At 37.0% G+C, this 144179-nt stretch overlaps 1 non-coding gene across 1 annotated transcript; it reads right to left on the reverse strand.

The window, feature by feature from the left end:
• Positions 1-117338: 117338 nt before the first annotated feature.
• Positions 117339-117441, reverse strand: LOC114505830. The gene has a single exon (XR_003685296.1). It is a non-coding gene; the product is annotated as a U6 spliceosomal RNA (small nuclear RNA).
• Between the last annotated feature and the right edge of the window lie 26738 nt (positions 117442-144179).

The raw sequence follows: 144179 nt of genomic DNA on the forward strand, positions 1-144179 counted from the left end.
CTTCTGGACAGATTTTGTATAATATAGTATTGTTAATTATAATTATTATGCTGTGCAATACTTCTCCAGAACTTATTCATTTTCTAGTTGCAAATTTGTACCCTTTAGCAATATCTTCGCAATTCTCCCACCCATAAACGCTGGTAACTACCATCCTACTCTGAGTTTGTATGAGTTTGGCTTTTGTAGGTTCCACTTATAAGAGACATCATACAATATTTGTCTTTCTCTGTCGGGCTTATCTCATTATGCACCCAAGATCCACTTATTTTGTCACAGATGGCAGGATTTCCTTCTTTTTTTATGGTAAAAAATATTTGTGTGCATGAGTGTGTGTGTGTGTGTATGTAACACATTTTCTTTATTCATCTATCAATGGACACTGAGGTTGTTTTCATGTCTTGGTTATTGTGGATAATGCTGAAATAAACATGACAGTATAGGCACATTTTTTGATATCCTGTTTTCATTTCATTTCATTTTTGGATATACACCCAGATATAAAATTGCTGGATTACATGGTAGTTGTATTTCTGATTTTTTGAGGAACCTCCATATTGTTTTTCACAGTGGTTGCACCTATATACATTCTCACCAACAGTGTACAAGGGTTCCCTTACTTCACACCCTCACTAACATGTGTTATTTCTTGTCTTCTTTTTAAAAAATATTTTATGGTATTTTTCCATTATCATACATCCCCCTTATACCCACTCCCCTTTCAATCATCACAATGTTGTCCATGTCCATGAGTTCCTTTCCTTTTTACTTGATCTATCCACACCCATTCCGTACCCCAACCCCAGAGCTGTAAGCCTGCTCTCTATGTATGAGTCTATCTCTATTTTGCTTGTTAGTTCAGTTTGTTCACTAGATTCCACACATATGAATGAAATCATATGGTATTAGTCTTTCTCTGACAGGCTTACCTCACTCAGTGTAATGTCTCCAGGTACAACTAGGCTGTTACAAAGGGTAAATTTTTCTTTTTTCTTTTTATGGCCGAGTAGTATTCTGTTGTGTTAAGTGTCCCATAGTTGTTTCATTCTCTCATCTATTGATGGACACTTGGGCTGCTTCCATATCTTGGTGTTGTAAATAATGTTGCAGCGAATATGGGGTGCTTATATTCTTTCCAATTACTGTTTCCAGTTTCTTCAGATAAATTCCCGCAAGTAGAATCGCTGGGTCATAAGGCAGTACCATTTTTAATTTCTTGAGATATCTTCATACTACTTTTCATAGTGGCTGCAACAATCTGCATTCTCACCAACAGTGCAAAAGTGTTCTCCTTTCTCCATACCCACGCCATCACTTGTTTGTTGATTTATTGATGATAGCCATTCTGACTGATATAAGGTGATATCTAATTGTGATTTTAGTTTGCATTTCTCTGATGATTAGTGATGTTGAGCATCTTTTATGTTTATTGGCCATCTGTATGTCCTGTTTGGATAAGTGTTTATTTAGATTCTTTGCCCATTTTTTAAATGGATTGTTTGATTAATGGTGTTGAGTTTTATAAGTTCTTTATAAATTTATGTTATTAACCCCTTATCAGGTATACCATTGGTGGATATATTCTTTCATTCAGTAGATAGTCTTTTGGTTTTGTTGATGGTTTCCTTTGCTGTGCAAAAATTTTAATTCGTTGCAGTTCCATTTGTTTATTTTTCCTTTGTCTCCCTTGCTTGAGGAGATATATCAGTAAAAATATTGTTACATGAGATGTCTGAGATGTTGCTGCCTATGTTTTCTTCAAGGATTTTTGTAGTTTTGGGTTTATCATTTAAGTCTTTAGTGTATTTTGAATTTATTTTTGTGTGTGGCATAAGAAGGTTGGTCTAGTTTCATTTTTCTGTACATATCTGTCCAATTTTCCCAGGACCATTTATTGAATAAACTACTATATGTGCTTGCCTCATCTGTCAAATATTAATTGACTATAAAGGTGTGGGTGGGTTTATTTCTGGGCTCTCTATTCTGTTACATTGACTTATATGTCTGTTTTTATGCCAGTATCATGCTCGGTTGATTACTATGGCCCTATAGTATAGTTTAATATTAGGTAGTGTGATTCTTTCAAAGTTGTTCTGCTTTCTCAATATTGCTGTTGCTATGTGGGGCCTTTTGTGGTTCTATATAAATTTTTGAAATATATGTTCTCTGAAATATACCATTGGTATCTTGATAGGAATTGCACTGAATCTATAGATTGCTTTGAGAAGCATGGATGTTTAAATGATGTTAATTCTTCTTATCCATGAACACGATATATGCTTCTGCTTATTTGTATCTTCTTCATTTTCTTTCTTCAGTATCTTGTGATTTTCTGAGTACAGGTTTTTACACCCTTGGTTAGGTTTATTCCTACACATTTAATTCTTTTTGAAGCAATTGTGAATGGGATTGCTATCTTAATTTCCCTTTCTGATAGTCCATTTTAGCATATAAAAATGCAACTGATTTCTGGATATTAATTTTGTATCCTGCTACTTTACTGAATTTATCAATTCTAGTAGTTTCTTTGTAGAATCTTTAGGGTTCTCTATGTATAGTATCATGTCACCTGCAAATAAAGACAGTTTTATTTCTTATTTTCCAATTTGGGTGCTTTTTTTCCTTCTTCTTGTTTGATTGCTATGGCTAGGACATCCAGTACTATGTTGAATAAAAGAGGTGAAAGTGGACATCCCTATCTTATTCCCAATTTTAAGGGGAATGCTTGTAGTTTTTGCCTGTTGAGTATGATGCTGGCAGTGGGTTTGTCATATCTGTCCTTTATCATGTTCAAATACGTTCTCTCTATTCCCACTTCACTGAGAATTTTTATCATAAATGGGTGCTGAATTTTATCAAATGATTTTTCTGCATTTATTGATATTATCATGTGTCTTTTATCCTTAATTTTATATGGTGAATCATATTTGTTGATTTGCAAATGTTGTACCAACTTTGCTTCCCAGAATAAATCTCACTTGATCATGGTGTATGATCTTTTTGATGTATTGCTGTATTAGGTTTGTTAATATTTTGTTGAGGACTTTAGCATCTGTGTTCATCAGAGATATCAGTCTATAATTTTTTGTAGTGGCTTTATCTGGTTTTGTAATTAGGATAATGCAATCCTCATAAAATGAGCTTGGGGGTCTTCCCTCTTCTTTAATTTTACTTTACATCCTCATTAACATTCGTTATTTCTTGACTTCTTGATGCTAGCCATTCTGACAGGTGTGAGGTGATATATCATTGTGGTTCTGTTTTGCATTTTCCTAAGGATTAGTGATGTAGAGTATCTTTTTATGTACCTATTAGCCATTTGGATGTTTTCTTTGGAAAAATGTCTATTCTGTTCCTCTCCCCATTTCTAAATCAAATTATTTTTTTGTTATTAAGTTGTATGAATTTTTAAGTATATTTTGGATATCAATAACTTATTCGATATATAGATTTCAAATATTTTCTCCCATTCTGTAGGTTGCATTTTCATTTTATGATTGTTTCTTTAGTTGTGTAGAAGTTTTTAGTTTGAGTCCCACTTACTGATTTTTGCTTTAGTTGCTTCTGCTTTATGTGTCATATTTAAAAATCATTAACAAGACCAATGTGAAGGGGCTTCTTTTCCATATTTTCTTGAAGGAATTTTATAGTATCAGGCCTTTTGTATAAGTCTTTCATCTATTTTGAGTTTATTTTTGTGAGTGGTATAAAATGGGAATTTAATTTCATTTTTCTGCATGTGGTGATCCAGTTTTTTCAGCATCATTTGTTGAAGAAAGTATCTTTTACCCAGTGAGTGTTCTTGGCTCACTTGTCAAATGTTAGATGACCATATATGTGTGATTTATTCTATTTTGTTATTTTGTGTCTGTTTTATGCCCGTATCATACTAGTTTTATTACTATAGCTTTGTGATATAGTTTGAAATTTAGGAAGTATTATGTTACTGGTTTGTAATTCTTTTTCAGGATTGTGTTGTCTTTTGGAAGTTTTTTTGTGTTTTCATTCATATTATAGAGTTGTTCTTTTTATTACTGTGAAAGTGCCATTGAGATTTTGGTAAAGACTGAATTGAATCTGTAATAGATGGTTTTGGATAGTATGGACATTTTAACAATATTAACTCTTTCAATCTATGAACAGAAGATATCATTCCATTTGTTTGTAACTTCTTCAATTTCTGCCATTAAAGTCTTCTGGTTTTCACTGTATACACCATTCACTTCCTTAGTTAAGTTTATTCATAAGTATTTTACAGATTTTGATGCTATTGTGAATGGAGTAGTTGTTTTTATTTCTTTTTCCAATATTTTGTTGTTATTATATGTAAACACAACTGATTTCTGTATGTCAACTTTACCTCCTGCAACTTTACTGCATTTATTGAATAGTTCCAATAGTTTTGGGGGTAATTTTCAGGATTTTGTATATATAAGATGATATCTGCAGATGACTGTGTTATTTCTCCCTTTCCAGGTCAGATGTCATTTGTTTCTTTGTCTTGCGTAATTGCTCCAGTTAGGACTTAAGTTCTATGTTGAATAAGAATGATAAGAGTGGACACCCTTGTTTTATTCTCAATATAGAGCAAAACTTTTCAAACTCCAACTGTTGGGTATATTGTTAGCTGTGGGTTTGTCATATATGGCCTTCACTATGTTGAGGTATATTCCTTCTATATCAAATTTGTTGAAGTTTTTCTTTAAATCATAAAATGATGCTGTATTTTGTCAAATGATTTTCTGCATCTATTGAAATGATCATGTGATTTTTATCTTTCACTCTATTAATATTGTATATTATATTTATTGATTTGAATATGTTGACCCATCATTGTATCCCAGGGATACATCCCATTTGGTCATGGTATTTGATACTTTTAATGAACTGTTGAATTTAGTTTGTTAATTTCATTTGCTATCTGTATATCATCTTTGGTGCAATATTTGCTTGTGTACTTTCCTTATTTTCTAAGTACATAATTTGTTTTCTTACTGTCAAATATTGAAAGTTCCTTATATATTCTTGATACTAATCCTTCGCTAGATATATAGTTTGCCAATGTTTTCTGCCAGTCTCTGTGTAGCTCATCTTGTTATCCTCTCTACACAGTGTTTTAGCAAAGCAAACTTTTCAATTTTTATGAAGTTAAATTATCAATTTTTCCTTTTATGAATTGTACATTTGGTGTCAAGTCAAAGAACTTGCTGCCTAGTGCTGTATTCTAAATATTTTGTTGTGTTTTTTTAATGTTATAGTTTTAAATTTTACATTAAAATCAGTGATCCATTTTGAGTTAATTTTCCTATAACATGGAGGGGACATATATCCTACTGGTTTTGCTTCTTTGGTTCAATTGCAAATGATATACTCCTTCATTCCAAAAAACCATTGATTTTATATTTTGAATGTGATCATTCCAAGACATAGATTCCTTAGCTGAGGGCTGTCTATTTTTGGTATTTGTCATCTCACCTGACTCATTTCTTTAATCTGTTATTTTTCATTAGGAACTATTTTAATTCACATTATTTTCTAAATATACTAAGGTTCTAAATGGAAGGTTCTTTCTTTTACAGGGAATTTTAATATTTTTCTACAAGTACTTCTCAGAAGGACTACTGACTTCAGCCCTCTTCCACTCTTCAAATCAGTCTGGTAGTCACTCAGCCTAACAACTGACTTATATCTAGGCCAAATTTTGAATTACAGATCAATACAATGGAATGCATTTTCTCTTAGGGCAATCAGCTCTGCTCACATACTGCTTTCAGCTACTCTTTCAGTGCTCATTAAAATAAAACTTTCCTCTAAAATTTTTAAATTTTACATGATTTTTAAATTTTCTGCAATAACAGTAATATAGCAAAATTATTTTTAAGAAAGATTTTTTGTTTTGTGATGGGTAGCTTCTAGTCCACTTTACAACCAAAAGTGGAATAACTAAATACTGTAGCATAAAGTAAGTTCTGTGTTGCGTAGATCAAATCCTGCTTACTTGTTCTGTTTTCCCCTAAGAATTATCTTAGTTCTTTTTCATGTTTATTCTGTCATGTGAGTTTTATAATCATTTTGTACTAAAATCCTATTGGGATTGAAAGAATACTGGATTGCTTAATTGGTCTACCTCACGTCTGAGATTGAATCTTCCTATCATGACCACTGTATTTCTTTTTTGTTTTTTTTTAATTTTATTTTGATCATTGTTCAAGTACAATTTTCTCCCCCCTACTCCCATTCCAGCTCACCCACCCAACCCTCCCCACTTCCCCCTCATTGCCCCCCACCCCTAGTTTTTGTCCATGTGTACTCCAAATTTGTTCCTGTAAACCCTACCCATTCCCCCTTGAAATTCCCTCTTCTCTCCCCTCTGGTCACTGTCAGACTATCCCCTATTTCAGTGTCTTTGGATATCTTTTGCTAGTTTTTTTGTTTTGTTGTTTAGATTCCTGTTAAAGGTGATATCATGTGGTATTTGTCTTTCACTGACTGGCTTGTTTGGCTTAGCATAATGCTTTCCAGCTCCATCCATGCTGTTGCAAAGGGTAGGAGCTCCTTCTTCCTTTCTGCTGCATAGAATTCCATTGTGTAAGTGTACCATAGTTTTTTGATCCATTCATTTACTGATGGGCATCTAGGTTGCTTCCAGCACCTAGCTATTGTAAATTGCGCTGCTATGAACATCAGGGTGCAAATGTTCTTTTGTACTGGTATTTCAGTGTTCTTAGGATATAGTCCCAGCAGTGGAATTGCCGGGTCAAAAGGCAGATCCATTTTTAGTTTTCTGAGGAAGTTCCATAACGTTTTCCATAGTGGTTGTACCAGTCTGCAGTCCCACCAGCAATGCACTAGGGTCCCCTTTTCTCCACAGCCTCCCCAACACTTGTTTGTTGCTTTGTTTATGATGGCCATTCTGACTGGTGTGAAGTGGTATCTCATTGTGGTTTTAATCTGCATCTCTCTGATGGCTAGCGATATTGAGCATCGTTTCATGTGTCTTTGGATTTTCTGTATGTCCTCCTTGGAGAAGTGTCTGTTCATTTTTTAATTGGGTTACTTGTCTTCTTAGAGTGGAGTCGTGTAAGTTCTTTATATATTTTGGAGATTAAACCCTTGTCTGAGGTATCATTGGCAAATATGTTTTCCCATACAGTTGGTTCTCTTTTTATTTTAATATTGTTTTCCTTAGCTGTGCAAAAGCTTTTAATTTTGATGAGGTCCCATTTGTTTATTCTTTCCTTTATGTCCCTTGCTCTAGGAGACAAGTCAGTAAAAAAGTTTCTGCATGAAATATCTGAGATTTTCCTACCTACATCCTCTTCTAGGAATTTAATGGTGTCACGCTTTATATTTAAGTCTTTTATTCACCTTGAATCTATTTTTGTATAAGGTGTAAGTTGGTGCTCGAGTTTCAGTTTTTTGCACGTGACTGTGCAGTTCTCCCAACACCATTTGTTGAAGAGGCTATTTTTATTCCATTTAATGTTGCTGCTTCCTTTGTCAAATATTAATTGACCATAGAGACTTGGGTTTATTTCTGGGCTCTCTGTTCTGTTCCATTGGTCCATGTGCCTGTTTTTATGCCAGTACCAGGCAGTTTTGATTACAGTGGCCTTGTGGTATAGTTTAGTGTCAGGTATTGTGATCCCTCCTACTTTACTCTTCTTTCTCAAAATTGCAGCAGCTATTCGGGGTCGTTTATGGTTCCATGTAAATTGTTGAAGTGTTTGTTCTATGTCTGTGAAATATGCCATTGGTACTTTAATAGGTATTGCATTGAATGTGTAAATTGCTTTTGGTAGTATGGACATTTTGATGATATTAATTCTTCCAGTCCATGAACACAGTATATGTTTCCATTTGTCTGTGTCTTCCTTGATTTCTCTCCTCAGTGTTATGTAGTTTTATGAATACAGGTCTTTTACCTCTTCAGTTAGGTTTATTCCTAGGTATTTTATTTTTCTTTTTGCTATTTCAAATGGGATTTTCTTCTTGATTCTGCTTCTGCTGTTTCATTGTTGGTGTACAGAAATGCCTTTGATTTCTGGATGTTGACTTTGTATCCCGCTGTTTTGCCAAATTCATTTATTAGGTCAAGCAGTTTTTTGGTGGAGTCTATAGGATTTTCTATGTACACTATCATGTCATCTGCAAACAGTGACAGTTTTGTTTCATCTTTTCCGATTTGGATTCCTTTTATTTCTTTTTCTTATCTGATTGTTGTGGCTAGAACTTCCAGTACTATATTGAATAGAAGTGGTGAAAGTGGACAGCCTTGTCTTGTTCCTGTTCTTAGTGGAAAAGATTATAATTTTTGCCCATTGAGTATAATGTTGGCTGTAGGTTTCTCATATATGGCCTTTATAATGTTGAGGGATGCACCCTCTATTCCCACTTTACTGAGTGTTTTTATTATAAATGGGTGCTGTACCTTATCAAATGCTTTTTCTGCATCTATTGATATGATCATGTGGTTTTTTGTCTTTGCTTTTGTTTATATGATGTATTACATTTACTGATTTGCAAATATTGTACCATCCTTGCATACCTGGAATGAATCCCACTTGGTCATGGTGTATGATCTTCTTAATGTACTGTTGGATGTGGTTTGCCAGTATCTTGTTGAGGATTTTAGCGTCAATGTTCATCAGCGATATTGGCCTGTAGTTTTCTTTCTTTGTTGTGTCTTTATCTGGTTTTGGAATTAAGATGATGTTGGCCTCATAAAAAGAGTTTGGGAGTCTTCCAACTTTTTGGATTTTTTGAAATAGTCTGTGAAGGATAGGGGTTAGTTCTTCTTTAGATGCTTTGTAGAATTCTCCTGTGAAACCATCTGGTCCAGGGCTTTTGTGTGTTGGGAGTTCTTTGATTACTGCTTCAATTTCTTTTGCTGTTATTGGTTTGTTCAGGCTTTCTGCTTCCCTTTTATTGAGTTTTGGAAGATTATATTTTTCTAGAAATTTGTCCATTTCATCTAGGCTTTCAAATTTCTTGGCATACAGTTCTTTGTAGTAATTTCTTACAATCCTTTGTATTTCTGTGGTATCTGTTGTAATCTCTCCTCTTTCATTTCTGATTGTGTTTATTTGGGTTTTCTCCCTTTTTACTTGATGAGTCTGCTTAAAGGCTTGTCGATTTTGTTTATCTTTTCAAAGAACCAACTCTTGGATTCATTGATCTTTAGAATTTTGCTTTTAGTCTCTATGTCATTTAATTCTGCTCTGATCTTGGTTATTTCCTTCCTTCTGCTTGCTTTGGGCTGCCTTTGTTGTTGTTCCTCGAGTTCTTGTAGACGTTGGGTTAGGTTGTTTGTTTGAAATGTTTCTAACTTTTTTAGGTGGGCCTGTATCACTATGAACTTCCCTCTCAGGACTGCCTTGGCTGTGTCCCATAAGTTTTGGGTTATTGTGAGTTTGTTTTCATTTGTTTCCAAAAACCGTTTGATTTCTTCCCTAATATCATTCTTGACCCATTCATTGTTTAATAGCATGCTGTTTAATCTCCATGAATTTGAGTGTTTTGGGTTTTTTTCCTTGGCGTTGGTTTCTAGTTTCAGTCCCTTGTGATCCGAGAAGTTGCTTGGTATGATTTCAATTTTTTTGAAATTGTTGAGCCTTGTTTTGTGTCCTATCATGTGGTCAATCTTTGAAAATGTTCCATGTACATTTGAAAAAAAATGTGTATTTAGCTTCTTTGGGATGGAGGGTTCTGTAAATATCAGTAAAGCCCATTTCATCTAGGGTATTGTTCAATGCCACAATATCTTTGTTGATATTTTGTTTGGAAGATCTGTCCAGTTTTGATAGTGGGGTGTTAAAATCTCCCACAATAATTGTGTTGCTGTCCATATCTTTATTGAAGTCCTCTAAGATTTTCTGTATGTATTTGGGTGCTCCTACGTTGGGTGCATATATATTTACAATATTTATGTCTTCTTCGTGGATTCTTCCCTTGAGTATTATGAAATGACCTTTTGGGTCTCTCTTTATGGACCTTCTTTGGAAGTCTATTTTGTCAGATATGAGTATTGCTACCCCGGCTTTTTTTTCCTCTCCATTTGCTTGGAAAATTTGTTTCCAGCCCTTCACTTTCAACCTGTGCAGATCTTTTATCCTGAGGCGGGTCTCTTGTAGACAGCATATGTGTGGGTCATGTTTTCTTATCCAATCAGCTATTCTATGTCTTTTGATTGGAGCATTTAATCCATTTACATTTAAGGTTATTATTGATGGGTACGTTTTCATTGCCTTTTATGTACGTGTGATCCTCTCTCACTCTCTCTTTTCCTTTCTTTCCTTAAAGCAGTCCCTTTAGCATCTCTTGCAGAGCTGGTTTAGTAGAGGTGTATTCTTTTAGACTTCTTTTGTCTGAGAAGCTTCTTATTTGGCCTTCTATCTTGATTGAGAGCCTTGCTGGGTAAAGTAGTCGTGGTTGCAGGCCTTTGGTTCTCATTACTTGGATTATTTCTTGCCATTCTCTTCTCAATTGGAGTGTTTCCATTGAGAAGTCAGCTGTTAGCGTTATTGGGGCCCCCTTGTATGTTACTTCCTGTTTCTCCCTTGCTGCCTTTAAGATTCTCTCTTTGTCTTGAAATTTTGCCATTTTAATTATGATGTGTCTTGAGGTGGGTCTCTTTGGGTTCCTCTTGATTTGGACTCTGTGTTTCCTGGATTTGTGTGACTTTTTCTCTCATCAAATTAGGGAAGTTTTCCATCATTTCTTTTTCAAATAGGTTTTCTATCCCTTGTTCTTCTTCTTCTCCTTCTGGTATCCCTATTATACGGATATTATTACATTTCATATTCTCTTGCATTTCTCTTAATCCCTCTTCATTTTTTCTGGGCCTCTTTTCCTTTTCTTGCTCTTTCTGGGTGTTTTCTTCTACTTTGTCCTCTAGCTCGCTGGTCTGATCTTCTGCTTCATGGATCCTGCTTTTCATTCCTTCTACTGTGTTCTTCAGTTCAGAAATTGTATTCTTCATTTCCTCTTGGCACTTGTTGAGAGTTTCTATTTCCTTTTTTATGCTGGTGTAGTTTTCATTGAGTTCATTGTAGCTTCCCTGTAGTTTCTCGTAGCTCATTGTGAGCTCATTGAGCTTCCTGACAATCACTGCTTTGAACTCAATATCTGATAGTTGAATTGCCTGTATTTCATTTAGCATTCTTTCTGAGGCTTCCTCCTTTCCTTTCATTTGGGGATTATTTCTTTGTCTTCCCATTGTTTGTGAGACTCTTCTTGTTCGCCTCAGCTTCTTATATTGATCTGCTCTGGCTCCCTGGGTTTATGTTGTGAACTTCTTTAGTAGAGTAGCAGTGAGTTTCAGTGGTGCTGTTTCCTTGATCCCCCAAGCTCACTGGTCTTGGGCTGTCGTTTAAGTTGGCTTTGTGTTTGCCTTTGGGTTTTGATTGTTGTTGAGTCTTTCTTTGGTGGTTCCTTCCCACCAGCTGGTTAAATGTGGGTCACTCTGTCCACCACCTTCTGTATTTTGTTATGCTGGTGAGGGCAGGTTGTGTTGAAGCTGGTTCTTCTGTGTGTACAAGGTTTAAAGAAATCTTGTTCAGTTGTTTGTATTGGGTACTGTCTCTACTGTTTAGTTGTTTTTCCAGATAAGTCCTGGATTGAGGTTTGTGTGGTTACTACTCCCTCCTTCACCTTCTTCTGCTGTTATCTGTTAGTGGTTCCTTTGTTGTTGGGTTTCCTCTTCCAGTGGGTATCCTGGTGTTCACCTCCTCCACCTATTCTTTTTTGTCATCAGTCTGAGGGGAAGGCAAAATGGTTTAAGACAGCAACAGAGAATTCTATGTTATTTACAGTAGTAGCAAGTAGGGAAGATATAGGAGATCCTTTCACTATGTATAGTGTTAACCGTGGTCTTCCACCCAGCTAGCTGATTTTTAGAAAGGATGGAAAGAAGATAAGACTCTTGTTGGGGGAGGAAGGATTGTGAGTTGGTTCTATAAAGCAGGGAGGTTGTGGGTGGTCAGATTCCGGGGTAAGGTGAGAGTAAAGGATAGTAAATAGGTGTAGTGTGTGAGAGAATAGAGTTAACCACTACAGTAGTAGAGTTCAGGAAACTTTGAAATGGGCTAAGATCTGGGGGGGGGGCGTTGTTGTGAAGTAATTACATTTGCATGGAACAGCAGTTATTTACAATAATATTATGGCAACATTCATATGGCAGAGTATATTAGATCTAGGTAACAAGAATAGGGAGTACAGAACATCGAGTAGTGTGCTGATGGGACACCGGTGAGTTAAAGGACAGTAGATTAGTAATACTGTATAGAAAGCGATATCAGGGGAAAGCTGTCAGGTCATAGAATATATCCAGCCTAGCAAAGCAGGCTATACAAAAAGAAGAGGGATATAAAAATACTGTTAAAAAAAAGATGTAGGAACACTGGAAAAATAATAATAATACAAATATGCAATAACTTGCAGGTTCTCTGTAATAGCAGAGTGACATTTATCTCACTGTCCCAGCTGTTGTGATGCCCCTTCTTTGGGTTCAACTTTGGTCTTTTCACTGATCCAGGATTTTGTCTCACTTGTAGTTATTTAGGAAAAAATTTAAAAAAGTAAAAAATAGAAAAGGCAGACGAAGGAAGGAAGAAGAGATAAAAATGGAGGACAGGAAGGAGGAAGGAATAAAACAAGAAATCAGGTAAGAGAGGAAAAAGAAATCAAAAGAGAATAAAAACAATAAAACTTAAAAAATTAAAAATTGTTAAAAAAATAGAATCAAATTAAAAAGTCTCTTGATTTCAAAGTGGCCAAACCGGTTTTTCTGGTGTTGCTGGCTGAGGCAGGCTGAAGGATGATTTGTTTGGCTTTTCTTCCTTGGCCTTTGGAGTTCGCACTGGCTCCTCAGTTTTGGGCCCTGGGTGTGGGAATCAGGACTTTCCCCAGGGTTACTGCTGTGGGCTGGTGTGCGGGGATGCTCTCCTTGCAGGCGCGCCCATGGCCGGTGCGCCCGTCTGCTGGTGTGCCAGTGGCCCGGTGTGCCTGTGCCGGCGCGCCCATAGCTGCAGGGAGGCTGGAGCCACTGATCACTTTAGGAGAATTCCCCAAACAGTGTCTGTGTCTACTCACTCCTTCCTCTTGAGAAATTCCTCCCGATCAAGCCCACTGCTCCCCACAGTGGCCTGGCTTCTCTCACCGCCAAACGCTCCAGCCAGACTGGTGACCATGGGAGTCCAGGTCCAGGTCCGCTGCGCGACTCAGCCCCTCCCGTGTCCACAGCCTCCAAAGGTGCTCACAGCCCCCATGTGTTTGCCAGCACCTGGATTCCTCCCAGAGCTGCTCAGACCTTGCTCGGCTGGGGAGGGAGCAGTTGACCTGGCTCTCTCCCAAGGACCCTATGGTAAACCCAGCAGCGGCCCTGGGCCTGGGGCTGCAGCCCCGGGACCACAGGCTTGTCCTGGGACCCTACCTTGTTGCAGCACTCCCCTTAGGATCTGTTCTTTGTTCTTTCGGTTCTGCCACAATCCTTGGTCCTCTGTTTTCAAAAATGCTGAAATATGTTGGTTGCTTGCCTTTCTACTCCATAGATCTGTCAGGATTTTCTCCCCTGAGCAGAGGAAAGCTGAATCTGCTCCTTCCTACTCCGACACCATCTTCAGAAATGCTGACCGCTGTATTTCTCTGTCAAGTGTTCTTTTATGTTTTTCAGTGCTGTTTCATAATTCTTTCCTTAAAGTGTCTCTATAGCTTTTGATCTTTTTAGTCCAAGGTAGTAAGGTGAATTATTAAAATATTTTCATGATATTCTAAATAGGGTTGTTTCTTCATTTACACTTTCTAATTTGTTATGGCTTGTATTTATTCTTACATATAGATATTGTACCCCAAAACCTGCTAAGTTTACTTAGTATTTCTAATAATTTATCTTCTTTTCCCACTTTCATGTCTTCTTTATTTATTTTTGTCTCATTACATTGTACCTTCTAGCACAGTGTTGAATTATTTCAGTGGTAACAAGAATAGTTGCCTTTTAAAATATTTTAATTAAAATGCTTTCTTAGTTTCATCCTAAATTTGATGTTTGACTAATCAGTGTCAGAAAGTTATCTTCCAATTTTGATAATGATATGTACATGATTTTAAAAATTATAAATGAGTGTTAAATTGGTTCAAATATTTTTTCTTTATATTTTCTGATAAAATGTATTTTTTTGTTGTTTAGTCTATATATGTAGTCACTATTCTCAGTAGAATTTCTGATATTGGACAGTTTTTACATTCCTGGGATAAATTCTACTTGACCATGATCTATTGTTATTACTGTTTTAAGGTATTGCTAGATTTAATTGACCAAACATTTATTAAGGAATTTTGAAGCTATATGACATATATTCATAAATAAGATTAATCTATAATTATATTTTCTTATTTTCTCCTTGAACAATCTTAATATCAAGCTTACTAAAACTATCAAATTCATGTTAGGAGGAATAAAACAATCCATGAATTAATGGAAGACAAAGCTGTGGAACTTTCACACAAAACCAAACTGGGTAAAAAATATATAAGGAAAGAAAATATAAGAAAATCAGAGGATTGCCCTAGGAAGTAAAATATTTGAATAATAGGAATCCTATAAGGAGAGAAAACTATGAAAGGAGGAGGAATTAATTCAAAGAAGTGATTCAAGATGATTTTCATTTCCAATAACTAAAGAACATGAGTTTCCAGATTGAATGAGCCTACTAGGAACAATATGTGGGAAGAGACCCACAAAAGGGTACATCATAGTGAAATTTCAAAACATTAGCAATAGAAAGATAGTTGTAAGAGCCTTCAGGTAGGAAAAAAGTAGATTACTTAGAAAGGATCAGGAATCAAAATGACATCTGACTTCTCAATAGCAACATGGACAACTACAAAATCATGTAGGAATTCCTTTGAAATTCTGAGAGAAAAATATTTTCCACTTAGAATTCTATACCCTGTCAAAAATAGCAGCCAAGCAAGAGACTAGAATAAACATGTTTAGATATGTCAAGTTGAAGAATTTAACTTCCATGTACCTTTTTTGGAGGGATATACTGAAAGATACGTTCCACCAAAACAATACCAGTAAAATAAAGCAAAATTTAATGTAAAAATAGGGGTGGGGTAAGGTGAAATCACCAAGATTTCTAGGGCAGGAAGCCCTAGACCCTTCTTCCTCCCACAAACACACTGACTTAGCAACAACTCACAGGCATATTCCATCTGTGAAGAATCAGAAACCAAATGAATCTCTTATATCCCAGCAGAATATAAACACAGACTCACTGCAGATGCTGAGGAGATTTAGGACACCCTTACACTGGAGACCCTGCCCTCAGCGCAGCACCATAAGATCAGAAAGACACTCCCTAGCTCCCAACCTCGCCTAGTGTCCAGCTATTCTGAGGGGGATCCCTGAGGACTAGCTTCTATTTTGGTGGTCTTGGAGCTCTGATGAGTCCAGTACAGACCAGCTGCCCAGGGGCAAATGAAAGTTGTACCTTAGGCTGGTAGGTGCCATTGATTCTCATTCCTGCTCAGCATAGGGTGAGGAAATGAAAAATCCCAGCTTATAGCTTCCCCTCTATGGAGGGCAAAAGTTGAACAAAATGTCCAGTATCCCAATTTCTCAGGGGCTACCCAAAGAACTAGCATTTTGTCTTGCTAGTCCAGAAGCACTGATGGGTCCAGTACATTGTAGCCACCAGAGTAGAACACAAGCAGTGGCTTGAGCTAGTAGCTATCATAGCAACCTCCACCCCCAATGTTTCCTTCCTAGAATCTATAGTCTCTTTGACCTAATTTTATTTTATTTTTATCTTGTCCTGGCTAATGCCTGTTGCTTTTTACAGACTGTATTTTGGGCTATAGAGATTTACATTGAGAAGATTATCCAGCAATGTTCATGAAGTTCATTGTAAATCCATATTCCCTAGTCTCATTATATTTAAGAATCCTTGTATTTTAATAGACTCCCTATCCCAATACCCAATTACCATTCCAGACTTTTTAGATGTGGCCTCCTACTTGATACATGCATGTGTGTTCCCTGAAAGTCTATGCTTTCCACTTCAAGAGCTCTCTCTTCCTCTCTTCTTTTTCTTTTTCCTCTTCCTCTTCCCCTCATCCTCCTCCTTCTCCAACCCCCCCCCCCCACTTCTCTTCTTTTTTGATTAGCTTCTCTCTTGGAAGACAGAAAAGTTTCCTTTCATTCCCAAGGCAAATATCTTTGTCTTTCCCTTACTCCTCTTTTGGGACCATACTTCATCAATTATAAACTTCTCTGAGAATTTTTAGGCCCTCTTTTCCTGGTTTCTTTTCTTCCATTTGCACTTGAAAGCCAATATAACACAGTGTATACAAATATACACTCTGGAGTCAGAATACCTAAACTTGAGCCTGAATTCTACTACTTAAGTGGTGTCTGAGAATAAGTCACCTAGCTTTTCTGAGCTTTCAATTTCTGTCTATAAACAAACAGGATTGTTTCAAACCATAAAGTGAAATAATCTACATAAAGTGCTTAGCAGAATGGCTGGATAACGTAAGATATTATTAGAGATTATGCTAAACATTATGATTTTGATCAAAATGATGAATTTCAGTTTTCCCCTGACCTAGAACAACTCTCCCTCTTCCCTGGTATCTCCCCATTACCCTTTTTTTAAGATTGTATTTATTTATTTATTTATTTATTTTTAGAGAGGGAAGGGATGGAGAAAGAGAGAGAGAGAGAAACATCAATGTGCGGTTGCTGGGGGCCGTGGCCTGCAACCCAGGCATGTTCCCTGACTGGGAATTGAACCTGCGATGCTTTGGTTTGCAGCCTGTGCTCAATCCACTGAGCTACACCAGCCAGGGCACCATTACCTTTAATTACAATAGGATTTTTAGGCCCTCTTTTCCTGGTTTCTTTTCTTCCACTTATACTTGAAAGCCAGTATAGTGTGTACAAGTACAGACTCTGGAGTCCGAATACCTAAACTTGAGCCCAAATTCTACTACTTAAGCACTGTTTCTATTCCCACGAACCCCTTTTTACTTAACCACAGACTTCCGTTCTCAGTGTTGGACTAGAACTGCTCTCTTGATGAGGCTGAATCTTTGTGGTTCTAGTCCAGTGCTCAATCACCTGTACCAAAATACCTCCTGTCAAATATGCTGGCTGATTCCACTGGAATGTTTTTTTCAATTCTACAAAATCTATCTGGATCTAAAAGACAGGTCTTAATAGTTGTCATTATGTAGGTTATCAGAAAAGACAAAGTAGCCCTTCAACAGAAAAAATGACATTTAATTTCTCAAGTATCGTTTCTTGAAGTACTATAATCCAGTGCTTCTGACCTGATTTCAAATCATTCTTATTCACTCCTCCACTGTTGTCAGTCTTATCACCCTTAGTCTACATTATGCTCTCCTAAAAAAATTAAAATAAAATATTTCATAACACTCTACAAAAATTGAGGATTCATGAATCCATCATTATTATAATATGACTTTTTGTGGGGGTAGGCATGCACCTGAAACCATTGAACTGAATCAAACTTGGGTCATATGGTCCTTTTCTTTGAAAATTGACCTTTAGGCCCTAGCTGGTGTGGCTCAGTTGGTTGAGTACCGGCCTGCAAACCAAAGGGTCTCTGGTTCGATTCCTGGCCATAGTGTATGCCTGGGTTGTGGACCAGGTCCCCAGTGGTGGATGCACAAGAGGCAACCACACACTGATGTTTCTCTCCCTCTCTTTCTCCCTCCATTCTCCTATCTCTAAAAATAAATAAATAAAATCTTAAAAAAAAGAAAATTGAACTTTAGTTTCATATATAGCTTCCTTGAGAAGGTGCTGAAATTTCACCATAGCAGAGAAGTAGAAGGCCCTCCTTCAGACAGCAGAGAAATCTAATATTAAAGTCTAATAAGGAAATCTGGGCAGATGAATCCCAAGGAGAAGATGATGTTGATCTGGTTGAGTGCACTGCAGAATTAAAACTTGATTGGAAGTCACCATGCTTCAGGGAGCAGGACCAGCAAAGGCTTAGAGCATTATGTGAGGATCAATATTAGAAGAATAAAATAATTGAATTAGCAAATCCTCAAGACAAATAGGCTAAAGACAGCAATGGGCAGCAAAGCTCTGAATGACTTACGAACATTAGCAAGAATTAGGAAAGGAAATGGTCCCACATCTTCTGGAGTTAGTTCTGCTAACACTATGGCTGGACTGAATGCACCTTGCTCTAGAACTGAAACTGCTACTTCTGTTGCCCTCAGGCTGATTATTTCAGATCTAAGAGTGGTGAGCAATCTAAATTCAACCTCTTTTAATGAAAAAAGCAAAGGATTTCTTTTCATTTCTGTCTTAGCCACTTACTAATTGTGTGGCCTGGGCAAAGTACTTAAGCCCCCATTCCTCATCAGTAAAATGGGGGAAAAAGGGAATTCCTATACTTTTGGAATATTGTACTGCTAAAATGAGATGATGTATGTAAATGCCTAGCACAGTGCCTGGCACATAGTTGGGGCTCAATATCTGTTAATTACCTTTATTTTTTCCTATTGCTTCCCAATATTTTTATTTAGTATCACCACCCTCAGATTGTATATTGTATAGAAAAGAAATAAAAGTGTTAGAAACTGATGGCTATTTTTTTTGTTTCTTTGTTACAAAAATCAAGAGACTCTGAAAAAGTTGGAAGGACTGCCTGAAACAAATTTGTGAATTATCAGTGATTCCATTATACATACTTATATCATTTTATTTAAATAATTAGGTGATTATACATTGCATTGTTTTAAACTAAGGTGGTTGAATGTTGACTGGCTATCTTATTTATTGAAATAGTTCTTATTAAGCGCCCATCAAAAAGAGTGATTAAAGATAAAATAAACTGCCCTGGCTGGTGTGGCTCAGTGGATTGAGTGTGGGCCTTCAAACCAAAGGGTCACTGGTTTGATTCTCAGTCAGGGCACATGCCTGGGTTGCAGGCCATGTCCCCAGTAGGTGGCACGTGAGGCAACCACACATGGATGTTTCTCTCCTTCTCTTTTTCCCTCCCTTCTCCTCTGTCTAAAAATAAAATAAATAAAATCTTTCAAAAAATAAAAAATAAAACAAACTATCTGTTATACTACCTCAATTAACTTGGAGACAAAAAAGTAAATGCAATTTATAATAGGAAAGACTTCAGGGGAGAGAGGCTGGAGATTGAGTTCAATCACTCATGCCTATATAATGAAGCCTCCATAAAAATCTAAAAGAGGGGTTCAGAGAACTTCTGAGTTGGTGAACACTGGAAGATTTGGGGAGAATGGGGCACCTGGAGAGGAATTAGAAGCACTGCACCTTCTCCTCATACCTTGACTTGTGCATCTCTTTCATCTGGATGTTCATATACATATATCCTTAACATACCCTTCAATAAACTGTTAAAGATTAAGAAAGTTTTTCCCTGAGTCCTGTGAGCTGCTCTAGCAAATTAATTGAACACAAGGTGGGAGTTGTTGGAACCTATAATATATAGCTGGTTGATAAGAAGCACCTGGATTTGGGACTTGTGTCCAAAGTATGTGTATGAGTGGGAGTAGGGGCAGTCTAGTAGGTTGAACTTTTAATCTATGGGATTTGATGTTATCTCCCCATAGATAGTGACAGAATTAAGTTGAATTGTAAGACACCCAGATGATGTCCTTGGTGTCTGGAGCATTACTTGGTGGTGGTATATATGGGGGAAGCTCACACATCCATGGATTGGAAATGGATGCAGAACCTAAAGGCATACCTTCATGTGCTTTAGTTTTCTTTTTCACACATATACTTTAAGCTGCCTGGGAATAGAAGTAATGTCATTCCCTTTCCTATAGCATTTTGCATAGCTCCAGGAATATATTAGTTGCTTAATGCATGCTGATCAGACATTAAATTGGTTCTAAGTTTTGTTCTGGTGCAGTGTGTGTTTTTTTGTTGGTTTGTTTATTTAACTGCAGTTCATTTCCCTACCTTCCTGTTTGAAATATCTAAAAAAATTGGTATGTTTTACATATAGGCCCATAGCTTCATAGTTCAAGGAGACTAGCAAGAAACTGGTCCATTTCATACCTTTGTGGGGAGATGAATTGTTTCAGTATAGATTTGGCCAGTAACTAATATCCACAAAGAGCTGTTGGTGTGTTCATACCTCTGGGACACAGAACCCACCAGCTATTTTAGCTTTATTTTTTTTTCATTTTTTTCTTTTTCATTTTTTATTATGCTACTACAGTTGTCCCAGTTTTGTTATTACCTTTATCCTCCTCCTCCCTGCACCCCCACCCTCCAGCACCCATCCACCACTTATTTTATGTCCATTGGTTGTGTATATAAGTTCTTTGGCTTCTTCATTTCCTATACTATTCTTAATCTCCCCCCATCTATTTTGTGCCTACCTATTATGCTTCTTATTCCCTATACCTTCTCCCCAAATCTCCCCCATCCCCACTGATAACCTTCCATGTGATCTCCATTTCTGCGGTTCTATTCCTGTTCTAGATGTTTGCTTAGTTTTTGTTTTTTAGGTTCAGTGGTTGATAGTTGTGAGTTTGTTGTCATTTTACTGTTTGTATTTTTGATCATCTTCTTTTTCTTAGATAAGTCCCTTTAATATTTCATATAATAAGGGCTTGGTGATGATGAACTCCTTTAACTTGACCTTATCTGGGAAGCACTTTATCTGTCCCTCCATTCTAAATGATTGCTTTTCTGGATAGAGTAATCTTTGATGTAAGTTCCTTGTCTTTCATGACTTTGAATAATTCTTTCCAGTCCCTTCTTACCTGTAAGGTTTCTTTTGAGAAATCAGCTGGTAGTCTAATGGGCACTCCTTTGTAGGTAACTGTCCCCTTATCTCTTGCTGCTTTTAAGATTCTCTCCTTATCTTTAATCTTGGGTAACTTAATTAAAATGTATCTTGGTGTGTTCTTGCTTGGGTCTAATTTCTTTGGGACTGTCTGGGCTTCTTGGACTTCTTGGAGGTCCATTTTATTCACCAGATTAGGGAAATTTTCCTTCATTATTTGTTCAAATAAGTTTTCAATTTCTTGCTCTTCCTCTTCTCTTTCTGGCACTTCTATGATTCAGATATTGGAGCATTTAAAGTTGTCCTAGAGCTTTCTCAGCCTGTCCTCATTTTTTAAAAATTTTTGTTTCTTCATTCTGTTCTGGTTGGATGTTTATTCCTTCGTTTTGTTTCAAATCCTTGGTTTGAGTCCCAGATTATTTCCCTTCACTTTTGGTTCCCTGTTTTGTATAACCTTCATTTCTTCCTTCATTTTGCGACTGAGCTCAATAATTTCCATGAGCATCCTGATTACCAGTGTTTTGAACTCTGCATCAGATAGGTTGGCTATCTCCTTATCACTTAGTTCTTTTTCTGGGGTTTTGATCTGTTCTTTCATTTAGGCCATATTTCTTTGTCTTGGCACACTTGTTATGTTGTAAGGGGTGGAGCCTTAGATATTCACCAGGGTGGGGCAACCCTCTTTACTGTGTTATGGCGCTGTCTGTGGGGGATGGGTCAGAGAGGGAACAATGCCACTTGCTGGCTCTGTTCTAGGCCTACTTTCTGTCACTTCCCTCACTTTCCAGAAGTGGACTGTGGTTTTTCAGAGAACCCACCAGCTATCAGCTTTATTCTGAGGACTGTAATTAAGTCAAGAACAGAAGACCGCATGTGGTTGGGCTCATATGTGTGGCCACAGTCTACAGGCAAAGTGACTCAGTGGTCTGTGTGGCTTGCAGTCCTCAGCTGGAGTTAGCGCCAAGTGGTTGCCTCAGGGTTGATGCCAAAGATGAATAAGGGTACTAGAGTTCCTGAGTCTAGTCTTTCCCTGATTTCTGCTTTCAGAAAGCTCTAGCCCAGGATTTCTTCCCCTTGTCATGCATCAGATTCATCTGGGTGAGTGGCTGAGTCTTTCAGTTTTCTGCTTATAATCTGTTGTGAGATGGAATACCAGATAACCAAGCTGTTTGAGTTTCTGCATCCAATTATTCAGTAAAGACATTTGTTCAACTCTAGATAAGTGAAGTGCTTAATTTTTTTATCCTCCATTTAAAAAATTGTTTATAAATTCACTACAAGGTTGTAGCAAGAGGTTTACAGTTTGGGACATTTCCTCTCCCCATATTTTGGTATTTTTTATGAAAAAAATTCTCAGATTTTAAAACAAATTTGTAAATTTTTCTCTTGTGTGAGCTATATGTTCCATCAAAGTACTTATTTTTTTCCCAGAGGACATGAAGGAACAACATAATTTGAAACCTTTTATAAGACATCCTGTATTTCTAAGAGAAAAGAATAGTTGAATTGTGTCTTAAAGTAATTGCAGGTGACAAAACATCTAATAAATTTCATTTTCCTGAGCAACATAGAAATATGGATTGATTGGGCTCACCAAGAAAAATGATTCTTTACTAAATGTTGATGACTAATCTGTACTTTACGTATGCTTGAAAGGGCATTTTGACTGACTTTGCCTACAAACAAGTCCGCATTGGAATATGTTAGATCCTGCCTCTCCTTGGCATGGTAAATAGAAACACACCCATATTAAGGTGTCAGGTCCCATTCAAAGACCCCATTCAATGTACCTCATTATTATCACAATGGATATTTTATGACCTGTCCTCTGCATATAAACCTGGATAGTGAGGACAAATTACTCCTCTTCCTTATTTTATAATTTTACACATGCGGATTTCAAGACTCAAAATGGTTAAGTATGCTCTTGCTCAAAATCATACATTTATTTTGCTTCAATTTTGTAATGTTTACTTACCATTTATATCTCAATATTTTCCTTTAAATGACTGCCTTTTTATTTGTGTTGTCCTGTTTCTGTTGAATATTGATATTTATATTCCTTTAAATCTCTTTTTTAGTATTTTTATGTCCAAAATGATCATTTCTATTATAAAATAATTTGAAGTTGTGAGAAATAATTACCTATGTTTTCTTCTGGCTTTATTTGCAGTATTTGTTGTATTACATGTTACTTTTTAGTCTACTTCTTATATAGTATAGTGGTGTTAAATGAGGTTTGGTTCTAAATATAATATTATTTTCTAAATAATTGTGTAGAAAAAATTATTGAAGAATCAATTATTTTACTCTTATTTGAAATAGCACTTTATTTTAAATCATTTTATATTAAATTCCTTTTCAGGGCTTCTATTTTGTTTTATTGATCAGATATTCTATTCCTACAATAATGTTATAATTTTAACTTCTTAGATTTATGATGTATGAGTATCTGGTAGTGCAAATTTTTCCTTACTATATTTTCCCCCAAATTTTCACACATATTCTCATTCTTTTATTTATAATTAATGGATGTTGGTATCCATTTGTCAATTCAAAATAATTAAAGTAGTGTTGATTGGGAATTGATTTACATATATACATTAGGTTGTGGAGAATGAGCAAATTCACTATATTGAGTACATAAATTGTATGTTTCAATGTATTTCTCTACAGTTATTTTATGCTTTACAATTATGTATTTTTGTTTGGGTACTCTCTCTTTTTTCCTTGATGAGTCCAGTTAAAGGTTTGTCAACTCATTTATCTTTTCAAAGAAACAGCTCTTGGATTCATTGATCTTTTTTATCATTTTTAAAAGCCTATCACATTCATTTCTGCTCTGATATTTATTATTTACTTTTTTCTACTCATTTTGGGCTTTGTTTTTCTTTTTCAAGTTACTTTAAGTGTGAAAGTAGATTGTTTATTTGAGCTTTTTCTTGTTTTTTTTTTTTTGAGATAGGCTTGTAATACTATGAATTTCTCTTTTAGGATTGTTTTCCCAGTGTCCCGCTGATTTTAGATTGTTGTGTCCTCATTTGCATTTGTTTGAGAGTATCTTTTGATTTCTTCCTTGATTTCAGTGTATACCCAGTTGTTGTTTGATAACATTTATTTAGCTTCCATGTCTTTCTGTATTTTTCAGTGTTCTTCATGTGATTGATTTCTAGTTTCATAGCATTGAGATCAGAGAAGATGCTGGATATGATTTCAATCTTCTTAAATTTATTGAGACTTGTTTTGTGTCCTAACATGTGATCTATCCTAGAAAACTTTCCCTGTGCACTTGAAAAGAATGTGTATTCTGCTTCTGTTGGATACAGTACTCTGAAGATATCCGTCAAATCCATGTGCTTTAGTGTGTCATTTAGGGCTGCTATCTCCTTGTTGATTTCCTGTTTGGAAGATCTAATCATTGAAGTCAATGAGGTGTTAAAATCCTGAACTATCACTGTATTGCTGTTGATCTCTCCTTTTATGTCCATCAAGATTTGCTTCACATATTTAGGTACTCCTGTGTTGGGTGCCTAAATGTTTACTAGGGTTATATCCTCTTGTTGGATTATTCCCTTTATCATTATGTAGTGTACTTCTTTATGTCTTACAAAGGGTTTGCTTTATGAAGAAGATAAAGGAAAAAAACAGAGAAATATAGTTAAAATGGTGATAAATGCATATCTGTCAATAATCATTTTAAATGTAAATGGCTTAAATGCTCCAATCAAAAAACACAGGGTAGCATAAATTCATAAGATATAAATTGATAAGAAAACAAGACCCATGTATATATGCTGTCTCCAAGACAGCAACCTCAGAATGAAAAACACACATAGTGTAAAAGTAAAGGGATGTAAAAAGATATTTAATGAAAATGGAAAGGAAAAAAGCTGGAGTAGCAATACTTGTATCTGACAAAATAGTCTTTAAAACCAAGATTACAATTATATACTTTAAAAAATATCTTGTGAATTTAATAGTATGTTCCATGTGAAATTTATTTTCATAGATTTTCAGGAATATAATATCATTCATAAATAGTGATAATTTTGTTTCCTATTTTCTGTATGTCATTTGTTTTTATTATCTCAATTTCTTCATCTGTGAAATGGACATAAAAATAGTATTTATGGTTAAGATTATTGTGAAAATTAAAAGATATTAATCACATAAAACAAGTAATACTATTATCTTATATATGGTAAGTCCTTATAAATATTGTTATTGCTTTTGTTATCATTGATGCTGTTACACATTTTTTGGCAACTTGGGAAAAATATTGAAAACATTGGGATAATCCATTTTAAGGGTATTTACAATGTAGATAAATTACATCATGTTAAGAAAGTATGCCTCTATTTCTAGTTTATTTGGAAATTTCAAAATCAGTAGGCCTTTAATTTTATCAAATACTTTATTTTTCTCTCTTTGGTGATATTTATCTGGTTTTCCTCATTTGGCTTTTTAATTTGATGCATTATATTAGTAGACTTCCTCATGTTGAAAAATCCTTGGGATCTCCATTTCCTGGGATTGTCATAGTATCTTTTGCTTTTAATATACCAATAAATTTGTTTTATCATTATTTTAATTAGGATTCATATCCACATTATCAATGAGATTTATCTCTAGCTTTTTTTCTCTGAGCCTCTTTGTCAGACTTTAGTATCAGGGTTATGTTCTCTTCAAAAAATTACATGAAAATCTGTTCATATTTTTCTGTGCTTTGAAACACTATGTAAATTGCAAAGTGTTGTTTATTGTCATTTAAAATAACTGGAATACATTTCAAGAGAGCAGTTATACTTTTAAAAAGTAAATTAGATTATATCCCTTCTCAGTTTAAAATTTACTGCTCTTGGAATCACCCTGCAAACTCTTGCTATGAACCTGCATGAGGTGGCTGCTCCTGATCATAGGAGCATCACATCTCACCATGCTTTCCCAAGTTCACTCTGAAAGAAGCCAGTGAGGCTCTAGCTTGTTTTTTCCAATGTGCCCTGCTCCTTCCCATCACAGGACTTTTGTGCTTGTCATGACCTTCACCCTTAGTGCATTCTGCCCCTCTCCCAATTCTTCACATTCTCATCTTTCAAGTGTTTCAGCTTCAATAAAACCTCCTACAAAAGTTAGCCTTTGAAAATAGGTCACCCAGTTTTTCTCTATCATGATATCCTATCTATAATGACTTCTTTTGTTTTTTTATATATTTATTTATTCATGTGCTCAATCATTTCCTTATTAAGTGCCCATCTTTCACCATTGGAGTTTAAGATCTACTTTTTTTTTCATCCTAGATTTCTTCTTATACAACTTTTTACCATTTGCATTCAAATTTTACAGTCATATTTATATCCTTTTGGTGACTTCATGTTTTATTCAGTTTCATGAGAAGTGGAAGTACTGTTAACTTTGAAATAGCCTTTGCTTGACTTAACCATTTGGCTTCATTGCTAGGTGGGTTAGAATAATATGTAGTCAAGTACTGTTTTTTTAAAGTATTTTTTATTGATTATACTATTACAATTTTCCCAATTTTCCCCCTTTATCCCCTCTCCATCTAGCCCCCCCTGAACCTGCCAGCATTCTCCCCACTACTTAGTTCATGTTCATGGGTTGTATATATAAGTTCTTTGAGTCCTCTGTTTCCTATACCATTTTTATCTTTCTGCATCTATTTTATGACTACTAACTGTGCTTCTTCTTCCCTGTACCTTTCCCCACCTATCCCTCCCTTCCCCCTTCCCATTGGCCTCCCTCTGTGTGATGTCCATTTATTTGATTCTGTTCCTGTTCTGTTTGTTTGCTTAGTTTTTCTTTTCATTGTTTTTTTCCTTTCTTTTAGGTTCATTTGTTGATAGTTGTGAGTTTGTTGTCATTTTATTGTTCGCATTTTTATCTTCTTTTTCTTAGGTAAGTCCCTTTAATGTTTCATATAATAATGGCTTTGTGATGATGAACTCCATTAACTTGACCTTATCTGGGAAGAACTTTGTCTGACCTTTCATTGTAAATGAAAGCTTTGCTGGACAGAGTAATCTGGGATGTAGGTCCTTGCCTTTCATGACTTCAAATACTCCTTTCCAGCACCTTCTTGCCTGCAAGGTTTGTTTTGAGAAATCAGCTGATAGCCTTATTGGAACTCCTTTGTAGGTAACTGTCTCCTTTGCTCTTGCTGCTTTTAGGATTTTCTCTTTGTCTTTAATCTTGGATAACTTAATGATGATGTGCCTTGGTGTGTTCCTCTTTGGGTCAGACTTCTTTGGGACTTTCTGGGCTTCCTGGACTTTCTGGAAGTCTATTCCCTTTGCCAGATTGGGGAAATTTTCCTTCATTATTTGTTCAAATAAGTTTTCAATTTCTTGCTGTTGTTCTTTTCCCTCTGTCACCCCTATAATTCAGATATTGGAATGTTTCAGGTTGTCCCAGAGAATTCTTAGTCTTTTCATTTTTTTGGATTCTTGTTTCTTTGTTCTGATCTAGTTGGATGTTTATTTCTTCCTTTTGTTCCAAATTGTTGCTTTGAATCCTGGTTTCCTTCCCATCACTGTTGGTTCCCTGAATATTTTGCTTTGTTTCATTTTAGGTATCTTTCATTTGTTGTTTCATTTTTCGACCAAGTTCAATCAGTTCTGTGAGCATTTTGATTACCAAGGCTTTAAATTCTCCATCAGATAGGTTGTCTATCTCCTCATCACTTAGTTTTGAGTGTTTGCTGTGTTCTTTCATTTGGACCATATTTCTTTGTCTCAGCTCATCTGCTGATTTGTAAGGGATGGGGCCTTAGGTATTCACCCAAGTGTGGCAACCCTCTTTGCTGCCTGTGGGGGAGGGGCCAGAGCATTAACAATGCAGCTTGCGTGCTCATCTCTAGTGCACTTTGCAACAGACTCTTGTGTGAGACTGGAAGTATCTCCTACCGTGGCAACCCCGGCCTAGCCCACAGTCAACTCTGAGTCTCAGTTTCCTCCTTAAGTCAACCCTTCTCGGGCAGCCCTGCCAAGCTCTGCAGTCAGTCCCACCCCACAGCCGCCTTGACACAGTTTTCCTGAGTTGGCCCATGCAGTCTGCCTTACCAGTCTGGTTGTTCTGGTTTATTTTTTCTTAATTCCTTGGCTGTCAGAGTTCCATGCAGTTTGATTTTCTGGCATTTTTGGTTGTTTATTGATTTTAGATTGGTTGTTATCCTTGTTTTGGGTGTGCGAGGAAGCAAAGGGTTTCTACCTATGCCTCCATCTTGGCCGGAACTTCTGTAGTCAAGTAATTTTTTTTAAGAATGGCTTTTGCTTTGTGCAATTTTCAGGCTTATTCATATTTAATATGAATAAATGACAACTTGTTTAGGTATATAGTCCTTAGGGCAAAATGTGTCTTCTTCAGAACTCTGTATATATTGCAAAATATTAACATGTACTTACTTTTGAATACATCAAGGGAAATGTGTGAAGCCTGAAGTGTCTGATTTTCATTTCTATGTAGAAAATCTTGCCCCTCCTTATGCATGTCTCAAAATCTATAGGATATTTTAATTATTGTTAAAAATTCAAATAAAATATTTGTGAGAATGTGCAGTAGTAGGTATTTTTATTTTAAAAAAGCATTTTTACTAGTATTCAGGAAACCTTAAGATTATTGTACTCTGGTAATTTCTTCAGCTCAGAAAAGCTTCCAATTATTATAGATTTTATTATATTTGCTCCATTTATTCTAGTCTTTTGCCTAGGAGGACCAATTATCTGTGGCTTAATCTCTTTTCTCATTGTTTTTGTCTGCCTTTTCCTTGCTGCTATTGTTTTTCATTTTGTCCTCCATTTCATTGATTTTCTTTAGTGTCAGTTCTGTGGTTTTCTGTGTGTAGGAGCATGTTTTATTCACAGTCTGTTATTTCAGTTTCTTTGGAATCATTTTCTTACACAGCTCCATTTTAGCTCATATAAATGTCTTTGAATAGTTTTCTCTCTCATTCATTCTTCTCCATTCTTAGTGACCTTGCCCTGATGGATTCTATTTAGAATGCTAAGAATTTTACTTTTTTCTTCCATGTCCTAGAACAAATGTCAGAATCTGGTTCTTCATTGTCTTCAAAATGAAGCATATAACTGTAAAATTATAAAGTTGCTCACTTGAAATTTATATACTATTAACCAATGTTATCCCAATAAATTTAATTTTTAAAAAAGCACATTTCCTTTGTTCTGCAGTGTTCTTTATTAGACTCCATGTTAATCATGCATTCTCCTTGCTTCTGGAACAAGGAGAGCTCTAGTCTGTTGTAATGTTGTAAAGCATGTGAGGGCTTATATAGAATCTTATTCTCAAGTTGGATTGATATTTCTGTTTCCTAGCTCAATTTCTCATGCTAGTTAGCATTTATGTAATCCAGGGTTTCTCAACTTGGGCACTATTGACACTTTGGGCCAGATAATTCTTTTACTGTGGGGAGGTATTCTGTATATTACAGAATGTTTAGCAGCATCCCTGGTCTTTACCCACTGGATGCCAATGTGACCACCAAAAGTGGTGTCCTTACCCAGTGTGACCACCAAAGATGTCTCCAGGCATTGATTAATGTCATCTGGGGACCAAATTGTTCCTCTGCTGAGAACCACTTATCTAAGCAAACTGTGTTAGATTGATGTGGAATCACCAATTAGTTTTGGTTTTCTATCCATGATCATTTTTCTGGCACCAAGCTAAAGAAGAAAATGAAAAACTCTAAGTTCCAGCATCTGCCAGTGGCAGTTACTTTTCCATCTCTTTCTCTGACTGTAGCATTTTACCGTCTGTGACTCTTCAGAGCTGCCAAATAAGGTTGTGCAGGTTATGCTTCACACAGGAAAACATGGATTAGGAGTGATGTAATCCAGCATATACTTCATTCTCCAAGGTGTGTGTGTGTGTTTGAGGCTGGATCCACTAAGAGGGAGCATCTTTTTCTAATTCAAACAAACAAAGCCACTAATCTTGGCTCTACTCCTTGCATAATTCAGTCTATCACTGCCAGTTCCAATAGCACTTCACACTTTCTGTTACATTGTTTTCTTGAGTTATAGGCCCTGAATGAATAAGAAAGGTAAGAACTGATAGTAGAGTAAAATACTACCTTGGTCACCTACCAAAATCCGTGCATTGTGTTGTTTGGGCTGCCTGTTTTTCTGAATGGTATATACTCCAGGGCCAGAAAATATGGGCAGGGGTGATGTGTCTCCCCAGGTCTATCAGGACAACAGGTGTTCTTTATTTTGAGTTACAAAGCATATGCCAATTTCCAATTGTAATTGCCAACACCATTGTGTAAGTCCTGTAATTAGACAAAAACTGTTCCAGGTTCTGACAATTACATGCTTCTCAGTCTTTAAAAAGATTGGCATTATAATTTTTTTGTCTTTTTTCCTACCTTCATAGGTATTATTATTGGAAACTGGGTGAATGTAAAACAGGAACTGCTAGCCAGCATCATTTTAAACCTGAAGTTGTGAATCAACTTTCAACTTAGAACATAGTCAAACTTTCAAACATAGGCTTTTGTAGTATTTATTCTATATGATACTTTCCTTTGAGGAATTTTTAATCTCATGGAGCAAGGTAAGTATACAGGAGAAAGGAAAAAGACAAAGTAAGATAAATGTCATAAAAGTATTACAGGTAGAATACTCAGGCAGTGTAAAGAAGGAGCAATTTCTTCTGTCTCGATCACAAAATGTTTCCTAGAAGAGATGACATCTGACCTGATTTTAAAAGATGAGTAGTGGCACCTGAACAGGAAAATATGCATTACAAGCAGGGCTAACAGTATGGAAAAAAAGCACAGTGTGTCAGCTCCTACCTCTCCTATTCCTGCTTAGCTATAGGCGCTGAATGTTTTCAGCCTGCAAGCTTTGACCCACATTTCATTATTTTTAAATGAAATGTGACAAGTCAATAAGATATTCATGATCATATTCATTATCCAGTTGTATAGTATTGGCTATGAACAACTATGACACTACATGGTGCCTAAGCTGCAGCTTTTCCACAATATTATTATATTCATCAAATCCATGTCAACTGATTTTATATTGATTCCCTAATTTGTACATCCAGATCCTTCTGGAATTCCTAGACTGATTTAGAGGGTCCTAAACTATCTCTTCATAGTTCCATTTAGTATGAGGTTTGGTCCTGATGACGCTCTTCTTACTTTACACTAGTTATGGTCCTTCTCCCATTGGATAAAAATGAAATTAAACCCTGACCAGTGTGACTCAGTTGGTTGGAGCATCATCCATACACTGAGAGGTCGTGGGTTAGATTCCTGGTAAGGTCACATGCCTAGGTTGTAGGTGTGGTCCCTGTTCAGGGTGCATATGAGAGGTAACTGATCCATCTTTCTCTCTCACATAGGTGTATCTCTCCCTCCCTCTCTCCCTCCCTTCCCCTCTCTCTAAAATCAATAAGCAGGTCCTCATGTGAGAATGAAAAAAAATGGAACTGGGATGATGCTACTCACAATATTCTGAGCACCCTTATAATTTGTGAAGTCCTGTTTCTATGTTAAACCCTTTGGTTAGTCACCCAGCCTATATCAAACCCAGTTTTAGCCATATTTTTATACTGGGTTTTATATAATAGACCACTTCATTTACTTCTTTATCCCCTTGGAGCTAGTCCATTAGCAGGGAAAATCCTCTTAGTTTCATCATGATGCTGAAGGTGCTTAAACTTACTGATAGAAGGTATCCTGATGGGATATAGTAAAGGCAGAACACCAAAAGATTTTTTTAACCTTTCCCTAAGTGTGTATTTAGGAGGAAAAATTAATGTTTTTTTTCTTGAACACTTTGTGTCATTCTCTCTTTTTAATGACATTGATGAAGGAGACACTATAATGGTTTCAATGGAAGGTTTGATCATAAAATATTAAATCAAATGTTATTTACTTATTTACAACATAAAATTCAGATTGAAATTTTGTAAATATTATTGAAATTGTATACATGCAGGTAGAGAGAATAGTACAGCAAACCCTGTGTACCCAGCATTCTGCTAAAACAACTGTCCATTCATGACTGATCTTATTGCATCTACATCCTAGCCACAGACTAAGGGTTATTTTAAAGCAAATTTGACATAATATAGGGGTGGGAAAAAGTAGATTTATAGTTGTAATACAAATAAATAATACAACAATTAATAAAGAATAATAAAAGAATAAACTGTGTTTTGCATGCTCACAACTGTAAACCTACTTTTGCCCACCCCTGTATCATTGTACTTGAAAATATTTTGAGATGTATCTCTAACAGTTAAGGGCCCTTTAAAATTATTTCTACAAGTGAGAATAATCTTTTAATGTTTTCAAATTTTTATTCCTCAATAGTTTCCTTATTGTTTGTTTGTGTAGGAACCCAAATAAAGACTATATAGCTCAATCGATGAGTATGTCTTTAGTCTCTTTCAGTTTCTGGTTTTTAGAAGACATTTTCTGTAGTCATTTTTTTCTTTTTCTTTTTTGTATATTTTATTGATTATACTATTACAGTTTTCCCAATTTTTCCCCCTTTATCTGCCCTCCACCCAGCATCCCCCAACCCTCCAGCATCCCCTTCTTAGTTCATGTCCATGGGTTGTGAATTTAAGTTCTTTGAGTTTTCTGTTTCCTGTACCATTCTTAACCTCTCCCCATCTATTGAATGTGTACCAATTATGCTTCTTCTTTCCTGTACCTTCCCCCCAATTCCTCCCCTCCTCCTCCTCACTGAAATCCCTCCATGTGATGCCCTTTTCTCGGATTCTGTTCCTGTTCTAGTTGTTTGCTTAGTTTTTGTTTTCATTATTTTTCTTCCTTTTATTTTTTTAGGTTCATTTGTTGAATAGTTGTGAGTTTGTTGTCATTTTATTGTTCATATTTTTGATCTTCGTTTTCTTAGATAAGTCCCTTTAACATTTCACATAATAATGACTTGGTGATGATGAACTCCTTTAACTTGACCTTATCTGGGAAGAACTTTGTCTGACCTTTCATTGTAAATGAAAGCTTTTCTGGATAGAGCAATCTTGGATGTAGGTCCTTGCCTTTCATGACTTCAAATACGTCTTTCCAGCACCTTCCTGCCTGCAAAGTTTGTTTTGAGAAATCAGCTGATAGTCTTATGAACACTCCTTTGTAGGTAACTCTTTCCTTCCCTCTTGCTGCTTTTAAGATTCTCTCTTTGTGTATAATCTTGGGTAACTTAATGATGATGTGTTTTGGTGTGTTCCTCCTTGGGTCAAACTTCTTTGGGACTCTCTGGGCTTCCTGGACTTCCTTGAAGTCTATTCCCTTTGCCAGATTGGGGAAGTTTTCCTTCATTATTTGTTCAAATAAGTTTTCAATTTCTTACTGTTGTTCTTTTCCTTCTTGGCCACCCATAATTCAGATATTGGAACATTTGATGTTGTCCTAGAGGTTTGTAAGACTTCACTTTTTTTGAATTCTTGTTTTTTCATTCTGTTCCAGGTGGATATTTATTTCTTCCTTTTGTTCCAAATTGTTGCTTCAACTCCTGGCTTCCTCTTGTCCCTGTTGGTTCCCTGAACATTTTGCTTTATTTCATTTTGGGTATCTTTTATTTGTTGTTTCATTTTTCCACCAAGTTCAATCAGTTCTGTGAGCATTTTGTGATGCAGACTCCAGCCAGCGGTGTCCGCGGTGTTGTGGATGTGGTGAACAAAATCACACATACTGCAAATGTCCTTTGGAGAAAAAGGACAGCATGGCCACTCTGTGAGTGAGAGAGCACCCTGACCCTTGCCTGGACAGTCTTTTATTGCTTTCTGGGAGCGTTATATCAAGGAAGGTTCTGATTCATCATTGTCAGGCAGTAATGATCAAATAATAGATAACATTCAAAGAACTATGAGGGCTTATTCTGAGGTCAGTTAGCTAAAGGGCCATAAAACTTTGGGAAACAAACTCATTTCATGCTTGGACCCTTATTAGAAAATTGAGGACATTCTTAGCAAAGCAGATTTCATCGGATTTTATGCATTCTTTCTTAGGCCTGATCAACTCAGGAACTGTCTGTTCCTGCCCAGAGCAGCACCACCCATCAGCATTGTTTCAGGCTTAAGTCAGGCAGGGGAAGCAAGGCAGCCAAGTGATTAGGAGACTTCTCACAGACAGAATGAGGACTCGGGCTATGTCAAAGCCAAGGGGTGACAGTCCAACATCCTCTTTTCTGAAGCCCCCCCAAGTCCTTCCCTGAGGGTCCCTTTGCCACCTTGCCTGTCTTAGGTCATTGCTCCCTTGAGGAATCTTACCTGTCATTGGTTAATGAGTCATTTGCTCAGGGCAAAGCAGGGTGAAGTAAAGGAGAGCAGAGGCTGGTACCCCTTCCAGGAATATAAGCTTTGTCTCCTTAGTGGCTTATATTCCCGAAGTCTTTTACTCAGCCTTAGCCATGGGGGTGTTACAGCTTCTGGCACTAGGCAGGGTGGTTCCCAACAATTTGATTACCAGTGCTTTAAATTCTCCATCAGATAGGTTGGCTATCTCCTTATCGCTTAGCTCTCTTTCTGTGGTTTTGCTCTGTTCTTTAATTTTGGCCCTATTTCTTTGTTTGGGGCCCCTGATAAGTTGTAAGGAGGTGGGGTCTTAGGTATTCACCCAAGCAGGGCAACCTTTCTTGCTGTGCTGTAGTGCTGCCGGTGGGGGAGGGGCCAGAGAAGGAACAATGCAGCTCGCCCGATCATCTCTAACATACTTTTCAATGAACTTTCATGTGAGACTGGGAGTTTCTTCCACTGCGACAACCGCTGTAGTCCACAGCCACCTCTGAGTCTCAGTTTCTCCTTAAGTCAGCTCCTCCCATGCAGCCTGCCACCTCACTGCAGCCAGCTCCTCCCGCACAGTGTGCCTCCTCACTGCAGTTTCTCTCCGTTCTCCACCTTACCAGTCTGGTTGTTCTGTTTGACTGTTTCTTTAATTCCATGGTTATTGGAGTTCTATGCGGTTTGATTTTCTGGCACTTCTTGTTGCTTATTGATTTCAGATTGGTTGTTTTTCTCCTTCTGGTTATGTGGGGAAGAAAAGGGTTTCTACCTACACCTACATCTTGGTCCTGTTGTCAGTTTTTTGAAGGTATAATTTTTTGTCTGTGGAAATGCTCAGAGTTTGGCTTTGCTAACTGTATCCCCATGACATTTTTACATATTTCCCTGTCCCTTGTGTTACCTATAAATGATCATTATATCTATAGCTTTGATTAGATACCTCTTCTTTTCTTCTTGCAAGACTACATCATAGATAGTACAGTGTTGTTTCCTCAGGTGTGCATGATATCTGGTTGTAATTTTTTGGGACATTGTCAGCATTGATGCTTATTGTCCAAAGCCATCAGTTCAATAAAGATTATAAAGTGGTCATATTCTAATTTGATCATGCTTTCTTCATTTATTAGCTAGAATACTTACACAGAGAGAAACTTTCCCTAATCTACCCTTTAGTTAGTATAAGGTACAGGTCATATAGGAAAAGCAAGACAAATTATTATTTCTCCTCATTTATCAGTTTTCAGAAATGGAATTTTTTTTTCCTGGCATCCCCAAAAAGTGAGCCGTGTTTCTTTTTTAGTATCATTATAAGTTCTGGATAGTAACATATTTAAAAGTATTTGAATTGACCGTAGCTCATATCCTTATTGGTGCTCATATGATCCCATCTTAAGCCACTTGGAGTTGTTCAGATTTTTTCTGAGTCCTTTTAACATAACACCAGAAATGTATGTTTTTCTTGTTCACAACATGTTTGAGGCTCGTTTTGTACATTCCCTGCACCAGTGCTAAAATCAGCCATTTGTCCAAAGAACTGTGATTCCTGTTAAGTAGGAAGTTGTGTTTCAAAACCATGATTTGGGTAGTAGATATGCTTATTGCTACTGGGACAGTCATTGTTTCTAGGCCCTTTTAGTGTTCACAGCTAGGGAATGTGTATTGTTTTTGCATATTTTTAGGTTGTAAGTTCAAACCCATACTTTCTATTCCTATTCTGCTTAGACTTACTGATTTTTACATATTCATCTCCTTTTAACCACAATGAAAATTGTGTTTCTCAATGACCTCAGTATAATTGCCTATTTGCTTTAACTTCAGAATAACAATGCCAATACCACTAATAATGACATGATTACTGAAAAAAAAACCTTGTAAGATATGTTTTGTAGTCATTTTATCTGTAGGGCATATCCCAGTAACTCACTACCACAAAATTACTAAAACTTAAAGTCTTTTTGAATTGTTCTTCTTTTGTAGTTAGGTGGTTAATTTGATACATGGTTAGGTTCATTTGTTTCACATTGCTTTCTATTTGGGGGGATTGTTTTTCTAAATGAAATTTTTTTAAAAGATTTTATTAATTTATTTTTAGAGAAAGAGGAAGGGAAGGAGAAAAAGAGGGATAGAAACATCAATATGAGAGAGAAATATTGATTGGTTGCCCCTCATCATGCCCAAGCAGGTACTGAACCTGCAACCCAAGCATGTGCCCTGATCAGGATTTGCCCCTTCACTTTGTGGGATGACACCCAACCAACGGAGCCACACATGTCAGGGCTGAATAGAATTTTGTCTTATAATTATATACAATATTTATACATACTTTCCAAGTCAAAGCTACAAAATAAGTTATATTAAAAAACAAGATATATTCTACTAAGCAAATCTGCAAAATGAGAAGCATAGTCTCTATCACTTTATTTCTCCCTATTCCCTCTCTTCTCCAGTTAGTAGCCATTATTTTGTTACTTAATGATTTATCCTTTCATTTTTTCTTTTAATAAAGAGAACACCTTTAAATAGATAAATAATATATTTATATACATCCTTTTCTTCACCTTGCTACTTTTTATTTAACAATACATCCTGACAATTACTTGATAATAGAATGTACAGATATTTTCCATCATTGTTTAAAACTGCATAGCACTCCATTTTGTAGATGTACTGTAGTCTCATAGTCTTTTGAGTATTCTATTGATGAATATTTGAGTACTTTTCCAGTCTTTTTCCAGTCTTTGTGTTACTAATAGTGCTGTAACAAATAGTATTTTGCACGCATCTTTCTACATTTTTGCCAATGTATCATTGGGATCAGTTACTACAAGTGGGATTGCTAGGTCAAAAGCTAAATACATACATAATTTTTCCTAGATATTATCAAATTCCCGTGCAGTGAGATCATAGTCATTTGCATTTTAATTGATTTATTTATTTGTAAAGATTTTACTTTTAAAGAGAGGGGACAGGAAGGAGAAAGTCAGGGAGAGAAACATTAACATGTAGTTGCCTCTCATGTGCCCCCTACTGGATACGTAGCCCCAAACCCAGGCACATGCCCTGACTGAGAATCAAACCAGCAAACCTCTGGCTCTCAGGCAGACATTCAATCCACCAAGCCACACCTGCCAAAGCCCAGAAGCAATGATTTAAATATTCTCTTTTCCCATGGCCTCACCAACAAACAGTATATTGTTAAAATTGAACAGTTTTTTTTAACTCAGTGGGTGAATATAGTATCTAAGTACAGTTCTAATTTAAATGTTGAGACTGAAATTGAAAATCCAACTTTATTTCACAACATTTGATATTTGTGCCTATTTGTGCCAGGTGCAGTTCTGTACATAAAGATTCAGAGATGAATAAGACCCAGTTCTTGCTTTCAAGAAATCTAGTCCAGTGGAAAAAATGTAAGAACAGCAACTATCTCATTTACAGTATGATGAATGCTACAATAAAAGTGTGCACAGACTTATGGGAATATAAAAGAAGAAAACAGGGAGAAAAAAGCAAAGTGGATGAGTGATGAGAAATTTTTAGGAAACTGTAAGGTTGAGAGATGCCAAAACTTATGTAAATCTATGAAAGTTAAAGTTAGGAGAGGCATAAACAGAAACATACTAGGAAACTTGAGTTTGAGTGCCCATATTTCTTATGAATATTAATTGTGATTTTTTAAAATTATACTTTATTGATTATGCTATGATAGTTGTCCCAATTTTCCCCCCTTTGCCCTCCTCCACCCAGCTCCCCCAGTCCCTCAGGCAATCCCCCCACCATTGTTCATGTCTATGGGTCATGCACATATGTTCTTTGGCTACTCCATTTCCTATCCTGTACTTTACATCCTCGTGACTATTCTATATAATTGTGACTTTTGACAAGTATTGTAGATTCATTCCTTTTTTATAAAGTTTAGTTTCCATGTATGTAAAATGAGGACATGGACCATATGATTTCTAAGGCCCATCTCATCCTTTCTGCTTTATGAATGTTTTTGCTTCCTTCTCTCTAGGTGTTAGCTTCACTCTCCACTCTCACCAAATGAGGGGCAAATGAAAATAAATCATTAACACAAGGTAGTTAATCTCTCTCTATATATGATTTCAGTTGTCAAGAAAGGATTATAGAGGTGAAAATTGGGTCAAGTGATTAATGTTTCAATTGTGGGGGCAATGTAACAAGTGGCCAAAATAATTGGGATATGACAGTGGCTCTATGGATGTGGTTAGATATACTCAGTAAAAATTTGAATCAAATTTGAAAATGTGTTTGGGAAACTGAAGTATTAGCACACATTTTAATGGGTCAGTTATTCAAGTTGTAAAATGTAAGGTTGTTAAAGGCAGATCAACTGTAATAAAGTTTCCATAAATGGTAAAATTCTTGAATAAAAAATTACACTTGAAAAGGGTTTCCCATATATAGCAGGCCACCACACATTTTTTAAAGGCAACATACCTCTAAGGACAATGAAGTTTACTGAATGCCCTTTATCTTCAGAGAAAGATATATGCACCTGTCAGTTACTGAAACAACCCTGGTACATCAAACAGAAGTTTATTCTAATCATGAAAGGATGTAATTAGTGAGATGATACTTTCATTTTCCAGCTGGGACAGTTTTCTATTGTCTGGGTTAATGTATATATTCTGTGAAATGTGTTTTTGTGAGGAAAATCCCCCAAAAGCCTTTTAGGGACCCTCATTTATACAGATACAAAATAATCTCTTGAAAAGAGATGAGCTACCTTTTTCCCAGGCAATGTTTATCAGCAAATACATAAAGCTTCACTAAAGTTGAGCAGGAAAAGTTTTGTTTGATTCTGCACAGGAGACCAGAGCAAACAATAGCTTAAAATTCACAAAGAAATGTGAACTCATAGATAGGTGCACACTGGGGATTCTGTGGTAGTAAAATCTGCATACATCATTTATGGGGATGTGGAGATATGCACAATTCTGCCTAGAAAATTCTCAATAATATTTGTTTTATAACAAGATCCATATTCTTTTTCTAATGGAAAAATAAATGAAGAATGATGGTTATTTCAAGTTTTAATTATTGTCATTATGTAACTTTGGAGGTAATAGATGCTGTTTATTTCAGTAAAAAATTGGTATGAAAATTATTATAGAGCATAATCAGCAGCCAAACCTCCTTTGTGTTGCACAAGTGTCTGATTTCTACATGAAAGTAAATAAACTTAAAATATTCACTTTTATTTTGCACATTGTATATGAGACAAACAGAAAAAAATATCATTAAACACAGTCTTTTGGGAAAGCACATTGGCAATTCTGCTTCATTGCCACTGCTTCTGTCTGACCTGCTTTTCAGAGATGCATGTTGACAGCCTTTACTTCCAAGTTCAGGCCTAACATTGTATCTGAGGAGTTGATCAAAACATGAAGAAATTTAAAAGCTTCTGCAGGTGGGTGGCTTGAGGAGAACTCAGTTTTGAGCAGAGCTGGAAATTCTCATGTCTTGTGATCTGACATCTAGTGGTTTATAATAATTGCTGTTCTGCTTCTATGTTTCTTTCACTTCCCTGAGTCTTGATCATTGCCAGGATGATCCAGATCTGAAAGCAACTGTCTATGAGACCTTGGGATAGTCACTTAATTAAAAAAAATATTACATGTAATAATGATTTTTTATATAACAGCTTTATTGAGATGTAATTTATGTACATAAATTCACCTATTTAAAATGTATAATTTACTTATTTAAAGTGTACAAATTAATGGCTTTTAGTATATTTGCCAAGTTGCAGTCACCAAATTTTAATCTCGGTGCTCTCTTCTGTCCAGGGGGTTAATACATTCTGTACTTTCTATGTCACAGGTTTCTTGGAAAAATAGAATGAAATGATACATGTGAAAGAATATTGGTAGGTTAAAATAACTCTGGAAATGTGAGTTGGTATTGTCATTGTTAATGAGATACTAGGTATGACTAAAGCCTTGAAGAGAACCATGAGTAAATTAAGGGGACTTGGCAATGATAATAGTCCCTTATATTTATATAGCAATTTATAGTTTCAATGTGCTTTTATATATGAGCTCTCATTTGAGATACCAGTGACAAATTTGGATGCCACATAGCCAATCTCTTTCCCTAGGACAGAAGGAGAGGGCCCATTTACTTTAAAGCTTGGAAAGATTCTTTTGTATATAGGAAAACTATCTGGCCAATAGTGCTTTTTGTAATCCCCACCTTTGTCTGACATAAAATACTTTTTAAAGATGGACTCACCTATTAGGAGTTTTTGTTACAGCTCCTATTGTAGGAGACCTTGTAGAGGGGTTTGTAATGTCATGCCAACATGACCATCTGAAGGGCTCTTATTCCCAGCCAGCTGGATGATGATGCATGGCACTTAGATTTTTTTCATGTTAATCACCGCACTCTATGAAATGGATGTTGTTAAAGATAAACAGGATGCTTATAAAATATTCTATTGAAAATTGCTCCCATTAAGGCATTTTCTACTTTGGACTATGAAAGCTTAATGATCATTTTTATCTAACAGTTAACAAATGGTCAATAAAGGAAAAATGAAATCTAGCAATGTGTTATCAGAAACTTCTTAATAGACAACTATCTTTATTCTTGTAGTACTTTCTTATTGTTGCTGTAAAAAAAAAATGCCCCAAATTTAGTGGCTTAAAACAATACAAATTTGTCTGTAGGTTAGAAATCCAACATGGGTCTCATGGGACTAAAAATCAAGGTGTTACCATGGCTATGTTTATTCCCAAGGTTCTAGAAGGCTTATATAGGTCATCTACAATTCTTGGCTAATGGCCTTCTTCCTTACATCTTCAAATCCAGCAATGTTGCATTTTTCTTTCTAAATACAACTGATAAAGATTCTCTGCTTTTAAGGACTCATGTAATTAGATTGGTTTCACTGGGATAGTCCAGGATAAATCTCCCAACCTGAAGCTCTCTATCCCTAATCACATCTGCAAAGTTCCTTTTGCTATGTAAGGTAAGAGTTTATATTCACAAGTTTTGGGGACTAGGGCATGAGCATCTTTGGGGGACTTTTATTCAGCCTACCAGAGCTCTGCAGAATATTTGCCTCACAATATGTTTCCTTCAAAAGTAAAATATCTGCAAAGTCTTTTGGTTGGTTATCTGTAGGTTACAAGTAAGGATACTGTCTAGTATACTGTCTAGTATACTTTTCGTACTTCATTATCATTAATACCAGCTAGTAACTCACTGGAGAGCAGGGTGGAAAATGTTTGTAGAGAATGGATGTATTCATTCATTCATTCATTCATTCATTCAACAAATATTTCATAGACATCTACTCTGTGCCAGGCGCTATGCTTTACATTATGCATATTTTAAGTATATTGTATTGATTATGCTATTACAGTTTTCCCAATTTTCCCCTTTATCCCCCCTCTGCCCTGCTTCCCAACCCTCCAGTGTCCCCCAATAGTTCATGTCCATGTGTTGTACATATAAGTTTTTTATGAGTTTGCTTTTTCCTGTGCCATTTTTAACCTCTCCCCATCTATTTAATGCCTATCAACTATGCTTCTTCTTCCCTGTACCTTTTCCTGCCTATTCCTCCTTCCCCTCTCCCCACTGAACTCCCTCCATGTGATGTCAACTTCTCTGATTCTGTTCTTGTTCTAGTTGTTTGCTTAGTTTTGTTTTCACTGTTTTTCTGTTCTTTTAGGTTCATTTGTTGATAGTTGTGAGTTGTCATTTTACTGTTCATACTTTTAATCCTCCTTTTCTTAGATAAGTCCCTTTAACATTTCATATAATAATGGCATGGTGATGATGAACTCCTTTAACTTTACCTTATCTGGGAAGAACTTTATCTGTTCTTCCATTCTAAATGATAGCTTTGCTGAATAGAGTAATCATGGATGTAGGACCTTACCTTTCATGACTTCAAATACTTCTTTCCAGTTCCTTCTTGCCTGCAAAGTTTGTTTTGAGAAAACAGCTGATAGTCTTATGAACACTCCTTTGTAGGTAACTGTCTCCTTTGCTCTTGCTGCTTTTAGGATTTTCTCTTTGTCTTTGACATTGGGTAACTTAATGATGATGTGTCTTGGTGTGTTCCTCTTTGGGTCCGACTTCTTTGGGACTCTCTGGGCTTCCTGGACTTCCTCAAAGTCTATTCCCTTTGCCAGATTGGGGAAGTTTTCCTTCATTATCTGTTCAAATAAGTTTTCAACTTATTGCCTTTGTTATTTTCCTTCTGGCACTCCTATAATTCAGATATTGGAGCATTTCAGATTGTCCCAGAGATTCCTAAGCCTCTCCTTACTTTTTTGAATTCTTGTATTTTCATTCTGTTCCAGGTGGATGTTTATTTCTTCCTTTTGTTCAAAATCATTGCTTTGAATCCTGGTTTCCTTCTTATCACTGTTGGTTCCCTGAATATTTTGCTTTATTTCATTTTAGGTATCTTCCATTTGTTGTTTCATTTTTTGACCAAGTTCAATCAGTTCTGTGAGCATTTTGATTACCAAGGCTTTAAATTCTCCATCAGATAAGTTGTCTATCTCCTCATCACTTAGTTCTGTTTCTGAAGTTTTGCTGCGTTCTTTCATTTGGGCCATATTTCTTTGTCTTGATGCACCTGCTAAATTGTAAGAGGGCAGGGCCTTACATATTTGCCAGGGCTGGGAAGTTCTCCTTACTGGCTGTGGGGGAGTGGCCAGAGAGGGAACAATGCAGCTCGCCTGCTTGTCTCCAGTCCACTTTCAAAGGAACTCTTGTTTGAGACTGGGAGTTTCTCCCATTGCAGCAACCACCATAGTCCACAGTCAGCTCAAAGGCTCAGTTTCTCCTTCAGCCAGCCCTGCCCACACCATGGGTTCTTACCAGTCTGGTTGTTCTGGTTGACTTTATCTTTAATTTCTTGGTTGTCAGAGTTCTATGCAGTTTGAGTTTCTGGCACTTCTAGTTATTTATTGATTTTAGATTAGTTGTTATCCTCCTTTTGGTCGTATGAGGAAGTGAAGGGTTTCTACCTATGCCTCCATCTTGGCCAGAACTCTACATTATGCATATTAAGATGAATACAATACAGGATCTACCCTTTGCACTCATAGTCTAGTATAGAAGATGGACTCTATGATAGAGTTTTATAGTGGGTGCAAGTACATATAACAATATAGTCACCTAACTCCTTTTAATATTAACTGTTGGTAGTATGAAAAAGGAGGCCATCAGAGTAGTAAAGGTTTCAGGGAGCAGTCTTTTTTTTTGGTGCAAAAGGGAACAAAGTTTTTCCAACAGGACTTAATCTGGAAGATGTTCTTTTCCCTCCCTACAGTCAGGGAAGTTATAAAATTCATCTCACTGCAGCTCCAAAAGCTATTTTACAAAAACCATTAGCAGAGACTATTGTTATTCTAAGGTCATGGCACTCCCTGCATTTCAGTACTGACCACATTAAATGGTCATAGATAGAAAAGGAAGTAGCTACAGCATTAGATACATGGTGATTTTCTTTATAACAAAAGATAAGATTTTGAATTTTAAAGTCAGAACCTTGAGTAAGACCAGATCCAAAGATTAGTATTAGCTACAAGGGGGGACCCCAAAAAAACCCCTGAATGTATTTATAAAAAATTGTATATTTATTGTTACATGTTTAAACTTCAGTAACCCTCGAAGTACTTTCCATTTGATGCAATACACTTATTGAGACATTTTTTCACTGCTCAGGACAGTTTTTGAACTTGTCAATTTTAATGCCTTTTAGTGCTTTGGCCATTTGTTTTTGTTTGTTTCACCTCTTGCACATCAGCAAAAAGTTTCCCTTTGAGAACATTTTTCATTCAGGGAAACAAACAAACAAACAAAACATTGCTCAGGGAGAAACTGAGTGAATAGGGAGGATGGGGGCATGGTGTCATGCTGTTTTTAGTCAAAAACTGCTGAAAACTCAGTGTGGCAGGGGCAGGTATGTTTGTAAATCACCCATCATGAAATGAGCAAACACATTGAAAGATTCTCCAAAATAAATTCACTGAAGCTGAACACAGCCTCTCACAACAATGCCAGCTGGTACACTGATACAGAGGGGTTCCTAGAACACTCACCAAGTAGGGGAAGTGTGTATTACAAGGGGCCTGCCCTCTGATTTGAGGTGTCCACCTACTATAATATTAAATTATATATGTATATAGGCTGATATGAGAAGTGGCATATATTGTGTCAACTCATAGGATCTAGATTAGCACAGAATATATACATAGAAATCCAAATAAGTAATGGAAGAAGAGACTCCTGATAACTAGGACACACTATCCTTGCCATTTCAGACCTAGTGTTTTCACTAATACCCTATAGTGAAGTGTTGGCAGCTCACAATGGATATTGTAAACTGATCAACATTAGCCCAACTGGTGATTTAGAGATTGGGAAATTTTAGATACAGAATCTGGATCCAAGATGGCAGAGGAGTAAGTGGAAGCTACACTAACATCCTCCTAGGACCAATCTAGAATTATAATTAAATTGTAGAGAAATTATCCAGAATATCCAACAGAACAATAGCTGGAGAGAAGTCTTATAACCATGGACAGACAGAAGAAACTGCTTCACCATAGCATGACCAGTATGGAGTATGGAAGAGACTCAGGAGGGCTGTTTGGGCTCCCAAGGATGGCAGTTAAAGTTCCAGAAGGAAATTCACTGGCCCAGGGGTGTTCCCCCTGTGAAGCGTGGGGTCTAAAACCCATCCTGGGCTCCTGAGCCTACAGCACCAGAGCCAGAGAGGAACCCAGATAACATCTAGCTGTGAAAAGTGGCAAGGTTTCTGTCTGCCAGAGGAGATGGCTGGAGTCACAGAGAGCCATTTAAAGGGCCAATGCACATAATTTCATTTGCAGCCACTTACCCTGGGCTCCAGCAAAGATGGGGCAGAATGGGCTACAGACACGTGAGGAGTCTGGGGATGGAGGCTTTGGGGAGAGAACCGAGGGAGCAGCAACCAGGATCCCTGTGCTTAGTCATTCCCCATGCTACAGGAGCCATCTTTCTCAGGCAGAGCACTCCTCTCCAAATGGCATCAGCCTGAGGAGAAACAATAGCCCCACCTGCCCACAGGAATGACTCTGCCCAACTCTGTGGTGCTTCAGTCTGACTGCTAACTAGAGTGACTAGATTAACAATGCAAGGAGCCAGCCAAAGACTATGGATGGATGGTAGTCTCAAACAGGCTGCCTAGGGCAAGAGGGGGACACCATCTAGTATCAACAGAGGCAGATCCAGAAAGGGAGACAGTAAGACAAATTCCACTGCACTCTTCTTCATGATTTGCACTATTTTGTCTTCTGCATAGCTATTTAACATTCATTTCTTGTCCTTCAAATTTGTGCATATTAAGTCATTAGTTTTTATATTACAGTTTATTCAAAACATATTTTGCCCCTCAATTCTCTTACTCCATTTTACCTTCTTCTTTATTCTTCTTATTTCCATTTTAAATTTTATTTTCTCTCTTGCTACGGCAGGTTTCAGTTCTGCACTCTTAGTATTTCTCCCCTCCAGCCTCTGAAAACCATTTTTCTTGTAATTGGTCATCTCACATTCTTTTTCCTGCTCTTAAAATACCCTTGTTCTCTTTCCATCTTTAGCAATCTTTGCTCATTGGTTGTGGATAGGGTGGTTGTTGTTGCACTTCTCCAATTTCATTTCTAGATCCTCACTATTTTTGCATTTCAAATCTCAAAATTTATCACTCTCCTCTCCTACTCCATTTTACCTTCATCCTGCCCTTTCTTTTTCTTTGTTTTTAAATTTTAATTTTTTTCTGTCTTAGCCTGGTTTTCATTCTTCACTCTTAATATTCCTTCTCCTTCTATCATCTCAAAATTGCTCCTCTTTCCTCTAGACATCTCCTAAGGTTTTCTTTCTTTTCTCCCCTCTCTTATTCACCTCTGACCAATATTAATCTTTGTTCATTGTTGTTGATAGTGCTGTGGTGAATATTTTTCTCTAATTTGGTTCCTATTTATTTTCCTTCTCTCTCATTTCCTTTTGAAAAACTTTTTAAAGTTTCTGTTTAAACCTAATACTGTATGCTTCCCTTCTCTTACTCCATTCTGCCTTCTTCCTTCCCTTTTTTATTTACAATGTAAATTTTTCTTTCTTTTTTTGCTTTGTCCCTATTCCCTACTCTTATTACTGCTCCTCCCTCTACCTTCTCAAAATCATTTCTCTTTCAGTTAGTCATCTCATACTCATTTTTCTTTTCTTATAACAATCTTAATCTCTTTACACCTTTATTTATACTGGCTTGTTTGCTGTTGATTGTGTGGATGCGAGGGGGTAATTTTTGGGGTGTCAGTTTGTTTCCTGGGCTGTTTGGTTTTCTTCTGGCAACACCTATACAACACATACAAGATGTGGTAGGTGGAGTGACTTTCAGTCAGCCAGCCAGAGTGAAGGACCCATCAAAGGATGACCCAACAACAACCAAAACACAATTACAAGTAGAGAGCCCATGTAAATGGCATAAAGGTCATCTTAAGAGCATCAGTTTCAGGCGATCAAGGAGACTGCTCCACTAATCCCACAACTCTCCTACCATAGAAGGTCACACTATGAAGATAGGGAGTCAAAGCAGATAAATCTAAGAAGCAAAAACAAACAAGAAGAGTAACCTTAAATGGAGAAACAAAGAAAAAAAAATCCCTAATTGAAAAGAAAGGAGGAATCCCCCAAAAGAGTGGTAAATGAAATTGAGGCAAGCAAACTATCAGATATTGAGTTCAAAATACTGGTTATAAGGATGTCCAAGGATGTCAGTGAGAACTACAAAGAACTCTAGGGAAGCTATAAGGGACTTACTGTGAACTATGCTAGCATGAAAAAAGACATAGAAACTATCAATAAGAGCCAGGAGGAAATGAAGAATATAATACCGGAAATGAAGAACACAGTAGAAGGCATTAAGAGCAGCCTAAATGAAGCAAAGTATTGAATCAGCAAGCTGGATGTAGAAAAAAATGACCAGACAGAGCAATAAACAAAAAGACTCAAAAGGAGTGAAGAGGGTTTAAGGGGCCTGCAGGACAACATGAAAGGTAATAATATCCACATCTGAGGGATACTAGAAGGAGAAAGAAGAGGAGCAAAGGAGAGAAAACATGTTCAAAAAGTTATGACAGAAAATTTCCCTAACTTGATGAGAGAAAAGGTCACACAAGTCCAGAAAACACAGATGGTCCCAATAAGATGAACTCAAAGAGACCCACTCCAAGGTATATCATAATTAAAATGGCTAAATTTAAAGCCAAAGGCTCTTAAAGGTGGTAAGGGAGAAATGGCTAGTAATGTACAAGGGAGCTCCAATAAGGCTATCAGCTCATATCTCAACAGAAACACTGTAAGCCAAAAGGGAATGGCAAGAAATATTCCAAGTAATGAAAAGTGAAGGCCTGCAACCAAGACTACTTTACCCAGCAAGGCTCTCATTTACAATGCAAGGCAAAATAAGAAGCTTCCAGACAAAAAAAGGTTAAAAGAATACATCATCACCAAACCAAGATTGGAAGAGATGCCAAAAGTACTACTTTAAGAAGATGAAGAAAAAGAGAGTGGGGGGAAACACAGTTACAAAGGAAAAAAGTGGCAATGAATAAGTACCTATCAATAATAACCTTAAATATAAATGGATTAAATGCTTCAATAAAAAGATATAGGGTAGCTGAGTGGATAAGAAAACACAACCCACATATATGCTGTCTGAAAGAGACCAACTTCAGAACAAAAGACGTACACAGACTGAAAGAAAAGGGAAGGAAAAAATATTCCAAGCAAATGGGCATGAAAAAAAAAAAGCTGGGATAACAATACTCATATCAGACAAAATAGACTTCAAAACAAAGGCCATTAAAAAACCCCTGAAGGACATAGTATTTGAAGTTCTAGTCACAGTGATGAGACAAGAAAAATAAATAAAAATAATTGAAATCAGAAAGGAGAAAGTAAAATTGTCATTATTTGCAGATGACATGATAGTGTACACAGAAAACCCTATAGACTCCACCAATAAACTATTCGACCTAATAAGTAAATTTCACAAAACAGTGGTATAAAAATTTAATATTCAGAAATCAAAGGTATTTTTGTACACTGACAATGAAATATCAGAAACAGAAACTAGAAAAAAATCCCATTTACTATAGCAACAGTAAAATAAAGTACCTAGGAAAAAACTTAACCAAGGAGGTAAAAGATCTATTCTCAGAAAACTACAGAACACTGAAGAAAGAAATTAAGGTAGTACGAATAAATGAAAGCATATACTGTGTTCATGGATTTGAAGAATTAACATCATTAAAATGTCCATAGTACCTAAAGTAATCTATAGATTCGATGCAATCCCTATTAAACTACCAATGACATACTTCACAGATTTAGAACAAACATTTCAAAAATTTATATGGAACCCAAAATGACCCTATATAACCTCAGTAGTCTTGAGAAAGAAGAACAAAGTAAGAGGGATCACAATACCTGATATCAAACTGTATTACAAGGCCTATGTAATCAAAACAGTCTGGTGTGGTGTAAGAACAGACACATAGATCAATGGAATAAAATAGAGAGCCCAGAAATAAACCCAAGTCTCTATGATTAATTAATATTTGACAAAGGGGACAGAAGCATAAAATGGAAAAAAAATTAGCCTCTTCAACAAATGGTGTTGAAAGATCTGGACAGCTACATGCAAAAAGATGAAACTCAACCACCAACTTACACCATACACCAGAATAACCTCAAAATGGATAAAAGACTTGAACATAAGATGTGACACCATAAAAGTCTTAGAGGAAAATATAGGCAGGAAAATTTCAGATATCTCACGCAGCAATATTTTCATCAATATATCCTCTAAGGCAAGAGAAATAAAGGAAAGACTAAAGAAATAGGACTACATCAAATTAAAAATCTTCTGCATGGCTAAAGTAAACATAATCAAAATGAAAAGGGAATCATCCATATGGGAAAATATATTTGCCAATGATACCTTGGTTGAAGGTTTGATCTCCAAAATATATAAAGAACTCATCTGATTCAAGCACAGGAATACAGTACAATTAAAAAATGGTCAAAGGACCTGAACAGATACTTTTTCAAGGATAACATACAGAGGACTTATTGACATATGAAAGGATACTCAACATCACTAGCCATCAGAGAGATGCAAGTTAAAACCACAAGAGATACCATCTCACACTGTCAGAATGGCCATCATAAATAAATCAACAAACAACAAGTACTGGTGAGGATGTAGAGAAAAAGGAACCCTAGTTGCAGTGTTGGTGGGAATGCAGACTTGTGCAGCCACTGTGGAAAACATGGAATTTCTTCAAAAAACTGAAAAGGGAACTGCCATTTGATCCAGCAGTTTCACTGCTGGAAATGTACCTTAAGAATCCTGAAACACCAATTCAAAACCCTATAAGGAAAGAAAGAAAAAGAAAGAAAGAAAGAAAGAAAGAAAGAAAGAGAGAGAGAGAGAGAGGGAGGGAGGGAGGGAGGGGGGAGGGGAGAGAGAGAGAAGAAAGGAGCAGCAGAAGGAAAGAAGGAACTCACACTTTTTGCAACAGCATGGATGGAACTGGAGAGTATTCTGCTAAGTGAAATATGGTATTTGTGAAAGACAAATACCATAGGATTTCACCTACAAGTGGAATCTAATAAACAAAACAAAGAAATGATCAAAACAGAACCAGAGGCATGGGAACAAGGAAAAGACTGAGAGTGACCATAGGGAGAGAGGAAGGGGGTAACGGGGGATAGAAGGGGAAGGGTCTAATCAATGAACAGGTATAAATGACCCACGGACATGGACAACAGGGTGGGGATTGAGTGTAGGAATGAAGGTTGGGCAGGGCAGGAATAGTAAAAAGGGAGAATTGGGAGAAGTGTAATAGAACAACAACAAAAAAAGAAAGTGGGAAATTTTAACATAAATCCAAATTCCAGCATCTTTTGAAAACTCAGAGATTTGGAACAGCAGTGTTCACATTCCCACATGGCAATTACTTGTGTTAGATAAGTAATAGCCACTCTATTCAGAGTGAGCATGTATTGCCTAATTTTCAGTTTCTACAACTCTGTTTCCTTACAGCTGATCCACTTATTTATGTTAACTTCCTGGGGTTCGTGGGCCAAGTATGCTTTATAAAGTTTATCAATGTAATATTTATACTTTACTCTGTATGTTTATGATAAAATACTTGCATATGCTTACAGAAACTGTTCAGCTCTCCATATATAGGTTATTCCACAATGCAGGCTCAGTTGTATCTTTATAGTATCTTGAGTTTGGGCCCTATGCAGATACCATTAAGGAGAGAGAACTGCAATGGGTGGACTTAACCTGTATTGGTAAGCACTCTTCTATTGCTCAGATGAGGCAGATTTAGTAGTAACTGGTGGCCATCTCTTATAAATGGTCCTTGTTTCCTATAAAGTCACTATTACCTATCTCCCCTCTCCCCCAAGGAAAATAATAACAGGCAATAGAAAATTAGGGTTTTTTTTCCAATCAGGATATTCTTTCAATTTTAAAAGGCCATTGTTATGTTATCTGGAGGGTTGGTTGTATATACAGGCAGAGTGGTAGCTGCTTACCTGGTACCATTAATTTAGAAAGAAAATGTCTTCATCTTTGGAATGTACCTCCCTCACCTCCCAGGAGCTTGAAATTCATTTAACAACAGTGTTCTTATCTGAACTCTTAAATATGAAATTTATCCAGAAGAGAAACAATGGTATGAAAGTGTTTTGAATATCTCTCGGAATGGGAGTATACTTACTTATATTTATAATAAGATATAATTATTGGTAATGATACAATAACTACTATTCTAAATTGTAGAACAAGGGAATATAATTATATTATAATTATAATATAATATAATTATATTATATTAAAATTATTATATTATAATAATTTTTCTGGTATACATACAGATAAAATAGTGGCATACATGTAGTTTTTTGTTATTCTATTAAATGGTTTATTAAAGCAAACATGATTTTGTACATTGCAGTTTTCTTCTCTTTTTCAAAGATAAAGTACCAAATTAGAAAAGATCAGGTTTATCCCATTCAAAAGGTTTCAAAACTGAAGAAACAATGGCATATGCTGAGTATCTTTTTAAACACTGAACAAGAGAGTCTTTGGGTCCAGAGTAAAATCTAATTTGGCTGGTCAAATAGAAGACAAATGAGATAAAAATTTACTAGGATAGGGTTACCAGCTTTCTGAAATTTAGGCTATCCTTCCTTTTGTCTATCACCATAGAGATCATCTGATTGACTTTTTTTTTTCTGTACTAATCACTGTTAGTTGCCTAGTCTCACAAATACAGCTGAAGTTGGTTATAGTTTTTGTAAGATATGCTGTGGCCAACTGGCCCAATAGAAATCTTTGGATTTCTATTGCAATGCCTGAGATCTCTGGGTGCAAATTTTGGATCTTTTCCTCCTGAGGGCTTGTAAATTGTGGGTGTGGAAAAGGCATACCATATCTTCAAGTCACTATTTCTTTCAGTATTTCCACATCTAGGTTTTTTGTCTCTTGACATATCCATAAATGTTTTATTTGGGGGGTATTATTATTCTTGGACCGAGAAACGAATGTTTTCTACCTTCAGTCATATCCTTAACAGGGTTTCTAATGCAAACTCTATTTTTCACTGGAAAATTCTTAGCCTTCTTGAATAAAGAGGGCTAATGAAATCCAGCATTTCCTTTTTGCCTAAGCTACCCTGCCTGGTAACTTGCATGAGGCTCCTACTTCCTACTTTCATAGTTTCAGTTGCAAATATCCTAGCTAGGTGTACTGTAGTCATCCTTGTGTCAAAGCATCAATAATTTTAAAATGATCTATATGTTATCGAGGGTCTTGTGTTATTTGCCAAACGTATTAATTGCCCAATCAATATACTTTTCAAAGTATATTTTGTGCAAATGTAGTGGAAGATGTTTACAAGAATCTGATGTACAGTTTATTGACCAATTCATTTAGCAAAATCTGGATTTATTTTTTTTAAGATTTTATTTATTTATTTTTAGACAGAGTGGAAGAGGGGGAGAAAGAGGGAGAGAAACATCAGTGTGTGGTTGCCTCTCACGTGCCCCTACTAGGGAACTGGCCTGCAACCCAGGCATGTGCCCTGAATGGTAATCGGACTGGTGACCTTTTGGTTTGCAGGCCAGTACTCAATCCACTGAGCCACACCAACCAAGGCAAAATATGGGTTTATAAATTAACAGACTACTGCAGAATCTTTCAGGCTTTTAATAATAATCCTATATCAAGAAAAAGGACAAACAGTGCTTTCTATATATTTTTCACCATGGAATTCTTTTCTTAAGGAGCATCTTTTATAGTATATCTCAGGAATAAATTTGAGAAATGTTTATTCATGTCAAATTACCATGTTTTGGTGTTGTATTTGTTTCCTTTTTGTTAGCCTTTGTTAGTAGATGCCCCCAGGATTCCATTCCATGACAAAAATCCGGTGGGGAAAGCTTTGTCATTTCTTTTTCAAGAATTTGTAGACAGAAAAGGCCCAAATATTATTTTTTCAAGGAGACCTGATATGATTTAAAATCAGAAGCATTGGATTTATTTAAATGGTCATATTTCTGAGGGCAGGACATTTGCCATTAACTTCTAAATTGATTAAATTGATTTGTATCTCCATTTAATTTTTTTAAAGATTTTATTTATTTATTTATTAAGTATATGTTATTGCTTATGCTATTACAGTTGTCTCATGTTTTTCTCCCCTTTATCACTCTCTTCCCTGCACCCCACTTCTCTCTAGCTTTCCCCCCACTTTAGTTCATGTCCATGGATTATACATATAAGCTCTTTGGCTTCTCCATTTTCTATACTATTCTTAACCTCCCCCTCTCTCTTTTGTACCTACCAATTATACCTCTTATTCTCTGTACCTTTTCCCCCATTCTCCCCCTTGCCCTCCCCACTGATAACCCTCCATGTGATCTCTGTTTCCTTGATTCTGTTCCTGTGCTAGTTGTTTGCTTATTTTTTTTTTAGGTTCAGTTGTTGATAGTTGGGAGTTTGTTGTCATTTTACTGTTCATAGTTTTGATCTTTGTATCTCCATTTCAAAGTACATATTGCTATGTTCATAGATTAAGGACATCAAAAGAATGGAAAGCAGTAACAATTTGTTTTTAGACAACTCATATAAGATTTTACTGAATGATTTGTTGCAATCTACTCCTTTAAAAAATACTGTTGTATATTCATGTAGTTGCATAGTTATTACTACTGGTTCCAGACCATTTAATCATTTCAGAAAGAAACTTTGTACTCATTAGCAGTCATTCCTCATTCCCTTCTATTCCCCAACCCTCTAAAATCACTAGTCTAATTTCTGACTCTATGGACTTGTCTATTCTAGAAATTCCATACAGATTGATTCATACAGTATGTGTTCTTTTTGTGCCTGCCTTCTTTCTCTTAGCATACCTTCAAATTTCATCCATGTTGTAACATGTATCACTACTTCATTACTTTTTATGGATAAAAATATTCCATTGTATAGCTATATCACAACTTGTTTATTCATTAACTGATGGATATTTGGGTTGTTTACACTGTTTAACTTTATGAAAAATGCTGCTATGGACACTTTTATATAAGTTTTTGGTGGAAAAATGCTTTCAATTCTCTTGGGCATATGCATATGACTGGAGTTGTTGGGTAATATGGTAACTCTTTGTCCAACCACTTGAAAAACTGCCAAACTGTTTTCAAAAGTGGCTACACCACTGTTTTCAAAGAACAATCTTTTAGTTTTGTTAATTTTCTTATTTAATTGTTTTATTTTCCCCACACTAATCTTTATTATTTCTTTCCTTATGTTTAGATTGTGCTTAATTTGCTTGTGCTTTACTAGTGTCTTAAGGTGGAAGATTATAGGTTATCCATTTGAGTTCTTTGTTTTTCACTACAGGTATCTGCAACTGTAAATTTTCCTGTAAGCACTGCTTTAGCTTCATCACATAAACTTTGGTATGATTTGTTCATTTTTCATTCATTTAAAAAGATTTTGGCCCTGGCTGGTATGGCTCAATGGATTGATTGCTGGCCTGTGAACCAAAGGGTCGCCAGTTTGATTCACAGTCAGGGTACATGCCTGGGTTGTGGGCCAGGTCCCCAATAGAGGGTGCACAAGAGGCAACCACACATTGATGTTTCTTTCCTTCTCTTTCTCCCCCTCTGTAAAAATAAATTAAATCTTAAAAAATTAAAAGCTAAAAATATTTTATAATTTTATTTATTATTTCTTTCTTGAGTCATTGCTTATCCAGGATAATTTTGTTTAATTTCCATATATTTGTGAATTTCCCAAATTCCTGTAGTTGGTTTCTAATTTTACTCCATTGTGGTCAGAGAACATACTTTCTCTGATTTCAGTCCTGTTTAAGTTTATTGAGGCTTATTCATGGCCTAACATGGTCTATCTATGCAGGAAAATGTTCCATGCATACATGAGAAGAATATATATTTTTCTGTTGTGTTCTATAGATTTCTGTTAGGTTTTGGTGGTGTGCAGTACTGTTTATTTTATTTCCTTGTTTAGCTCCTATCTACCTCTGTGTATGATTGAAAATGGGTGAAGTTTCTAATTATTATTGTTGAGCTGTCTCTTTTTTTTTCAGTTTCTGTTTCATGTATTTAGGGTACATGGGTATAGTTTTGAATCTTTGGAAGTATGAAAGCAAAGATGGGGAATCATGAAGTCCACATAGCCATGGGAAATTTTGCTATTCTTTTCTTTTTTAAATGATTTTATTTATTTATTTATTTTTAGAGGGGGAAGGAAGGAAGAAAGAGAGGGAGAGAAATATCAATGTGTGGTTGCCTCTCACATGGCCCCCACTGGGGACCTGGCCCCCAACCTAAGCATGTGCCCTGACTGGAAATCAAACCTGCGACCCTTTAGTTCACAGCCTGTGCTTAATCCACTGAGCTATGCCAGTGAAGCTTGATATTCTTTTCTTAAAGAATATGTATTTTATGTATTTATTTTTAGAGAGAGGGGAAGGGAGGGAGAAAGATGGACTGAAGCATCAATGTGAGAGAGAGAGGCATTGATTGGTTGCTTCTTGTGTGAACCCTGACCAGGGACTGAACCAGCACCCCGGCGAACCAGCACCCGAGGCATGTGCCATGACCAGGAATTGAACCAGTGACCTTTTGCTTTGGGGAATGATACCCAACCAACTGAGCCACACCAGTTATAGCCATTTTGCTATTCTAATGATGATGAAATACACTATAAGCTAGATTGAGGAAAATGAATAATGTTTGTTTCATGATTGTCCCTCTATCACATAGGAGAACCCAAGTAGCAGTTTTTTAAAAAGTGAATGCTTAGAAATCAGATTTTTTAAAAATATATTTTATTGAGTATGCTATTACAGTTGTCCCATTTCCCCTCCTTTATTCCCCTCTACCCTGAACACCCCCTTCTATCCACACCCCCCCCCTTTAGTTCATGTGCATGGGTCATACATATAAGTTCTTTAGCTTCTACATTTCCTATACCATTCTTAACCTCACCCTGTCTATTTTCTACCTACCTTTTATGCTATTTATTCTCTGTACTTTTCCCCCCTCTCTCCCCCTCCCACTGTTGATAACCCTCCTTGTGATCTCCATATCTGTGGTCCTTCCTGTTCCTGTTGTAGTTGTTTTCTTAGTTTGCTTTGTTTTTGTTTTAGGTGTGGTTGTTAATAACTGTAAGTTTGCTGTCATTTTACTGTTCATATTTTTTATCTTATCTTTCTTAGGTAAATCCCTTTAACATTTCATATAATAAGGGCTTGGTGATGATGAACATCTTTAACTTGACCTTATCTGAGAAGCACTTTCTCTGCCCTTGCATTCTAAATGAAAGCTTTGCTGAATAGAACAATCTTGGATGTAGGTCCTTGCCTTTCATGACTTGGAATACTTCTTTCCAGCCCCTTCTTGCCTGTAAGGTGTCTCTTGAGAAATCAACTGACAGTCTTATGGGAACTCCTTTGTAGGTAAATGTCTTCTTTCCTTTTGCTGTTTCTAAGATTCTCTCCTTATTTTTAATTTTATGTAATGTAATTATGATGTGCCTTGGTGTGTTCCTCCTTGGGTCCAACTTCTTTGGGACTCTCTGAGCTGCCTGGACTTCCTGGAAGTCTATTCCCTTTGCCAGATTGAGGAAGTTCTCCTTCATTATTTGCTCAAATAACTTTTCAATTTGTTGCTCTTCCTCTTCTCCTTCTGGCACCCTTATAATTTGGATGTTGGAACATTTAAAGATGTCCTGGAGGTTCCTAAACTTCTCATTTTTTTGAATTCTTGTTTCTTCATTCTTTTCTGGTTGAATATTTCTTTCTTCCTTCTGATCCACACCATTGATTTGAGCCTCAGTTTCCTTCCCATCACTATTGGTTCCCTATATATTTTCCTTTATTTCACTTAGCATTGCCTTCATTTTTTCATCTAATTTGCAACCAAATTCAATCAATCCTGTGAGCATCTTGATTACCAGTGTTTTGAACTGTGCATCTGATAGGTTGGCTATCTCTTCATCGTTTAGTTGTATTTTTTTCTGGAGCTTTGATCTGTTGTTTTATTTGGGCCAATTTTTTTTTGTCTCGTCATGCCTGCCATGTATAAGGAGCAGAGCCTTAGGTGTTCACCAGGGCGGGGCAACCCCTGTCTCTGCTTTGTGATGCTGTATGTGGGGAAGGGGTCAAGAGGGAACAATGGCACTTGCTCCACTCTCTGCTGGAGTTCACTCATTTTCCCCGCCACCCACAAGCATGGTGCCTTCTGGTGCTGATTCCCATGTGGGTTGGCTTGTGTACATTCTAGGACCCTGTGGGTCTCTCCAATGAACTGTCTTTTGAGGCTGGGAGTTTCTCCTGCTGCCTCCTCAATCCCCACAGGTGTTTTCAATCAGTGGTTTAAGGCTTTATTTCCTGTGCTGGGACTCTGGGTTTCGAGGTCTGTGTCGTTCCCCAGGTGTTCCTCCCAGTTTATCCACAGGTGAATGTGGGACCACTGGCTCTACCAGTCACCGTCTTGCTGGTCCGCCAGCTGCCACCTTGCCCTCCCTGCTCCACAATCCACTGTTTCACTGGGTCCACCAGCTACAGCCTTGCCTGCCCCAGTCCTCCAATGCCGCTTTGCCACAAGTCCTCTCTGCTTGGCTGCTGGTCTCCATCCCTCCTACCAGTCTGGATGGATGTTTTGTCTTTAACTCCTTGGTTGTATGACTTCCATACAGTTCGATTTTCTGTCAGTTCTGGTTGTTTTTTGTTTTTAAATTGTTGTCCTTCTTTCAGTTGTGCGAGGAGGCACAGTGTATCTACCTATGTCTCCATCTTGGCCAGAAGTCAGAAATCAGATTTTGCCATTGTTTAGCTTCGAAAAAAAAATATTTTGGTCCACTTCTTTACCTGCCACATTCATACTTCCAACACCTCCCTAATATTACTCTTTGGTTTGCCCTGTGGTACGACCTTTGCTCTGCTATATTGTTAAGAAGGCTCTTGCAGAAGATGTATAAGTTTATAAATAAAGATGAAATGTTACATCTTTTCAGAAAAATTTCTATGAAGCTCTGATTTACTATCTTTATTTCTGGGATACTTTTCAGTAATTTTTTCATCTTGAAATACATTTTTTTTTGCCAAACCTCACTTCTCCCTTTACCAGTTTTCTTACTGTAAAATGATTCCTAAGAGGCCTGTGAGCTGTGGCCAATTATAGTTGAGCAAATTCTCAATCTTTCATGAGGAAATAGAAAGAAAATAGAAATTACATTAGAAAATTAACTGATATGTTGCTCATATTCTCTTTTAAAAATATTTGGAGTATTCAGCATTTGTAGCAGTAATGCTTTAAGATGTCTTACTGTAATTTTTTTAGGCTTCATTTTTATAACAAAATTGAGAAAGCAGTACAGAGATTTCCCATATACCTCTTGCCCCCACAAATGCATAGTCATTTCTGTTATCAACACCACTCACCATATTGGTACTTTTACCAACAATAAACATACATTCACACATCAAAATCAGCCAAAGTCCATAGTTTACTTCAGGGTTCACTCTTGGTGTTGCATATTCTATGGATTTGGATAAATGTATAAAGCCATATATCCATCTTTATAATATCATACAGAGTATTTTCACTGCCCTAAAAATCCTTTGTGCTCTGCCTGTCCGTCTCTCCCCCTCTCCTCCTGGCAACCACTAATTTATTTATTTACTTATTTATTATATCTATAGTTTTGCCTCTTGCAAGATAGTATACAGTTGGAATCATAGAGTATGTAGACTTTTCAGATTGCCTTCTTTCATTTAGTAATATTCAGCTAATGTTCCTCTATGTCTTTTCATAGCTTAATAGCTCATTTCATTTTAAGGACAAATAATATTAATTTGTCTGGATATGCCACTGTCTGTTTATCCATTCATCTATTTGGCTGCTTCCAAATTTTGGCAGATTTGAAGAAAGATAAAATAAACATGGTGTGCACATTATGTGGACATACTTTCAACTCCTTTGGGTAAATACAAAGGAGTGCAATTGCTGAAGCATATGATAAAAGTATGTTAAGTTTTGTAAGAAACTATCAAACTCTTCAATGTGGCTGTATCATTCTCCATTCCCACCAGCAATGAAGGAGACATCTTGTTGTCCCATAATATCACAGCATTTGGTGTTGTTTGTGTGTTCCAGATTTTGGCCATTCTTATAGGTGTGTAGTGGTATCTTATTATTGTTTTAATTGGCATTTCCCTAATGACATATGATGTGGAGAATCTTCTGTTGCATATTTGTAACTGTAAATTGTGATTTATAAGAAATATGTATTTGGTCTTCCACTTCATTCCTGTCACAGAGCTCCTGAAATTCTTGGAATTCCCTAAGTGAGGAGACCTATGAAACTATCTCTTGTTATGTTAATGAGGTAACTTGGTGGGGGTAGATTTCCAGGGGAACCAAACTCCAATAGCTGGTTGGAACTTTCAGTTTCACCACCATCACCTCCAGGGAAAGGAGAAGGGGCTGGAGGCTGAATCCATCACCAGTGGCTAATGATTTAATTCAATCAGTCATGCCTGTGTAATAAAAGTTCCATAAGAACCCAAAAGAACTAGGTTCAAAAACCTTCTGGGTTGGTAAGCACATGGAGATTCTGGGAGAGTGGCACTCACAGATATGACATGGAAGCTCTGCCTTTCTTTCCACATACTTTGCCTTCTATGTATCTCTTACATCTGGACTTCATTTTTATCCTTTTATTATAAACTGATAAATGTAAATAAATGTGTCCCTGAGTTCTGTGAGCTGTTCTAGCAAATAAATTGAAACCCAGGATGGTGTCATTGGAATCTCTGATCGAGAGCCTATTGGTCACATGGGCTTGGAACTGGTATCTGAAGTGACAACGGATGGTGGGGGCAATCTTGTGGGACTGAGCCCTTAACCTATGGGATCTGATGCTATCTCCAGGTAGTGTTAGAATTTTTTTTCTTTAAAACAATTTTTATTAGTTATAGAAACAAAATTATAAATACATATTTTATTTTGTGTTTATTTTATATCTTATTAGGAAAGATATTGGTTAAAATCACTTTTGTAATAACGATTGAATCAGATGTGTTTTAAATTTGTAATCATAACCCAACTTCCCCTCTGATTTTTACTCAAATATTTATTTTTTTTATTTTAATTGTTCAAGTACAGTTTTCTGCCTTTTACTCCTATCCCAGCCCACTCCCCAGCTCTCCCCATCTCCCTCCCATTTTTAGCCCCTCCTTGTTTTTGTCCATGTGTCCTTTATACTTGTTCCTGCAAACACTTCCCCCTTTCCCCTGAAATTCCCTCCCCTCTCCCCTTTGGTCATGTTAGAATTAAATCAAATTATAGGACTCTGAGCTGGTGTCACAGACAATTGTTTGGTGTGGGGAAACCTCCATCTCACATTGAGTGACTACAAGTAAAATATATTGTGTGACTAATTAAAGTAGACTCAAAGGAAAACACAATAAGGAAGAACTGTTTTTTTCCTTATACAGGAAGAAAAAAAACTGAGGTCATTCTCTTTTTATACTAATCCAAAACCAAAGAGAGCACAAAGTACAATCTTCTGACCAGAATAAATAAATAACCACAAATACACCATTATTTTAACCTCTACCTTGTAGGAAGTGACTTGGACAGAAAATCTGTGAAGCAATACAGAAAGGATGGAGGGGCAGGAAATAAACTTTTTAAATGAAGATATTAGTCTATAATTCAGAAGTTTTTGATTATACTCATCACAATTACATCTGCTGTTTACTTCCATTATTTTAATTCATTATCCCAATGAGCTGGGGAGTACAAAACATGCTCAGGTAAGCCAGTCATTAAAAACAAACAAAACACCATATTGACAGTGATACTGTAGATACCACCTTGGTTCGAAAAAGTTTAGATATATTAGGTAATACCAAATTCCAAACCACCACCAATGTCCCCAACAGACAAATGCACCACTTTAAAAGGAACACAGGTAAATCAAGTAAAGGGAAGGAAGTAACATTAATGAAGAGTTGCTCTGTAATAGCCAACATCTCCTAGGTTTCCCATTTAATTCTTACAGGAAACAATAGCAGAAGTACAGGTATACCTACTTTTATTTTGCTTTACAGATGTTAATTTTTTCTTTTTCTTTTCCTTTTTTTTTTTTTACAAATTGAAGGCAAGACCCTCCACCAACCAAAAGATTACACCTTCCTTTATTGCCACACTAGCTTTATTGTGGTGTTCTGGAACTGATCCACAATAACTCTGAGGTATGGCTGTAATGGCAGTCTAGTTTACAGGTGGGAATCCTGGGCTCAACTTCTCTGTGCTTCTATAGTTGAGTTACTGAGTTTTTAAACTAGTTTTAAACTTTCTGAGCTCAAAGTCTGTTTTATCTACTACTGGGCACTATCTTGTATGGTATTTGAAAGGTGTTATAGAAATATATTTTCACCAATATAACCAAAGACATTGAAATAGAGAGCAGACTGACAGAGTTCAGAGGGGAGAGGAGAGGGAATTTCAGGGGAAAAGGGGAAGGGTATACAGGAACAAGTATAAAGGACACATGGATAAAAACTAGGGGTGGGTAGAAATGGGAGTGAAGAGGGGAGGGCTGGGTGGGTGGGTTGGGATGGGAGTAAAAGATAGAAAATTGTACTGTAACAACAACTAAAATAAAATTTTAAAAATTTACATAAAAAGAAGTATATTTTCACCTCTCTTTCTATTATTTATTTTTGCCATATCACTCATTTACCCAGAGAAACACTGTAAAGTACCTTCATGGTGCTTGGCCCATATCAGATGCCTAACATGGTATTTTCATTCCTTCCCCCAATCAATCTTTTTGAAGTCAATTAATTTTGACCTATGTATTTTGGGTGGCTTTCCACATAAATAGCTGTCTTTTTAGTATCCCTATATTTTAAATAAGAATAAAAGTACAATGGCTTCAGCAAACCTTTGAAATGAATTTGTTATGTGCTAACACATATGTATAAATACACACACATAAATACATACATACATACACATGGGCAAATTATGTGCATGGTGTAGTCAATACATGCATTATTCTAACATTTGCTTTAAAAATATATTGAGATAAAATTTACATATCATACTATTCATTCATTTAAAGTGATGGTATTTTAAGTATGTTCACAGACACATACAACCATCACCACAGTCGATTTTATTATTTTTTAAAAAGTGTAATATTTCAACTACAGTTTATAATCATGGAGATGTAAAGCATAGAATAGGAAATATAGTCAATCATATTATAATAAGCACAGTCAATTTTGGAACATTTTTATCCTCCCCCCAAAAAGTCAGTATCCTTTACACTTTATCCACTAATCCTCTCATCATCACCGTCACTTCCCACCAGCCTTAGGAAACTGCTCATCTATTTTTTGTCTCCATAGATTTGCCTCTTTTGGACATTTCATACAAATGTAATCATGTAATATATGCCTTTTATGTCTGGCTTCTTTCACTTAGCATAATGTTTTCTAGGTTTATTCGTGTTGTGGCATGCATAAGTACTTCATTCCTTTTTTAATAAGTTGTTTTTACTGTTGTTCTATTACAGTTGTCCCAATTTTTCTCTCTTTGCCCTCCTCTGCCCATCCCACCCCCCCCCCCACAGTCAATCCCCAGCCTGTTGTCCATGTCTGTAGGTCATTCATACATGTTCTTTGTCTAATCTGTTCCCCTTCTTTCCACCATTATCCAACTCCCCCTTCCCTTCTGGTCACTGTTAGTCTGTTCCATGTTTCCATGCCTCTGGTTCTGTTTTGTTTGTTAGTTTATTTTGTTCATTAGATTCCTCTTATAGGTAAGATCACATGGTATTTGTCTTTCACTGGCTGGCTTATTTCATGGCAGCATGGATGGAACTGGAGAATATTATGCTAAGTGAAACATTTCATTCCTTTTTGTGACTGAATAATAATATTCCATTATATGGATATACCACATTTTGTTTATTTAATCATCAAGGGATGGACATTAAACTATTAGAATACTGATATAAATATTCATGTACAGCAGGTCCTTGAATAACATCATTTCATTATAACATTGATAAGATGCTATGGGAACTTAACTCTTCTTTACATCAATTAACCTATGGTAAAATTGGTTTCAATATGTGTGTTTTCATAGAAACTATGAATGATGTTAAATGAGGACTTACTGTCCAACTTTTTGTGTGGACATTTGTTTTTCATTTCCCTTGAATGGAATTTCATTTCTTTGGCATGAAATCACTGGGTCATATGGTAAACAGTATGTTTAACAATGTGAGGAACTGGCAGACTCTTTCAAAGCAGCTGCATCATTTACATTCCCACCAGCAGTGATTGAAGGTTCTAATTTCTCTATATACTTTCAAAACTTATTTTTGTCTATTTTTTGATTATAGACATTCTACTAGGTTTGAGGTGATATCACTTCCCTGACGATGAATAATGGTGAGCATCTTTACTGCATAGAAATTTGATGACATTTAACTTTTATTGAGCACCTGCACTATACAAAGTGTAATAGTACCGAGGGGGATATAGATGGAATAGGCACACAAACAGGCCACAAGAAAGTTAAAGTCTAGAGGGATTTTTAAGATAGCCCTGATTTTAATTCTGAATTCAGCCATGTGATATGTATATGTGATCATGGACAGATTACTTAGTCCCTCTGTCCTTCTTGTTCCTCAGTTGTGAGATGAATTTAATAATACATAATCATAGAGAATTTGAAATAATCAAATGAGATAACTCAATCAAATATTTGTTGCATCCCTACTTTGTGCCTTGCACACTATGTGTATGTACATATTTGTATAAAGGACGTTTATAAAAGTGCCCATCCCAATGACTGGCTCCTCCCATTACAATGGTAATGGTGATAACAGTGAGGTGGCAATAATGACAGTGGTGACAGTACACTTGATTAAAGTGTCATTGGATATATTATCCCATGTTTTTGTGATGAGACATCATTTTAATTTAGAGGGAGGTATTTCAAGCAGACTAACAATCTGAGTTCAAGTAGAAAGTCTGCTTCAGTGCAATATATCTAGACTGTATTCCTGAAAACAAACCATTGGATTTCTGTCTGTTCTTGGCTATGATTGTGTGTGTACACATTCAACCCCAGCCATGTTGGCACTAATTGGCATCCTGGTAGGCAGTTTCAGCCTAGAGATCAAGAGCTGACAAACAAGGAGTGCTGTGCCTTTGGGGAGGGCAGAAATACATTGGCAGGAGGTAGAGTGGAGAGTTCACCTGCCATCTCTCTGCTGTTTGGAGAAAGATAGCCATTGCTGATATTAACCTGTTATCTTTAGAAAATCATAACATGATTATGGGAAAAATATTAGAAAACCAACCTGGGTACTAGCTCTCAGTCCTGAGATAGTTTTTCCTGAAGGTTCTTAAAAGTACTGTGTAGGATATATATGCCTTGCATTTGTTTAAATATACAAGAATGAGAAAAAAATGAAAACTTCCATTATAAGGGGTTTGATGTGTGAAATAAATAGTCCTATGTATTTAAGAACTAAAGCATAGTAGCTAATTGACAGGTAACCTAAAAATGTCTAATGGTGTGATCAATAATTCTCAGGATAGTATTTATCAAATAATTTTGGATGGAAAGAAGCATTTTGTGGTGCATATGACTAGATGAATTTTCAAACCAATTCCTTGAAAGGCTGATTTATACTTTATTGGCTTGGGAAGACATCCATAATAGTGAAAGAAGGCTAGATGAATAACTGTAACTACAAGTAATCTTTATTCTTATGAAAGGTAATAAATGAAAATGCAGTTACACAAGAGACTTATATGTAGTTTACCTATATATATTTTGTAATGTTTATTTTTCAAAGATAAATTAAATGATGATTGCTACAATTTGGTTTATAATACTATATTTGGTTTTATATATAGATTTCCACAGGATTTCTTCAAGTATCTTTCCCTGTTAATTTTCGGTATGATTGGATTTGTGAAAAAAATTGTATTATATGCAAAAATTTGTAGGAATTTTAAAATGTGTGCATTACTAAATTATGTTCAAATTGGACATACATAGTTGCATTGTATTCAAATTATATGTTGGTGTGGTTTTGGGGGAAATATTTTTCTTATTATAAAATTAATAAATTCTCATTGAGTAAAACTTGAATATTATAGAGAAACAATAGCTGTTTTTAAGAATGTCAGCTTTCTCCAATTTACACATTCAATGTAATTCCTATTAAAGTACCAATGGCATATTTCACAGACATAGAACAAACACTTCAAAAATTTATATGGAATTATAAACGACCCCGAATAGCTGCTGCAATTTTGAGAAAGAAGAGTAAATTAGGAGGGGTCACAATACCCGACACTAAAGTATACTACAAGGCCACTATAATCAAAACAGCCTGGTACTGGCATAAAAACAGGCACATAGACCAATGGAACAGAACAGAGAGCCCAGAAATAACCCCAAGTCTCTATGGTCAATTAGTATTTGACAAAGGAGGCAGCAACATTAAATGAGATAAAAATAGCCTCTTCAACAAATGGTGTTGGGAGAACTGGACAGCCACGTGCAAAAAAATGAAACTTGAGCACCAACTTACACCATATACAAAAATAAATTCAAGGTGGATAAGAGACTTAAATATAAAACGTGACACCATTAAAGTCCTAGAGGAGAACGTAGGTAGGAAAATCTCAGATATTTCACGCAGAAACTTTTTTACTGACGTGTCCCCTAGAGCAAGGGACATAAAGGAAAGAATAAACAAATGGGACCTCATCAAAATTAAAAGTTTCTGCACAGCTAAAGAAAACAGTATCAAAATTAAAAGAGAACCAACTGTATGGGAAAACATATTTGCCAATGGTACCTCAGACAAGGGTTTAATCTCCAAAATATATAAAGAACTTACACGACTGCACTCTAAGAAGACAAGGAATCCAATTAAAAAGTGGGCAAAGGACTTGAACAGACACTTCTCCAAGGAGGACATACAGAAAATCCAAAGACACATGAAACGATGCTCAATATCGCTAGCTATCAGAGAGATGCAAATTAAAACCACAATGAGATACCACTTCACACCAGTCAGAATGGCCATCATAAACAAAACAACAAACAACAAGTGTTGGAGAGGTTGTGGAGAAAAGGGGACCCTAGTGCACTGCTGGTGGGACTGCAGACTGGTACAACCACTATGGAAAGCAGTATGGAACTTCCTCAGAAAAATAAAAATGGATCTGCCTTTTGACCCAGCAATTCCACTGCTGGGACTCTATCCTAAGAATACTAAAACACCAATTCAAAAGAACCTATGCATCCCAATGTTCATAGCAGCACAATTTCCAATAGCTAGATGCTGGAAGCAACCAAGATGCCCATCAGTAAATGAATGGATCAAAAAACTATGGTACATTTACACAATGGAATTCTATGCAGCAGAAAGAAAGAAGGAGCTCCTACCCTTTGCAACAGCGTGGATGGAGCTGGAAAACATTATGCTTAGCCAAACAAGCCAGGCAGTGAAAGACAAATACCATATGATCTCACCTTTAACAGGAACCTAAATAACAAAACAAAGAAGCAAGCAAAATATAACCAAAGACACTGAAATAGAGGACAGGCTCACGGTGACGGGAGGGTAGAGAAGAGGGAATTTAAGGGGTCAGTGGGAAGGGCTCACAGGAACAAACTTAAGGTGCACATGGTCATAAACTAAGAGGAGGGTGGTAATGGGAGGGAAGTGGGGAGGGTGGGAGGGGGGAATGGATTGGGATTAAAAAGGAGAAAACTGTATTTGAACAATGATTAAAATATAATAAAAAAAGAAGAAAAAAAAAAGAATGTCAGCTTTCTCAAATTCTTATCAACAGTGAGTTATCAGGGAAACATTACTAACCTAGTAAGCAAGTCTTCATGTTTTAATATTCTTTCTTTCTATTGCTAGTGATTTTGAAATCATTTTTTACTTGCCATTCCCATTTGTAATTCTTTTACCAACTACTAGTGTAAAACTCTGCCTATTTCTCTTCTGACATGTTCAAATTATATTGATTTGTAAGTCCTATTCATATTAAACATTTTAACCCATTTTTTATAATACTCATGGCAAATATTTTTAACCATGAATTTCTGACTTTGTATAGTGCTTAGATTGGCTGTCTGAACCTAGAAATTAGATAAACATTAGCTATTTTTATTTCCTAATTTTGTTCCTTTGTCTTTATTGATGATTGAAATACAATACTGATAACATCAATGTGACATTTTATATTTTTATGTATATTTTATGTAATTGCCTCAGTAAGTTTTTACAAGAGTTCTGCTAGGCAGGCACCTTTATTATCTTATATTCCTCAGAAGAACAGTCATTAGACAGTAGAGCCCAACCTGTATCCTGACTACATATTTTATGCTTTCCCTGATTTCATACTACTTTTATTGATTTGGTGTTTCTATAGAGACCTCAGATCATCTGAAGATTCTATTAGTTATGTTTAGATATTTCAGTAATGACTTAGCTTAATAACACTAAAGAATAAAATCATTTGACATAGAATTGTTTTTTTAGAAGTGTTTTTACGAGTACTACATGCTTATTTCATAAAATTTAGGAAAATATTGAAATAGAGATAGTGGCAAATTTAAAAATATCTCACATGATCTCACCACTCAAAGATAAAAAACACTGATAGCATTCTTATATGAATTTTCCCATTATTTGCTTATTTCTTTCTTTATATATTATATATGCACTTTTTTATCATATTAACATATGGTATTGCATCTTGTTTTATTCAGTCTAATATATTATAAAATATCTCAAAAAGACATATATTCCATAAAAATGTCTTCATGTAATTAAATATTACTAGTTTATGTAATTTAATAGCTGTATATTTTAACCAATTCTCAATTATTATGCATTTAGGGTTTTTTTTTCTATTTTTCAACCATTATAAAATACTTTACTGAATATCTTGTCTTATTATTTGTGATCAAGTGCAGTTTGTGGGTCAAAGGCCATTCACCTTTAGGGTTGTGTGATGCAAATTTTCCAAATGGCTTCCAGAAACTATATGTTTACTTGTCCTTGACCTCTATGGGGAGGGCAAATTTACTCCTCTGTTCCCTCATAGTTCTTCTGGCTGGTATAATAATCAAACTGATATGAGACAGATTAACAGGAAAAAGAACCAAATTTATTATGTATAAACATATGGGGGTTCCAAAGGAATATAGGACCCAAGGACAAACAGGGCAGTCGAGACTAATTTGACATTCTGTACTAAGGAAAGGGGGGATAAGGGTCATGGACTTTAAAGGGAAAGTAGGCAATTCACCGGTAGATGACAAAGAGCAAAGACAGTAAACAAATTCTTGCTGGGTTACTCAGAAGTAATGGGATTCAGACAAGAGTCCGACAGGCTTTCCAGATTCCTCTCTGTCTGCCACACTTAGTTCACATATGCTAAGGTGATAGCTCCCTTCCTGGAGTAGGTTTTTCTACCTGAATTCTTTTAAGCAAGTAAAGGAAAGGCAAAAGGTTCTTGAGTCTTTTGTTTCTTAAAATTATCATTATCTCAAAAATGTAAAATTTGGGGTGGCAAACTATGTTCCCCCTCAACTCCATGGGATTGTGAACTTCAAATATGTAGACCCAGTAACTAGCCTACTATTTGTCACACAATAAATAATATATTAATACATATTTCTTGAATGGTCAGATGGATAGATAAATAAGGAAAGAGGGAGAATGCATGACCAATTAATATGAAGGAGAATGTATGCCCCATTAATGTGAGGGAAAATCAAACCTGGGTACTCATCTAGATCAAATTGGACCTTGAGACTAGTCTGAGTGTTAGCCCCCCCAGATTACCTCTATGTAGCATCTTTGTTACTGAGCAGACTGGGACCTACCCACATGGTACTGTTACAGAACAGGGCCAAGAGGGGGTATGATACACTATTACCAAAAGGACCCCCTACTAGGTTCACTTGTCTGCCACCAGAGGAAACACATTTCTCAATGGCAGAGATATGTGAAAAGGAAAGGAAATGTTTATTTAAAGCTATACAGACTTAAAGTAGTGACCTAACGTCTTCATTAAAATGTCCAAGTCCTTTAGGATACCCACAGATGCATACAGTACTTCCTTCTCCCTCTGCCCTAAACTGGGGTACCTTATCTCAGGAAAAGAAGTAGAGTCTGTGATTCAAGTTGCCAGCACCATCCACTGTGTCACCATTCAGGATCTCCAGCTAATCCAAAGCCATGTGGCACCATCTCATGGCCTACTGGCAAGAGTTCTTTCACCTTCTAGGCAAAGTCTCTCCTGCTTCCTAGACCATATAGCCAAAGGGAGCACCCCAAAGCCGTGTGGTCCTCTTCTACCAAAGCTGTGGGGGTCCCCACTCTGGTCAAAACCACATGGTTCTTCTCTCCACCAAAGCTGCGGGGATCCCCACTCTGGCAAAGCTGTGCAGTTCTCCTCCCAATGGCTGCCATGTCTGAGTTTAAATCCCTGTGCCAATCTTCCTCTGTATCCCCATTTCTGACTCCTCCTACAATTAGTTACACCTGCTAGCATTCCTGTATTATTCCAAGTTTACTGGGCTGCCATCATGAGTCCGGGCAGGTGTGGCCCCATGTCATGGAGCCAATCTTGTCCAAGCTCTCATGCAGGCACTATAACCTGGGGGACCTGCCTCCCAGTTACATCTTGGGTGGAAGTCTTTTCCATCCCCCTGGCTCAGAGCATGGCCACAGCTATTTAACATATCCATGAAACCAGTTAAAGGTTATAGATGTGTTAAATGACCATGCCAGAGGTTAGCTGCAAAGCTGTGACTGTACAAAATAGCTCTGTATGTTCCTGCCCCATGTGTCCCTTCTCTCAAGTCACACCTGTGGGGAGAAGGACTGGGGACATCCCATATATCTTTCCTGGACACCTTCAGTTCTGGACTCCATTCCAAATCCCTATTTGGGCCCCCCTCTTGGCTGTACCCTGTTACAGTACTTTGGTGAAAGACCCAACAATTAATGCTAGAAAGAGAAGATCTTTATTTACATTATTCCAACCTTGGGGGAGTCTAGAGCACCTCAGCTCAGAGTCCTCCTTTCCCACAAGACTCAGTACTTCCCATGCTCCCCACCAGGCTATGAGCCAAAAGCCCCCAAAGTTCATCATGTCCTTATCTGTGCAGGATCTGGAATATGTTGCCATCAGTCTCCATGTAATAGTCTAGAAAAGCATATGCTGTGTTATTCTGGATCATAGTAAAACTCAGGAAAGGCACAGTTCTTCAAAGTCCAGGGAAAATTCAAGTTCAATTGATCAGGATCTTGCAAGGAAGTCCTTTGCAGCTCCAGAGTCAGCTAGAGCAGGCATGACCACAGCAGCAGCATCTCCTTTCTTATTGGCCCAGGCCACATGGCCTCTTTTCTCACTATAAACCACATAACTGCTTGCTTACTTCTTCCTTCTCACTGATCTCTTTCAAACCACATGACAAAAATCCTTACTACAGACAGCATGTCTCTTACCTCACTTGTACTCCCTGCAGAGCCAAGAGAGTGACAGAGACTGGAAGCGAGAGGGAACCTCATGGCTGCTACATTATCCCTTCTTCACAGCTCTTCTACTCCCTTTCAAGCTGCATAGCCAAGTGAAAGAATGGCTGCAGCGCCTAGTTTAAATCCCAGCCTGGAGCTTCCTCCATAACCCCATTTCCAAATCTTCCCACAATGGGCTACATTTGCCACTCCCCATTTCTTCTACCTTTCTTTGGCTGCCATTGTTAGTCCAGGCAGGCATGGCCCCATGATGCAGAGAGAACTTCCCCCTGCTTCTCATGCTAGTGCTGGAAGCTCTGGTTACGTGGGTTAAAGTAATGCCCATCTCCCATGCCTGGATTGGCAGGCACAGCTATTTAGCATAACTATAAAGCTAGTCAAGTTGTTACAGACATGCAAAATAACTCTCAATCACTGTGCTCCCTGTGCTGTGCTTCTCTACCCTTCAAGCCAAGGCTGTGGAGGCTTTTTATTTTGAGCCCCTGCTCTACATCCTGTATCATCTTTACCTGTCAATGTATGAAAGAATAAAAATGCTTCATTTAATAAGTCCTCTTTGGAGGGAGGGTGTGGAATAGTTGGGAGCTAGTGGAAACAAAAACAAAAAAAGCTTATTCTTTGGGTTTCATTTCCTCCCACAATTGACACTTGTATTATTATTTCTTGTTTATGCCACCTCAAACCTCCAACTTCCTCTTTCATTTTAACTCTCTAGTTTTATCTTAAGCTAGACTTACTTTTGCACAAACCCATAGTCCCAATCATGAGCATTTCCAAACAAGAGCCATTTACTTCGGGCCTATATCTCTAGCGGCTTAAATAACAAATGGAAATTTAAAGTTATTTTTTTTTTCTTTTAACCAGAACTAGATAAACTTTTAGGTATACTTTTCCACACCAAGGCTAGAACAAACCTCAGGGACATTGTTTCCTTTTCCTTCCACTTCTACTAAAAGGACACCCCCAACTTTATTAAACAGTCAAAGCAGGTCTATGTACATTTAACTTTGCAGGCAGCTATGACAAAAATTCTCTTCAATTTCAACTTGTCCCATCTAGAAGAGATAAATAGAAGTAATGATATCTTCAGCATCTGCAGCCTCTTCTTTTGCATCCATCTCTCTGCCCAATGTCTTCCTGTTCCTTTAAACCCTGTTCCCAATTAGATCAAGGCAAGTTTTGATGATGGTACTGACATTTGGTGATTTAAGTGGCTAATTACATATTTTGTGAAGAGATGCAGGGGGCCCATGCAGTCTGAGACCTACCTCTTCTGCTGAATATAACAAGTCCCTTCAAGGAACTGGTATAGTGGGAAAGAGTTCAGAAAAGATAACCTGTGATCTCTTCCCACTGTGTAGTCCCAAGGAGGGCCAGAGCTCCTTGTCAGCCCAGCCTACAGTCTTCTTTCTGGTGAGTGCTGGTATCAGAAAAGCTTACAGCCATTTGTCCTTGGATTTTAAGACCAGTAAATAGTCTGCTTTAGTGAATTTCTACCTGGCAGACTCTGAATTTAAGCCAAATACCCCAATTTGCCTTTTTATCAGAGACTCCCAGTTGTGTATTTCATAGTTTCTGGAATTTTGATGTTTACTTAAAGTATTTAATAGGAGTTTTATGTGAACACACCCTTATGTGATATCTTCAGATTAAACCCTCACTTCCTATGTTTCTTTAAATTTTTATTGTGTTTTTTCCATTATCATTTACTCCTCTTGTACCCCCTTCCCCCATCCCACAATCACCACATTGTTGTCTGTGTCCATCAGTCCTTTTTCTTTTTTACTTGATCTATCTACTTCCTAACTACTGCTGCCCCAGAGCTGTCATCTGCCCTCTATCTATGGGTCTGTCTCTATTTTGCTTGTTAGTTCAGTTTATTCATTAAATTCCACATACGAATGAAATCATATGGTGTTTGTCTTTCTCTGACTTGCTTATTTCACTTAGCATAATGTTCTCCATATCCATCCATGCTGTTGCAAAGGGTAAAATTTTCTTCTTTTGTAATGGCCAAGTAGTATTTTATCTGCTATATCTCCTCAGGCAAAGGAAACAAAAAGAGAAATAAACAAAAGGGACTACATCAAACTAAAGAGTTTTTGCACAGTAAAGGAAACTATCAACAGAATAAAAAGACAACACATGGAATGGGAGAACATATTCACTGGTATATCTGATAAGGAGCTAATATCCAAAATTTGTAAAGAACTTACAAAACTCAACACCAGAGAAAAAGCCAAACAATCCAATTAAAAATGAGCAAAAGACCTGAATAAACACTTATCCAATGAGGACACACAGATAGCTAATATACATATGAAAAGATGCTCAACATTACTAATAATCAGAGAAATGTAAATGAAAACCACAATAAGATACCATCTCACATGTGTCAGAATGACCATCATCAATAAATCAACAAATAACAAGTGCTGGTGAGGATTTGGAGAAAGGAGAACGTTTTGCACTGTTGGTGGGAATGCAGACTTGTGCAGCCACTGTGGAAATTAGTATGGACATAGTTCCAAAAATTAAACACGGATCTGCCTTTCAACCCAGGTATCCCACTTCTGGGAATATATACAAAGGAACCCAAAACACTAATTTGAAAGAACATACGCACCCTTATGATCACTGCATTATTTACAGTCATCAAAATATGGAAGCAGCTCAATTGTCCATCAGTAGATGAGTGGATAAATCACTTCCTATGTTATATCTATCTCTGAGAATTCAGTTTCTGACAAATTGAGCAATAATCTTTATAATGAGATTTGAGGCCATAGTTTTGGTGGGATGCGTGTATACAGTTCTAGTGATTTACTGGAGGTTGTTGGGCACTGAGAAATAGTAAGAGGCAGAGCTTAGTCAAGATTGTGAATTCTAGAAGAAAGTCCCTTTATTCCTTGAATGGTATCTGGTTGTGGACTAAAACTGTTGCTTTCTCTTTGACAGGGTCATTGGATGGTCTCTTTGAAACTTACTCTGCATCCTGCTTCTGGGATTGGGGTGGTGGTTGGAAGACCTAGTCATGCATGGATTTTTCTAGGAAGAAAAAAATCCTGATGACACCTTTGAAATGTTTTCTTGTGCTGCTTTGTATTATTCACACTAGATTACCATAAAAAGATATATTGAATTATTTTATGCTTTTGCTTTTGCATGCTGTTTTACTTATAGAAATAAAGATAAAATCTTCAAAAGTTTGATTACCTTTTATGCTTTGTGTATTAGGATTGGGGCATAGGAAGATAGAAACAACAGTATCACTTCAACCTTATCTGTTTCTCAGAAGTGTTTTTCAGTGTCCTCTAATTAGAAGACCAGTGAACTAAGAGTGCTTACCAGGGGTAAAATGATGATTTTAAGGGTCAAATACCCTTACTATAAGGGTATTTGAATTTGACCAAATATCTCAGTGGAATCCCCACCAATATAGCAGTTACTGTCTTTGTTCGTTCATTCACCAAACAAATTGACCACCTACCATGTCCAGGCACTATGATTGGGATTTAAAGTGAGAATAGGGCAGTTCTTATGTTCATTTTCTATCTTTGCTATAGCAAATTACTCCAACTTAGTGACTCCAGACAAGCCAGATTTATTTTCTTACAGTTCTGAAGTTCAGAAATCCTAAAAATCAAGATATGTGGCAGGGCTATTCCTTCTGGAAGCTCCAGGGGAGAACTTGTTTTCTTGCTTTTTCCAGCTTAGAGAAACCACCTATATCCCTTGGCTTGTGGCTCTGTCTTCCAGTTTCAAAGCCAGAAGCATATCATCTTCTCTCCTACCTGACCTCTCTTTGCATCCTTCTATCTTCTTTCTCTATATATCTGGCCTCCCTGCGTTTCTCTTCTAAGGATGCTTGTCATTAGATTGGTCCCTCTTGGATAATCCAGGATAATCAGTCCATCTCAATGCCTAGAACCTTAAGCACATCTACAACATTCCTTTTGTCATGTTAGGTAACACCTTCAAAGGTTCTGGGGCTTAGGACATGTATATATTTATTGCAGAGCATTATTTGGCCTACCATAGTGCCTCTACCCTTGAACCAGTTCACTAAATAATATAAGATAATAGATGTTGAAAGAGATTTCAACATCCTTCAAAATAGAAACAGATTTTGATAATTAAATATAATAAATTTAAAGATGGTGCCTGCATAAGTTACCATGGAACATAGAAGAGAGAACAATGAACTGACCTGAAGTAGTGCTTTACACAGGAGGAGGGGTTGATATTGAGTCTAAGAAAAAGATGAGGAGTTCAGTCAGTGAAGGAAGGGGAATAAGAGGCAGCGGGAGAACCAGGCTGGAAAGAGTATAACTTTCTCAAGCCCCCAAAACCAGGTCAGTGGGACAAAGGTGTAGGAGATATGTGATTCAATGACAGAGGGTGATGGAAAAGAGTTGGAGCTAGGTGAAAGAATTTTTATTTATATTTATATGCCATAATACCAGGTTTGCATGTTATGTTCCTCTAGAGAAGGGGAAGCCATGGAAAGAACTATTTCAGAAAGAACACACTGGATGTAGGGTGGAAAATTCCTGGCTGGAAGCAAAGTCCTTGAAGGCAGGGAGATCACTGTTCCTATAGTAAGATGTCTGTGAACAAATGGGATGTATTGTCAGTATAGACATTGTTATATCAACAAGCTGCTTTATTTGGCTATTTTTCTATCCGCAGTAGGTGGATAACGGCCTCCAAAGATATGAGGTCCTAATACCTAGAACCTGTTAATGTTACCTGATTTGGAAAAAGGGTCTTTGCAAATATGATTAAATTTAGGGTTTTAAGGCTATATTATCCTGGATTATTTGGGTAGTCCTGACATGAAATCACATATATCCTTATAAGGACAAACCTGATGGAGATTATAGACATATGAGCAGGAGACAATGTAACATAGAGCAGAGATTGGAGTGATGCAACTACAAGTCAAGGAATGCCTGCAGTCCCCAGTAGCTGGAGGAGGCAAGTTGTGGTTTCTCCCTGTGAGGCTCAGGAGGGTATATGGCCCTGCCTCATCTTGATTTTGGCTCAATAAAATGGATTTTGGACTTACCGTCTCCAGAACTGTGAGGGAATAAATTTCTGCAAATTTCTAAGCTACCAAATTTGTGGTGATTTATTATAGCAGCCACAGGAAAATAATAGCCTGCTTTCCTGTGAATGGTCATGTCCCATGACTTCCCAAACATTCTTCAGACACCATTATGCTCAGACTTTTATCCTAACTCTAGTTTATATGATGCACCTTTCTCAAATATCTACTGGTTTAGTCTTCATAGCTAAGAAGTTAATGGATAATATGTTTCTATGCTACACATATAGAGAAATTGTTTTATAGCTCTTAGTACAAGCCTTTTTATATTCTATTTAAATATGTATTTTAGCCCTGGCTGATGTGGCTCAGTGGACTGAGTGTCAGCCTGTGAATCAAAGGGTTCCTGTTGGATTCCTAGTTATGGCACAAGACTGGGTTGCAGGCCAGGTCTCTAGTAGGGGATATGTGACAGGCAACCACACACTGATGTTTCTCTCCCTCTCTTTCTCCCTCTACCTCTCTAAAAAATAAATAAAATCTTTAAAAAATAAATAAATATGTATTTTTAGATTTTTATCTTAAGTTGAGATGATGTGTATAGCAAAAGAAAACACACAAAGCATTAGCTGGGGTTGGGAAATTTGCAATCTCTCCCTGAAGAATGGCACCATTCTGAGCTGACACTTCATTAAGGCATTATTTGAAAAAAAAAATTGGCTCTTTGAAGAAGTTGCCATTCCCACAGGGGAAGCTATAGTGCCACTCAGAAGACTTTTTCATGTGTGTGCACTTGCATAAGTAAAGTTTTCCTGGATGCAAATCAGATTCTTGCCATATTTTATTAAATGGATTGTAAAATTTTATACATACTAAAGAAGCACTGAATGAAATTAACCTGTGAATGGAAAGCAGTGGAACAGAATATAATGTGCAAGGGCCCTCGATTTGGACAGAAATTTTTCTAGCTTCAGAGCTGCTATTAACAAGTTGAGAACCTCAATTTATTCATCTATACAATGGGACTGATAACAATGCTTGCTTTACCTGGTTGTTGGGACAATTTGATGAAATACAACATACAAAGCACCTGGCATAGCTTTTGACACACAGAAAATACTCAGTGAATATTTGGCTGTTATTAAAGTTAGTCATGATGATGATGATGTTGCTTTTGTTATCTGGCACTGCTATGTGGTAACATGCAACATATTGTAAAAAGTTCAGAGAAACGTCGGATACTTTGTTAGTAACTCAGTTTTGCAGATGGCATTAAGCCATGAACCTATAGCCCTTTTAACTATACTACTGCTTTTGTTCCAGGGGTGTGCACAGCAATCAAGATCCCCCTGCCTCTGATAAGAAGAAGCAGATTAGAAGACATGAGCCTGGCCTTTAATTAAGCTAACCTTGCCTTGGAGGCAGTAAAAGCTGGCCAGGAAGGACTTGGTATGTTCACAGCCAGTATGCTGGCCATGACTATGAATAATACAGTACAGTGGTTTGTTAACTGCTGAATTGTATAATACATATTAATTAATTGGTGTGGTTGATAAGAGAAGTCCTGGAGTAGTCAAAGAAGCCTAAGGAAGTAAAGAAATTATGCTGGTTATTGAAGGAAGGAGGGGGTGAATTTAGTAGAGCAGGGAGTTTAGAAGAAAGGGGAACATTTCAGCCATAGGCTACTATAATATGAGTGAAAATGAAGGGCCATGAGAATGGTTCTAATTCAAGCAGTTTGTCCAGGTACCCCACTGACTCTCTCCTTCATATTCCTTTCTAGCCAATATAAACTAATCATCAGCCTGAGTTCACTCTAAACTTCCCTGCCTCTATGTGATTGCCATTCCTGCCCTGCTCTGAAATTCTATCCATCTCTCAGTCTATCTTTAGTCCTGCTTCTTTTGTGAAGTCTTTCCTCATCACAAGGTGGTATGTTCTTTCTATCCCTACTATTAGGTCCTTACAGCACCTTGGATGGTCCTCTAATGCTAATAATATTTGGCTTCAGATTAGTTATTTGTATAATCATTTATAAGTTCATTGAGGGCAGGGGTTGGGACTTACTCATTCTTATGTAACCTAGAACAGTGTTCCAAGAGCTTGGGCATATTAGATGCTCTCAAATTTTTGATATTAAACTGAAGGATATCGATCTTTATGTTTCTTGAGAAATGCTCAAACTGGAGTAGAAATAACATTCATATGTGTAACTATATAATGCTGGAACTAGAGGAACCTGTAGTTTACTTAATTGTTTACATCTTCTACCTTAATAACTGCTTTGCTTGTCTATGACAGAATGTAGCTCATTACTGGGCATATAGTAGGTGCTTAAATAATATAATGAGGAAATGATCATTCTCAGATGTGTTGCGTGGGTCACCGGCCAGCAGTGACCACAGAACGCTGCGGATGGCTCGCCGAAAACACGCGAGAAAAAACATGCACAGAGACAGACCAGTTTCTGTGGGGAAGTAGGGACGAAATGGCCACCTCCCTTAGTGGGGAGCGCCCCGATTTACCGTCCATACCTGCTTTTATTGGGCTCATTTTGCATAATAATTCAGGTAAAGTACAGTACTCATTATGAAGAAGTAAGGAACCATAGAAAACAAGGAACTCTGCTGGTCTATTTTGAGTCGGGGTCAAAGAGCTGTAAGACTTTGAGGAACAAACTAACTTCCTCCTTGGACCCTTCTCATTCAACTAAGAGCATTCTAAACAAAGGAGGTTTCACAGTAATTTACATATTCTTTCTTAGGCCTGATCACCTGGGAATCCGCCCTTTTCAGCACAGAGCTGCACCACCCTGTCATTGTTTCAGGCTTAGGTGGAGCAAGGGAACTAAGGCAACCAAGAGATAAGGAGATTTTCTCCCAGATGATGAGAACTCAGGCTATGTCAAAGCCGAGGAGCGAGGGTCCATCACCCCTTTTTGCTGCAGCCCCCAAAGTCCTTCTTTTGGGGGGCCTCCCAAAGTGATCGTGCCTGTCTTAGATCATTCCCCACTTGGGGAATCTTACCCATCTTTGGCTAACCGACCAAGTTTTGGGGGGTTCAGTTATGAATAAAGCAGCAGAAGCAGCATTCCTGCCAGGGAGATAGGCTTTTGTCTCCTTGCTGGCTTACGGTTCCAAGGGCGTTCCCTTAGCCTTAGCCTTAGCCTAGGCAGGGATTTCAGCTTCTGATACCAGTCAGGGCAGTTCCCAACACAGATAATCTATTTAAAAAATGCTACCAAATATAACTTGTACAGCTGCAGATAAAATTCTTTATTTAATGGTTCAAATTGTAATGTCATTTAAAATTTTGTACTAAAACAAACATCAGTTTTTGTCCTAAGATCTGAATCAATATTTCTTTGTACTTAAGTGGGTGTTGATTAGAAATTTCCAGATGGTACATCTCATTTAGAAACAGGCTAGTTTGTCCATATGGGGAGTAATATATATATTTATATATTTTTGGAATGATTGTTTTATATTCTTTTCTCATCCTTATTGATTATAAAAGCCATTAGGGCAAAGAGTCCATCCTCTCCTTTTTTATAACCACCTATACCAAGCTTTATAATCTATCTGCTCATCCTTAGCACTAAATAAATACTGACTCTGTAAAAGACAGTGACCTCAAGGGGGTTAATAGTGACAGAAATATTTTATGAGAATTGCTAGGTAGTATAGCCTGTTCTTTTGAAGAGAGAAAGTAAGAGTGGAGATAACATTAGAGGATTTATTCTGAAGACTAGTTTTCTGTGTTGTAGATAAACTGGTAATTTTCTTTAAATCTCATTAGATTCTATCAAATAAAAACAATTCTCACAGTTCTTTGTGTTTGTTAATGATGGTTAAGTAGAATTATCTCCATTCTCCCTCTGCCCTGATTTCTTCTGCATGCAGGCTACATAAATCCTGCATTGATTACTTGTCTGTGGCTTGTTCCACAATTATGGACTTTATTTTATCTTGCATAATAACTCTAGAAAAGTACCTTAGTTTAATTTATGTAGTGGATTTTAAATGACAAAGCAGATTATCCCACAATGGTAGTTTCTACACATATTTGATTACATTATTATTCAAGGATCTTCTGTGTTTTTCAACTCAACAGAATACATAATCTCACCACCCACTAAAAAACTTAATGGGTAAAGCACAAATATCATTTTATCACTGGACACTTCTAACACTGAGTATATGAAGCTTAAGAGAAAGGTCAGGAAGAAAAATATCCATTACCAAAAAAACAGTCAATTCCTCTGTCTATATAGAAAGCATCACATGAACCAATTTTATTGCAAAGTGATCTATTTAATAAGGCAGAAGATTTATCCTCAGTAAAAGAAAATACACACAGCTCTTCATTGCCATCAGTTTTTAAAATGGAGTTTCAGTGGTGACTCTCCATGTTTTATGGATGAATTATAATAAAAAAAGTCTTACTGATCTCTTCCCAAACTAAATAAAAATAATGCATTTGAAGCTGAAAAGGGTTATTGATATTTAATAAGGGCAATTTCTAGATGATAACAAATGGTGGTTTAAATCTCTCTCTCTCTCTACACACACACACACACACACACACACACACACACACACACACAGAGTGAGTCCATATATTTTGTCTAACTGGAACTAACCACCAGATTTTCTAATTTGACTTTTCAAATAACAACTGAAATCTGAATAGTGTGAAACTAGCATTTGCCAGTTAACTGTATTCACTGTCATTTTGCAAATGATAGACTGATCTTTGAGACATATTTAGTAGAGCATCCTAGCCTCTGCTTCACTTTCTGCCTCTTGAGAATTTTTCTTATAGGTTTTAATGGCACAAAGTATTCATTGTGGCCTAAGCAGACCAGAATCCACCTAGGAATAATACACTATCACTCTGATTCCAGTTTGCAGTTTTTGGAATGGGAGCTGGGATGAGAAGATTAGCATTCTAGAGCATGCTTCTAGAGTTCCTTCAATGACTATAGACCTTCCTACTTTTATCAAACAGAAATTGTCTTTGCTTTCAGGGACTCTGTGCTACTGAATTGCTATCCTGGTCTTTTCCTTTGGAAGGTAATATACCAGGCTTATTGAAAAATAATCACATCAGTCTCTTAGCAGAGGAAGCTGTCATTGATCACTATGCTAATGAGAATTATGATGACATTAAGACAGACTTCCTAGAAAACCTAATTATGCAACAGCACTATAGCAGAAAGCAATTTGAAGGATAATATTCATTGTCAAACATCAGGCAATAAACAGTTTTAGCAGGTGACTGAATGCCCCCAAGATCTGGAAATGTTTGATCACCATAAAGGCACCTATTGTAAATATTCTCAATTCTTTTTTTTAAAGATTTTATTTATTTATTTTTAGAGAGGGAAGGGGGGGAGAGAGAGAGAGAGTGAGAGAGAGAAACATCAATGTGCGGTTGCTGGAGGTTATAGCCTGCAACCCAGGTATGTACCCTGGCTGGGAATCGAACCTGGGACACTTTGGTTCCCAGCCCACACTCCGTCCACTGAGCTACACCAGCCAGGGCTAATATTCTCAATTCTTAATGGTATCCCATGACACAAAAAAGAGTACACAATAAAATACACTAAACTATTCCTTCAGCCCATTCATGATCTAAGGTGAATTGTATTTTCTCAACCCTGGCCTAGTAGTCACTTACTAGCTATAAAAACTTGGGCAAATTGGTTTTAGTCTCAGTTTCATTATCTATAGAATGAGCATAATAACTCTTCTACATAGCTGACAGATTTATTTTTAGTATCAAATAAAACAATTGATATAAATTTACTTTGTAATACAATGATGGAATTATTTGCTTTATAGTTGAGCTTCATATCTTTGACAGTGAATTCTCCTTTATGGAAGAGATGAGTGAAGGAGACTCATTCCCCCTCTCCAGCAGTTCACATGTTCCAGTTCACAATTGCCTATGCAAAGAAAATAAGATGAGAATACAATGAAAAATCTGATTCTCATAATCAGCAAATCAAGAAACATTGATTCAGCACTTTACCTGAGATAGCTCTATGGAAATAAAGAACAACAATCAGATAGATATGGTCACTATTCTTAAGAAGTTTGTAGTCTATGGGTGTGGCTGAAGGAATGTAAACTAAAGTAGTGATTCTTATAGTGTGATCAGGGACCCAGGGGGACCCTCAAGACTCTTTTAGGGAATCAAAAAGGTCAATACTATTTTCATGATAATACTAAGATTATTTGCTTTTTTACTCTTGATCTCTCATGAGTATACAGCAGAGTTTTCCAGAGGCTACCTGATGTACAATACAACAGGTTGCATGCAGAAACATTTATAAGAATAAAGCTATCAAAAATTTAACAATGCTACTCTTTTTACAACTTTATTTTGGAATTTTTTTAATAAAAATGTTATTTGTGTTAACATGTAATGGGTTTATTATTTTTATGTGAAATAAAATAATTTTTTTCAATTTTAATTCTAAAGACAGTACATATTAAAGATATAAGCCAACAAAACTTTTAGGAAGTGCTGTACAGTTTTAAGAGTTTTGAGGGGTACTGGCATTAAAAAGTTTGAGCATTACAACACTCAATGAAGCAATCTAAGTGTTTGTCTATGTGCTGCTGACTGTGGGAGTCTCCTAGGTCATTGCTACTTAAACTGTGGTCTGTTGAACAAAAGTATTAGCTTCTGACCTAAGAACTTGCTTGAAATAGAGAATGTCAAGTTATCATCCCTTTAACAAGATCCACCATACTCTGAATGATTTATATACACATTAAAATTTGAGCACTATTGGGCTAAATGATACAAGGAAAGCTTCGTAGAAGAGATGGTTTTGCCGAAAAACAGGTAACACATTCAGTCCAAAGATCCAAGTTTTACACAGTAGCTAATATTCTAGACCACTGGTCTCTAATCCTGTCTGATAATCAGTATTACTTGGGGATTTTAGAAAATCTACAAATGCCTAATAAGATCCAGCACAGTTTTTGTGTAACAGTATTTGGCAGTATCCATTATAATAAAAAAAATATTCACATGCCTTTTGATTAGAAAATTCTATTTCTGAGAATTTCCACTTTGTAGAAATGTGCATTTATGCAAATATTATAAGCATGAGAATATTCACTGTAGTATTGTTTGTAATGGCAAAAAGTGGGGAAGAACATCTAAATCTCCAGCAGTAAGAGATTGTTTGAATATATTGTTGCTTATCTCAGGAATCGAATGCTGTGTGTGAAACTGTAAAAAAAATGGCACTCTTTGTGTAATAACATGGAACCATTTTAAAACATTATGGAAAGTGGATATAGCAAGTGTGTATAGCTTGTTGCCCTTTGTAATAAAATATACATACATATTTGCTTGAATAAAAGTAAGTTGTTTTTCTATGATATTCAAACTGGTAACAATATACTCACCAAACTAGGATCATAGGTTTCCTCAGGACAGGAGAACTACAGGGAAGGAATGAACAAGATTATTTTTTATTGTATACCAATAATAGTATATATACCTTCTGAATTTAGAACCATATTTATGCATTGCCTATTACAAATAAACAAACAAACCCCCAAGTAATTGTATGTTCTGATGAAACAGGTAGAGGTGGGGCTCATAAATGTGTGTTTGGGGGAAAATATAAGCTCTCTAAAAGATTCTAAGGTGCAATCAAGTTTGAGAAGTCTTGAACTTATTGACAGTCACTCAGAACTCTTTTTCCCTGAGCACATGATTGTGGGAAATATAAGGGGATGTGCATGCTCTTTTCTCCTTTCCCTGTCAAGGGCACTACCCACTTCTCCCAGAAAAGAAGAATTTTATCTGACTCCCTTTGAGAACAGGAACTGCCAGAGGGTACAAGGGAATCACCAGACATGATCTATTTGAATATGTACAACTTTTTATTGCAATTATTTTTGGTCCCTATCTTCAGGTATAAAATGAAATATTTTGTAGATGTTTTCTAATTAGACAAAAGTGATGTTTATTATGTTTAGAGATGTAAAGTTTCAGTAACAATGAATTGATTTTTTTCTACAAATCATCCTTGTACAAATTATAACATTTTAAAAGTTATTTTCCAGCCTCCTCGCACAACCACATCAAAACTACGAGTAAAACAGAACAACCATCACTCAGAACTGTCAAATATAAAGTTGAATGGAAGTCCAACGACTATGTAATTAAAGAAACCACATCTGTCCTGACTGGTAGGAGGGGTGGAGACACAGAATGGATTGGTCCCACATCCACATGTGGTGGAAAAAAATTCATGAAGGACATGTCAGAAGTGAGGAATCCCAATCCCACACTAGGCCCCCAAGCTCAAGGTTCCAGTGCTAGGAAGGTAAGTCCCCACAACTTCTGTCTGCAAAATCCAGCAGGCATTGATTCAGTGGAAGAAACTTCTGGAGTCCCAAGCAGTTCCTTTTTTAAAAAAAAATTATTTTATTGTTGTTCAGTTATAGTGGCCTGTATTTTTTCCCCACCCCTCTCCCCATCCCCTCCAAACCCAGCTCCCTCCCTTGCTTCCACCCTCCCCCTTGGTTTTGTCCACGTGTCCTTTATAGTAGTTCCTAAAAACCCTTCTCCCCACTATCCCCCCCCACTCTGGCTATTGTTAGATTGAACAATTTACAATAGCCAAGTGCTGGAAGCAACCTAAGTGCCCATCAGCAAATGAGTGGATCAAAAAACAATGGTACATTTACACAGTGGAATTCTACACAGCAGAGAGAATGAAGGAGCTTATACCCTTTGCAACAGCATGGATGGAACTGGAGAGCATTATGCTAAGTGAAATAAGCCAGGTGGTGAGAAACAAATACCATATGATCTTACCTTTAACTGAATCACAATCAACCAAAGAAAAAAACCAAGCAGTTCCTCTTAAAGACCATGGACATGGACTTACTCAGACTCACTCCCTCTGAGCTCCAGCAGCAAGGTAGCAGCTTGAAAGGCTCTAGTGACATAGAGGGAGGAACAAGTGTTTGGTGTCAAGGTGAGAGTTGTGGGACAGAAAGGTGGGCAGAGGCCATCGTCTCTTTTCTGGATGCCCCCTTACAAAGCCACAGAGCCAGCAGGTGAGTGCCATCTCTGAGACTCCATCAAACTGGCTAAAACTGTTTGCCCTGCCCTTAAGATCTCCTGAGGCTCTGCCTCATCAAATATATGGGTCCACATAAGCTGTTAACAGTGGCTTTTCCATATGAATGGCTTGTCTTGGCTCATGCTTCACAACTTCCTAAATTCTCTCAAACAAGCAACAGCCAGCCACAGTGAGACCCCAGCCCCCTTACCTTTTCCTAAGTGTCCCTAGGCTTGGCATTAGCAGCAGCTAGCCTATGCTCACAACTTGGCATTGCCTGGGAATCTCCAAGGCCAGCACAAGTAGCAGCCATCTGAAGATTGCTTTGTACCTCATGCAGGATGGCCCTGGGCAGAACACAGGGGGTTTTGGACCCTGGCCTATACCACTAAGAAACCGTGCATTGATATGTACCTACATATGAATGTAGGCCATCCTGTGCCACCTAAGAAATCACAGAACCTGCATGCCCAGTGGATAGCTACAGACCATGTTGAAGCACACTTGATTCTCCATGGAGGGTGGAGGTTGGTGGTCAGGGGTCATGGTCTGTCCTTGTACCTGACTGGCCTGGCTAAATCTCTCCCACTGAAAATAACTATTTATAAAATAGTTATAAATAAAAAATTACTGTAAATAAAAATATTACTCCAAGTCGCTTTATTTTCACAGTTATTAGCTGTTGGACTAGTTCCACCTTAAAAAGTAGTTTTATGAAGTTATAAATATGACCCCTATGACATTTGGATAGCAGGAGTAAATTATTAATATATTTAGGTAAATTTTATTTATGATGAGTCAAGATAATATTTTTGTGTCTGAAATGTATACTGTCATTTCTTAGATTTGTTGGCCACTGGGAAATATTGTATACATGCTAGTCTGCTTTAAGATTCTGGATGGAAATAAACCTATCTCTTATAAAATTATATATATAATTATATATATTTATAATTTATATTTAAATATATAATATTTATTATATTGTTATATGAGATATAATTTATATAAATATATATTTATATATAATTCACATATAATTATATATATACTTTTATAACAGATGAATATCTTATAATTACATCAATGTAGGAACATCCTCCATTCTAAGTTTTAAGGTATGTGTGTGTGCATCAAAGCCCAAAACATTATTATGACCATGGGAGGGTATATCCCAAATTATTAGAGGCAATAGTAAGTCTACTTTTTACCCTAGTGCCAAATACCATGAAGACCAAGGTACCTTGAGTATTTATTTAATATGCTATATAAATTCTTTCAACCCAAATTTGCATAGTGTGTATTACACTGACATCTGGATAATTCTCAGGAGGAAGAAATTTAAAATATAAATAATTTTGATTGATAAAAGAAAGGCTTCTAGAATTATGAACTCCCCAAGTCCTAAAAAGGTGTTATATGTGATGAGATATTAAATGTTAATTGCAAGACTGTGTTAAATCTGATGATTTTACATTGCAGCATAGGCACAAAACAAAAGGCATAATGACAAATTGGATTGTTTTAAGAGGAAAAATTATAATGGTGAATGGAATCAGTGAATCTTTGTCACAGAAAAACCACTTGAAGGCCTTAGACAAGCTTAGCATGTGAAATGGAGACATGGGATGGAGGTGTGGTAGAAGAAGGTAAAAGTGAACCTATTTCCCTATGTTTGGAGTTTTTATATAAGAAAGAGCAATTAGATTTGTCATTTGTGACCCTAAGAATTAAGACTGAGAGTAGTGGGAGGTCCCAGTTCACTGGGAAGTAAAGAATTCCCAACCACTACTCCCGGATATATTAGGAGGATAATTAAGCTTGAGAAAGGTAGTTGGACTAGATGATTTCATTTGACCCCTTTGTTTACTAATATTTTATAAAATTACAACTAGAAGTAATGTAAGGAGTTGAAAGTATGCTTTCTTAGAGTAAATTGAAGTCACCTTCAAGGTTGAAAAATCACTAGCAAACTGGAAAAATTACAATATATCATAGACAACACTAAAATTTCTGCTACATGAAAGTTTCCTCAATTTTATGTAATACTGCAAGGAAAAATAGACAAAAGTATGGAAGACAGTTTATATTAAAAAATATAAATAATAGCTAACCTTTATACAGCACTTATACTAGGCACTATTCTAACTGCTAAATTCACCTAATCTTCAAAACATTTTAAGCTGAGTACTATTATTTCCTCCAGAAGAATAAAATCCCAGGGATAGAAAATTAAGTAAATTGTCCAATGTCAAATAAATAGCAGATGGTAGAGTAGGTGTGTGAATCCAGGAAATCTTGGCTCTGAATTCTGTATTTTAATCATCACTCTATACCACAGGTTCACAAAATGTTTCCTGTAAAGACCAGATAGTAAATGTTTTAGGCCTTTCCAGCCTTATTGTCTCTCTCAAAAGTATTCAAGTCTGCTGCTGTAGTGAAAAAGCAGCCAGAGGTATTATGTAAGAGAATGGATGTGGCTGTTCCAATAAATTTTTATTTATAGACATAGAAATTAGAATTTCAGATAATTTTAATATGTCATAAAATATTATTTTTCTTTGGATATTTTTACCAACCATTCAAAAATGTAAAAACCAGTCTCAGTTTACAGGACATACCATGAAGGGTATTAGGCCAGATTTAGCACACTGGCTGGTTTTTGGCCCATGGCCTATAATCAGCTGATTCCTTTTCCATACTGTCACTGAGTATAGTGAATATAAATGATTAGTAAACATGAAATATAATCAATACATTAGAAATAAAAGAAATGCAAACAAAAAAATACCACAAAATACTCATCAAATTGAAGTAGATTAATATAGGAATATACAATAAATTAGTGTAACCTTCCTGGTGAAGGCAGGGAGCAGTTTGACTGTATAATAAAGTTAATGTGTATACACTTTGACCCAGCACTTCCATCTCTAATCTTTATCCTAAAGAAATAATTAGATACACAAAGATGTGTGTAAAAATGTTTCATAAATCTTTCTTTAATATAGAGAAAATCCAGGAACAGGAAACATCCTAAATATTCATGAATAAAACATTAGTTAAGTAAGTTATAGTACATTCTCATAGTGGAATAATATGTATTTAAAATTGTTTATATTTAATGATATAAAAAAATGTCCAAACATATTATTGAGGGAAACATTAGGTTGTAAAAGAGCACACATAAGACAATTCTTTATTATTTTTAATGGCTTTGGATACATGCCTATAGGGATTTTGGAGCAGGTTCTTTGAAATGTTCACAGTGATCATCTCTAGGGAGTTAAGTTTGGGGTGATTTTGTTTCTTGGAGAGAGTGGGGTTAATTTTTAAAAAATAATCTACTCTGGCCCTGGTTGGCATAGCTCAGTGGATTGAGCACAGCTGCGAACCAGGCATCGCAGGTTTGATTCCCAGTCAGGACACATGCCTAGGTTACAGGCCATGACCCCCAGCAACCACACATTGATGTTTCTCTCTCTCTTTCTCTCTTTCTCTCTCCCTTTCCTCTCTAAAAATAAATAAATAAAATCTTAAAAAGATAATCTACTCTGTATTGCTTCTTTTTTTAACCATAATAGTATCTATCATCTTTACATTTTGAGAAAAATAAAGGTAAACATATTTTTATTTTGAACACAGGTACTATGGTTTGACAGGAAATATCTATACTTTATTTGATCCATAACTTACAGCCTCTACATCATGCATCTCAGTTCTGTTCCCTGCCTTTCTGCTCCTGTCGTCTCACTGTTTTACTAAGAAGCCTAAAGGCCCTGTTATGTTTTCCTGTCTATTTTCATTGCCTCACCACTTCCATGATCATATCTTAATTTTTTGGTTCCATCTATTGGCCCTATGGTAATCCATCCTTCTGTCAACTGTCTAATGTTGGGGCAAGATTGCAGAGACTTTTTCTTGTAGGTAGTAGGAAACAAAGTGAGAGAGTCTCATCATTCTCACTCCCCAATGCTACTTATGAAATCCTCCCTCTGCAGTTAAAGTTGTTGTGCTGCTAGATTTTGGCTTCCAGGACTGCTGACATCCTCCCAATGGCTTCTGCCCTTGGCTCAGATATTTCTCCTTCATTATCAAAGATATATATTGCCTGTGATGCCCTCAAAATGTGTGTGATAATGTTTTGCCCTGGCTGGGTTGCTCAGTTGGTTATAGGGTTGTCCCATACATCAAAATGTTGTGGTTTCTATCCCTGGTGTACATCTAAAGGTTTCAAGTTTCATCCCTGGTTGGGGTGTGCACAGGAAGCAAACAATTGATGTTTTTTCTTCTCTCTTTCTCCCTCCCTCATTCTCTAAGATTGATGAGGGCATCCTCAGGTGAGGGTTAAAAAAAGTATATAATAATATGTAAGGATTGTTGATTCTTTGAACATTACCATGGGTTTAGTTTCATCCACAAATAGCAGGTACATTTCAGTTTTTCATTGGCCCAGGATACTCTGAAGTCAGGCTAGGTCTATTCCAGAGTGAACCTTCATACTCTCCTTTCAGGGGAATACTATTCTTGAACTACCCTGGTATCCAAGTCAGTGGTGACTTGGTATGTTGTGGATTTATACCCATTCCTGCAGATCACAGGAAGGTACTACTTTCTGTTATGAAAGCCTGATTAGTGGGTATGAGAGGATGAAAAAGGTGGGTGAGGAGTGTGATGCTGAGAGAACTTGCCCCGCACACTCAATACCATTTGATTTGCCATAATACCTGCCAATTGTTAGATTTGGCTTCCGATTCCACCTTGTCTTAACTTTCTTCACATTGTCCCTCCTCTCATAAAGCTTTAGCTCAAATTCATATCACTAAAGTATCAGGGATTTTGCTGTGCTTATTATTTATCCTTTTCAAATTTCCCTCTGTAAAAATATGTATATAACAAAACCAAACCATAAAGACTGGCTGTTGTGGAAGGCCTATTATATAATAATATAATGTCACTGTAGAAAATGCCTCATGAAAAATAAATTTGGAAAATTCCTGAGAACCGTAAAAGCTAATGACTCCAACACAATTTGCTTTCCTCATATGAAATAGTGATAAAAGGATCAATAATCCATGCCGAAAGGGATTGTGTATAGCAGTGGGGAAACGATGGCAGTGATCACCTAGCACTGTTATTTAGTGACCGCCTGTCTTTTTATCAGCTATTAATGGCCATTCAAAAAGAGAGATGAGATTGTATTGGTGAAGTCTGGCTTGCAAGATCACCTGGGGTTTGTCACAAGAATAGGAGGAAGCACTGGGGAGACCTGGGAACTGAGCCATTTGGAAGAGTATATACATACTTGTCATGTCCCACCTGATAAAGCTGGGAAGAAATATGTAATCTGACATAGGATCCTATTTTCTCCTGTGGTCTTACATTTACACCTAAGGAAAATAATTATGCATGTTAATGGCATCATATGATAACACTCAAGATAAAAATCTTCCCCACTGATGCAAATTCCACCATTAATGATCCATTTCTTTTTTTTAAGCACAGCCATTCCCATGCACACTTTAAGTAAAATTGTTTTGGGGAAGGGAAACACAAAATCATGGATACCTTTTTTGAGTTCATTAATTACTATATTAATTACATTCATTCCCTAAAAATGGGACAAAAAACTAGAGGCTTGCATTAGATACTGTATTAGTCATATGGGATATAATAATTACCTAATCTGAGACCTCAAGGAACACACAGTTTAGTCAAGGAGACAAGACAACACAGATGGGAAGTGTTGAACTAGATGTTTAAATTACTCTGAGGGGAGAGAAAGAAGAGAGAGAGAATTACTAATTCAACAAAAGGTGTTAAGGAAGATTTCACGGGCAAGGGGAATAACTTAGGCACTTGGAAGATGAGTGAGACAACCAGATACAGAAAGCCAGAAGGACACTCCAGCAAAGGGAGCATGTGAGCAGTTTTAAAGGGACTAGGTTATGCAACTGTTTGGTATTCAGGTAATAGCAGGTAGATCATGAGACTGGAAATGCAGGCAGCATCCAAATCGCAAAGGGCTTTGGTGTTTGAAATGTATTCTGTAGAACAGGTTTTCAATAATACTGATGCCTGAGTCCCACCCACCAAAATTCAAATTTAATTAATATGAACTGGAGACTGGGCACTGGCATTTTTTCAGAAAGCTTTTCTGGTGACCTAATATGCATCCAGGGTTAAAAACCATTGTGAAAAGCAATGTAAATCAAAGGTGTTGTTTAAACAGGACTGTATGAATTAATATAACAGCATTCTTCTACCTGATAGTAGAGTGTAGTAGGAGAGCACTGGTCCCTGGATGGCAGAGAAAGGCAACCAAATGTCCAGGGAGGGAGTAGTTTTACAAAGTGGCTGTAATCCCAGAGACTGGACTCAGATACATGGAGGTTAAATCTTGGTTTAACCACTTCTAATTACTTTGCATTAGATAAGTGATACAATTTTAAAGTGTTAGTTCACACATCAATAAAACAGTTAAAAATAATCCCCTCCTCACAGGGTTTTGGGAAGATTCAATGATATAAAACATTTAATAAGTTACCTGGTGCAAGTAAGAAATCAACATGGGTTTCAATTCTTTTTACTTAAAGTAATATTAACAGGCAAAGATAATCTTTGCTTCATTTAGTTTTTCTCATTGCTGGCTTTCCCAATGGGTTTAGGACAGTCTTCTCTTCCTGAAAGCAGACACAGCTGTAGCAATGTGATGCTTTCCTCTTATGAAAAGAGATGTTATAGAATCCAAGGCTTGGAAGGGACTTCAGGGGTCACCTAGAACAACTTGTAATTCCATGCAAGGATTCCATAGACATCCTCAAAAAGCACATTTGCTTGACTAATTTTAGTGATTGGAAACCCACTTCCTTGGGAAAAACAACAGCAATAACAACATCTTTATTCCTCAGTTCAGGACAGATTAATAAAAAATAACAATAAATTAACCATTACCTGTAAATACCAACTTAATTCATATTTATATGACTTAGAAACAAAAAATGGGTAGGCTATAGTTAAAAACTTCCCATTTCAAACTTTCCTTATAGGCAAAGAACATTATAAATTTATTTCCCATTAGATTATTTAAAAATCTAAAAACCTCAAATCTGTATTCCAAGTTGTGATAATGAGAACTTTCTTACATAGGCATATGTACAGTTATATGTAAAAGAACTTGAAATGCATCATTATTTGTCTCTTGGTAGTGTCATCTTGTGTTATATCTGAGCATCCTCAGGGTCCCAAACTTCATATAGAGATGTATTTTAAATGATCTGTTTGTACCAGAGAAATAATAAATTTGGAGAACAATCTGGTTTTCACCCTGAAATTTGGAAGATGAGGGACTAAAAGTGTAGTCATTTCTTTGAAATGCTATGTGGAATCTCTTAACACTCAAACAAGGTAACCACACCAAAAGCAAACAAAAAAAACATTTTAATGAATTCAAATTTAAAAAATCAAAGTTTTTCTCTTTTGCAATGTACAAAGCATTATAGTCAATTTCACAAGGATTTTTTATAATGACTCAATTATGTAATTATGTTATAGATGATTACATGCACTTAAAGTAATTATGTAATAAAGCATAATTACACTAATTACATAAACAGATGATCAACTAAAAATCAATTATCCTAGAACCCAAGGATATTCTCAGATAACAAAGGTAAGAGACTATTATTATGAAACTACCAATTCAGAATAGCCTCTAATATTCCCTGACCATTAACATTATAGGGGCTTAGTGTTTAACTTTTTCTGACCTTCCCAAACCTTTTCATCCTATGCTAACAAAAAATTTCAGGACTTTTGGTAATAGCCAAGATGGTGCTCAGTATTCAGATAAGTGTTCAAAATAAAATGAGCAGAGAATTTGCATTCAATCTTGTTGTGCAGAATAAAGTGAGGAAAAGAATTCCAGATATACTCAGCTTTATGAAATATCTATGTTCCTGAAGAGTTACACAGAAATCTATTTTATTGTAGGACAAAATAGCTTTTAGAATAACACCACTGGTTGATTTTCAATTGGCAATACTGCTCTTACTCTAACTATTTTACTGGAGGGAATTGCAGAGGGTAGGACAATGAGACAGACTTTTTAGCTTAAAATTTCTCCATAAAGAAGTAGATAGATATGCTAAACCATATTTGATATTTAAGACAATCTGCACCAAAGTTTTCCATAAAGTGATGAATCCCTCAGTGATGTAAGCCTTTGTTGACATGAGGATATGTATAAAAGGTTAAAACCAGAGTTTCATGTTCACATAATTAAAATAAAGTAGTAAAGTCCTTGCCAGATTAGACTCTTGCTCACCCTGACCATTGGATCCTGAAGACAAAAAACATTTTCAAACTTCACATTCATCAACTATGCTACCAAGATTGCCAGATCTGTCATAGGTCTTTTATGAAAAATAAAAGTTCTTCCCCCTGTATTTGGTAGTATCTCTCTAGGATAGATTCCCTGAAGTAGAATTAATTACAGTGTCAATGGCAATTTAAGGCTCTTGATCCATATTGGAAAATTGTTCCCCAAAGGGGCGGTATTAATTTCCACTGCCATTGGCCATAATGAGTTCATCAGGAAGAAACTCCCCCAAATATCTGCACTTTTTCAAACATCTTCCCTTTTTCCCTTTCTTGTCTCAGGAACAAAGCGACCTTTTTTCTGTTCCTGGATCTACCTGTGTACATGTGCCCTTCCCTTTTAATCCACATTAAATGTTTTTTGAAAGCTATTTTCAGCAGAGGAGTTAGATACATTGAACTTGCCAATAATTCTCTTCTCATTAATTCACCTTATCTCCTGGGGTTGACCAAACTCAAAGGACCCTGTAGTATCTGTGTGGTCGTGTAAAGTAGGAAGAAAAGCTTTATTGGCTTAGTGAGTAATCAGTAGCCTCTGGGCTATTCCTGAAATTGATTTTGTGGGAATGGCTGTTTGATTTAGAATCCTATTCTGGCATCTCATTATAGGCTTATAACCTGGATTGTAGTTTAGTTGATTTTGATACACTTGGATTAAAGCAGTGAACATTTCCTCACACTGACAATTGATTATACCCTCTCTTGGTATCCTCTATCCTGTCCTCATGCTCAGACCCAGAATCTCTTTTAACATTCCATGTTGCTTACCCTATGAAGTAGTATGATATAGTGGGAAGGCAGACTGAATTCTATACTTGGTTTTGTACAAATTAACTTCCTGGCCTTCTGTGAGTTACTACTTCACATTATCTGAAAGTAGATGTAATACTACTTGTCTTATTCTTGAGAGGATAAAGTGACAGAGATGATGTAATAGTGAAAGTTAACAGTAAACAGTAATGGCAACCTATTGTGCACTTACTATGGCATGCTTTACCGATGTTAGTACATTTAAATTATATTTCACATAAGAAGTTCAAATAATTTCTTTCATAATTGATTTTTACTGTTGTTCAATCACAGTTGTCCCCTGACATGGATACCGGCCCGCAGTGCCCGCGGCATTATGGATGAGATACGAGACAAATTCACACGGACTACTGAGTCCTGTGGAGGAAAAGGGATGGCACAGCTACTCTTTCAAGGGGAGAGCGCCCAGACCCTTGCCTTGACAGGTTTTTTGGGGGGTTTCAATTTTCACAGGAATACAGGTAAAGTTCATTAATCATTGTGAGACAGTAAGGATCAAACAACAGATAGTATACAAAGAACTGTGAGAGCTTATTCTGAGTCAGGGACTGTTAGCTAAAGGGCTACAAAACTTTGGGAAACAAACTCATTTCCTGCTGGGACCCTTATCATTTAATTGAGAGCATTCTTAGCAAAGCAGATTTCACAGAATTTTACATATTCTTTCTCAGGCCTGATCACCTGGGGAGCCCACCCTTTCCAGCACAGGGCTGCACTGTTCTCTGTCATTGTTTCAGACTTAAGTCAGGCAGGGGAAGTAAGGCAGCCAAGAGATTGGGAGACTTCTTGTAGACAGAATGAGGACTCAGGCTATGTCAAAGCCAAGGGGCGAGGGTCCATCATCCCCTTTTACTATAGCTCCCCAAGTCCTTCCCTGGGGCCTCCCCATGATCATGCCTGTCTTAGGTCATTCCCCCCTTGGAGAATCTTACCCATCATTGGCTAACTGATCAAGCATTGGGGGTTAGTTATGGATGAAGTAGAAGGAGCAGAAGTGGCGCTCCTCCCAGGGAGATAATCTTTGTCTCCTTAGTGTCTTCTGGTTTGAAGGTTTCTCACTCAGTCTTAGCCATGGGGGTAGGATTACAGCTTCTGAAACCAGGCAGGATGGCTCCCAACAGTCCCTATTTTCCCTCATTACTCTCCACTGCCATACCACCTTCCCATAGAAGCTGAAAGAATTTAAGTGACTTTACCAAGATCACAAAGCTAATTAAGTGGTAGAGACAGAATTTTAACTTCAAAGTCCATGTTAACAACTACATAAAAAATAACTGAAATATGACTATAACATGACATGATTGAGTCCAGAGAGTAAAAATGTGGTAAGTGTGTGAAATCTGGATGGAATCTGAATATGTTGGGCAGTGTGGTGTTCCTTAAGTGCACCTTCAAGCCTTTAAAAACTATGAGTTGTGAAAGGAAATTTGGGCAATAAAGCAAAAGGAAGGCTGGTAGCCTTCTGGTAATGAGGAGGCTAGTGCTGGGCTCTAGTAATGAATGTAGGGAACCAGGCAAGCCACAAAATGACTATCATGCTTACTCCACAGGATGATGGTGAGTATAAAGTGAGAAAGAAGGTCAAGAAGACCCTAATAACAAGGATTTCTGATTAATGAACATTTCATATGAAACAGGTATTGTGCTGAATGCTTAGCATATGAGAATCTTGTTTACACTGAAGATTCTGATTCAATAAGTCTGGGTGGTGTCTGAGATTCTGCATTTCTAAAGTACTCCCAGGTGAGGCTGAAGCTGTTGTCTGTGAACTATACTTAGAATAACAAGGACATATATTACCTCATTTAAACCTCAAAGCAAACACATTGTACAAAGGAGGAAAATGAGCTAAGGAAAGGTCAATTTGCTTCATTCTCATGCAGTGGCAGAATAAAGGTTCAAGACCTATTACATATTCATAGCCAGAACACTCCATTACTCAATTATAGATGGAAGAAAATGATACCTTTACTTTTGTGTGTCAGTTTCCTATACTTCTCTGAACAGTCAGTTCTACAGATACATTGTCACAGAACCCACCAAGAGACCTCCCTACAGTATTGGTCCCCATTAAGGTCTGGAAAGTATTTGGCTGGTCTTTCTGTTGGCCTGTCATGAACATAAATGGGCAGAAAACCTCATCTGTAATTAATTACCAATCCAAACTGAGAGGCCAGGGAAGTGGTGGAGGTAGATGTTCCTCTCTGCTTGGACACTGGCCTTTGGCAGAACCCCTACTTGGAACTGTGGCCTTGGGCAAAGTCCAGCTGGGCTGATTCTCTGTGAGAGGGATTAAAGCCCATTGGGTTCACCAGAGAATTGAAAGGCCAGCAAATGAATGCTGCCTGTATGGAAACCTGGCATAGCTTAGTTATCCACCTCAAAATGACTTTAGATTTTCCTTCAGCCTAAAGGAATTAGGGCATCTCAGATATTTTTTAAAAAGCTGAAACAGATTTGAAAGGAGAGAAAATTATCTAGTTGGCCAAGTGTTTCATAACAGAAGCAGAGAAAAAAGTGTTAGTGCTACAAAAGAACTTGGAGATTAACTATTTCGAGTTCTTTCTTTTGGACCCAAGGAGAAAGAGGCTACCAGACTGCCTGAGGTCCCACATACAGAGATAGTTAAGGTAGAACCCACACTATAACTCAGGATTCCTGACACCCAATTCTGGGCTCTTCTCATAGAGTTAATGTGAAAGTGGGATAGTGTCTCTGTTACTTTTATATCAACTGGTTACGTTACCTTTTAGATATTTTGAACATATTTCCTTTCTTTGAACTGCATGAACATGTCTTACTTAATTCATTAGATACATTATTTTTGCTTATACTTTTGATAATGTCGATATGTTCCCATTTTATGTTTTTCTTAGCCCTAGAAAGGATTTGAGAAAATATGTAATAACAATATAATAAAGAAAAAAGACAAATAACAAGCATGATATGTTATACTAGAGTCAAAACTGGAACCCAGCTTATTTATTTTTTCACTATACAAATAATGTGGTCCAAGGAATATCCACCTTAATGTCATATGGGAGTTTGTTAGAAATGTAAGATTCTAGGTCCTACCCCAGCACTCCTATATCAAAATCTATGTTATGACAATTTCCCCTAATTGATCTGAATGTGTGTGAAAGTTTGAGATACACTACTTTACTGCATGCCATAGTTTGTTGCTTAACATGTCTTTAAGATTCCCTGTGGCACATATACACCACTATTTCTATATTTATAATTATGTAGGCTGTTCTGAGATATAACAGGAGTGCATAGGTAAGGAATCATTTTATGTAGAACAAATCTTAACTGCTTTAGTAATCCTGAAGTAAGAAGAATACAACTGCTACAACAATTACAGCTAAGTGCAAATGAAGTTTATTGATCCATTTTTATTTCTGTCTCATTATTAAGCCAAAGAAGATGTATTTTCTTCCAAATTTGCAAGATTGAAAGGCAATTTAATGAAGCAGGTTATATACTTGTAAATATCTAATTACAAAGACAATTTTCCTTTTTGCTTATAAGAACCTAGAATAATATACTAGTTTATTTATTTAAGTGGTATCTGTCAAATGAGTAATCCACCCAAATGCATAGATTTTCTTAATGTTCTTGGTTTTCCAACAGCTGCTTATTTGGTAAATGGTAGGAGGATGTTCTACGTGGTGTGGGCCCAGCTCCCACTTGGAGGTGCACAGGACCCACACCCGTGGATAGGTTCTCCTGTGGGGAATCAGACCTGCAATGTACCTAAGCCACTATGAGTCTTGCTTTTTGCTAAAACTCCCTCACACTGAATTGAAGACATTTACTGCAAAGTAACTTCCTAAAATCCGTGCTAAACCTTCCAAGGATGAGTGTAACCAGTTCAACCACTTTTCCCTTTTCATTTGCAAATATCCCTCTTCTGTGATGTGATTAGCAGCATTGGCTCCTTTGTTTTCTGTGAAAGGTAACCACCTAAAGCGAATCTGTGCTTAGTAAATGAGGACCATCAGGTAATGGGTAAAAAAAAAAAAAACAATAAAGGCCTGTCATGGCAGAGGCCGTGGCTTTTGTTCCCCTTGAGAGAAAAGCCATGCTGTCCCTTTTCCTCCACCGGACTCGGTAGTCTGTGTGAATGTCTCATTTCATCCATAATGACGCGGACACTGTGGGCTGGTGTCTGCATCAGTAAATGGGTTTACTTCTCTTTTTGTTAGCTTTTTTATCAGAAGATAACAATATGAAAGAAATCTAAAGATTTAGTCAAATATTTGTTATGGGAGATTGAAACCCTTGTCAAAATGAAGATTATTATTTTTCCTTTCACCCTTGTTTCATCATTTCAGGGATAACAGAGTTTAGTCTAATATCACAGAGTTGGTGTTGGACTAATTACCTCAGACTACCATGCAATGGAGGCCAAAGTTTTGAGTTGTATTCTTTTTTTTTTTTATCATTGTTCAAGTACAGTTTTCTCCCCCCTACTCCCATTCCAGCCCACCCATCCAACCCTCCCCCCTCCCCCCATTACCCCCCACCCCTAGTTTTTGTCCATGTGTCCTCCAAATTTGTTCCTGTAAACCCTACCCATTCCCCCCTGAAATTCCCTCTTCTCTCCCCTCTGGCCACTGTCAGACTATCCCCTATTTCAGTGTCTTTGGTTATATTTTGCTAGTTTTTTTTGTTTTGTTGTTTAGATTCCTGTTAAAGGTGATATCATGTGGTATTTGTCTTTCACTGCCTGGCTTGTTTCACTTAGCATAATGCTTTCCAGCTCCATCCATGCTGTTGCAAAGGGTAGGAGCTCCTTCTTTCTTTCTGCTGCATAGAATTCCATTGTGTAAATGTACCATAGTTTTTTGATCCATTCATTTACTGATGGGCATCTAGGTTGCTTCCAGCACCTAGCTATTGTAAATTGTACTGCTATGAACATCGGGGTGCAAAGGTTCTTTTGTATTGGTGTTTTAGTGTTCTTAGGATAGAGTCCCAGCAATGGAATTGCTGGGTCAAAAGGCAGATCCATTTTTAGTTTTCTGAGGAAGTTCCAAACTGCTTTCCATAGTGGTTGTACCAGTCTGCAGTCCCACCAACGGTGCACTAGGGACCCCAGTTGTATTCTCATTAAACTAATGAAGTTTATCTTTTTTTTTCTGGTGGCTATGTTCTAATTATCAAAAAGAGGCTGGATATGAAATGGTGGATGTATAGGTGTAGATTCATCACCATCACTGTATTAACAAGCTTTCTTGGTATGGTATTGCTAGCATCATTTCAATATATAGAGCATAGTGTTTATTTAGTACATTTGTGACAGAGAGATCTTTCACAAAACTGTCCCATCTGTAATTATTCATGAATTATATTTAATATCTAATTACACTTAGTATATTCCCTTTTTCATTTGATGTGGAGACAAAACATAAGGCTTATTACCAGAATTTGGAAGAGTAAAGTCACACAAGAACTCTAACTAATAACTGCCACCGATGTGAACCATTGTAGAACTTCTGGATACTGAGTGAAGGTCTCTGTAAATGCGCCCCTTCATAAAAACAACAAAAACATGGCCCTGGCTGGTGTGGCTCAGTGGATTGAGTGTCAGCCTGCAAAGCAAGGGGTTGCTGGTTTGATTCCCAGTCAAGGCACATGCCTGGGTTGCGTTCCAGGTCCCCAGTATGGGACACATGATATGCAACTGCACATTGATGGATCTCTCCCTCTCTTTCTCCCTTCCCCTCTAAAATAAATAAATAAAATATTTTTTAAAAAGCAACAAAAACTCTGATAATATTGTCAAAATTAACTTTTTTAGAACTTTGGAATGAAAGGTTTACAGGAACTGAAGATTACTTTTTTCAGTTTTTTTATTTTTGTTCAGTTACAGTTGTCTGCATTCCTCTCTCCCCATTACTCTGCCCATCTAACCACTGGTCCCAAAGACAATCCTCATCCCACTATCCCTGTCCATGGGTCCCCAACTTAACGAAAAAAAAAAAAAACTGCTGAATGTTGGTAAGAAAAGTGGGATTTGTGGTCTTGTAACTTAACCTACTCCTCATCCTGCCTTTTGTAGCTCTGCAGTAGCCTTGAAAATCAGAAGCCCCATGAATATTTGGTTGCTATGAAAATCTACAGACTTTCAGTTACAGGAGGAGTCAGATTGGGGTAGAGCTCCTCAAAAATACCTGTTGCCCGAGCATTCACATTTCTAGAGTTTTGCCACTCTTTGACATGTCTCGCAGCTTCCTGGAAAAACCCCACCCCAAGTGTGTTGTCCTTATTAGGACCTGACTCAGTGCTTGGTTTGTAGAACACCTTTATCCCCTGGACATTTTTTCAGAAACAATCAGTGGCAAATTTTTAATAGCACAGTTGTTCAAGGCAGCAATAACAGTTGGAGCCATGAAGAGGCTGACCAAAACACTTAAACAATTATGTGGGGAAAAAGATGTTAATGGGAGAATTTGAAAAGCTCTGAAATAATCCCAGGCAATCTAGAAGGCCACATGCACATTTAGAATTGTGCATATGCTTAGGAAATACCTGAGAGAAAGCCAATATCTCATCTTTGGCTGACCTTGAGACTTTGCATAAGCTGGATGTGTACATTTGTAAACTACCTGGCTGAGTGTTAAGAGTGTGATCCAATATACACAGAGTCCCTTGGCAAAGATTGGGAGACTTACTGAATTCAAGCATTTAAGGAAATCTTAGCCCAATCAATAGCTGACCTGTAACCTAACAAAGCAAAACTTATATTTGCCTCATACTCACATACAAAAAAGAATACAGACTTTGGAGAGTGATTTGCTTACAGTGACAGAGTGAGTTGTTGTCAATACTTTAAACATTGATGCAGGGCTTCAGAAGATAGTTTTGGAAGATAGTGGCAAGATAGGTGGGAGCGGAGTCCTACCTTACTCCTGTGCATGGGTAGAACACCTAGCCAATCTTCTGAGGAACAGTGAACAGCCAACAATATCCCAGCATATATGAAGATTGGAAGCCAAAACTATAGAGGACATGGAAAAACCAGACAGTAAGGAGAGTGCTTTGGGACAACAAGGTCCCTGGGATCAATGTGGGGACCAGGGCTGCTGCAGCCCTAGGCCTGGTGCACACTGGTTCTGATGCTGGATTATTGGGAGAAAGCCAGGTCAATGTCTTCCTCCCCTGCCAAGCAAGGTTTGAGCAGCACCAGGAGGGACCTGGATGCTTGAAGTCTCTGGGGGGAATAAGGATGGAGTGGCAAATACACAGGGGCAGTGTGCACCCACTGAGACTGTGAACATAGGCTGGGAAGAGTTGGGCTGTGACAGACCCTGACCCAGTGAGTCCCTGGTCTGGTTGGAGAGTTAGGCTGTGTGAGAGGCCAGGCACTTGTTTGGAGGGGCAGGCTTGAACAGGAGAGATTTTTCAAAAAGGAAAAAAAAAAGAGGCACCCAGCAACTGTTTAGGGCATTCTCCTGCAGCGGCCAGCCCGACCTCCCCCAGCTGCACCCATGCAGCCTCCGCAGCCTTGACCGTGGGCCCGCCTCTGCTGCCAGGACTGCGACAGCGATCCTACCCCCAGCTGCAGCAGTGGAAGGTGCCCAACTGTGCTTGTGACCCCAGTGGTGCACCACTGACCCAGCCACCCCCTCACCCTGCAGTGTGGCTGCTGCCCCAAGAGTGAGGCATTTGCATACCCAACACTGCCTCTCCACAACTGGGCTCCCACTGCAGCAGTGGAGGCTGGGTGCTCACACCCACAGCCCCTGGATGGAGCACGCATTACCCTGCAGCCCAGAGGCACCATGTGCTCAACTCCACCACTCTGGCACAGCAGCAGAGGAGGCATGTGTCCTCATCTGCCATGGCAGCCACTGTGGCATCCCTACCCTGCAGGACTGACTGCCTCTCCAGGAGGAAAATGGAGATGCCCCCACAGAGGAGAGCAGCAGGGCTCAGGGAGTCGGCAATCCCAGGAAAGACTTAACTCATCTGGGGGTGGGTAAACTACCCTGTAGAGACTCTGAGAGTCCCTACCATCTAGGACAGCAAAGAGTGAGAAGGTGGTCTGTGGGTGTCCCCTAAATGATGCACCAATTGATACTGAAGACGTAGGCCAGAAGGGCATTGGGAGCCTAGCAGCAAACTGAGGAACTGGGCTGGAGGCTGGGCAACTGTGAAAAGTATGGCTCAGACCTGGCCCCCATCCCTGTAAAACCATAGGAAGAGAGGAAAGTGAAACCCAACCCCCCTGAGCATGCTGCAGCCAGGAAGACTAGCAGAACTGGCTTGGCTTGTTTAAAGCCAGCAGGAGGCTTCTTTTTTAAAATTCCTTCTTCCTTTCTTTCCTTCTTTCTTTTTTTATTCTTTCTTCCTTCCTTTCTTTATTCCTTCTTCTTTCCTTTTTTTTTTAAATTCCCACAAGTGAGACACTAAAACCTGGAGCTGTGAAAGGACCACAGTTAGACCAAAAAGGGGTCTTCCCAACAACTAAGACAGCGAGACAAATTTCACTTTGTTACTACAGAAAACTTGCAAGTTATTGCATATTTGTATTATTATTTTTTCATTATTTTTACATATTTTATTTTACTAGTATTTTTTTATTTCTCTTCTTTTTGTTTAGTCTTCACTTGATTTGTTAAATTGCATTGTTTGGCTGTTTTCCCTTGTTCTGTCTTTCATAGTGTATTTTTAACTTTCCATTTGCACTTCACTTGTGTTCCATTAGCATACTACTCTAGGTCCTATACTTCCTATTCTTGTAATCCAGATCACATAGATTCTGTCATATGATTGTTGCTCCATTACTACTATAAATAATTGCTGTTCCATACAATTGTAAATACTACACAGCAGCCCTCCCAGATCTTAGCTCACTTCACTGTTTCTGGAACTTTATTACTGTTGTGGTTAACTCTACTTTCTCTCACACTACACCTATTTTCTATCCTTTATTCTCACTTTACTTCATAATCTGAACTCCCAAGCTCACTGCTTTCTAGATACAATTCATAATCCTTCTCCCCCACAACAAGAGTCTTATCTTTTTTCCACCTTTTCTGAAAAGTGGCTAGTTGGGTAAAATATCACAGTTAACATTATACATACCCAAAGGATCCCCTATCTCTCCTCTATGGGTTGGCACTTTAAATACCACAGAATACATTCTTGCTGCCTTAAACCATTTTGCCTTGCCCCTCCAACTGATCACAAAAAAGAGTAGGTGGGAGCTGTGAACACCAGTATACCTGCTGGAAGAGGAAGCTCACAAACAAAGGAGCCACCAACAGATAACAATGTAAGAAAGTGAAGGAGGGAATGGAAATCACACTGATCTCAACCCAGGACCGATCTGTAAATACAACTAAATGGTGGAGAAATTACCCACAACAAACAACTGAACAATAGTGAGCTAGAAGCCTCAAAACCTTGTACAGATAGAACAAGCTTCAACAAAACCTGTCCACACCTGCACAACAGAATACAAGATGTGGTAAATGGAGAGACACTCAGGTAACCACCTCTAGGGAAGAACCCACCAAAGAAAACCCACCAACAGTCAAAACCCAAAGACACACAGAGAGCCAACATAAACAAAAACCCAAGACCAGCATGCTTAGGAGATCAAGGAGACTGAACCACTGAACCTCACAGGTCTACTACCATAGAAGTTCACAACATAAACCCAGGGAGTCAGAACAGATGAATTTAAGAAGCAGAGGCTAACAAAAAGAGTCTCACAAAAATGGGAAGACAAAGAAACAATCCCCAAATAAAAGGAAAAAAGGAAGCCTCAGAAAGAATGCTAAATGAAATACAGTCAAGTGAACTATCAGATATTGAGTTCAAAGCAATGGTTATAAGGAAGCTCAATCAGCTCACAGAGAATTACCAGAAACTACAGGGAAACTACAATGCACTCACTGAAAACTATATCAACATGAAACTGGAAATAGAAACTATCAACAAGGGCCAGGAGGAAATGAAGAATGCGATTTCTGAATTGAAGAACATGGTAGAAGGGATCAAAATCAGATGAGATAAAGCACAGGATCGGATCAGTGAGCTGGAGGACAAGGTAGGAAAAGACTCCTAGAAAGAGCAAGAAAAGGAAAACAGGTTCAGAAAGAATGAAGAGGGGTTAAGGGAAATGTAGGACAACATAAAATATAATAATATCCATGTAATAGGGATAGCAGAAGAAGAGTATGGGATAGAAAACCTGTTTGAAAAAGTAATGATGGAAAACTTCCCTAATTTGATGAGGGAAAAAGTCACACAAATCTAGGAAACACAGAGAGGCCCACTTCAAGACACATCATAATTAAAACAGCAAAATTCCAAGACTAACAGGGAATGTTAAAGGCAGCAAGGGGAAAACAGGAAGGAACATACAAGGGAGCCCTGATATGACTAGCAGCTTATTTCTCAATGGAAACGCTCCAAGCCAGAAGGGAATGGCAAGAAATATTCCAAGTAATGAAAATCAATGGCCTGCAACTGAGACTACTTTCTCCAGCAAGGCTCTCAATTAAAATGGAAGGCCAAATAAGGAGCTTCTCAGACAAAAGAAGCCTTAAATAATATACCTCCTCCAAACAAGTTCTGAAAGAGATGCTAAATGGTCTGCTTTAAGAACAGGAAGAAAAACTGAGAGAGAGAGAGGAACACAGGTATGAAAAAATGGTAATCAATAAGTACCGGTCAATAATAACCTTACATAAATGGATTAAATTCCCCAATCAAAACACACAGAATAGCAGAATGGATTACAAATCATGACCCACACCTATGCTGTCTACAAGAGACCCACCTCAGCACCAAAGACCTACACAAATTGAAAGATTCGGGCTGGAAACAAATATTCCAAGAAAACACACAGGAAAAAAAGCTGGGGTAGCAATACTCATATCAGACAAAATACACTTCAAAATAAGAGCAATAAAAAGAGACCCAGAAGGTCACTTCATAATACTCAAGGGAAGAATCCATCAAGAAGACAAACCTTGTAAATATATATGCACCCAACATAGGAGCACCCATATACATAAAGAAAATCTTGGAGGACTTTAAGAAAGATATTGACAGAAACACAATTATAGTAGGGGATTTTAACACCCCACTGTCCAAAAATACGTGGATCTTCCAAACAAAATATCAACAAAGATATTGCAGCATTGAGCAATGCACTAGATGAAATGGACTTAACTGATATATATATAGAGAGAAAACTTTTCATCCCAAACAAGCAAAATGCACATTCTTTTCAAATGCACATGGAACATTTTCAAAGATAGACCACATGATAGGATACAAAACAAGCCTCAACAAATTCAAGAAAATTAAAATCATATCAAGCATTTTCTTCAACCACAAAGGACTGAAACTAGAAACCAACCTCAAGGAAAAAAATGCAAAACACTCAAAATCATGGAAATTAAATAGCATGCTATTAAACATTGAATGGGTCGAGAATGAGATGAAGGAAGAAAGCAAAATGTTTCTGGAAACCAATGAAAATGAACCCACAACAATCCAAAACTTATGGGACATGGAGAAGGCAGTGCTGAGAGGGAAGCTCATAGCTATACATGCCTATCTATAAAAGATGGAAACATTTCAAATAAAAAACCTGACCCTATGCTTACAAGAACTCAGGGAACAACAACAAAGACAGCCCAGAGCAAGTAGAAGGAAGGAAATAACCAAGATTACAGCAGAATTAAATGACATAGAGCCTAAAAGCACAATTCTAAGGATTAATGAGAACAGGAGCTGGTTGTTTGAAAAGATAAACAAAATCGATAAGCATTTAAGCAAGCTCATAAGAAAAAAAAGAGAGAAGACCCAAATAAGCACAATCAGAAATGAAAGAGGAGAGTTTATACCTGACACCACAGAAATAAAAAGGATTGTAAGAAATTACTACAAAGACCTGCATGCCAAGAAATTTGAAAATCTAGGTGAAATGGGCAAATTTCTAGAAAAATTTAATCTTGCAACACTCAATGAAGAAGAAGCAGAAAGCCTGAACAGACCAATAACAGCAGATGAAATTGAAGCAGTAATCAAAAAACTCCCGACACACAAAAGCCCTGGACCAGATGGTTTCACAGGAGAATTCCACAAAGCATTTAAAGAAGAGCTAACCCCCATCCTTCACAGACTATTAAAAAAAATCCAAAATTATGGAACACTCCCAACCTCTTTTTATGAACCCAGCATCATCCTAATCCTCAAAACAGATAAAGACACAATAAAGAAAGAAAACTTCAGGCCAAAATCGCTGATGAACATAGACGCTAAAATCCTCAAGAAAATATTGGCAAACTACACCCAACAATACATTGAAAACATCATACACCATGACCAAGTGGGATTCATCCCAGGGATGCAAGGATGGTACAATATTCACAAATCAGTAAATGTAATACATCACATAAACAAAAGCAAAGACAAAAATCACATGATCATATAAATAGATGCAGAAAAAGCATTTGGTCAGGCACAGCACCTGTTTATGATAAAAACACTCAGCAAAGTGGGAATAGAGGGAGCATTCCTCAATATAAAATAAAGGCCATATATGAGAGACCTACAGCCAACATCATACTCAATGGGCAAAAACTAAAATCTTTTCCACCAAGATCAGGGACAAGACAAGGTTGTCCACTTTCACCACTTCTATTCAATATAGTATTGGAAGTTTTAGCCACAGCAATTAGATAAGAAAAGAAAATAAAAAGCATACAAATCAGAAAGAGGAAATAAAATTGTCATTGTTTGTAAATGACAAGATAGTGTACATAGAAAATCCTATAGACTCCACCAAAAAACTGCTTGACCTAATAAATGAATTTGGCAAAACAGTAGGATACAAAGTCAATATCCAAAAATCAAAGGCTTTTTCTTGTATACCAACAATGAAACAGCAGAAGCAGAAATCAAGAAAAAAATCCCATTTGATACAGCAAAAAAAATACATAAATAAAATACCTAGGAATAAACTTAACAAAGGAGGTAGAAGACCTGTATGCAGAAAACTACACAATACTGAAGAAAGAAATCAAGGAAGACACAAACAAGTAGAAACATATACCATGTTCATGGACTGGAAGAATTAACATCATCAAAATGTCCACACTGCCCAAAGCAATTTACACATTCAATGCAATACCTATTAAAGTACCAATGGCATATTTCACAGACATAGAACAAACACTTCAAAAATTTATGTGGAACCATAAACGACCCTAAATAACTGCTGCAATTTTGAGAAAGAATAGCAAAGTAGGAGGGACCACAATACCTGATACCAAAGTGTACTACAAGGCCACTTTAATCAAAACAGCCTGGTACTGGCATAAAACAGGCACATGGACCAATGGAACAGAACAGAGAGCCCAGAAATAAAGCCAAGTCTCTACCATCAATTAATATTCAGCAAAGGAGGCAGTAACATAAAATGTAGTAAAAATAGGCTCTTCAACAAATGGTGTTGGGAGAACTGGACAGCTATGTGCAAAAACATAAAACTTGAGCACCAACTTACACCATACACAAAAATAAATTCAAGGTGGATAAAAGATTTAAATATAAGCCATGATACCATTAAAGTCCTAGAGGAGAACATAGGCAGGAAAATCTCAGATATTTCATGCAGCAACATTTTTACTGATATGTCCCCTAGAGCAAGGGACATAAAGGAAAGAATAAACAAATAGGATCTCATCAAAATAAAAAGCTTCTGCACAGCTAAAGAAAACAGTATTAAAATAAAAAGAGAACCAACCATATGGGAAAACATATTTGCCAATGATACCTCAGACTAGGGTTTAATCTCCAAAATACATAAAGAACTTACATTACTCCACTCTAAGAAGACAAGCAACCCAATTAAAAAATGGGCAAAGGACTTGAACAGACACTTCTCCAAGGAGGACATACAGAGAATCCACAGACGGATGAAAAGATGTTTAGTATAGCTTGCTATCAGAGAGATGCAAATTAAAACCACAGTGATTTACCACTTCATACCAGTCAGAATGGCTATCATAAAGAAAGCAACAAACAAGTGTTGGCGAGGTTGTGGAGAGAACGGGACCCTAGTGCACTGTTGGTGGGATTGCAAACTTGTACAATCACTATGGAAAACTATGGATTTTTCTCAGAAAACTAAAAGTGGATCTTCTTTTGCCCCAGCAATTCCACTGGTAGGCTTATATTCTAACAACCCTGAAACACCAATCCAAAAGAACCTATGCATCCCAATGTTCATAGCAGCACAATTTACAATAGCCAAGTGCTGGAAGCAACCTAGGTGCCCATCAGTAAATGAATGGGTCAAAAAACTATGGTACATTTACACAATGGAATTCTTTGCACCAGACAGAAGGAAGGGGCTCTTACCCTTTGCAACAGCATGGATGCAACTGTAGAGCATTATGCTAAGAAAAATAGTCCAGGTGGTGAAAGACAAATACCATATGATCTCACCTTTAACAGGAACCTAAACAACAAAACAAAGAAACAAGCAAAATATAACCAAAGACACTGAAATAGAGTATAGGCTGACAGTGACCAGAGGCAGAGTGGAGGGAATTTCAGGGGAAAAAGGGAAGGGTTTACCGGAACAAGTATAAAAGACATATGGAGAAAAACTAGTGAGGAGTGGAAATGGGAGGGAAGTGGGGTGGGGTCAGGGGCTGGTCTGGGATGGTAGTAAAAGACAGAAAACTTTACTTGAACAGCAATTAAAATAAAACTTAAAAAATAGAAAATTGTGGTTTAATGGAGGAATTAATGTATTTTTTGAAAAGCATTATAATATTTATTTTTTTTATTCTTGGATACTTTGTGAAATTCAAACATGTTTTTATTTGAAGATATTTTCAAAATAACTGTTAATCTTTTTTTAATTTAAATTATTTTATTGTTGTTCAATGACTGTTGTCTGTATTTTCTCCCCACTCCTCCCCATGTTTATCTGCTTAAATCTTAATGGGAGAAATCATTTATTTGGTACAAATATTAAAAAGATAAATTTAGAAGTATGACAGTTTTCAGAATATATAAATGCTATTGAAAATTTAGCATTCTAAACATCACATTTAAAAACCCAATCTGTTCTCTGAGTTTGTAGCATGGCTATCTTTATTTGTAATTCAGCTGTAGTTTTTTAAATTAAAAAATTAATTGAGTTTTAATTCTAATTTTTAAAAACTTCTAAAATTTAAGTGTGTGTGTTGGAAGTAATCTTATAAGTTCTGATTTTAGTGTCTCTGAAAATCAAAGAAACAAGGTCTTATTTTCAGTAATATATATTCAGACAAAATTTTATGCATATCTCTTTTTCCAGACCTCTTGATCACACTTTCTAATAATAATAATTATGATAATAAAATAATGGTACAATGAGATGTTAGTCACAAAGTTATATTTCATTTGATACAGTTTTTTTCCTAACAAGTACAGCATTATGTTTAAAAACCATGCAATTCTGCTACTCAGAGAAATTTGGCATTTGTATTGGCTTCACTCACAGTAGCACCAAAATATTGCTGTATATGGTTGGTCTTACTGCCTTTAAAGGGATTATTACAATGCCTTAAATCTACAGCATCTGCAGCCACTAAAAGCTTTGTATGGTCTTCTTATTAATTGACCTGAGATGGAAAATATCTTCAAGTGGTTCTCACATCACAGACTTTCCACTGTGGTAAACATTGGAATCTTTCTCACATACTGGAGTTTGGAATTATTAAGAGGAACCAGGTAGACATAGAATGTGTATGATTTCCCAACATAAATCCTTCTTGCAGAACTGTTTTTTTTATCCTAACTGGAGAACATGCTCATTGATTTTAGTGAGAGGGAAAGAGAGGGAGAGAGTGAGGGAAACATTGATGTGAGAGAGAAACATCAATTGGTTGCTTCTCACATGCACCCCAACCAGGGACCAAACCTGCAACCTACATATGTGCCATGACCAGGAATTGAACCCATAACCTTTTGGTTATTGGGATGATTCTTCAACCAACTGAGCCACATAGGCCAGGACAGAACTGTTTGGTTTTTGCATGTATGAGGAAAAGTTTCCAAACTTCTGGGACCAATTTCTTCCAGTAGAAGAGTAAGTGGTGAGGTGAACAACAGGATTGAACGCCTACATTGTTCAGCACAGAGAAAATTCACAGACTGCCTTGTGGCACCTCAGGTTAGGAAGTGAGAATGGATGTTGGTGGCTTAATCCAGTGCTATTCACTCTGATTTATTTAGTAAACACTTGAGCAATATGGTTGGTTTTGACAGATTGCAGACTTGCTCTCAGCCCCCAATGAATTTAGAATCTAATTAAGGATAAAGGATATGTGTTGCTTTGTGTGATTATTTGCATTTTTAAATGGAGATACTGGAGCTAAATGAAAGAATAGAGAGGATTTACATTGGCAGATGGTAAAAGGAAGACTTGTGACATACCTTGTTAATGAGATACAACTATGTCTAGAGTGCTCCTTTGAGAAATGGAATCATCAAAAGTCTTTGAGCAGGTTTGTGTTTTAGCAAATCTTATCTGGTGATAGTGTATCAGAGTGGTGGAAAAGAGTGAGATAAGGTTAAGTGGGGCAGTTAGGAAGTACTTGTGATAATCCAGCCATAAAATGATGGACATCAAAAGAATGGCCTTTAGAAGGAAAACTGAAAAGAAAGACATGTGAAAGAAGTATTTCTTTAAATTTAAATATTATGTAGTTCATACTATTACAGTTGTCTCATTTTTCCTCCTTTACACCCCCCAGCTGCCTCCCACTCCCTCAGGCAATCCCCACACTGTTGTCCACGTCCATGGATCTAATCCCTTCATCTTGTTTTAACCAGTGCCCACCTCCCTACTCCCCTCTTACAGCTGTTAGTCTGTTCCATGATATTTTACCTCTGGTTCTACTTTGCTTATTAGTTTACTTATCTTTTACCCACTAGTTTATTTCACTTAGCAGAATAGTCTCCAGTTCCATCTATGCTGTCAAAAAAGGTAAGAATTCCTTCTTATTTTTTTACTTCTGTGTAGTATTCCATTGTATAGATGTACCATTTTTTTATCCATGCATCTACTGCTGCTCTCTCGGGTTGTTTTCAAATCTTGGCTATTGTAAATAACACTGCTATGAACATAGTGGTTCAAAAATTCTTTTGAATTGATGTTTTGGGATTCTTAGAGTATATTTCTAATAGTGGAATCACTGGATCAAGGGGCTATTCCATTTTCAGTTTTTTGAAGAAATCCCATACTGCTTTCTATTGTGGCTACATCAGTCTGCATTCCCACCAACAGTGCACTAGGGTTCCTTTTTCTCCATGTCCTCACTAGTGCTTGTTGTTTGTTGATTTATTAATAACAAGCATTCTGACAGGTGTGAGATAATATCTCATTGTGGTTTTAATTTGCATCTCTCTGATGGCTAGTGATGTTGAGCATTTTTTCATGTGTCTTTGGGCCCTCTGTATGTCCTCCTTGGAGAAGTGCTTGTTCAGGTCCTTTGCCCAGTTTTTTAATTGGATTGTCTGTCTTCCTGGTGTAGAGTTGTATAAGTTCTTTATATATTTTGAACATTAAACCCTTGTCTGACTGGCATAAGAAAAGACACATAGCCAATGAAACAGAATAGTAAGCCCATAAATAAACCCACATCTTTATGGTCAATTAATATTTGACAAAGGAGGCAAGAACATACAATGGAGTAAAGACAGTCTCTTCAATAAATGGTGTTGGGAGAACTGGACATGTTCATGCAAAAAAATGAAACTAGACCACTAACTTACACCATACACCATACATCATACACCAGAATAAACTGAAAATGGATAAAAGACTTAAATATAAGCCATGATATCATAAAAATCCTAGAGGAAAACCTAGACAGTAAAATTTCAAATATTTCATGTAGCAATATTTTTGTTGATGTATCTCCTAGGGCAAGGGAAATAAAGGAAAACATAAACAAGTGGGACTACATCAAACTAAAAAGCTTCTGCACAGCTAAATAAACCTTCGTCAAAATGAAAAGGGAACCCACTATGTGGGAGAATATATTTACCAATGATACATTCGACAAGGGTGAAAAGAGTATTTTAAAAAATAGACTTGGAAAAAATTTTGTTTCTGGTTGTTGGAATATGGGAGCTAATAGTTTGAAAAAGAATAATAAGATATCTTTGCAATTTTCAACTTGAATGTTTGGGAGAAGAGTTTTTACTACCAGCTGCAAATTGCTAAATCCCTTTTTTTAAATTTTTTAAAACATTTTATTTATTTATTTTTAGGGAGGGAATGGGGGAGAGAGAGAGAGAGAGAGAGAGAGAGAGAGAGAAACATCAATGTGCGGTTGCTGGGGGTTATGGCCTGCAACCCAGGAATGTACCCTAGCTGGGAATCGAACCTGGGACGCTTTGGTTCCCAGCCCGTGCTCAGTCCACTGAGCTACGCCAGCCAGGGCTTAAATCCCTTTTAAAAGCACTAGAACTTCATGTTTTACGGCCCAATTAATTGAAAAGCAGACCTCTTCCAGCCCCTGCAGTCCCTAGGGTTGCTTTCAAATTTTCTCAGAGTAGTTTTGCATTCTATTCCACGGTGTTACTGTTCTGGAAGATGTATTTCTGAACTACAGCCACATTTAAATTCTTGGGGTATCCCAAGTGAACAAATTTATGCAAAGGGTCTTGGATTCTTTGGTAAAATAAAGGACATAAGAGGTGAACTTCAAGACCAAACTGCATTCCCAACCTCACTTGAATGAAACAGACAGTATTTAACATGTCCTAGGACAATGATTCTCATATTACAAATGGACCTGCTATCACCTAGGACACATGGGCCTCACCTCAGAGGGTCTGGATCTCATTGATCCTAAATATTTTTAATTTAGATATCAGTATGTTGAAATCCAGACTTGCACATGTTTTCACAAGCACCTCAGGATATTCTAATGACAAGTGGTCCAAGGACTTCACTGAGAATCACTAAGGCAGTGTTTCTTGGACTCATTACAGATTCCTTAGCTTAATCTTGTCTCTAGGGTTCGATATTTTATATTTTTTGTAGGCACAGGTTTTGAGTTTGTAGTCTCTTGATGTGTGTGTGTGTGTGTGTGTGTGTGTGTGTGTCTGTACTGAAATATGTAATAAGTACCAGGAGGTTTGTTAGTCCTTTGAGATGTACCTTTGCTCCAGCCTGCTCTTAAAATCATTAGTATGTTAGTACTGAGCAGGGACTTGAAAATGAAATGAGGAGCTTCAATGTTAAAGAAGAAATTTTTCTTTGGCTTCCCATCTGATTTTTTTTTCCCTTAAAAATTACTTGTCTTTTCCTCTGTATTTTGACCAAAGCCTCACACAGTTCTCCTTGTAAGAGCCACAAGCATTGAGCTTTGTGAAATATAATAGAATTCAGTAAATACAAGCCTCAGGAAAAAAAGACCTTTTACCTTCAAATTTCTCAGATGATAAAATTAACAATTCTGTTATAAAAAGGAGTTGGGGGAATCCTTTGGTAACCTTGAAAGATACCTTAGTGATATCCTTTAAAAATAAATGCCACATGGTCCTTATTTCCAATCTGAAGGAAACAACTGATTTCTCCACTACTGTGAAAAGGTGTTTGACAAGTATTTTCAGTGCTGACAGAACCCTGGCTGGAAATCCCTTCTTATGGTGACACTTGCCAGGGAAGTCCGAATCAGGCAAACATCTGGAAGTTTTCTGATGTAAGGAAGACTGTTTCCAGACCTGTTCTGCGTGGTGCCTCACTGAACACTGTTCCAAGATGATTAGCATATGTCTATGATGTATAACTGAGTCTCTACATTTCAGAAACTTGAACTGTGTCAATGGAATGCCAACTAATGTTGGACTAGATAAAAGGAATAGCTAGGTCCCCACAGTTTTAATATACAGAGCATTCTGGTTTACTCATATGCTGATTTATTGTAGTATATAGGTTGTTTTAATCTGTATTCTTTAGTCTAGCCTTATGTGCCATCAGAGAAAGGGATAAGTCAGGAACTGATATGGCTGTTTGGGTTGATATGATGCCAAAACCACTTGCAATCTGACTTTTGACTGTATTGATGGTTTTGAAGGCATGAATGAATACTTAGTTGACCAGACACTGTTTGGTGGGTACTATAGGGAAGTTTCCATTCAACTATCTTGCCTGTGCTCAGAATTTCTTAACTGGAGTTATTGCATAGAGAAATCTTTCAAATGATTGCAGCTGGGGAAAATGGGACAAATCTGCTATTTTTAAATGATGATTTTATAGGTGACACTGGTGATGAAAAATAATTTTCAACAAGGGAATGTAGCCATGTAACTCTACAATAAAAATAAGCTATGATCTTATTCAAAACAACTACAAGATCAGATGCTTGTGCAACAAGATAGCCCACCTACATCTTAATAACCTCCTGAACTGAATGTGGCAAGCAGGCATCCTCTTTCCCTCCATCCTCACTTAGCCTGCAAAGTATCCTGTGCTATGCTCCATTACAAGTAGTGGGATTAGTGACAGGAGATGGCTTTCTCCAACAAGCAAGTGATAGAGTTTTATTTCCTAAAGGAAAGGATTACTAAAACCAAGCAGTTCTTTTGGATTTTTCCTATTTTATCAAACCACCAACAATTTAGCTTGCTTCTGCTTGTTACTTAACTGCAATTTGTCATGTACCATTTCTCAAAATATGGAAGAGTCACTTCTCAGAGACTTTAGGAGTCTAGATGAATACTATGTGGGAAAAATCAGGTAATAGGTAAATTTATCTCAATTTATTGAGGGCAGAAGAAGTAGCCAAGAATTTCTGAAAGTGACACAAATCAGATGAATTTATAGAGAAAGATAAAATGCAGTACTGCCACAGAATAAAGTATGCAGAACATAGAAAAGTGATTTTGCAATTAAGATTATTATTACTTTGATCAAAACATGGTGATTTTTTCCTTTACATTATACACTAATATAAAAGACATCTAAATAATTTAGTACTTACAGATTATACATAATCATCTTTAGTGTGATATGGCATATTGAAAGATTCTATTGTTGCTGTAATGGTCTATGTTCAGTTGCAAAGATGATTTTAAGACCAGGAGTCCTTTCTGCATTACTTATAGATCCTTAAAATTAAGCACAAGGGAAAACTGTCTTGACCTATTCAAACAACAACAAAAAAGAAATCTGTTAAAAAGAAATTGGGAGACCTTTTTAAGTAATAAATCACCAACCTTAAGTATTTTATGGAAATTACAGTTTTAAATAAAATTGGGCCTTGAGAACAGTAAAAGTGTCTTGCAGCAAAACAAATATAATTGGAATATGCAATCATTGTGTAAATTTGCATTTATGATATTTGTTTTTGCTGTTGGTGTTTATTATTTTAAAGTAGGAAAAGCCAATCTCTTTCTGAAACCATGAGAGAAGATGATCTCTGGTGAACAGAGTAAGAGTATTTGTTAGCAGATGTTCATCTTAGGGTTAGAGCAGAACTTGAATCTGAAAAGCTGGGTTAGGAGGCTTGGTCACCAACAAATATGTTTGTTTAGGTTCACAGTCCTTTACTATATGAAGCAATGTCAGCAAATAGTTTAGGATTTCTCTTTATGAGAGCAGTGGAACTCAGTGAGTGCCATGGACTGAATATTTGTTTCTCCCTAGAATTTATATGTTGAAAGCCTAACTACCAATGTGATGGTACAAGTGACCCTTGAACAACATTGGTTTGAAATTCACAGATCCATTTACATATGGATTTTTTTCCAATAAATATGTACAGTGCTATAAATTTATTTTCTTCATGAAAAATTATATCTGGCTTGCTTTATTGTAAGAATACAGTATATAACACATATGTGTAACATAAAAAATATGTGTTAATTGACAATTTTCTTGATAAGGGTTCAGGTTATCAGTAGGCTGTTAGTAGTTAAGTTTTCAGGGAGTCAAAAGTTATACAAGGGTGTTCAACTGAGCTGGGAGTCTGTGCCCCTAATTCCTTTATTCAAAAGTCAGCTATATTTAGAGATGGGCCTTTGGGAAGTGATTAAGTTTAGATAAGGGTGGGGTCCTTATAATGGGATTAGTACCCTTATAAAAAGAGAGCAGCATTCTCTCACTGTCTCTCTCTTTTCCACCCTTGCCTCCCCTCAATCCCCAACCCATTGTGAAGATGCAGCAAGAAGGCTGCTCTCTCTAGGAGTGGAATCAGTCAGCACCTTGATCTTAAACTTCCCAGACTCCAGAACTGTGAGAAATAAATTTCTGTTTTTAAGCTACCTAGTCTGTAATATTTTGTTTAGCAGCCTAAGTTGACTAAGACAGTGAGATTAGATGAAATAGAGTTAACAATTTAGGTTGGATAAGGAAGCTGATTTTTGCTTTAGGGGCTATTGGTATCAATCTGTCTCTAAATTTTATAATGCTTAACATAGATGTTATAATTAAATTAGTGCTTGCTTTACAAATCTTACTTGTGAGGGAATGTATTCCACATATACATTTTCACTCCATTTCCCATGTTTGTAGAGAAACACAGTTTTGATCAAATGAACATATTCTGGTATCACCCTTTACCTTCCAGTGTCTTCTGTGAATTTTAAACATTGAAATCAGAAAGAAACAAAAGACCCTTAAAAGGCAAATATTGTAAACACAGATCTAAGCAGTGACTGGCTTGAAGATTGTCTTATGAATTATTTTAGTATTCCATCATATGGTCTCTGACTTTTTAAATTTCCTTTACTTTAAAACTGAAGCCACAATATACAGCAAAGGTGTCAAACTAATTTTCACTAGGGGCCACATCAGCCTCATGGTTGCCTTCAAAGGCCCGAATGTAATTTCAACTCCTTAACTGTTAAGGAGTAGTTACATTTATACAACCCTGAAATTATTTCAGCCTTTTGAAGGCAACTGTGAAGCTGATGTGGCCCCCGGTGAAAATGAATTTGACACCCCTGGTAAAGAGGATTTTATAAAGGGTCTTAAGGATTTCACAGTACCAATGTATTCAATACTTTATCAGAACATAATTTGGGCTGGGCGTGAAGACAGAGACTATTTTCATTAGTTTTTTTAGTAATATCATAAATTCATCAATGTTTATAATATGAAAATGAATGTGAATATTGGGGGAGTGGGAGAAAGAGGGTAGGCAATGTGAACACAGTTGACTGAATGGGAAACATGTAGTCAGAACACATATGACTATAGCAGAGTTGCTGAGCACAGGGACCATTTTCCTTTCCTACTTCTACTGGCTTGGCCTCCCCATTTCAACTCAGATTTGGCTCCTGTTGGTTTTCATATCTAGTCTATGACTATCTGCTGTTACACAGAGTACCTTTCAGAATTCTGGCTACTCTTCTCAGAGGCACCCTTGAAGTTCCTTGACTCCAGGTAGTTTCCCTCACCTTGGGGGTGGTTAATTTCCTAACACAGGAACCTCTGCATTCACAGGTTAGGTCTTGAGGTCTGAGTTTTCTGTTTAGGCCCTCATTGAGAGTGTGTTTCTTCTTCTTCCACTTCCCTACTAGGATGAAGATCCCTCTCTGTTGAAGCAGGGCCATGAGATGCCACAAGATTTTTTTTAAAATATGGAACACTTCACAAATTTTCATATCACCCTTGCGCAGAGGACATGCTAATCTCTATTGCTCCAATTTTAGTATATGTGCTGCACGAAGTAAGCACACCACAAGATTTTTTATAGACTCCAACTTTTATTGTCCCTGTATAAGAGCCTTGTGTGGCTGCCCCTGTGGTCCAATGTCTGCACCATCTCTGGCACGTCTTCCCTTCTTTGCTTCTCAGTGGTTTCTTATCTTTTGTCATCAGGGCCCTTCTTCCTGACCCTGGCTACCCTGAAAGTTGAAAGCCTGAGATTCGGTCTAATGTTCCCAAGGCATCTTGTACTTCCTGTGGCAAAGGACCATTGCTGTACCTACCTCCTTAAGCTCCCTCAGAGGCCATCAGCTCTCCAATCTCTCGTGTCATCTAAGGTGTGCTTAATGTATCAGAGGCATCTTGGCACCATTCATGATGGTTTGTCAGCTGAGGAGTATAAATATGATAGCTAAATTCCTAAGCCCATAACTTGATTTTAAGATCAGAAAAAGAAGCTGAAGTGAAACTAAAACAAATCAGTGCTGTTTAAGATAAATTTTTTTTAGCAGAGGGGGTATTAATTTTCAAAAGATCTCTAGGTTATAAAAATGTTATTAAAAACAATTTAATAGTACTGGCTGCTGTAGCTCAGTGGATTGAGCACAGACCTGCGAACCAAAGAGTCACTGGTTCAATTCCCAGTCAGAGCACATGCCTGGGTTGTGGGCCAGGTCCCCATTAGGGAGTGTGGAAGAGGCAACCACACACTGATGTTTCTTTCCCTGTCTTCCTCCCTCCCTTCCCTTCTTTCTAAAGATAAAATAAATAAAATCTTAAAAAACAATTTAAAAATTAATTAGGAAGTATTGCATGCCATTGTGGTCTCATACCTTCACCTTTTAGTTCTAAACTATACTAACTATCTGCTAGGAAAAGTGAGGAAATTAACACCCTACCACTTTCACAATCTACCTTGACATTTTTATTATTTCTACTTGTTCAAGGTTTACAACATTATGTTCTTAAAACCACAGTGCCCACTTTTGTTTGTCTTGGGTCTGTATTCAAGGGGATCAAGTCCTTATCACTAGTAATTTTGCAAGAACTTCTATTAGTTTTCATAAAGCTCACTATGTGATTCTGATGCACAGTGAGAGTTCAGACTGCTGGGGCTTTGGGGTCATTGGATGAGGACTGAATAAGGATATGAAAAAAAATACCCATAGGAGATCACTAAATGGCAGAAGACTGCTCTGGGACTGTGCACTTTCTTTAGAAAAGAGCTCTTTGAGTTTTGTATGAGAGGGAGAAGCCTGACTGTCTAGAGTTCTGAGCGACAGACTTGTAGAGTTAGAAATGTCTCATATATGAACACTTTTAATTAAATTACACTCTCTGCAGACTTTTGGGAGGTGTAGTAGCTTCTTCCAAGTTGAACATACCAATGGTTCTCAAAGTTTAGACCAGGGATTAGAAGCATCAGTATCACCTGGAAATTACTTACACATGTTAATTTAGGGGCCTCACTTCACCCCATACCCACAGAATCAGAAACTTTGGGGGGTTTAAACAAGCCCTACAGAGGATTCTGATGCACCCCTAGCTTTGAGAACCACGAGGCTGTATAATCCAAGCATGCTCTATGGATCAGCAGTACCCACTGTTACCTGGGGGCATGTTAGAAATGCAGATACATAGGCCCCAACCCTGACCCACTGCATCAGAATCTACCTTTTAACAAGATCCTCAGATTTTTCATATATATAATAATATATTTCAAAACACATTTGGGAAGCACTGCTTTGTTGAGGCTTGTGGTTCTCAACCTTGGTTGTTTTCCTAGAATTACCTATGCAGCTTTGAAAAATTTCCATGCCAGGACCTTATCCTGGACCAATTAAGTTAGAATCTCTGGAGGTAGGACCCGGCATTAGCAGCTGCAAAAGCTCACCACATGATTCCAATGTACAGTAAATTTATCTTTAATGAAAAATTTAACTATTTTCTTACAAAAACTTGAGGGGGAAAGATTAAGAAAATCACTCATAATCTCACAACCCAGAGGTAACCTTGGTTAACTTTGTTTTGGCATATAGCCTTCCAGTATTTTTCTTTCTGTACAAGTAGAAAACAAAATTATCATCATGTGTATATAGAGTGTAGGATTGTAACTTAGTTTAACACATTTCCTAAGCCTAAATTTCATTGAAAACATGCATTTAAAAACAGGAGTATACTCAATAGTATAGCTATAATATATTTTATTTGGTTGTTCCACTGTAAGTGGTCAGCTAGGCTTTTTGAAATTTGTTGACATAAAAAAGCTGTTAGAATATTTTTGTTTTGTAATTTTGTGCACATTTATGATTATTTCTTAGAATCACTGCTTCCAAATATGAATAATTTATGGACTACACATATTATTTACTTCTATAACCCTATATGATGGTTAATTTTATGTTTCAACTTAGCTAGGCCATAGTACCCAGATATTTGATTACAGACCAGTCTAGATGTCCCCGTGACAGTATTTTTTAGATGAGATTAACATTTTATTCAGTAGACTTTCAGTAAAGCAGATTACCTTCCTTAATTTAGATGTGCATCAACCAATCACTTGAGGACCTTAAGAAAAAAAAGACTGATGGCCCCCAAAGAAGAAGGGATTCTGCCTTAGCCTTCAGACTTTAACTGCAATATCAACTCTTCCTGGGTCTCCAGCCTTTCAGCTTGTTCTGCAGATTCTGAGCTTGCCAAGTCCCATGATGATGTGAGCCAATTCCTTAAAATAAATTTTTCTTCTCTCTGTCTCTCTTTACACACATATACACAGTCCCATTGGTTCTGTTTTCCTGGAGAACCCTGTGTGATATAACTACTATACTCTCCTTCCCCAACATCTAGCACAGCACTTTCTCTAGAAGAGGCATGTAATAAACATTTACTGAACCCTAGCATTTATTCATTAAGATATTAAAATAGTACAATAAAGTGATTTTCTCATTCCCTTAAGGCCATTTATTTACTTGTTTTACATAAATAATTTTGTTATGTAAACTTCAATGGGACAATGTAAGCTTTTGTAGTTTTTATTTGATTTATCCATGTCCAAAGCATGTGATGATAGATCAGATAAAATGAAGGGTCAGTGCTTGAGTTTCCTCAAACAAAATATACCATACAAACAAAAATAAGAATAAAAATGTAACATACTCTTTTCTTCCTTTTTAAAATTGCTACTTATTGAGCAACTACTATGCTCCCAACATTGCCTTAAACTGTTCAAAGACTGTAGAAAAGGTATTTTATTTAGTGGGTTCTACATAAAAATATAATGCAGTTTCTGGTGACTGGAGATGAGTACTTTCTGTGTTCTTTGTGTGTTTACTTTTCTGCAGGTGGAGTACAGGAGGACACTTGGATGTCATAAAGTCTGTCTCATCATGTCATAGTAGCATAAGCTTATTATTGACAGCTGTGGTTCATTATTTTATAAAAATATATTTTCACTTAATAGCATGCTTTTACATGATGACATCATTAATGGTTCCTATTTCAGAAGATAAAATAAATGTTTTGCTCTGAAACTAAAGTATAGACTACTTTTAGATAAATCAGGATATAGCTATAAAATATAAAAGTGTCTGGCTTGCTATTAAATATTCCTTATTATATTAAACTCCATTAAAAACAAATGATAGGACATTTCCTGTTATATTGACTGAGCTATGGTAACAGGATGCCAGCTTTTTATTGATAGAGGACTATTGAACTGCTTTCTCACCAGAAAATATAAGGGGAGATAGTAGAGCAATTCAAGAATATGAGTTAAATTCAGATTGGAAGCATTATTCACTCTCAACTTCAACAGGAAAGGAATTGAAATTGCTCTGAAAGTTTAAGTATTTCATCTACCTGATTACATTTGTCCTGGATAGTGATGGCAAAAACTTGAGTGCATATTTTACAATAACCATTGTCACTCACTGGACTCGTATAAGGTCAGCGTTCTCAAAGCTTGTTGAATAGGAGATTTACCCAGAATGCGTCTTATAAACTAGGGGTGTCAGACTCATTTTCGCCAGGGGCCACATAGGTCTCACATTGCCTTCAAAGGGCCAAATGTAACTTTAGGACTGTAAGTGTAACTACTCCCTAACTAGGGGCAAGGAGCTCAGTGCTACTGCCAGGCAGAAACAAGGTGCTGGGCTGGATAAAACAAGGTGGAGGTCCGGATTCAGCCCGCGGGCCTTGTGTTTGCCATCTGTGTTATAAACAAAAATCCTGATTCCACTGCAGGTGGCATGAATCTGAATCTTTTAGGAATGGTCTAGGTTACATGTATTTTTAACAAGTCTCATCTGGTGATGCTCATGTTCAGTCAAATTTGTAAAACACTATTTCAGGCTGTTAATATTCATACACCGTATGATAGAACAGGAGAAAAAAATGGCCGTATGCATAAGTCACAATGAATTGACTTGGTTGTAGTCATATGTGAGGTTTAGGGGGTTATTATGTGAAGATTATTCTCCTCTTGTGTGAGAAATTCTGCCATTTGAGATTAATATTTCTCTCTCCCCATAGTTGTTTTTTTTTTGTATGTTAAATATCCTGGAAATATTGGGTTGGCCAAAAAGTTCATTTGTTTTTCAATTAGTGTATCCTTCATTTCTGACTGGACCTTTTTTATGCTGCTGAGGTCCTCACTAAGTTCTTTGAGTATTCTTATGATCAGTGTTTTGAACTCTGCATCTGAAAGATTGCTTATCTCCATTTTGTTTAGCTGTTTTTCTGGAGTTTTGATCTATTCTTTCATTTGGGCCATGTTTCTTTGTCTCCTCATTTTGGCAGCCTCCCTGTATTTGTTTCTATGTATTAGGGAGGGCTGCTTTGAATCCATGTCTTGGTAGTGTGCCCTAATGTAGTAGGTGCCCTATAGGGTCCAGTGGCACAGCCTCCCCTATCACTCAAGCTGGGTACTTGATGTGCATCCTTTTTGTGGGCTGAGTACACCCTCCTCTCATACTTGAGCCTTGGTTGCTGTTGGCAGGTCAATGGGAGGGATTTACCCAGGCCAATCAGCTGGAAGGACTGGCTGTGACTACTGACCACCAATCTCTTCCCTCCTTGGAGGATCAGCTGTGCAGGGGCAGGGTGGTGGTGTTCCAACATGGTCTGTAGCTATCCACTGAGTGGGCTGGCCCTGGGGATTACCATGTGGTTCAGACCAAAGTCAGCACCCACCTGTGTTTTGACTGCGGCATCCTGCCTGAGCTGTAAAACAATGTGAGATGGGTACTACTTGTGCCGGGCTTAGAGATTCCCAGGTGAAGCCAAGCTGTGACTATAATCTGGCTGCTGCCAGGGCTCACTGAAGCCAGCTATTGCTTGTTTTATAGAATTTTGGAGCCAAGATCAGCCATTCTTATGGAAAAGCAGCTTAAGTGGGCCCATAAATTGGGTGGGGCAGAGCCTCTGTGGATCTCCAAGATGGATCACACAGTGTTAGCCCGGTTGATGGAAACTCAAATATGGCACCAGCCTACTGGCTCTATCTGGGAAGGGCTCAGCAAAGGAACAATAGCCTTTGCTTGCCCCAATCCCAGACAATTCAATCTCTCCCTGTACACCACTGGTCCCCTTCAAGCTGCCACCATGGTGCTGGAGGTCAGAGGGTGTGAGTCTGAGTAGGTCAGTCTCTGTATGAGTTCTATAAGAGGAATTGCTTGGGACTCCAGAAGATTCCTCCTCCTACTCAATACCTTCTGGGCTTTGCAGCCAGAAGTTGTGGGGACTTATCTTCCTGGCACTGCAATCGTGGGCTGGAGGGCCTGGTGTGGGTCTGGGACTTTTTGCTCCCAAGTTATCCCTCCCAAAATTTTATCTATCACATGTGGTTGTTGGGCCAGCCTGGTCTGCGTCGAGATGCTCCCACCTGTCTGGATGGATGTAGCTTTAATTCCATAGTTGTCAGACTTCCATTCAACTTGATTTTTGACATTCCTGAGTGATGGTTGTTCTATATTTTAGTTGTAATTTTTAAAGTATATTTTCTTGATTATACTATTACAGTTTTCCCAGTTTTCTTTCTCCCCTTTATCGCCCTTCTGCCCTGCACCCCCCTACCTTGCAGTTCCCACCCCCTGTAGTTCATGTCCATGGGTTGTACATATAAGTTCTTTGGCTTTTCTGTTTCCTATACTATTCTTAACCTGCCCCTGTATATTTTATGCCTGCCATTTATGATTCTTATTCCTGGTACATCCCCCCTCATTATCCTCCTCCCCCACCCCACCGAAAACCCTCCGTGTGATTTTCATTTTTCTGATTCTGCTCCTGTTCTAGTTGTTTGCTTAGTTTGTTTTTGTTTTTTAGGTTCCATTGTTGATAGTTGTGAGTTTGTTGTCATTTTACTGTTCATAGTTTTGATCATAAGAGCTTGGTGATGATGAACTCTTGTAATTTGACCTTATTTGGGAAGCACTTTATCTGCCCTTCCATTCTAAATGATAGCTAATCTTGGATGTAGGTCCTTGCCTTTCATGACTTGCAATACTTCTTTCTAGCCCCTTCTTGCCTGCAAGATTTCTTTTGAGAAATCAGCTGATAGTCTTATGAGTACTCCTTTGTAGGTAACTGTCTCCTTTTCTCTTGCTGCTTTTAAGATTCTCTCTTTATCTTTAATCTTGGGTAACTTAAATATGATGTGCCTTGGTGTGTTCCTCCTTGGGTCCAATATCTTTGGGACTCTGTGGGCTTCCTGGATTTCCTGGAAGTCTATTTCCTTTGCTAGATTGGAGACATTTTCCTTCATTATTTATTCAAATAAAATTTCAACTTCTTGCTCTTGTTCTTCTCCTTCTGGTACCCCTATGATTTGGATGTTAGAGTACTTCAAGTTGTCCTAAAGGTTCCTAATCTTCACCTCATTTTTTTTAATTCTTGTTTTTTCATTCTGTTCCAGTTGGATGTTTATTTCTTCCTTTCATTCCAAATTGTTGATTTGAGTCCTAGTTTCATTCCCTTTATTCTTGGTTCCCTGTATATTTTGCTTTATTTCATTTTTTGTAGCCTTCATTTCTTCCTTCAATTTGTGACTGAGCTCTGTCAGTTCTGTGAGCATCCTGCTTACCAGTGTTTTTAACTATGCATCAGATAGGTTCTCTATCTCCCCTTTGCTTAGCTCTTTTTTCTGGAGTTTGGATCTGTTCTTTCATTCCAGCCATTTTTCCTCATCTCTGTGCACCTGTTATGTTGTGAGGGGGAAGAGCCTTAGGTATTCACCAGGGTAGGGCAACTCTTTCTGCTGCATTGTGGCACTGTATGTGGGGAGGGGTTAGAGAGAGAACAATGCTGCTTGCTCACTCACTGCACTGTAGCCCCACTTTCCAACCAACTCTTTTGTGAGACTTGGAGTTTCTCCTACTGTTGCAATCCCCACAATATTTTACATATAGGAATTTTGAGACTTTAGTTACCCATTCAGCCAGTCGAGACTCACCCACGTGGTCCGTCAACTGGCCATGTGTCCTCTCCACTCTGCCCCACCTACTGGTCTGAATGAATGTTTCTTTAACTCCTTGGTTGTTGGAGTTCCATGAAGTTTGATTTTCTGGCACTTCTGGTTGTTTATTGTTTTTAAATTGGTTGTTATCATTCTTTTGATTGTTAGGAAGTGAAGTGTTTCTACCTATGTCTCCATCTTGTCCAGAACTCCTATATTTCAGTTGTAAGTTTCATGTGGTTGTGTGAAGAGGTGAGCCATGTCTGCCTATATTGCCATCTTGACCAGAAGCCCTCATGTGTTTTTTTCTATAAGATGTCTGTAGTAACACTTAGTTGTCTTTAACTTAATTTGAAACAATTTTGTTAGATTGTATTGTGACAGTTGTCATATCAGCATGCCTTAAAAACATCATAATTGGTGAATTTTTGTGTAGCCATTTTAATATTGAAGATGAAAGAAAATGTGCAACATTTTTGGCATATTATGCTTTATTATTTCAAAAAAGGTAAAAACACAACTGAAATGCAAATAAGATTTGTGTATTATATGGAAAAGGGGCTGTGACTGATGGAATGTGTCTAGTAGTTTGTGAAGTTTCATGCTGGAGATTTCTCACTAGATAATGCTCCACAGTTGGGTAGACCAGTTGAAGTTGATAATGGTCAAGTTGAGACACTAATTGGAAACAATCAATGTTATACCATGTGGGAGATAGCTGACACACTCAAAATATCCAAATCAATATAGATATTGTTAAAAATGAAAAATGTGTCTTTTATTTTACAGAAAAAAATGAAATGGACTTTTTGGCCAACTCAATAATTTTATTATAAGATGTTAAAAAGTTTTACCATGTGACAAAAAGAACTGTTTATTATGGAAGGTCTGGGACAGGGTGGGGCATGGGAGCATTGTGGACACAACGGGGATGTATAGAATGCTAGAGTTATACTGTACCTATTCCCAAACATCTATAGGAAGGCAGGTCCATAGCAACTACAGTTCAGAAAAGCACCATACATGTAGCAAGGAGTCTATTTTTTTACTGAAATAGTGAGCATCTGATTATTTTTTCCTTAACAGAACTGTCAAATGGGAACATATATGTGAAATAAGAGAAAATATTATACATATTAAACCGCAATCTAGTGGAATAATTGAGTAACCTATGATTTTGGCATGTAAATATATGCCAATGATATATGTGCATGTAACATACTGTATGTAATATACTTTATATATATATATATATATACTCACCCAAAGACACACATATACACACATATGTGTACATTCACATACATTTAAGTATACAAAAATAATTTTGATTCCAAGAATTGTAAAGTGCTTTCCAATGCTCTAAATATAAACCATTATCATATAGGAAAGTTCCTTGAACAAAGCAAAGTTTCTCTCTTGCCATGGGGATGTTTTCTCATGTCTTATTTTATAATAATAGATGAATAGTTATGGTAACTAATATGGGTGTTCAAAGACCTTTGGAAAACTACTTGTCCAGGGGATGTTAAGTATGTCTTCATATGCTGGTCTTCTTCTGAACTGCTAATACAACTTGGTGATAAATGACATAAACTTTGATGTTAGGCTAGAGCAGGGTTTGAGTATTGTCTGTATAACTTGAGTACTATCTGAATTACATTAACTATATTACTTACATATTAAGTAGCTTAATCTTTCTGAGTCTGTTTCCACATGTGTATAATAGTGCTAATAAGATTATAGTGGGAATAACTCTTGGGATAAATGTGAGGATGAAATGAGACTCTATATTTAAAGAGAATATTTAACTTATAATTATTAAGAGAAACCTTCTCGCATACTTCCATATCTTAACAAAAGGGCTAGTGGCCTGACATGTAGTCCATTACTGTTATTTACATAAAGGTGAAGGAAATTCTGTTTTTCCTTCACAAGGTGATGGAAAAAAAATAAAGCTCATCCTAGAGATGGTTCACTGTCTGTTTTCAAGGAGAGAGATGCTTGCAATAGATTTATTTGTTAACAGTGACTCCTTATTACAGAATTAGGTTGAGAATCTTTCATTTTGGTCTGAATGTTGCCTAGGAGTCATAGGAGGAGTAGATAGTGAGATTAAGTATACAAAACATACAAACACAATGACATGACTAAAAAGAACACAGATAAATTTCAATAAAATAATAGGATTTGCATCTCAAATAGAGGCTCTAGAATGGTGATGGTAAACCATGCTCAAATTCTGAGATGAAAAAGAACTGAATAAGTTAGAAAATCTAAATTCTTTCTTTTTTAATGGCACTGTTATGGAGTATAGGTCTTATCCAACAAGGTAGAAATATTAAGCTAAATGGTAGAGATTTTTTAGCATGGTCCACTTTTCATGGAAGGCATTTTTAGTCCATTCTAAATTATATGTGTTAAAAGAATATATGAATTCATTAAATTATTTTTAACTCAGCTCATTATTACACTCAGCTTGACATCTCAGACAGTTGCTAATTTTTAACCAATTTAACAAATTGTCCTTTGTTAGGAATTAAGTAGCAGTGCTTCCACCTTATATACAGTGGGAGTAAAAGAAAGCTTTTTAAATCAGAGATATATGTTTTAAAGGTATGTTGAGTATAGAACCATAGAGAATCAGAACCAGAACCATGTTAACAGGAGAAACCTGGTTCTTCTTGCTGGTGCAGTAAAGAATTACAGATCATCAAGCCTATTAGCCTGCAGGCAAAATTCAACCACACATTGGACAGACAAGGTGATAGAAGCATTTCCTAATCCCCATATTAGGGTGAACAGCAAATAAACAATGGATGCATCACATATTTAGAGACTGTCTAATATATTAAAGGTGCTGTGTAACAGGGCAAAAGATAAGGAACTGTGTGAGACATGCTCTCTACCCTTATAAAAGGCTTCTGATCTAGCCCAAGGAAAGGATCATATATATGCTTGTGTAAGAATACATAGTATGGGGTAGTTTATTTTAAGGGGTATAAAATGCTACGTCACCTAAGTTGGAAAGATATCTTTGGAGAATCTTATATTGAGGGAAGCTTCTTGGAAAGGGTGGCATTTTAAATTCACTTCATGATTATTGCTCCCACTGTGATTGGAAACAATTTAATTTACTAATAATGCTTATGCAGTAGAAAACAAATACATGGCTCAAAATCATAGGACTAAGTTTTTTAAATAGCCTTGGAGCTCATATTGTTATGCTTTTAAATGTGGATGTTCATGCATTTGTTCAACCAATATTTACTGAATACCAACTATGTGCTAGCCACTGTGGATAAAATGATGAATAAAACAAAGTGCCTGTACTTATGTTACCATCTAGTCAAGGGGAAAGATGATAAACAAATACATATACAGTCATTTAACATTTCAGATTGAGTTAAGTCCTATGAGGAAGGCCGGTAAAAAGCTACAGAGTGATGGGTGGGGTGAAGTGCTATTTTAATATATGGTGGTAAGGGAAGGTTTCTCTGTTGAGCAGAGACCTGGAGAAAGTGGGGAGTAAGCCATGCAAGTATCTGGGGGAAGAGCATTCTATGCAAAAGAAACAAGTGAATTTCAATAACATTGATAATTGAAATATCATGAAAGATACTTATAAGTCAACCCTGCTTTTCTTCCCAGTCACAAACCAGGGAAAGGTCTTTTACTTGATAATGGAAAAGAGCTAATGGACTTAACACCTTATCAGTACCAATGCAGACCTTCTATGGAAGGTAAGAGGGAAAACAGAGAGGAAAGAAAGGAGAAAAAGAAGGGAAGGGAAGGGCAGAATAGAGCTGAATGAGAGAAATGAAGGAGTGAAGACAGTGGAAAAGAAAAGACAGATAGATATAGGAGAGTAGTAGATTTAAGTCTCAACTTCAGCCTGCCCATTCAAAAGCCCTTAGCCAGGAACTTATGTCCTATGTTCTAAGCAGCATCTGCTATACATTTGCCTGTGTGAAATTGCCTGGGCCAGCAACACCCTATTGTAGGGCACTGGTTTCTCATGTTTAACCCAATGTGGTCAATAACAATGTCTCTTTGGATACCTGATGTATGACCAGACTTGGGATAGAGAAGAGGCAGAGGAATAATTAGGCATAACATTATAGGCAGAAATGACTATTTATATGATCATAATATCTTTATTTTACTGCCTTGGTTGCCTTGGATTTCTCTTGTGTGCCCAATCCTTAACATATTTGAGGAATATAATAAACCCTTATGAGTACCCATGACTCACTAAGACAATGATTATCATAGTATACGAGCATGAATGTAATTCTGATCTGATCCCCTAGGGCATAACAAAAGTCTTCCCAACCCTTTTCACATCTCAGCACACATAGAAAAAGATAAGTACACAGAAGTGACTAGAAAGAGGCCCAAATCCCACTCAGTCACTCGAGGGCAGGCAACAACAATGTCTGGACACATTTAGTGATCCATTTGAGGAATATTGTCTGGAAGCTCTGGTTTAAGGAATGAAATACAAAATTTTAATTTTTATGTTTGCCCCCCTGCCCTTCCACAGCCCCTTCCGTCGATGTATCTTTAGTAGGCTAAGTCAATTTGAAGATGCTGATATATTATAAACCCACACATATATTCAAGGCATTTCTGTTACTCTTGTGATTTTTTTTCCCACTAGAGGTCCTTGTTAATTAAAGATCACTATCTAATGCCTATAAATAATAGCTAATAGAAAATGCATAAATGAGGGTCCTGTTGTATTGTGGCTCATAATTATTTATCTGCTTAAGTTAAAACTTGGGCCTTTCTGACAACATAGTATTGCATTTGAAAGAAGTACAATGGATTCTCCTTAGGAAATACAAGATATGCGATTCACAACTTGTCAAATTTAAACTTATTATTAAACATTACCTCCTCTCAGAAAGAAAAATCACTGCCATTGAAACAAAAGATTACAGTTCATGACAAGTGTAGATAAGATGCTTATTAACAAAGGTGCTTACAACTGTGCCATTTTGAGCTGTATCGAGCCTTAGCTTGCTGTGAAAGGTTTCAGTTTACAATTGTCTTGTCTTTTTTCAACTAGAGCTTGAAAATAACCAGTTAAGACAATTTCTGTTATTTATATGGCAAAAAATATCATACTGAGGTCAATATTTATGCTGTCTGGATTAGTTTTCAGAGGAAAAAAAGAAAACCCTGTCTTTTAAGACAAAGCTTTTTTTTCTTCTCACTGGCAGTCATACTCTTTATTACATGTGTAAAGATGGTGATTAATTAATAGGAAAGAGTCAGGGAACAGTGATCTTCACCTGTAATGGGGGAACTTGCTGACAGAATGGAGTTCTGAATATAATGAAGACTTGAAAATAAAATCTGTTCCATCTGGAGAAAAGCTCTCCCAGGCGCTGAAAATATAAATAGGGAGAAATCAATTAGCACAGACTAGAATCAAAGTCATGGGGTTTATCAGATAATGAAATTGTTTTTGGTGAAGAATATGCCAGAGAATCCATGACCATGGATGAGAATATCCTTCTCTGGAGGGACAGTGTAAAAATGAGTGCTGGCAAAATGACACCCTTCTTTCCTCATTAATTTAACTTCCTGCTAGGATAGAGGCAAATATGTAATTTTCAAGCTAAGACAATAATAGGAGGATTAGGTTAAAAACCTGTACTGTGATGGAGGGAAAGAAAAAATTCACAAATGTTAGCTCCAGGCAAAATTTTTAAAGAAGTAGGGACTGCAAAAAGGAGATGGTAACAAAGACAGATAGAGGTAAAAGTCTTTTGTGCTCTCTCAGGTCACACACACCCTGAGGTCTTGATGAACCAATAAGTTTTTTCACATCATACTTTCAAGGGGGACTGGTGATGTGTCAAGTGGTTTTCTAACCCATCACAGTGAAGGTTATTGACAAAATGACAAGCGTGGGGTAATTCAGGACATGGCCCCTCCACAACCTCAGAGAACAAATGGCTCTGTGGCCAGCAGCTGTAAGGAGTGGGGAAAACAGTCTGTGTCGAGTCCCATCCCTCTCAAGGCCCATGCATCTCAGGGCTCCTGAGTTTATCACAAAAGTGTGGAATTTTCAACTGCTGTTTTCTCCACTGATGCTACTACCTCCCTAACTCTTTAAGTGGTGCCAAGGCCAGAGGCAGGGTGTGCACTTTCTGGCACCGATCTGCCTGCCATTAGTGCACTACCCTGCAATGTGAGTAATAAATGGCATATCCACATATGCTGGTCCTCTGGGTGTTTTTTTCAGAATGTTATGAACACAAGTGCAGCTCCTTGGCTTGGGGCTCCTATGCAGCCAAATACTTTATAGAATTATTCCTGTATGCTACATCCCTACCTGGAGATCCATTGTCAAATATGTATAAAGGCTCTCAAACCTCCAGAAAGCACAACACGGTCACCTCTTCAAAAGTGATAAAACACCAAACTCTCAAAGCAAGAAGGGTGCTGAGAAGTCATCTAGTTTAATTCTCTCATTTTACAGACAGGGAAACTGAGGAAAGGGACCTTTCCAAGGTCACTTATTAATTTAATGAAATGTTTCATGTTTTTTAAACAACCTTTTTATGAAACCCTGCTACTTTTCTTACTGAAGGTGAAATTAGTGAATAGACAAGTTAGAGACACTTCCTCCTTCACTCTCTCACTCACTCAACTAGGTTTGACAGGTTTAGCAAATAAATAACAATTAGAAATATATGTCCAAAATATTGCACATGGCACACTGAACACTAAAATTTATTTGTTGTTTATAAGAAATTCATATTTAACTGGGGGTCCTATATTTTATGTGGCAATCCTCTATTCAATACCTACTTTTCTTTCCTACTCTATGCCAAGCATTTCATCATTACCCATGCTGATAAAAAGAGAGAAAGGACAAAATAACTGGCAGGACAGTCTTGAACTCAGTGAGGTTTGAGAGAATCAGTGGATACAGCTGTTTCTCTGCTTGCTGGAGCCCCACTAAGCTGCAGATGCTTCATGCATTCAAATGACTCTCTTCTTTAGGAGGTCACTTATTTGGAGCTTCTCTTTCTTGCTTCTAATCTAATAGATAGTTTGTTGAGCTGGCCAATAATCAAAGATGAATAGTAAGAGATTTGTGAATTGAAGACTAGTCTATAAACACTGAGTCTGTTCATAGAATCATACAGTGCATTAGTGTGGAAGCTAAAGCATAAGAGATGAGATAATGACTACTAGAGGACTATAGAATTAGTATTAGAAAAGAGAAGATACCTAGGAACCCTAGTCCAGTGTTTATCAAATATGACTTATTGCCATAAATGCCTGGGAAGGTTCTTAAAGTGTAGATTCTTAGGTTACATTCCCAAAGGATCTAATTTAGTAGAGCTGGTGATCTGAGAATTACACATAACAAAACACTGGCCTCGGATATAAGACAGCTCTTATCTCCCAAGCAGTCCTAACCTCTTTTTGTTCTCCTTTCACTCAACCATAGGTAAGTCCCCTTCAGTATTTTACTCCCTCCCTATTTGTTGCAATCCATTGTTAGCTACTATTGTGTGTGGCAGTCCATTGATAGCTACTATTTTCTTGGTTTAAATGTAAATACCAAATTATGAAGTAGATTCCAATCTTCCTCTCAAAATAAGATTGCCAGGTGGTTGGAATCCATGTTTCTTTATAAATCATAGGCCAGTGTCAGGTTACTTTGCTTTGTCTTCAACTAGCCTACAGCCCTTGCAGACAACCAAGCACACAGACTGTAGTGAGACATACCTCTTTAACTCTTAAAGCTTTCTCCACCTCTGTACTGACTGTCATATCCCTGTGTCATCTGGTATGTTTGGAATGATACTTTACTTTTCTGTCACAATGAGAGATATCCGATCAAGAAAGGCACCATAGTGGTAGTTGAATTTGAACTGTTCTTGAAGTCTGATCTAGATTTCAACATTCAGAGATAGAGTGGGAAATATTCTAGAAAGAGACACCATCACTAATAGTTTAATGTTTCCGACCCAGGTGATCAGTATCACCTGGAAAGTTTGGTAAACATTTACTTGGGGGGGAATGTTAAAAATTAGTCTGAGATTTAAGTATGGAATGGACTCCTGATTTTGCCTTTTTAGCAGACTCTTTAGTTATGAAGTATAATTAGGTTTGAGGACTACTCAGCATAGAGTATGGGCACCTGGAAGAGACCAAGTTAAAAAAAAATCCTGGCTAGACTTGAATTAAATATTTATTTATTTATTTAATGTTTCAAGTCTCTCTGATTTCTACTGCCTTGCCATTATGAAGTCAGATGTGATTTAAGACTATGCAAAAATATGTTTTACTCATATACAGACAACATCAAATCTGTTAAGAAGAGGAGAGTGTGGAAGCGAAGTGCTGGCCTACATTAACTTAAACAAAGAAAGAACACATCACCAATCACTATTTCAGTCATCAGAATCAATAGAGTGTGTAAATATGACTGTGCATTAGGAATGCACCTCTGATGGAGTGAGCTTTCTCCGGTGTGATAGGTGGTTCAGACACTACATGCCTGGTGATCCAGAGAGAGAGATTCTACTTCTATCTATAGAGATGCTTTTAATGCCTTGGTTCCACCTGTATATGTGTGATATTAAGAATTTAAACTAATGAACAAAATAAACTGACAAATAAAATAGAAACAGAGGCATGAATACATGGAACAGACTGACAGCTGTGAGAGGGGAGGGGGAGTTGGGGAACTGGATGACAGAGGGTGAAGGGATTAAATGAAATATATCTATACACATATATGTGTAGATATGTGTGTATATATGTATATATGTGTATACATATGTACACACACACACACACACACACACACATGAATGAGGGGACAGCCAAAAAACCCAGAATTTATTTATAAAAATTTGTGTATTTATTTGTACATGTTTAAACTTCATTCACCTTCAAAGTACTCTCCATTTGATATAATATACCTATTGAGACATTGTTTCCACTGCTCAAAAGAGTTTTTGAACTTGCTGATTTTGATGCCTTTTAGTGCTTCTGCCATTTTTTGTTCCACCTTTTCCACATCCATAAAACATTTCCCTTTCAGGATTTTTTCATCTGGGGAAATAAAAGAGTAGTCACTATGGGAGAGACTGGGTGAATAGGGAGGGTGGGGCATCAGGGTCATTCTGCTTTTGGTCAAAAACTGCTGAACATTCGGCGTGCTATTGGCAGGTACACTTGTAAACCACACATCATGAAATGGGCAAACATGTTGAAAGAGTCTTCAAAGAAATTCACTGAAGCCAATCTCAACTTTTCACAACACCAGCTGGTACACTGATACAGATGGATTCCTAGAACACTCACCTAGCCGGGAAGCCTGTACTACAAGGGGCCTGCTTTCCAGAAGATAATTCCAGTTTCTAGGGATGGAGATACATATCTCACATAAATATCACATAAACACAAACAACAGTGTGGTGATAGCCACTGGGATAGGGTATGAAGGAAGGTGGAGGTGGGAAAAGTGGGATAAATGGAGATGGAAAGAGGCTTTGCTTTGGGAATTGGGTTCACAGTGCAGTGTGCAAATGATGTTTCATTGAGCTGTACATTTAAAACCTGTATGGTTTTGTGAACCAATGTCACTTCAATAAACTCCATAAAAAATTAATTTAAATCTGGTACCAGAAGTAATGTTCTGGGGTGGAAAGGCTAATGTGGATAATACAATTAATGAACCCAAATAGTGTCCATCATTGGTGTTGGGGACAAATCCTTATTGCTTTATTGATACATTCATGGTGAGATTCTCCCCATGATGGTTGTGTTTATAGGTTAAATTAAATCCCTCTGGAGTAGTAATAATAATAACAACAACAATAGCTATTTTGTTATACCTATTTGTGCCTAATAGAGTGGTAGGTCCTTTAATTTTTTATTTTCTTTAGTTTAAAAAATAATTTAATTCAGGTATAATTGACTTAAACTGCTCATATTTAAAATACACATTTGATGTTTACATAGAGTACTAAAAGTCTCCTCCCACCCTTTTAAATGTGTCCTTCTAACTACATAAAATTACTCATAACAGGACATATTCTACCCTATATAATGGCTATTTTCAAATATATCTAAAAATGTAATAGACTCTGAGGAAGCCATTATTCTGTCATTATTTATCATTTTATACTATTTTTGTTTTATCTATCCTCATGCATTTAGGTGGTTTACTTATAATCCCAGATATAATGTCATTTCACACATAACCCTTTCAGAATTTGTTTCTAAAATGTATTCTCTTACATAACTCTAATAACATTGAAACATAAAATCAAAATATTTAAAATTGTGACAAGTTGTGTGTGTTAGATTTTATCAGTTGTGTTTGCTCTTCAATGTTGACATCTGGATGCAAAATTTATTATTAAGCAATTATTAGGTGTATCTTAGAAGTGTTGTAGCCTGTATGTACCATTATCACTTTTTCATTCTTATTTCCCTGATGAAGATTATAAGCCATCTGTCTATTGGAATTTGCCAAAATCTAGATTTGGCTTGTTGATTTCTTTTATACTGTTTCACATGCTCACCATTCCCCCATGTTTCTTGTACACTAGCTATGCTCAACACCATGAAATATCAGAGAAACTTTTTTATATTGTTTAGAAGCATATTATATCAGTGTACCACTATAAATCTGCTTGTGGATATTTTAATTATTTCATACTGACACAGTTCATGTTGACATTTCTTTTCTCGTGTTGTTAATACCTCAAACTGCAACAGCTGAGTCAGAGTATAAGTGAATGTATACATTTAAGAAGCATCCTTCCAGCAGTGTATGCAGGTTCCAGTTCTCTCATGTCCTTTCTAATAGTGCTAATGGCTAGTCTTTTAAAATTTTGACCCCTTTAGTAAGTGTAGGAGTATCTTCCCCTGGTTTTGTATTTTCTTTAGTTCTTAAAACAACTCATACTGGTAGATATTAATAACCCTATTTCATGAAAGAAAACTGAGGCTTAGAGAAGATTCCTTCATTCATGCATTCAACAAATATGCATTGAGTACTGACTATTCTAGGCACTGCTCTAAGTGCTGGAGAAAAAGCAATGAACAAAAAATCTCTTCCCTTGTGGAGCATACATGGAAGGTCAAAGCCAAACAGACATTTGTAGGTGACAATTAATGCTAAGAAAAAGAAAGTACTAAAAACTAAAAGTGGGTATGGGGGATAAAGAGTGGGGTTGCTATTTTAGAAATGGTAGGCAGGAAAGGTTTATGATAAAAATGGCATTTTTGCAGAGTCCTGAAGGAGATGAGGGAGGGAGTGTTAAAGATTCTACTCACCATTCCATTGCTGGAAGAATCCACTGCCTCACATCACTCTCAGCACTGCAAGATAACTGTGCCCAGATTTCCTCTGTCACAGGGTACCCATCTCTCAGGAGACAAAAAGTGTTATTGGAATAAAGGAACCCTAACCACCTAAGAGGAAGATAGTTCTCACAGAAACCTCTGACAGATTGCTCAAGCTGCTGAGGTAGTTCTGCATATTTGTTCCACATTTTGTGACATTTTTGTAAGACACTATAAGGTGAAGAAAACATAGAGTCCTCCACCTATATATTATGTGTTTGTGCATGCAGAATATCAACAGTAAGCAGCAAAGTCTTAATTTGAGTGAATCTGGAGACTTTATTTCTTCAACACAAGCAATACATACATCTGTTCAAAGAACATCTCAAGAAAAACTAACAGAAAGTAGGAAGATTTGAGGCATGAGCACATTGGTGTGTTTTGCCTTGCATGCCAGAGTGGCTGGAGTGAATTATGGAAGACAAGAGTGGTAGGTAACAGAGGCCAGGTCATGCAAGTCACATAGCAAGTCATGTAAATCAGGTTTTGATAAAGATCGCTCTAACTCTAAAGTCAGTATTATTTGCACTATACTTCACAAAATACAAGCCACCAAATAGAAGATCTTCATCCTTCCAGCACCAAATGATCCCCCCTCCAATCTGCACCAGTATTTTTTAGAATAAAACACCTTGCTCCATACAAAGGGCAAACTTCTCCACATGTGTTCCAGATCCCAGCCTTCTTACTTTTTTCAGACGTTATTCCTGAGATTCTCTCCTTTCTCTTTCCTGAATCATCAATTTCTTCTGCTTTACCTTTCTCATTAGCATCCAAATATCCTGTACTATCTCGTATTCTAAAAATAAACAAAAGCCAAACCTCCACACTCCCAGCAACAATTAGCCTGCCAGACTGCTTATCTTTAGACCAAAGGATAAATTAATGTTTCTACTTCTTCTGTTACTAATTATTTCCTGAAGCCACTCCTTCATCCCCTCTGCAGTTACCTTTGTCAAATTCACTGATGAGCTCTCTGATGCCAGATCCTGTGGCTACTTTTCCATTTTCATCTGCCTTAACTTCACTATAGATTTGATACAATTAGTCATTGCAACACTTCCTCCACTCATCTAAGACCCCACATTCTTATTTCACTTGCTCTTCCTTCCTAGGCTCTTTTGCTATATATTTCTCCCTAATCTCTATGATTTGTTGCTCTGGTTCAAGGTCTGTTTCCTTTTTGTTTCTGTAAATCCTCTCCTTGTAGGCAATATCATCAAGTTCCTGGTGTTAACCGACATTTCTACACTATCTGTATCTCCATCCTGCTCCTTTTTTTAAAAAAAAATTTATACGTTTTAATTTTTTTGATCATATGGTAGTTTCATTTGTAATTTTTGACTTTCTTTTTATTGTTGTTTAAGTACAGTTGTTCCATTTTCCACCCACCATTCCCCCATCCCAGCCATCCCCATTTCCCATCCTTGATCCTATCCCCTATGGTTTTGTCCATGTGTCCTTTATACATGTTCCTGAAAAGCTTTCCTCATTTTCCTTCCATTGTCCCTTCCCATCTCCCCTCTGGTTACTGCCAGTTTGTTCTTTATTTCAATGTCTCTGGTTATATTTTTCTTGCTTGTTTGTTTTGTTGATTAGGTTCCACATATAGGTGAGATCCTACAGTATTTGTCTTTCACTGCCTGGCTTATTTCACTTAGCATAATGCTTTCCAGATGTATCCATGCTGTCACAAAGGTCAGGAGCTTCTTCTTTTTTGCTGTGTAGTATTCCATCTTGTAAATGTATCATCGTTTTTTATCCACTCATTTACTGATGGGCACTTAGGTTGCTTCCAGCACTTGGCTATTGTAAATTGTGCTGCTATGAACATTGGGGTGCATAGGTTCTTTTGGATTAGTGTTTCAGGGTTCTTAGAATATAATCCCAGCAGTGGAATCACTGTGTCAACAGGCAGTTCCATTTTTAGTTTTCTGAGGAAATTCTATACTGTTTTCCACAGTGGCTGTACCAGTCTGCATTCCCATCAACAGTGCACTAAGGTTTCCTTTTCTCTGCATCCTCTCCAACACTTGTTGTTTGTTGCTTTGTTTATGGTGGCCATTCTGACTGGTGTGAAGTGATATCTCATTGTGGTTTTAATTTGCATCTCTCTGATAGCTAGCAATATTAAGCATCTTTTCATGTGGCTTTGGGCCCTCCGTATATCCTCCTTGGAGAAGTGTCTGTTCAGGTCCTTTGCCCACTTATTAATGGGCTCCATCCTGCTCTTATCTGAGCTTCATAATTGTGTCTTCTATTATCTACTTAATGTGCTCATTTTAAGGTCTAGTGAACATCTTAAATCTAATATGTCTTGATTTCTTCCTTAAATCTATTCTCCTGGTCTTCCTTAGCTTAAAATGAGACCTCCTCCTCCCAGTGATTCAAGTCAGAAACCTAAAACTTGAGAAGGTGTATGCTTAGCTTAACTTTATAAGAAGCTGCCCATGTTTCCATGTAGTTGTATCATTTTATATTCACTCTGAGTAATGCATGGGGGTGGGAGTTCTAGTTAGTTGCTCAACAACCTTGCCAGCATTTGGTATTGGAGACCTAATTTTATATTTGAGCCATTCTAGTAGGTGTGAAGTGCTTATCAGATTGTGATTTTAGTTTTTGTTTTCTTATGACTAATGCTTTAGAGCATCTTCCCTCCCACCAGCTACATAGTTATTATTGACATATAACATGTGAATTTAAAGTATACACTGTGATAATTTGATACACATATATATTGCAAGATGATTACTGCCATAAAATTAGTGTTTCCATTCCTTCTCATAGTTACCATTTTTCTTTTTGTGTGACTATAACATTTAAGATTTGCTCTCAACTTTTATATATGTCATACAACAGTGTTAACTATAATCATGTTGTATATTACATTCCCTAGTTCTTGTAACTGGATGTTTGTATCTTATGAACACCTTATTCCAATTCTTCCTCCCTCTGTCCCTGCCTATGGTAACCACAAATCTGATTTTTCTATGAGTTTGGTGTTGTTTGTTTTGTTTTGTTTTGGATTGTACATATAAGCGAGAATATACAGTATTTGTCTTTTTCCATCTTATTTGACTCAGTACAGTGCCTTCAAGTTCATTCCACATTGTCACAAGTGGTAGGATTTTCTTGTTTTCTTATGGATAAATAATATTCCATTGATTAGATATATCACAGTCTCTTTATCATTCGTGAATCAATGGATATATAGGTTGTTTCTGTATCTTGGCTACTGTAAATAATGCTGTTATGAACATGGGGGTGCCAAGGGTTTTTTTTTTAAATCATGAATGGCTAGTGAGTTTTATCAAATACTTTTTCTGAATTTATTGAAAGGATCATATTTTTTTTTCTTTTTCACTTACTGTGGTATATTGCATGAATTGATATTCAAATATTGAACAAATCATGCATTGTTGGAATAAACTGCCATTTTCTTTGATGCATTAAACATTTATATATGTTGGATTCTATTTGCTAATTTTGTTAAGAATGTTTATACTAATTGTCATAAGGGGTACTGATTTTTTAGTTTTCTTGTAATGTGTTTGTCAGGTTTTAGGATTAGGTTAATACTGATCTCATAAAATGAATTGTAAAGCAATCTCTTTTTCTCTATTTTCCTGAAGAGGTTTCTATAAGATTGATATTGTTTGTTCCTTAAATTTCATAGATCCACCACAAACTATTTGAGCCTAGTTATTTTTGAAGGGGTTTCTTTTTTCTTTTTTTTTGTCTTTTTTAATTTAATCTTTATTGTATTTTTTCCATTACCATTTAGTCCCCTTATAGCCCTTCTCCACAGCAATTGCCACACTGTTGTCCATGTCCATGAATCCTTTTTCCTTTTTGCTGGATCCCTCCATCCCTCTGCTTCCCCACCCCCAGCTGTCATCCTGCTCTTCATCTATGAGTCTGTCCCCATTTTCCTTGTTAGTTCAGTTTGTTCATAGATTCCACTTATGGGTGAGATCATATGGTCTATTTCTTTCTCTCACTGGCTTATTTCACTTAGCCTAATGTTCTCCAGGTCCACCCATACTGTCACAAGTGGTAAAATTTTCTTCTTTGTTATGGTCGAGCAGTATTCCATTATGTAAATGTCCCATAGTTGTTTTATCCAATCATTTACTGATGGGCAGCTGGGCTGCTTCCATATCTTGGTGATTGTCAATAACACTGCAATGAACACAGTGCTGCTTATGTTCTTTTGAATTAGTGTTTTGGCTTTCTTTGGATATATTCCCAAAAGTGGGATCACTAGGTCAAAAGGCAGTTCCATTTTTAGTTTTTTGAGGAAATACCATGCTACTTTCCACAGTGGCTACACCAGTCTACATTCCCACCAACAGTGCAAAATAGTTCTCCTTTCTCCTCATCCTCACCAATACTTGTTTTTGATTTATTGATGATAGCCATTCTGACAGGTGTGGGATGATATCTCACTGTGGTTTTAATTTGCATTTCTCAAGTGATTAGTGATGCTGAGGATCTTTTCATATGTCAAGGTTTTTATTATTAATTATATTTCCTCAATAAATATAATTCTGTTGAAATTTTCTATTTCTTCTGGGTCAGTTTTGTTACATAAGGTTCTGTAAGGAATTTGCCCATTCATCCAAGATGTTGAATTTAGTGGCCTACAGTTTTTCCCTTTAATATCCTTTTAATGTCTGTAGGGGCTATAAATTGTATTCCCTCTTTCAATTCTAATACGAGTAAATTGTGTTTCCGTCTTTTTCTTAATTAGTCATGCTAAGGATTTATCATTTTAATTAACCTTTACAAAAAAGTTTGTTTTTTCTCTCTGATTATTCTTTTGTATTTTATTAAGCTTACTGGGGTGACATTGGCTAATAAGATTATTAGGTTTCAAGTGTATAATTCTGTATATAGCATTTTGTGTTTATCACCCAAAGTCAAATCTCCCTCTGTCAACATATATTTGACCCCTTTTACCCTTTTCCACTTCCCCTTCACCCCCCAAGTGTCCCTCTGGTAACCACCATACTATTGTGTGTGTCTTAGAGTTTTTGTTTTTTGCTTTCAATTTTATATTTCATGTATGAGTGAATGATATGGTTCTTGACTTTTTCTGTCTGACTTATTTCACTTAGCCTGATAGTCTCAATATCCATTATTCTTTCTATTTAATTACATTTTGTACATTAAAAAATTTATCCTCCCATTTAGTTTGATAATTAATTTTCCTTTTTATATTCCTAAGACAATAACATGTATAATTTATGTCAAACCTTTCTTTTCTACTACTTTAAGCATTTAATGTTATATATTTCCCTGTGATAACTGATTTAGCAGCTTCCTCCACATTTGATATGTTGTGTTTTTATTATTTTTCAGCTGCAGTATTTTAACTTTTCTTTTATTTCTTTTTTATCTGTGCTCATTTTTAGATGGGTGATATTTAATTTTCAGACACTTAAAATTTTTCTAGACATTGAAAACTTCAGTTGAATTTCATTGTTATCAAGTAATATATATTCAATGTAAGATTTCACAAATGCTGGTGAGGATGTGGAGAAAAGGGAATATTTTTACACTGTTGGTAGGAATGTAGATTGATACAGCCGCTGTGGAAAACAGTACAGAGTCACCTCAAAACTTAAAAATGGATATGCCTTTTGATCCAGCAATTTCACTCCTGGGTATTTATCAAACATTTTTATTTAATGAGATATATTTCATCACTTAGCATACAGTCTATGTTGATGAATATTCTATGTGAATTTAAAAGGTTGTTTTTTGATATTACTGAAAATAATCTTCTATAAATGTCATGTCAGTCTAATTTGTTAATAGTGTTGTTCATATCTTCTGTGTTTTCATAGTTTCCTTTAGGATATTATTGTCTTCCTCTTGAAGTACCCTTTTTATCACTTGCAATATCACTATTTATCTCTGCTAATGATCTTTGTTTGATAATCTGCTTTGTTTTTAGCTTTGACTTTCTTTTTACGTTGTTTTACTTTCAAATTACTGGTGTCTCTATGTTTAAATTGCAGTACCTGCAGACAGTATATATTTGGGTCTCATTTTTATCCAATTTGATAGTAAATGACTCTTAATTTTAGTTGTTTTATGTGTTTTTGTTCATCAGTTCCTTTTTCTGCCTTCTTTTGGGTTAATGAAATAGTTTTCAGTATTTTATTTAATTTTCTCTATTCTCTCTTGTGATGCTGTGCTTGGACTCCACCACTTCGTGTTGAGGTTAGAATTGCACACAAATAGAGAGCCTAGAGTTAACGAGGTGCTCATTTTTTCTGTTGCTCTTCTTTAGAAGTGCATGCTGTGAGGCTTTTGGTCCAATGCCTGAATATAACTGCTTCATATACCTTGTTCAGTTTTATAATTGCTTATATTGGGAAGGGAAGTCTGGTACTACTTACATCAATATAACTGGTAATATAATTCTGAAGTTAATTTTTTAGATTCTCCTAATGGTTTTTTTTTGGTCCATTTGTTTTACTTCATGGTTCTCTCTCCTCTTTCCCCAACCCCTCTTGGATATCCTGATTCTGGCATCTAACTTTCAGAATTATAACTAAGTAACTTTGTTTTTTAAGACTTTATATATTTATTTTTAGACAGGGGGGAAGGGAGGAAGAAAGAGAGGGGAGAAACATCAATATGTGAGAGAAACATCAATCAGTTGCCTCTCCCTTACCCCCACTGGGGAACAGGGCCACAATCCAAGAATATGTTCTGACTGGAATCAAAACTGTGACTTTTAGGTTTGGGGGAAGATGCCCAATCCACTCAGTCACACTAGTCTGGACTATAACCAAGTAACTTTTTAAATGTTTCATCTGAGAAAAACTCAGGGTGTGATTTTTTTCTGAGTCATTTTTATGATCACTGGGATTCTAGATTTCAATAGCCTCTGAGAGTCACAGGACTCCATCTCTGGTAGTGGACTGTATATAAGTAAGTAATATTTATTGGATGTTCATGGGCTATGTGCTATGCAGTAGGTATTTTGAAAGTATATTCTGTCTGTCCAGAAGGTATCCAGCCATGTAATATGAAAAATAGAGGCATTTATTGAAAAAGATACAAGAAACATTGAACATAGGATAATGATGCCTCAGTCCCCTTCAAAGTAGGCACCTTGGGACCCCATCCAGTTCTTCCAATCACCATCAGCTGCCCCATCATATTTTCCTGAATGTCATCAATGGTCTGATCTCTTTCCTTTCAAAGGTGATTTTAGTTTTGGAAAAGCCAGAAGTCTCAGGGCACCAAATCTGGGCTGTGGTGGGGCTGAATCACCTGAGTGATTTGATGTTTCACTAAAAAACTCTTCATGAGTTGTGATCCATGAGCAGGCACTTTGTTGTGATGAGGCTGCCCATCATCAATCGCCCATAGCTGCAGCCTTCTGAAGCATCCAAATAGATTCCACAGGGGAAAGTTCAAGCTTAACTCAGAATCTGATGCAAATTTGTTGCTCTACTCGCTTAGTCATTTTGAATACGATGGCCATACAGTACACATGCTCACTCAACAGCATCTATCACCCCCACTGACTAATATCATGATCTTGCCATTGTTCACACATGTGCATTACAGTATACTCTCCTTAGCTGCCAGGTCACATCCATGTTACAAAAACCATTCTCATTATATTAACAATGTATGCACTTTTCTAGATAGACCTTGTACATTAGAATGGTAACTCATACATTTCTCTCTACTTCCCTCCTTTATAATAGACACTGTATGGAGGAGAATGGGACTTTATCGTTAAATGAACATCTTTAATTGCATAAAACCTTTGTGGACCAAAAACCTTTGTGGACCAAAAAAGGAAAGCCAGAGAAAGGATCAAGTGAGAATTGGAAGAGTTGGTGATTTCAGCATGAGCTCAAGAAGAGATAAAACAGAAGGCAAGGCATTT

Source organism: Phyllostomus discolor, chromosome X (genome assembly GCF_004126475.2).
Source record: "Phyllostomus discolor isolate MPI-MPIP mPhyDis1 chromosome X, mPhyDis1.pri.v3, whole genome shotgun sequence".
Lineage (NCBI taxonomy): Eukaryota > Metazoa > Chordata > Mammalia > Chiroptera > Phyllostomidae > Phyllostomus > Phyllostomus discolor.